This window comes from Sphaerodactylus townsendi, linkage group LG07 (assembly GCF_021028975.2).
Source record: "Sphaerodactylus townsendi isolate TG3544 linkage group LG07, MPM_Stown_v2.3, whole genome shotgun sequence".
In the NCBI taxonomy this organism is placed as follows: Eukaryota; Metazoa; Chordata; class Lepidosauria; order Squamata; family Sphaerodactylidae; genus Sphaerodactylus; species Sphaerodactylus townsendi.
In genome coordinates, this window is record NC_059431.1 from 26145448 (window position 1) to 26289626 (window position 144179).

General features: G+C 45.7%; 1 protein-coding gene across 1 annotated transcript; it reads left to right on the top strand.

Moving 5' to 3' along the window:
• Positions 1-49810: 49810 nt before the first annotated feature.
• PARP8 (poly(ADP-ribose) polymerase family member 8) lies at positions 49811-104106 on the top strand. The gene is made up of 20 exons (XM_048503530.1): positions 49811-49912; positions 55574-55634; positions 59801-59891; positions 60382-60448; positions 63408-63533; positions 65869-66433; positions 69063-69116; positions 69218-69313; positions 80942-81034; positions 84937-85062; positions 86854-86919; positions 88812-88879; positions 89663-89711; positions 94331-94443; positions 94980-95052; positions 96539-96608; positions 99407-99483; positions 100558-100627; positions 101802-101886; positions 103721-104106. The coding sequence occupies exons 5-20, from the start codon at positions 63412-63414 to the stop codon at positions 103821-103823; spliced, it is 1830 nt and encodes a 609-aa protein (XP_048359487.1). The 5' UTR covers positions 49811-49912; positions 55574-55634; positions 59801-59891; positions 60382-60448; positions 63408-63411; the 3' UTR covers positions 103824-104106.
• The last annotated feature ends 40073 nt before the right edge of the window (positions 104107-144179 follow it).

Sequence of the window (144179 nt, forward strand, 5' to 3'; positions counted from 1 at the left end):
AAATTTCCTTGGGCTTCACCTCAAATCTCCAGAAATTTCCCAACCTACAGTTGGCAACTGTAGGAAGTGGCATCTGTAGCTTCCAAGGAGCCCCTGGAGCCCATGGCACATGGTCGGGAGAAGAGCAAGAAATTTCGGAATATGCCTGCAGAGCAGATGCTCCTGGACAATCTGCTCTAGAATTGGCTCCTGAGCAATCTGCCATGGGAGAGCCTCCAGAACCTGCCTCGAAGGAGTTTGCAGAAATAGCTCCTTTGCCATCACTTCCCCAGGCCTTGAGGCAACTAAGCGCTAGTCCACGGCTGGTTTCCATGCCCACCAGAATCTGCCTGTATTTAGAAGGAGGAGCAGAGGCAGCGGGCTCATGCCAAGATGATGGATCTTTGCAGCAAGTGGAGTTGCTTGTCTGTCAACCTGTTTAAATGGACTGGGAAGAGAAGCTTTCTGTATCAATCAGCCCACTAGGTACAAGCCTGTCTCCCTACTCCAGTTCCTTTTGACACTTTGACCTTGCTATCCAGGCTTGAGGACACTACTGCTTGAGGAGATGTGATCAGCTCTGCCTGCAGAATACAGGACACAGCTTTTTACTAGCATCAGGACTGGAGCAGCTAGAATTAAAATCTTCTGACCTGCTGTCTTGTACTTCATTGGCAACTCGTTATCACAGGCAGGAAAGGCTGCCATGGTCACTTTCAAGCTCTGCCACTGCTGTTCTTCCTGAGCTCTAGCCCAGCTTCCTCTGAGATTTGTGTTCCCTGCTGTTCCTGCCTGCTTGGCTATTCATGCCCTAATTAGGGTTACCAATAGGGTTTCTATTTAGCAACTTCTGGTGGGAGAGCCCCCAGGAAATTGTGGCCCTTGCCTGTCAAAGCTCACCTGATCAGCCAGTGGGAACTGGGGCCAAACTGAGGAGGGGTGTCATCCAGGGAAGAAAAAGGGGAAAAAAATAAGGTTCTGTCTATTTACAGGAAGCTCTGACCTTAGTGTTCCTGTCAAGCTACCAAGTGGCAAGGGTAGCTCTAGGAATCACTAGAAACACTTTGGTAATGGTGATTCCTAAAGCTATCCTTGTCACTTCCAGTTAGCTGTAGGAACTCTATTGAACTCTATTGTCAGAACTTTCTGTAGATAGATGAGACTTTATTCATGTTTTAATTTCCCCCAAAAAAACCTTCTCCCCACAATCATAGTTACCAGTCTCCTGGAATTCCAACTGATCTCCAGACTACATAGATCCATTCCCCTGGAGAAAATGGCAGCTTCAGAGGGTGGATTCTATGACATCACATCCATTCTAAGCATTGTTCCATCCCATATCTCCACTCTTCCCAGGAGCAGCAGTGGCATAGTAGTTAAGAGCAGGTGTATTCTAATCTGGAGGAACCAGGTTTGATTCCCCGCTCTGCCGCTTGAGCTGTGGAGGCTTATCTGGGGAATTCAGATTAGCCTGTACCCTCCCACACATGCCATCTGGGTGACCTTGGGCTAGTCACAGCTTTTCGGAGCTCTCTCAGCCCCACCCACCTCACAGGGTGTTTGATGTGAGGGGGGAAGGGCAAGGAGATTGTATGCCCCTTTGAGTCTCCTGCAGGAGAGAAAGGGGGGATATAAATCCAAACTCTTCAAACTCCAACTCTCTAGAAGGAAGTCACCCAAGGATGGACATAATAGTGGTTTATGCGTGGGGTAGAGAATGCAGATAGGGGAAGCTTTTACCTTAGGATGCCAGCCCTATGAAGTGGGGAGAGGGGGAAGAAAGATCATAGATCCACTGTTTTGAATCACAGGGTGGCTGCATCAAGATAAAGGGGATTACTGAAGGGGCTGATATGCCACTGTTATGCTAATAGGAGTTCTCTTCCTCCAATGGTTTTTAATTTGTGAACTGGATGTTGTTTGATCTGTCCACTGCTTCTGATTATGTGTTGTTGCATTAAAAAAATAGGAATATGACAAAGTTGACATGTTGCCTCTAAGTGCAGCACCAATAGACTAGACTGATTGGGATGATCCAGAAAAAACAGTCTCTATCCTCCCCTGATAACTGCTGGAGACCCTTTTTAGAAGATGCTTTGATCATAATTAAAGCTCTGTTGTACTAGCTGTTGGACTAATTAATTTGATTTGTCAAGGTGCTGTTGACCAAATGCCCTGAACAAGCTAGCGTGGGATAATTAACAACATTAGAGTCTTTGCAGTTTGTGTGAGTTTTGCTGGGGAAACTTTGCATACCAAAGCGGACTCCGTTCCTGCATTTGGCTACAATTTCGTTTGCATGGCAAGTTAATTCAAGCTTCTTTGTACAAGTACCAGTTACAGTTTTGTTCAAATGCGGTCAAGTCTCTGCGACTGGCTATCAGCAAGAATTATTCTTAGCAAAAAAAATGCAAATTTGCAATACTTTGACTCAGCACCCAAGTTCCTCCAAGAAGTACTGGAGCATGGGGCTAACAGTTTCGATGTGAGATGAATATACCATACACAGTTGTGGTTTAATTAATCAGCTAAAAGAAGGACAGTTCTGCTTCGGATGGTGTGCTTTAGACTTTTCTCAGTTCCTTGTTTGTGTTCCAGAACGTTCAATATCACTGCTATTAGCTCAAACAAAATCCTTATCAAAGGAGAGAGAGATCATGTGATTTCACTACCAGGATCTCTGCCTTGGCATCATCCAGATTAAACTGCTATGTTGCATGAACTGTGAGACTGTTCCAGAACAAGTGGTGTGAAATACAGCTAGCAGATAGCTAGCCGGGGCTTATAAATCAGATCATATTTGCCAATGCTTACAGATCTGCAGTTGCTGCCAATCTGTTTGTGGGCACAGTTAAAAAAAAATGATGGTGCATTGGAAGTAAATAGGTTTAGAAGGGTATAATTCAGATGAGCATGGTACTGGCAGAGCTTTACAGTACTCTCAAAACTGTTTGCTTCCATTCAGGCTTTCCCTTCTTTCAAGGCCTTTCTCTATGATGTAGGATCATGAAAGGGCGATGCATATGTGAACCAGAGTGGTATACTGTCATCTATATATATAAAAAGCAAACAGTGACTTTGTTAGTCACTCCCTAATGCTGAAACGGCTGGACGGATCACCCCCAAAATTTCACATGATGTTCCTCCTTGTTGCGGGCAGGTAATCGGACCTTCAAATCGCCAAAAGTCCATACCTGAGCCAGGTAAAACATCTTTTTCCTGGCGCACCAGGCCATGAAACTGTTTGTGTTTAACTGTCACCCTTAGAATGTTTGTGCAGCCTGTCTGTGGCCTGAGGGCTTGGGATGAGGGCTTAGGATGTTCACGCAGATGGGCAGAGATGAGCATTGAAGACAATAAATAGGTAACACTGTTAGATAATACGACTGGAAGTGAAACACATACACACTTTGCCGTGTGAGACACCAGGTGGGGTTTCCCCCCCCCTCACACGCAGGTAACTTTCACTCTCTGTGCCTCACCCACTGCTACCACATAACAAACATACTTTCATACACAACCAGCTCATCCTCACACACCTCACTCTGCCCTCCCTCACATCCAACCACCACTTACCCACTTCCTCACCCATATTCGCCACAGCTCTCTTTTACTAAAAGCGAGCTGGAGTTTGCCTTTTTCTTCTAAGAAAATCTGCGGGGTGGGGGCAAACAAACACTACTGGCTCCGCTTCTTTTGCACATGGCCCTTTAAGAACCCAGGGAGCTGGCCTCGATCTGAGCGCCTCACCACCCTGCCTCTGCTGCCTGACTGGGATAGCCCCAGTTCTGCCTTACCCAAGCCAGGACTGTGCGTGTCAACCTGCCTCATGGACAGCGGGATTCGCACTCTGGACAGTTCCGTTGTGGAATGGGAAGGGTTACCTTATACTAAAAACACAAGGCACCACCATATAACAATGTGAATTGAAAAGGGAAATAGGGATTCCATTTGACCACCCCAAAAGGCTATGCTGAGGATCATTGGACCTGCATGGACATCTGTGTGGGTTGCAGACTGTGATGAGAAGGACAGTTGCCACAGCAATGCGTGGCTGGGCCCTGCTAGTTTCAAATAAACAGAATTTACAGTGCTACCCTAAACAGAGTTATACCCATCTGACTCCATAGACTACAGTGGTCTTCAAAAAGTGTAGCTCTGCTTAAGACAGTACTATTGAGGACCTATCCTGTACTATCAGCAGCATTTTGGGATGCTGCTGCCTCTTTCAGAGGCTCTGATCTCCTTCCAAACTTGCTTCTGATGTCCAAGAGCCAGAGTGGTGTGGTGGTTAAGAGCATGGATTTTGGAGAACCGGGTTTGATTCCCCAACCTTCCACGTGAGTGGTGAACTCTAATCTGTTGAACCAGGTTTGTTCCCCCGCACCTACATATGAAGCCTGCTGAGTGACCTCGGACTAGTCACAGTTCTCTCAGAACTCCCTCAGCCCCACCTACCTCACAAGGTGTCTGCTGTGGGAAGAGGAAGGGAAGGAGTTTGTAAGATGCTTTGAGACTTCTTACAATTGATAAAAATGGGGTATTAATCCAAAGTCTCATTCTCTTGTTCTCTTCAATGGCTAGAAAACCTCTGGGGCTAGATTCTGTTCAGAAGGAGTATCTGGCCAAGAAGAAGAACAACCTTAGAGAAGTTTTTCAAAGCACTGCTTGACCAGCCACTTCCGGTCTAGAAATTCTGCTACATGGTATCAAAATGCAAAATGTATGACTATGAAATGGCTGCTCTTGTTCAAACATAAGAACATAAGAACAAGCCAGCTGGATCAGACCAGAGTCCATCTAGTCCAGCTCTCTGCTACTCGCAGTGGCCCACCAGGTGCCTTTGGGAGCTCACATGCAGGATGTGAAAGCAATGGCCTTCTGCGGCTTTTACTCCTGAGCAACAGCTGTAGGATAATCTCTTGCGTTATTTACCCTTCTTGGGCAAACAGTTCCCAGACTTGAGTCAGGCTGCAGATCTACTTCTGGATGTATGTTGGATGTGTGCAGTTTTAGATTCAAAACTTGCCTTCATTTTTGCAATATTCATTTTTGCATATTCATTTCATCATTCAGCTTTTTTCATCTGGCTGGCAAGTTTGTCTATGCACTGGAACCACAGCAGCCATGTCGAGTGGAGTAAAGGGATGAGGCAGAGAGGAGAGAGAGGGAGTCTCCCCTGTCCAGCCCTTGCCAAGCAAGGTTGCCAGCCGGAGACAGCAGTTGGGATGTTGTGGTATAATTGGTGTAGAGGTTAAAGTGTTGGACTAGGGCCGTGGTGGTGAACCTTTGGCACTCCAGATGTTATGGACTACAATTCCCGTCAGCCCCTACCAGCATGGCCAATTGGACTTGCTGGCAGGGGCTGATGGGAATTGTAGTCCATAACATCTGGAGTGCCAAAGGTTCACCACCACTGGACTAGGGTCAGGAACAGAGGCATGTCTGCAGAAAATGGAACCCGGGGCAAACACTGAAATTGCACCCCCACCCTGCTCTTGAAAATCCAGACCCCACTATCTTGCACACCAGGAAGGAAGAAAGAGGGTTCACTGCTGGAGTTGTTTATTCTAGGATTAGGGAAGCACGAGATTGTGTTGAATCATCTGTAAGGATGGTATTGTAAATAAATGGTTCCCTACTTAAGCCAAAAAAATCTTCATTTGTTATGCTATTTTCACAATGTAATAACCCGCCCCCCAACTTCGGTGCTTTCTCCAGCATCCTTGTGGTATGATTGCTTGGAGAACAAAAATTTGTCTTTGGCAAAACAATTCTTCAGGTTTTGCTTTCGTTCTGAATGGAAGCTCAATTTTTGTGAGCGTAGGAAACAAGACAATTGTGGTCAAGGGAAAAGGCAGGCAGTGCAGGAAAAGGCCCTCTGCATGAGCTCAGAGAAGGCATTTTGCTTTGCTTTGGCCTTGCTGAATATGCTATTTGGAGGAGATATATAAGCATTTGGAGGAGATATATAAGAGTCTCTGCCTCTTTCTGTCCCAAAAGTGATTCCCCAAACATGGCATAAATTCACCGGAAGTTGTTCTGTCATGAAGAATTGCTTTTTCTTAATGAGCAGGTTTAATGTTGGCAGCATAACAGAACCACTATGTGTTTCCCTGCACTGCTGGCGAGCTCCCGCAAAACGGCAACAGAACATGAGGGAAGCTACGTTCAGGCCAGAGTGGGGGCAAGAAGTGTAATGCACCCCAGTGTGACCCAGGCAGATGGTGCCTGGGTCAAATGATCCCCTGACCCCCATAGATGTGCCAGTGATCAGGGATGACCAGGTTCAAGTCCGACCTCTACCAAAGGAAGCTCTGTCTCAGCATAACCTACCTCACATAGTAAGTATTATGAGGATGAAATGGAGGAGACAATGATGTTTTAAGCTTTCACTGAGGTAAAAAGTAAGGTATCACTATCTAAATAAATAAGGTGACTAAGGTTCAAGCCCCTCCTACCCACCTGGGGCTTCAGCCTTTGTTCCCACAGGGTTGTTGTGAAAATAAAATGGTTGGAGAAGTTTATAGTCTACCTTGAAGTAAGGATGGGATTATGAGCTAGATAATGAACAACCAAATGTCATTCTTAAACAACATAAAGGCATTCATTGTGATTTTTTCCTATTTGAGAGCCAAACAAATGGGGCTTCATTTCATTTTAAAAAATCATTTGAAAGGGAATGCATATTTCTGATGAGCATCATTTTACTGAGACTGGGTCCTAGATGGCTATAATGACCCCTTTTTATTAACTCTCACGGCAAAATACAGTAATCAGGAAAAGGTTGATCAAATTGAATAAACAAATTCAGTTTAATCAGCCATCTTCAACATTAATGGCAAACCAGATGCAAACATACAATTAAATCCATATCATTAGAATCCATATCATCGGGGGGAAATTATGATGGGATGAAACTTGAGGGATTGACTTTAAAGCTGCTGTTTGTTGGTTACATTTGGGTTTTTCTCCCTGCTTACTAAATAGGCTTTAGTTGGAATGAATTGTGAGTTTATATTATAATTATATGAAAGACGGTTGATTAGCCGGTACAGCCAACATAGAAACCTCTCATGTGAATATCAGGAATTTGCATTAATGCCAATAGCTTGGGAAACATTACATTTTTCAAATAAATTAGTCTTTTAAAAATGTCTGCCACATGGCAAGCACATAGCATTTTTGGTTTTTTGGTCCCCTTGCGAATCTGTTTCTTTTGTGGCCACAGGCGCAAGGTACCTTTTGGCATGTGAAATATATTTAATGCTGCTGAGGTAGCATTGCTGATAAGTGGTTCTGAATTGCTGCTTGGCAGAAGGTGGCAGCCTATTATTTCTTTGCCAAGCATTGGTTTTCTACCTCTGGAAGAATCTGTAATAGCTACAGTGATGTATAGGCTCATTCCGCACATGCAGAATAATGCACTTTCAAACTGCTTTCAGTGTTCTTTGAAGCTGTGCAGAATAGCAAAATCCACCTGCAAACAGTTGTGAAAGTGGTTTGAAAACGCATTATTTTGCTTGTGCGGAAGGGGCCATAGTTTTTAGCATGCAGAATTAGGATACATGAGACCCAGGTTCAAATCTCTACTCTTCCAAGTAACCTCTGCTTTGTTGTCCTGGGGCCTTTCAACCCAGCCTACCATACACGGTTGCTGTTATTGTGAGGATAGAATGGCAGATGGGACACTGATGTTATAAACTGCTTCTACAGTGGAGAAAAAAGCAGGGTATAAATATCTGGATAAATAAAATAAATACTTGGGTGGCTTGTCTTGAGAACTGGAAACTGTTCCTATCTGTGATCTAACTCTGGAATTAACTTGAGAAATTCTCTTAGTAAGGTTAGAATTGCTACAGAATGTCATGCAGCCCAAAGCAGAACTCTAGAAAAATGAAGACACAGAGCTGGGGAAATCTACTTTTCTATTCTACAGATTGGTGGGGAATCTGTCACTCTTTCATAATTTTACATTTATGATGAATTATTGCACTGGATTGTATGGCATGCATCCCTTATGAGCTGCTTTGTGGATTTCTGTCAAAATGGACTGTACACTTAAGAATAAACAAATGTATTTACTATTTGAGCAGATGACTTAAAGATGCGAAGGACGGTTCTCATTTTCTTACACTATATTTACTGTCCAAATCACAGTACCTTGAACACTTGAAGCTGCTTCTTTTAAAACTTGCCTAACATTTCATCTGGCCAGGCAACTAATCTCAACTCTGTACCTCTCGAAAAAGGATGCAGTGGTTTGTATCCAACCAGTGTTCCTACTAGTGAAAAAGGGAAGAGGGATCATTGAAATAAGTTGCACTGAGGGTTAGAGGAAATGTGTGGGCAAAAGCCATTTGGGGCAGGGGCTGTAAGAAAGAAGGAAATTAGACAGAATTGAATTAAAATGCTGACTGGATCCAAACCATAGTTGTAGTTTGCTGGGGAGTGAAACATGAATACCAGAGACTACACTGGGTTGGACCCTACCTCCATCTGAGTTGCTGAATGGAAAGGGGCTTTGCTGAAGCAGAGGAAGGCTTGCTCACTTAGTGGAAGGGAGTCCTGAGTTTTGGGTTGCCAGCCACAACTGGAATCCAGCCCAAAGATGCTGGAGGGGGGGCAGGGACAGTAGGGCTGGCATTTCAATGATATGTGACATCACTTCCGGTACAAAACAGAAAGTGATGTCATTCTGTTGTGGCAGTGCTCTAGGATTCGAGGATTCGGCCAAAGCGGGGGATTCGGATGAATCCCAGGACTTTGCCCCAATGAAACAACATCATTTCTTGTGTAGCACATGACATCATGTGTTGGTGTGATGCTAGCAAGCCTCTCACCCACCCCTTTGCCTTAAAAAATGATGGTGGGTAATGGGGAATGATGCCAAGAAGTCTCACTCTATAGTGGAACAGGATCCCTATCTGGGATTTGTCCCATTCTCTTTTTTAAAAAAGCATTGTCAGAAATGCCCTGAAGGCAATGTGACTATATCAGCTGCCCCTGAAGAGACAGGCTTTTGTACTGTTGTCTAGGGAGCATGAGACTGCAATCCCTGTACCTCAAACTCTGTAGACTCTTCTAGGAGAACAGTTCTGAAGGAATTCCATCAATCTTTGAATTTTGTCAGTGATTTGTAGGTTGCAGCTATATTTCTTTTAGAAATAAAAAAGCAGAGAGAAGGAAGGGTGTAAGAAATACTACTTTTGAATTGAACCAGTGAGCAGTCAATCTTCAACTCCGCCTCCCCCTCCCCCGCCAACCATGGTTTTGGATCACAACTGGGCAGCTTCCATAGGAGGGAGTATTAAAGTATTATGCTATATTTATTTATTTATTTGTGCTAAGCATTTCGAAAGCTGTCAAGGAAGCTGTCTTGTTGAGCTGTTGGAAATCTAGAAATAAATACGGACAATTCAGTTAAAAATTCTTACAGCTTTCCTTATCTTTTCTTTTCACAGCATATCCTATTCGGTGCACGTCTCTGAGGATTATCCAGGTAAAGTGTTACTTTTCTGTGCTGCTGCCCTTTTAAAGATTCTGCTGAAGGCATTTGAAGCTCCTCTGTGATGGTGCCCCTGGATCACCTTTGCGTTTACCACAATTCATTAGCGCCTTCATTTGCACAGTTATTTCTGCTTTGGATATATGTACATGTGTGTGTGTGTGTGTGTGTGTGTGTGTGTGTGTGTGTGTGTGTGTGTGTGTGTGTGTGTGTGTGTGAAGAAGGAGAGACAAGGTGGGAAGAAGGGAAGTTTGGATTTGTACCCTGCCTTTCTCTCCGGTAGAGAGCCGTGTGGTGTAGTGGTTAAGTGCTTGCACTGCCACTCACACGGTCAGGAGTTCAAGACCCCTGTGGGTCAGATATCCTGGCAGCTGGCTCATGGTCAACTCAGGCATCCATCCATTTCTTGGTTGGTAAATGAGTACCTAGCTCATAACTAGGGGGTAAAGAATAGCCAGGGAAAACAATGGCAAACTACCCCACAAAAACGGCTTGTCTATAAAATCACTGCTCGCAGTGGTACGCCAGGGTCGAACACAACTGAAGGGGAAACTTTACCTTCTTTCTCTCCTGTAAGAAGACTCAATGGGGCTTACAAGCTCCTTTCCCTTCCTCTCCTCACAACAGATACCTTGTGGGGATGACAGAGTTCTGAGAGAACTGTGATTAGCTCAAGGTAGGAATGCAGGAATGTAGGCATGGGGAAACAACCTAATTCATCAGATAAGATTTTGTCGCTTAGGTGGAGGAGTCCAACCTGGTTCTCCAGATTAGAGCCCACCAGCTCTTAACTAGTATACCACGTTGGCTCTCAAAGATAAATTTTCTCTGCCTACAGCCATCAGCAATAGGAGTATCATCAGAAAATGACACTGAAGGATATGGTCTCTCATCATATTCAGAAATTTAAAGTGAGGGTTTGGTCTTCATAATTCATTTGAAAACACGTGGACCAAATGCCAAAGTGAACTGACCAGTAGTTCAAAGATTGGCACCTCTTGTGCTAATTTTTTGTCATTTGCATGACATTTTTGTTCTCATTCCTATGAATCTTCATAGATGAAGTAAGGGATGATGTGTATGTTCTTTCCCCAAGCTTCATCTCACTGAATTCTGTCCCTTCCAGTATTGTGGTTATGGGTCATTGCCCTGCGGATGGCAATAGGATCATGAGGGGCTGTGTTTCTATGGTACAGCATTTGCTTCAAAGGAGGTGCTGATAACCATGTCTACTAATGTGGCTTTTACCAGGAGACACTGAGGATTGGCGTGATGTGGCTTTCATGAGGAGACGTTGAAGGCAGGGTTTGAGTGCAGACTGTCAAAACGAGCACTGAAACAGAAATACTAGAAAATGTTTCTTGTTTCTAGTCCAGTTTTGCCAGTCCATCAATCTCTGGTGCATTTGCCTAATATCAAAATTGCAAGATATCATTGTCCCACTGCATTGGTCAGGCCAAACTCGGGAGTGTGCAGTGCTCTCTTCAAAAAGGTTGGGGACAATATGGAGAAGGCACAGAGGAAAGCAGCAAGGATCATCAGGGAAGAAGAAGAGTTTGGATTTATATCCCCCCTTTATCTCCTGCAGGAGACTCAAAGGGGCTTACAATCTCCTTGCCCTTCCCCCCTCACAACAAACACCCTGTGAGGTAGGTGGGGCTGAGAGAGCTCCAAGAAGCTGTGACTAGCCCAAAATCACCCAGCTGGCATGTGTGGGAGTGCACAGGCTAATCTGAATTCCCCAGATAAGCCTCCACAGCTCAGGCGGCAGAGCTGGGAATCAAACCCGGTTCCTCCAGGTTAGATACACGAGCTCTTAACCTCCTACGCCACTGCTGCTGCCAGGAAAGGCTGAGGGACTTGGGAATGTTTAGTATGGAGATGAGGATGCTGAGGAGGAACATGATTATTCTCTTTAAATATTTGAAGGGCTGTCACTTCAAATATTGAAGAGGGCAAAAAGCTGTTCCTGTTGGCAATAGAGGACAGGAATCACAGTAATGGGATTAAATTACAATCAGAAAGTTACCAGCTGGTTATTAGAATTTGTGGGCAATGGTTGCTCAACAGTGGTATTGGTTGCCTAGGGAACACTCCCCACCCCCAATAGTCCACAAGCAGCAGCTGAATGAACACTTGTCAGGGATGCTTTAGGCTGATCCTGTATTGAGCAGGGGGTTGGACTAGATGGCTCATATGGCTTCTTCCAACTCTATGATTCTATACCTGCTGGACATAGGAGACTCCACATTTAGCAACAGCAGAGGCATTTATAATAGGTGGGATCAACCATGACTGAGGGAGCACGGGTAAATCTGGTAGTGCCATGACATTGCTGTGCACTTAATGGTATATCTGCGCAATGTTCTATTTCATTTCTGGCCCAAAGTTGGAAGTGATATCATTGTATCGGCGCAACATTGTTAGAATCACCAAAACCTCTATTATTTCATCTTTGAGGTGTGGGGTATTTCTAGAGCGTCGCCCCAGTATGGTGATGTCATTACCATTTTTGCACCAAATTATAATACTCATCAGCATTACCTTGGCCTCTGCCCCACCCCCAAATGCTCAAATATTCACTGAATTTGAGTTTAGTGTGAGTATCAAACAATGCAGCAATGGAGCATTTGGATGAGGAAGGCACAGAACATACTGAGAGGTGTTTATGCATTGTGTTATAGATGAGCAGATAATATAATGAGCTTGAGACAGGTAAAAAGTGTGCAGTATTATGAGCTTGAGAAAGGTAAAAAGAATATTGTCCATTTGGTCCTATTAGACTCTGTAGTAAGCAGTCTGTGATATAGCGAAAACATTAACAGGCATTTTAAAATATTCATTATAAGGTTGATAAAATGAAAGGGGGATTGTGCTCTGGGAAAAAGCTTACAATACATAGCATGGCAGCAAAACGTTCCATTACTAGGAATCAATACAATATACCACAATGACTCCTGGAGGAGTCATTACAGTTTACAGAGTATATTCAAATAAATGTGTGAGACCTAATGCCCACTGACAGACCTAGGCTGCAGAAATATCAGTGCTTCTCATACTGATAACCTGAATCTTCTGAACCGACAAGCCATAGTCTGAGGCTCACTGCCTTTCTTTCTCTGGCTGTTTCTGCACAGCCAAGGGAGAGAGCCTGCATTGGCATTGATCATGCCGATGCAGGCTCTGGGGCCGTTCACACAAACGGACCATGGGATGCGCAGCTGTTGGAGCAGGCTCCGCACAGCTGCGTATTCCCCTCCCCGGCCCCGAACGCCTCCTTACCTGTTGCTCTGCTGTCGCTCTGAGGAGGCCAGGGAACACGCCCCCATGGCCAGAGCGACGGCTGGAGCTACGGAGGCCAGGGGGCATGTCTCCTTGCATCCTCGGAGTGACAGCAGAGTGATGGCTGCCAGCAGGAGGTAAGGAGGCGTTTGGGGCCGGGGAGGGGAATACGCCAGTTTCCACCTGCTGCTGTTCGCATGGCAGCGGATGGAAGCCGGCGTTTGCAGGAAAACTTGCTCCCCAAGCGAGTTTTGAAAACACCGTTTGGGCGGGCACAGAGTGCTGCTGCATCGATTTGGCAGCGGCGCCTGTGCGAAGGGTCCCTGCCAAAACGGTGTTTTACCGGGCTGAAGCCATTGCTTTCAGCCCGTGCAGAAACCACCTCAGTGTCAGCAGTGGACTTCTGGTGGAATCCTGTGACCCCAGAAAGGTGGAGCTCCTCCTATGAACAGAAGATTCTGTGACTTTGTTGGGGCTCTTTGCCCCAGCAGCAGGGCATGCCCTCAAAGTGTGAACAAGAGGAAGTAAATAATAGAAAAGGATCCCTTTGTTTCAGTCTTCATTGTGTCTGTCAGAGGGGCTAAATAAATAAATGGTTGCCATCGGGAAGAAAAAACAGGCAAGGGAAAAAGGATTTTCAGGTTTTCAAATGGACAAACTGAATGAAAGCTGAAAAGAAATAAGTTTGGGCTTCGACTAAATGGGTTATAGATGGTAGCCTGAATCCATAAAACTGATTATTGACTATGCTTTTACCACTCATTCATCGCGGTGAAAGAGGGCTATTTTCATTCCTTCGGCTGTTTAAGTCTGGCTTGTTGAAGCTACCCTCTGGTCATCAGTGATGGTGCTTGCACAGATTGATAGGTGCTTGTCCTAACCAACTGACTTGCTTTTCTTTTAGCCACTGCACTGTATGTGGTAGATTTTCTTTAGAGCAGCTGGCTCCCTGTTCCACTATGGCTTTAACATGGTGTCCTTTTTCTCAGGTTGCTAGCTATGGGTTGAGAAACGCTTGGAGATGTTGCGGTTGGAGCTTGGGGAGGGCAGGGTTTGGTGATGGATCTCATCTGGGTATAATGCCATAGAGCCCACCCTCCAAAGCAGCCATTTTCTCCAGGACAACTGATTTTGGTAATTTGGAGATCAGTTATGATAGTAGGAAATCTCCAGGTGCCACCAAGAGGTTGGCAGCCCTGCCTGGTCCATCAGGTTTTAATCATGCTATTTGTTTCAGCATGCATGCATATTCTGCAGTCTTTTCCAAGAGTCAGCATGGTATAATGGTTAGGAGTGGCAGATACTAATCTGGAGAATCGGGTTTGATTTGCTGTTCTTCCACATGAGCCATGGACTCTAATCTGGAGAACCAGGTTTGATTCCCTTCTCCTATACATGAAGCTTGCTAGGGCCAGTCACAGTTGTCTTCAAACTCTCTCAGCCACACCTACCTCATAAGGTCTGTGTTCATGGATAGGAAAGTAGGGGATTGCAAGCCGCTTTGAGACTCCCTAAAGGTAGAGAAAAGTGGGGTATAAATACTAACTCTTCTTCAAATGGTTGAATGCAGGAAAAAAAATGTCTCTTCAAGTGCAAGGACTTCTGCCCACTCAATGGGAAACAGTGTGCATCCAAGTTGAAAGAAGGGATGAATTTGTAACATATCTGCTCTCTTGCTGGGGACTGCTACTCGAGAATCCCCATATATACTCTGTTCCATTTTCTTTATGCTTTATTCATTTACTCTTCTAAGGCCTGCCCTGTGCTATTTTAAGTCATCATCCTTTAAAGATTTGCTGAGGGGGTGGGAACAAGATTTTTCCATAAGTGTCATAATGCCGTCATGCTGATGTTAATCACCCCCTCCCATGTTTCCACCTCTCTAGACTGCCACTGGCTGGCAACTCCAGGAGCTAGAAACTTACTTTTTAAAAGGATGAAAGCTGAAAATTCAGAGAACCTGTCACACATATATCAGTATAACAATATTCAACTGCTGCATTTTCTTTTCAGTTGAAAGATCCCCAGTAGTGGGGGTAGGGCTGGGGCTGGGCTGGGGTGGATGGCCAACAGGGAAACTGCAAAAGTTCATCCCTGGCTGCCATAAACCTAATTAGATGAGATCATGAACTTGTACATTCGTGGCTCTTTTGGAGTTCTTTAATGTGTGTTGAGTAGTGCTTCTTCCTTCTCTTCCTTTTCCTTTCAAAATTACACTTTTAAACTATTTTTTTTGCCCCTGATTTATGCCTGTCATTTTTAGCATTTTGCATATTTAGTATAGTGTCTCTGGTTGTGTTAATTGTGCCAAGTTGCACACTTAATTAAAGTGAGAAAATCTAAAGTTGACTGTAAAGCATTTCCTTTTAAACCCAATATTTAAAAACTGTGGAGTATAGCCTGGAGCTCTTAGCTATATTCTAATTTACAACTATTGACTAACCATCCTCCAGTGATTCTCAGCATAACAAAAGAATGGTCACTAGTCAGCAAAATTAAAATTGGGGGTCAGTTCCATTGAATCCCACTGTATTGTTTTGTAAGTAGAACAGTTTTGTTGCTCAGCTTGGAAGAACCCACTTGAAACACCAACATCTGAGTTTAACCAGTGAGCCTGAAAAATGGTGTCACTTTCTAGTAAATAATAATTAACTGGCTGACCCCTTTGTGGATAATGAAAATTCCAAAAACAGGCTGTGGGGATGCAGACAAATATGCTAGAAGAAAATGGGGACAACCCCACAAAAGACTAGATATGCTCTGGAATGAACAGCATATTGAGGTGTGTGTGGCTTCCTTGAGGGTCTCAAACTATAAAAATCCTAGAGAGGATGTTCTGAGTGGGTGAAATTTCCAAATTGTCCTTCCTTGTGATTCTTGATGTCCCTGCTAAATTGTTTTGTTTTGTTTTGCAGACAATACCTATGTGTCCAGTTCAGATAATGATGAAGATGTATTAGTGACGACAGAGCCAATCCCCATAATTTTCCATCAAATTTCAACAGGTAACGCTATGACAGATAAACTCTGTTCTGCAAATTTTTATGTATATATATATGGGAGACATGATGTGAATTTTTTCTTAGGCTAGGAGATTCAAATATTGGTTGAGAAAAGTTCCATGTCAAGAAAGATCTGTTCCACACTCCTTGGGGCATCTCAAAGTAGAGGGGATTAACAGCTTCAGACAGAATTCAGGTGCTGGACAAGACAGTTCTGTCTGTGACATACATGGTATCACCTGTTCTTTACACCATCAGCTCCGGGTGGGCAACACCAGCTTTTTTTAAAAAAAAATCTCACACCATTACTTTGAATGGCAGCATACAAGGATTGGTGGTGGGAGGCCTTCTGCCATAGCAAGAGTCCTGGTTACCCTACCTCAGGGTAACATACCTGGACCTCCACAATTCCAACTTTTCTTCACCAGAAACTTTATGCTAAGAATGACGATTGGTCCAAGATTGTCCACTGAGCTTCAGGGAAAAGTGGGGGTTTGAACTTCAAAACTGACAGTTCTAGCCCAGTACTCTGGCCACGATGCCACACTATGAAACTTGAAAATCAGTTTGTACACAGACTAGCTCTACATGTTAATGCATCTGCCCATCATGTTCAAATCCAAATGCTGTGATCTCCTAATGACCCAACTCTGTAAACCCTTGGAACCCACAAACCCAGTCAATCACTCTTGACACTTAAAAGTATAAATATGTATTTAAAAAAGGAAAATAGGTACAAACAATCATATTTAAATATTACAATCTTCTAAGAGAAAACAAATAAAATATTGTCATTGTAATGTATTGTATTGATGTGAGGTACTGTATTGTTTTAAGAGTCTTAAACTTTTAAAAGTTTATCACAGACATTAACTAAGGAACTTACTTTCTTGCTATAAAAGCAAGAAAGCACAAATACAGCTCATTAACTATGTGGGGCCAGGGCTGCTCTCTGGTCCTACACAGCTGAGTTAGTTTTAAGAAAAACTTAAAATTTGAAATAAAGCAAAAGACATCTGACATTAGAAAACAAACAGACAGTTTTACTTAGCAGAATTTAGATCAGTTACAGAATGTGAACTCTCCCAAGGAAGAGACACGCCCTTAGTGCCCTCGAGTGATAGACACAGAACGTTACAGAATACAGATAAGTTACAGAAGGTGACCTCTCCCAAAGGAGAGGCACGCCCCAATACAATGTTTAGAATGTTACAGGAGATTGCCCTCTCCTGGGTGGTAGGTTTCCTCTAAGGAGGCACTTCAGTAGAAAAAAACCTGAGTTTTTGTAGCTGCAAAGCCGCCACACAGTCCTCCCCTTTTCTTCCACGCATGATGATTTATATACCTTAAAAAATCTAATTATTGGTCAGAACTGGTCACATGAAGACAGCTCTATATTTCTAATACAAACGCGCTACATGCTGTTTGTGCATGCTTTCTCTCTGTGCATATACAAAGAACTGCCATAAAAGCTAGCTTGTTCCTCCAAGAAAAACCCGTTTTGCTAGGTTTCTCCCAGAGAGAGCTATCCCTTCAGGCTATGCAGCATTCCTTAGGCTCATAAAACTTTTCTTTTCTCAGCATGAAATGTTTCTTACAATTCCCCAGTTTGAAATGTTAAAACATGATTCTAAGACTTATACAATGATTCTAAGACAATAGAATTATAGTAAAATACTAATACATGTGAATGTGAATCACTCATTTATCATTTATGTGTTCATTTAACTATATAGAAAAACACTTTGTTGATTTAACTAATCACATTCATTTCTAACCCAAAAACCAAATAATAAAATGCATCTGTCTGCTGTCACGTAGGCCCTCAGTGCCAAGATGTCAAAGATGTTATCTTGCTTGTTTGCATAGTCACTAGCAAGCTGGTAACATGCCTTTTTGACCTATTGCAAAAATGCAGGCTTGCTGGTCACTTACACAGAAGCTCCCATTTTGATTCATTGCAAATCCTTGGTTCTATGACTTCCCATAATTCTTGATTAAACAAATTTATACACATTCTGGCCCATCTCCACAACTATTTGCCCCAGAAAGAATCCGATATAACTTTTGCCAGGGAAAAAACAGTCCCTATTATAAGGGCCCAATAGTGCTAAGTCCAAAGTACTAGCCGCCAAGTGGCAAAGATTCAGGTCAGAACTCCTGCTTTTATGCAGTTTTATGCATTATCTCATCATAATGAAATCATCTTAAACCAGCCCTCTGTGTAGACAGGCTTCCTATCATTTTGCCTTTTGCTAACAGGCATAAGTCACAGAAACTACCTTGTTAGGAAGTCATATAAGTTTGCTATAGCTTTGAAGATCTTGGCAGACTGACAAGACTTCCCTCCCATTATCTTCAAAGACACTCAAGATCATGTGACTTTAACAGTAAAGGAACAGGTTATGAAGTTCAAGACTTTCTTAAACAGAAAAAAAAACTTTCCTAACTTTTCAGTCTAGACAGCAAGGTTTAAACCTTTCATATATCTTAAACATTTACATTTAAACATTTCTGCCTTTTTAAAAATAAAACCATACTTATACAAAACATAATGCACTTTAAATATTTTCTTAAAATACCACCTCTGCTATATCATACATACTTGGGACAAAATATGCAGATAAATATGACTTGATGCATGAGTAAAGGTATCAGTGGAACACCAAATTATTCTTAAAAAACATGGCCCGACCCTGTTAAGGAAGTGTGTATTGGGAGGAAATGTTTTCTCTGACTGAAGTACTCAACAACTCATGGTTCAAAGAAAATACTGTGGATCAAACACATTTAGATTCCTCAGGTTTGATTCTGGAGTAGATTCTGCCAGTAGGAAAAAAAGACCAATGAAATAACAAGGGGGTAGTTATTTGGACCTCCACACTACAAGTTGATTAACAGTATGGTGTACTGGCTAACAGTGTTGAGGCAGGATCTAGGATCAAATGTGTTACAAAAGTATAAGCAAGTCCAGCCCAGGGAACGGACCGGAGGATTTGTGCAAAGGAGAGGGTGAGCCCCCACCATCTGTTCACCTTTGTAAGCAGCCTGCCCTGATCTCCATGTTCCTGTCATCTCAACGAATGTGGATGAGGCACTCTGCATTTGTGGAGATAATGTGACTCATCCCAGAGTTACGTTATACATTTGCAAAAGCTGCCTGTGCATCAAGAAGCTCTAGGAAAGCAAGCCAAAGCAAGAAGCCAGGGATTTTTGTCACCCAAAATGTAAAATTGCCATCCTCTAGATTGGGCCTGGGGATCTCCCAGGATTAAACTTCATCTCCATTCTGGTGGAACAAGTTCCTCTCACAATACTAGAACCAGGGGGCATACATTGAAAATACTGGGGGGAAGAATTAGGACTAATAAAAGGAAACACTTCTTCACGCAATGTGTGATTGGTGTTTGGATTATGCTGCCACAGGAGGTGGTGATGGCTACTAACCTGGATAACTTTAAAAGGCGCTTGCGCAGATTTATGGAGGAGAAGTCGATTTATGGCTACCAATCTTGATCCTCTTTGATCTGAGATTGCAAATGCCTTAACAGTCCAGGTGCTCGGGAGCAACAGCCGCAGAAGGCCATTGCTTTCACATCCTGCAGGTGAGCTTCCAAAGGCACCTGGTGGGCCACTGCGAGTAGCAGAGAGCTGGACTAGATGGACTCTGGTCTGATCCAGCTGGCTTGTTCTTATGTTCTTATGTTCAGTGGAAATTAATCCTTTGGAAGGTGGTCTTAATGGCATTATACCTAACTGAAATCCCCCCCACCCAAACTTGCTTTGCCCATACTTCATCCCCAAATCTTCAAGAATTTCCCTGCTCAGAGCTGACAACTCTAACACAATGTGAGGTATGTAAAAAATCAGTGGATCTGTGCGCTTTTTCTTACCTCTTACATAATATTAGAATTCAGGAGCATCCAGTGAACTTGATGGGCAATAGATTTTATGACTGCTGAAAGAAACTCCTTCCTCAAAGAACACATAATTAAATGACAGGATTCACTGACAAAACATGTAGTGACAGCCATTAGCTCTGATGGCTTTAAGAGGAGATTAGAGAAATTCATGGAAAATAGATCTCTCAATGGCTATTAGCCATAATGGCTAAGTGGTCCTTTTAATTTCAGAATCAGCATATCTTCACATACCAGGGTTAAGAACAGAAGAACGGAAGAAAGAGCCTGCTGGATCAGACCAGAGTCCACCTAGTCCAGCACTCTGCTACTCGCAGTGGCCCACCAGGTGCCTTTGAGAGCTCACATGCCGGATGTGAAAGCAATGGCCTTCTGCTGCTGCTGCTGCTGCGGCTGCTCTCGAGCCCCTGGTCTGCTAAGGCATTTGCAATCTCAGATTAAGGAGATTGCATTTAACAAAAGCATTTAACAAAACAGAAAAAAAAACTGGAATCAAATCATAAGTGCAGGTAGTCTAAAGGCTGAGAGATGAAACTAAATTCTATATGTCATATTACATAGAAATTTTAAAAATAACCAATGATAACTATTCTTGATATAACATCTAATAATACAAAAGATACAAAACACTGATAAGTGCCCTGTATTGTAACTTTCTAAAAAATTTCTTACCAAATAAAAGCTCTATTAACATATTGTTATCATTTTTCATTAAATGATTTATCATTTGTCTGTTTCCCTTTAAACCCCTTTTCAATCTAATATATAATTTACTGTCAAGATTAATGATAATTTATATACATCATTTCAACAGCATCCTTCTCTTTTCACCATTATTCTTCCTTTTTTCTCCCCTTTTCCCCCTCCCCTTTTTTTGGAATAACATAACATGCTTGCCATTTATCTTGGAATTCTTTGATCTGTAGGTTATTTACAATTTGTTAATTTTGCTATTGTTGCATATTGCATTGGTTTATATTTCCTATTCTCTTGGCTGCTGTTATCAAATACTGAAATAGTTCTTTTGAAATTTTTGAAATATTTTAATCTATATTTGTATTAACATAATCTTACCATCCATTGCAAATATGTTTTTATAGATTTTCTGAATTTCTGCATAAATTGTTTTGCAGAATTATTTAATTTTTCTACACGTCCACCACATATGATAAGAAGAGCCATCCACTTCTTAACATTTCCGAAATTTCCCTTTGTAATTCTTGCTTATCTTCTCGATATACTTTGGAGTGATGTACCACCAATAGAATATCTTGTACCATTTTTCTCCTAATGTTTGGCTGGCCGTAAATTGTATAGCTTTCATCCATAAGATTTCCCATTGCTAAAAAATATTTTCTTCCTCAGATTTTTGCATTCATCTACCATACATGTTTTCACTTGATTTGTTTTTGTATCAAATTGAAGTCATTAACTTTCCAATATCTCCACTAATGTCACTTTAGAGGGGTATTATGATAATAATGGGGTGAAAAAGTTTATAAATTCATCCTAATAAAGTTCTTTTTGTCGTGTAATCTCCTTTTTGAATTTTGTCAGTCCCTTTATTACACCTTGTGCTATTTTAATTTCTTTTATTGGTCTTGAAAGTATATTTTTGCCTTTTGCCTTTATTTTTTGTCAAGACTTAATTTCTCTTCAAACATCTATCATATCTCCATTATAACAAGTCAATGTTTTTCACCACATTATTATCATAATATGCCTCTGTACAAAACAGCAGTTGAAATACTGAAGGGCTAATTATTTTTCATGTAGCTTCCCAAATTTTAAACAATCAATCTTTGATTACATGGTTTCTGTTTTATACTGTATTTTTTTCCTAGTTGATTTTTCTGTTCATAAGCAATTGTGTAATCCTTCTTCTAAATCTGCCATTTCTAATTTTATTACTCGCTGTCCTGGGTTTTTATTCCAGCATGCAATCCAAACAAGACCAGCTGCTTGATAATGTAATTTAATATTTGGTACTGATAATCCTCTTCTCTTTTTCTCATCTTGTAAAACTCTGAGTCTGAGTCTTTGTTTTTTTGTCATTTTGTATAAATGTGTTTATCTGTACCTGCCATTCCTTCAGGGTTTTTTCTTGTATAAGAATCAGTAACATTTGAAATAAAAATTTTAATGTATTCATTTTTACAAGAGAAATTCTTTCTAGCCCTTTTTTTTTTACCGTGGACCATCTTTGCATATCCTCTTGTATCTTCATACAGGCCATTTTATCATTATTATAACATACCAGTTGTTGGAAGGCAGAGACAGAATCCCAGACTTGATGAGCTGTTAGTCTTCTCCAACAGGCTCTTCTTATAGTCCTGTGGGCTCTGTTGGTGGCTGAACAGCCTCGTAGGAGTCAGGACCCATGGCTAGGAAACACTGAGACAGACAGCATTGGCAGGGCAGTCTGGCTTCTGTAAGTGGTAAAACAGTAATTCTTCGGAAAGTAGGATGAAGAAAGGAAGTTTTTGAGACAAAACAGGTGGGATTTTTGAGGAAAGGCCAGGTGGGTTAATAACAACATTTGATTTGAATATAGGCAAAAGATGCAACATAAATATTTTCTCATTAAGTCACATCTGACTTAGGGTGGCCCCTGGTGGAGTTTTCAGGGCAAGAGATGTTCAGAGGTGGTTTGCCATTGCCTTGCTCCACATCACGATCTTGGTATTCCCATCCACATGCTTGCCTGGGTAGGCCAGGACACAACATAAGTTTAATGATACATTTACCAGTACAAAGCTAGAAGTTGTTAGGCCCGCTTTGCTTGGCTACAAAATAGAGTCACTCATTTTCCTCTTACATGTTTGGTTATTAATTAATTGTATCTTTTTGACCATGACCAATTTTTGCTCAATAAATAAAGTGCAATTTCATGTATAACCCATTTTCTTCAGTTTTACATAAATTATAATTACAGTTTTACATAAATTATAAATTATAATTACAAATAAGATGTTGAAAAGGATCACAGGTGACCAGCCATTCAATCAGAGTTATCAAGGGGTTCCAGCATCTTGGAGCCATGCCTCCTCAGTTCTTCAAATGTATATTTTTATTTATACCTATCCTTTCTCTCCAATGGGGATGCAAAGCAGCTTCCAAAATTATTCTCCCAACTTCCCCTTTATCCCAGTAACGAACGCGTAAGGTAGACTAGGTAAGAGAACGTGAGTGGGCCTAGATCATCCAGTGAATGTCTGTGGCAGAATGAGAATTCAGATTTGGGTTACCAGATCCTAGCCCTGCATTCAAACCTTGGCTCTAATATTGGCTCTCCAAGCTGTTGCTTTAGCATGTTTTCTTTGTTGTTAGACCATAATTTAGGCCCATTACATTGAACAGGAAATTGGCCTTTATCAACAAGGGAATGCAGTCTTAAATAATATGTTCTAATGTTATGCCTTTTTCTTTAATTTTAGAATTGCGAAAAACCAGTGATGTCAACTGTTGTTTATCCATAAAGTCAAAGTTACAGAGAGAAAATGGAGAGGTACAGTATTGCTTCATTCATGCAGCCCTTGTGAATATCTGAGCAGAGTGCAGATGAACAAGATTTTGAATCAGAGGGCATATGTCCTCCATGGTGGTTTAAGTCAAAGGTCTGTGCTTTAATCCAAAGGTCTGTATGCTCGTTATGAGAATGGGCACATCGAGCTAGCTCTGAATGTGCAGTGGAGTGATTTTGAGCGTACAGAAGCTGTGTACCCTTTAGAGATTCTATGGAGAAGCATCTGTTTTGACCTGATAGTCTACAGTCATAAATAAAAGATGCCTGCTCAAAAGAAAGATAGCTTGATTTTCAGCCTCTACAGACCCATTATGTTTGATGGATTTTGAGAGACTGGTCCCAATGTCCAGGAAGCTGTTATCAGTGTGTGTGTGGAAGATGGATTCTGAACAAAAACTTGGAGAGAGTAGAGTTTGACATTTCAATTACTAAATTAGGAAAATAGCAGCTGATGTTTCCAGTGGCGTTATATTTATCAAGTTAAGGCTGTGGGATCGATTCGACCATCCTCCAAGCAGCTTTCCTCCAGACTTAGAGGCCTGCCTCCAATGCATTTTTCCTCCAATGAAAAAGTCACTTAATTTGGAGCGAGACTCCTTAGACTGGAGGAAAGCTTCAAACTTGAGCCGAAAGGAAAGGGAGGGGGCAATTATTAATTAATTAATTAACCTAGCTCATTGGAGTGGTAGGATAGACATAGGAACCATCAGATTGACTGACAGAACAAACGGCACATTTGCCAGTGAGGCTTCCAATGTTTGCACAACAGGCACTCTTGGTGATTATGGCTGTGCATAAAATTACAGCACATGCAAAGTGAAGATAGCAATAGTCCAAGTGCTGAATATTACTGATTCCCACTAACCTAGTGATTCAGAACATGTACATTGTTAATTTCTAATGAATACTGGAGGCTAATTTAACTAGTCATGTGTTTTTTTATGTCTACTAAAAGTTATGAAGGCCTATGCCGACACATCTTTTGGGTTACGTTTAAGCCAGTAGTTCAGCAGGTCTAAAATCCTGGCTTCGTGAGATACCTATATATTGCACTTTCCATGAGAATGCTGGCGAGAAGACCATACCCTGGTTAAAATGTTCAGAAGAGCTCACCATACACATCACCATGGTCATATCAAGGGTCTACACATCCCTGTGACATCCCTGGCTGCTGCTGTGCATGTTCTGTACAGTCATAGCTCTCATAGGAAAAGCCATAGCCACTGAGAAAGTTCCAGGTTTTGTCCCTGACTTTTCCCATGCAATTATCTCAAATAGCAGGGATTGTGAATTTTTTTCTTCTTGCAGAGATCTTAGAGAGCTGCCGACCAGTAACATGAAAAGATTCTAGGATGAATGGACCAATTGTCTTAATTGGATCTAGGGATGAAGCTTGTTATGTACAAAAATACAACAGGTTTAGAAAATTTAATTATAAATGGCATCTATTAGTGGACCCTGTCCCTTTTACGATGCATTCGTGTCAGTGTGGCCTACTCCCTTTACTCATCAATACACTTTGCCTTTTAGCAGACAGACAGACAGACAGACAGACAGACAGACAGACAGACAGACAGACAGACAGACAGACAGACAGACAGACAGACAGACAGACAGACAGACAGACAGGGTAGAAATTACCAAATTATGGCTGGTCTTTATGGTGTCCTTCAGGAGCAGTGGCCTATATCCTATCTTAGACTCCTCTAGTCCAAGGTCTTACGTTCTTAAGGTGCCATCCTCCAACTTGTGGCTTTTTTTTGTCAGGGGAGACACTCATTAGACTGGAGAAAGGTATCAGACTTTGCTCAGTGGAAGAGTAGGACACATGCCATTTCAATGTTGTAACATCATAAAAGGCTACAACAGTGTATTGTAGCAGGAGTTTTTTGTATGCAAGAGTCTACATCTATGGAAGCAGGTTCTGGTATATGAAAGCATGTGGTGGTGGAAAGTGCTGTCAAGTCACAGTTGATTTCTGGCAACCCCGTAGCTGTAAGAGACATTCGGAGGTGGTTTGCTGTTGCCTGCTTCCATGTGGGCTGAGAGAGTTCTGAGAGAACTATTAGTGGCCTGAGGTTAGCAAGCAGGTTTCATATGGAGGAGTGGGGAATCGAACCTGGTTCTCCAAATTAGAGTCTGCCACTCAAGTGGAGGAGTGGGGAATCAAACCCAGTTCTCCAGACTAGAGATCACCGCTTATATACAGGAATGAGGAATCAAACATGGTTCTCCAGATTAGAGTTTGCTGCTTTTAGCCACTGTACCACTATAATTACTATACTATTAGTCTGCAATATGCCACAAACTCTCTTATCCTCAGAATATGCAAATCAAGTAAGATTTGAGTATCTTTTCAGAAGTTGGGTGAGTGTTAGTTACAGTCCATAAAAGAATCATTTCTTGCCCCCAGTCTGACTTATGGTCATCTCAGAAAGAGGAGATTTTGTCCAGGTTCAGTTGAGAGAGATCAGAATCCACCAGGCCTTTTTTTTTTAAAACAAGAAATATGATGCTGCTCTGTAACTCTACTTTTCTTTTCGGTGAGAATCGGGCACAAGTTGTTCCCACTTCTGTTCACAGCCAGATATTTTATTTTATGATTCTATCATCAGTAGTGATGCTGCATCTGGAAAGGCTCCTTGGTTTATGTGAACGCTAAATATTGCAGCATGCTTCGTCTTTAGTTAAGGTCACTTACAAGGAGAAAATAAAATAAATCCACATTTTCCTTCAGAAAAATAAGCGGGTGTGGGGGAAACAACTTACCGGCATGTTTTGGGATTTGCTTGAACATTGGCTCACAATGCAATTTTCCTCTGAACCACAGAAAGTGTGAATTTGATGGTAACCATAAAAAAAGTCCGATTAGGGTCACAAGCTGTGGAAATTGCTGGCAAATGGAATGTGGTTCTGAGCAAAGGTTTTTTTCCCCCTCCCGTCTCCCAGCCACACAGCTGATTTCTACTCTATTACAGACCTGTGTACAAGACATGAATGAAAAATGTGTAATAGTCCAGGGGGAAAAATGTGATCAAAGAAGAGAATATGGCTAACAGGATTCTAAACAATACAGTAGTGTAGACTTTATCTAAACCTTTGAGATGTAACAGCTGTCTGCAGGGAACGTACAGTGTCAGGTTTTTTTATTGAACCACGTATTTAAATTGTAGTCCTGGTGTTCTGTATTTCTGATTATCCAAATAAAGAAATAGAAGAATACTGTTTAGCAGATGTCTGTTCCTGTCCAGTTATATTGCAAGCAAAGCTGGAATACAATTTTCAGCTTTGTGAACTGCAAATGATAGCCTTCAAGCAGCAGCTGGATGAAAACTTGTCAGGGGTGCTTTAGACTAATTCTGCTTTGAGCAGGGGCTTGGACTGTATGGTCTGTATGGACCCTTCCAACTCTAGGGCAGATTCCGCATGGGCCAAAAACAGCAGTGTGAAAATGGTGCAAACCCTTTTACACTGTTTTAAACCATTTTACACCAATTTCACACCGCTGTTTTTGGCCCATGCAGAAACTGCCTTTGATTCTATGAACCGTGTGATTCTTATCCACTAGCTCTTCAGAATTGGGCTCTGTAGTTCTTAGGCACCAATATAATGCTCATAATTTTCTGGCAGTTTGGATAGGGTTTTGTAGTGCTAGGCCATCCCGGTTATGGAACCTAGGGAAGTCGCCATCTTTTGTTGTCTTGCCTATCCGGTTAATTAATTCAGAGGTTAGTTGTAATGGTTAGGTTGTCATGTACTGTGGATTGATATTTTTGGTAGTTAGAATGTTGTGTTATTATTGTGCTGTAAAATGTAAGATGCTGTTATACCGTTACAAATTGTTACGATGCTGTTATGCTGATATGCGTTAGTTGTTAACCTGAGTTGTTGGACCACTGTTAGGATTTGTTGTAATAGACGCTGCTTTATGCCTATATGCTTTTGTTATTTACTATGTTGTACACCGCCCTGAGCCCTTCGAGGGAGGGCAGTATATAAATTAAAAGTCAAATCAAATCAAATAACACCAGGGAATTTTCAAGAGTCCCCTGCACCTCCTCCTGTTCTAACATAGGGATGATTCACAGTTTCAGATTCCTCCACACCCCTAGAGAACTGAATGAGGGGAAGACTAAGCAGCCCTCCCATGGCCCTGCTATTGCTGCTTTCTCTTTAGAGACTGTGGTTTGGCCACTAGATAAGGATGCCAACTTCCAGGGGTGACCTGAGGATCCCCTGGAGTTACAGCTCATCTCCAGGCTACAGAGATCAGTTCCCTGATAGAAGATGGATGATTGGTTTGGGAGGTGGACTCTGACATTGTACTCCACTGAGGTCCCTGTCCTCCCCAGGCTCCACTCCCAAATCCCAACCTGGGATCTGGCAACCCTCCCCCCCACTACCCTCCATAGCTGGCCAGTGGGTACCTAGCAACCCTACCGCTAGACCGAATGACGTTATTGCCCTTCCTCAGCCACGAATGTCAACAACTACGTGGGGGGAGAGGTTTACGTCTTTTATATTAGTTCTTGCTAACATAGTTCTTGCTAAAATTTCCTTTCTGGGTCAAGAGAGAATTGGCTGGTTTGATTGCTGTTGAACCATAAAATTAATACACGTTTTCCTTTCAGAAAATATTTCCACTTAATTGAACAGTTTGAAGTACCTGGGATTTAGCACATAAGTGCAATCAGAGGATTGTTAGTAATATTAAATGCAATTTGGCCATTGCTGTTTTGCTCTCGAGTGGTTTCCTCCTATTCACATTAAATCTGAGTAGGTTAAAATTAGGATTCCTAACCTCAAGGTGAACCTGGAGTTCTCCTGGAATCACAATTAATGTCCAGATTATAGGGGAACTGTAAGTCAGTTGCCTTTGAGGAAAAGGCAGCTTTGGAGAGAAGATTATTTGATTTATAATAGAGTTTAGGAGAAACAGAAGTCCTACCGTGGCTAGACAAGGTGGATGCTCTAGGATGTCCACTTCAACTGTGGTATACCATAGAGACTGAATTATAAATCTTAGAGGCTATGAGAAACTGTCACATGAAAGACCCAGAAGGCCAGAAACCTGTTGGGGACGGAGAGGGGATGGGGCTATTATAAGCTAGTTTCTTACTACCTTTTTGTAGAGTGGATTTTGCTGTTTAACACCAAAGAAAAGTTGGAGAGGTTTATTTTTAAACAGCATGGAGCATAAACTGGATAGCAATAAATTATACCAGTACAAATCTCTGGGTTCAAATGGCTAGTAAGCCTTAAAGAACACATACGTACAGAAACTTTCAAGTGATCTCGGAGCATCAGGAAAGCTGGAGGAGCTGACATTTCCCCTGATAAGATATCACTGGACATGACATCACATTCTTTCGAAGTTTTCTCCCTGAATGTCATCCTCCCCGGGCAGTGCCCCCCAGTTTCTAGAAATTCCCCAAACTGTAACCATAACTAAAATACGATAAGCTGAAAATCAGCCCAAATAGTTACATTGCTTTTGTAGATTCTCTAAACCAGGGGTCCCCAAACTTTTTAAACAGGGGGCCAGTTCACTGTCCCTCAGACTGTTGGAGGGCCGGACTAAAAAAAACTATGAACAAATTCCTATGCACAAATGATTGTAAAATGTTTGATTTCACCTCTCAGCCTTTCTGTCATGGTCTATTTTTAGAACAGTGACCAAAGTATGTCAAGTACAGGGTGGGCTCCAAATATTGTTGGGGAGGCTGTGGAATACCTTCCCCTGTAAAAAAAAAAGCAGAACTTTCCCAATGAAACATTCCATCTAACCCAGGATCAGGTATCTTCCTGGGTTCTTTCCTCCCTAGCAGCCAGCGAGCGATTCGCCAGCCTGGCTGATGCCAATGGGAGTGAGGCGGAACAGAAAGCCTGAGAGCAACACATGGAGTAGCTGAGAGGAGGGCAGAGCAGGCATTGCCACATGTAAAGTTTCCAACTCTGGGTCAGAAAATTCATGAAGATTTGGGGGTGCCATCATGTAACTGCAATCAACAGCCGTTGGGGCCGGTTCCTCCTCTCCCTCGAGCCCCCACTGCACATGAATGAAGCTATCACTGCCATGCCTGGCGGGCCGGATAAATGCCTTCAGGGGGCCACATTTGGCCCCCGGGCCGTAGTTTGGGGACCCCTGCTCTAAACTTTCGTTTATGACTGATTAATTACTATTTTGCATTGGACAGTAAATTCTCTAGTGACTAATATATTTAGATCTGCTCAAGCTGTGACTCAAAAAACTGAACAGAGCCCACCAGGTATCCATAAGCATAATGGGTGGGTTATTTCATATTGTTCATCGGTTTTGCTAGAGAGTGTGGACTACAGTAGTATGAAGCTGCTGTTTATGAAGAAGCTGTCCAGTAGATGTGCCCTTAAGTAAGTAGCAATTGTATACACAGCTACACAGTATGTCAAATTGGGTTGGATCCTGCTTCAGTTGTTTGCATGGGCAAAGGGTTTGTCCATTCCCACACCCATGGCAGACCTCCAACTAACTCTCAAACTAATAATGGGAAATCCCCCACTCCCCAGAAGCAGCACTGGGGGAGGGGGCATTTTGGGCTACCATTGGAGGAGAAGGCAGGAAGTTGCTTTTTTAGGGCAGGATTCGAGCCCCTGTACTCTACACTGTGGTTTTGTTTTCGGAGGCCATCAGAGAGATGCCTTCTTGCACACATGCATCATAGTTTATTGTAATTCTGGGGGATTGTAATATCTACATATTTAAGCTATATCTGTCAAGGAAGAGTGGAAGAGATGTACACCCCCATGCCCCTTTTATTTTGACTGATACTAAACTCAACAAGCACATGAACTCTTTTTTTTAATGCAGAGCCTGCCTTCAGCTCAAAACTAGCTGGAATAAATATTCCTGTTTCTGATCATATTTACCAATTAATTTAGCAGGGAGATTTTTTACGCCTCCAAACTGTTGAATCAGATGGTGAGTTAAAATAGTTTGTTCTCTCTGGCCGTTTCCGCACGGCCACCTCGCACCCCCACGCCGGCAAGAGTTCTGGCGGCGTGGGGGCGGAAGCCCGCTCGCACGCAAGCGTGCGAGCAGGCCAAGCAGAGGCCGCCGCAGGAGAGGCGGCTCCGCATGGAGCCGCCTCTTCCCGCTCCTCCGTCCGACTCACGATGTCCTCGTACCCCCCCCCCCCCCCACACCCCCCCTTTCAACCCCCCCCCCCCCCCCCCCCCCCCTCCGACCCCCCCCGCCCCCCCCACCCCCCCCCCCCCCCACCCCCCCCCTACCCCCCAGCCCCCCCCCCCCCCCCCCCCCCCCCCCCCACAAAACCCCCACCCCCCCACCCCCCCCCCCCCCCCCCCCCCCCCCCCCCCCCCCCCCCCCCCCCCCCGCCGCCCCCCCCGCGCACCCCCCCCCCCCCCCACCCCCCCCCCCCCCCACCCCCCCCCCCCCCCACCCCCCCCCCCCCCCACCCCCCCCCCCCCCCACCCCCCCCCCCCCCCACCCCCCCCCCCCCCCACCCCCCCCCCCCCCCACCCCCCCCCCCCCCCACCCCCCCCCCCCCCCACCCCCCCCCCCCCCCACCCCCCCCCCCCCCCACCCCCCCCCCCCCCCACCCCCCCCCCCCCCCACCCCCCCCCCCCCCCACCCCCCCCCCCCCCCACCCCCCCCCCCCCCCACCCCCCCCCCCCCCCACCCCCCCCCCCCCCCACCCCCCCCCCCCCCCACCCCCCCCCCCCCCCACCCCCCCCCCCCCCCACCCCCCCCCCCCCCCACCCCCCCCCCCCCCCACCCCCCCCCCCCCCCACCCCCCCCCCCCCCCACCCCCCCCCCCCCCCACCCCCCCCCCCCCCCACCCCCCCCCCCCCCCACCCCCCCCCCCCCCCACCCCCCCCCCCCCCCACCCCCCCCCCCCCCCACCCCCCCCCCCCCCCACCCCCCCCCCCCCCCACCCCCCCCCCCCCCCACCCCCCCCCCCCCCCACCCCCCCCCCCCCCCACCCCCCCCCCCCCCCACCCCCCCCCCCCCCCACCCCCCCCCCCCCCCACCCCCCCCCCCCCCCACCCCCCCCCCCCCCCACCCCCCCCCCCCCCCACCCCCCCCCCCCCCCACCCCCCCCCCCCCCCACCCCCCCCCCCCCCCACCCCCCCCCCCCCCCACCCCCCCCCCCCCCCACCCCCCCCCCCCCCCACCCCCCCCCCCCCCCACCCCCCCCCCCCCCCACCCCCCCCCCCCCCCACCCCCCCCCCCCCCCACCCCCCCCCCCCCCCACCCCCCCCCCCCCCCACCCCCCCCCCCCCCCACCCCCCCCCCCCCCCACCCCCCCCCCCCCCCACCCCCCCCCCCCCCCACCCCCCCCCCCCCCCACCCCCCCCCCCCCCCACCCCCCCCCCCCCCCACCCCCCCCCCCCCCCACCCCCCCCCCCCCCCACCCCCCCCCCCCCCCACCCCCCCCCCCCCCCACCCCCCCCCCCCCCCACCCCCCCCCCCCCCCACCCCCCCCCCCCCCCACCCCCCCCCCCCCCCACCCCCCCCCCCCCCCACCCCCCCCCCCCCCCACCCCCCCCCCCCCCCACCCCCCCCCCCCCCCACCCCCCCCCCCCCCCACCCCCCCCCCCCCCCACCCCCCCCCCCCCCCACCCCCCCCCCCCCCCACCCCCCCCCCCCCCCACCCCCCCCCCCCCCCACCCCCCCCCCCCCCCACCCCCCCCCCCCCCCACCCCCCCCCCCCCCCACCCCCCCCCCCCCCCACCCCCCCCCCCCCCCACCCCCCCCCCCCCCCACCCCCCCCCCCCCCCACCCCCCCCCCCCCCCACCCCCCCCCCCCCCCACCCCCCCCCCCCCCCACCCCCCCCCCCCCCCACCCCCCCCCCCCCCCACCCCCCCCCCCCCCCACCCCCCCCCCCCCCCACCCCCCCCCCCCCCCACCCCCCCCCCCCCCCACCCCCCCCCCCCCCCACCCCCCCCCCCCCCCACCCCCCCCCCCCCCCACCCCCCCCCCCCCCCACCCCCCCCCCCCCCCACCCCCCCCCCCCCCCACCCCCCCCCCCCCCCACCCCCCCCCCCCCCCACCCCCCCCCCCCCCCACCCCCCCCCCCCCCCACCCCCCCCCCCCCCCACCCCCCCCCCCCCCCACCCCCCCCCCCCCCCACCCCCCCCCCCCCCCACCCCCCCCCCCCCCCACCCCCCCCCCCCCCCACCCCCCCCCCCCCCCACCCCCCCCCCCCCCCACCCCCCCCCCCCCCCACCCCCCCCCCCCCCCACCCCCCCCCCCCCCCACCCCCCCCCCCCCCCACCCCCCCCCCCCCCCACCCCCCCCCCCCCCCACCCCCCCCCCCCCCCACCCCCCCCCCCCCCCACCCCCCCCCCCCCCCACCCCCCCCCCCCCCCACCCCCCCCCCCCCCCACCCCCCCCCCCCCCCACCCCCCCCCCCCCCCACCCCCCCCCCCCCCCACCCCCCCCCCCCCCCACCCCCCCCCCCCCCCACCCCCCCCCCCCCCCACCCCCCCCCCCCCCCACCCCCCCCCCCCCCCACCCCCCCCCCCCCCCACCCCCCCCCCCCCCCACCCCCCCCCCCCCCCACCCCCCCCCCCCCCCACCCCCCCCCCCCCCCACCCCCCCCCCCCCCCACCCCCCCCCCCCCCCACCCCCCCCCCCCCCCACCCCCCCCCCCCCCCACCCCCCCCCCCCCCCACCCCCCCCCCCCCCCACCCCCCCCCCCCCCCACCCCCCCCCCCCCCCACCCCCCCCCCCCCCCACCCCCCCCCCCCCCCACCCCCCCCCCCCCCCACCCCCCCCCCCCCCCACCCCCCCCCCCCCCCACCCCCCCCCCCCCCCACCCCCCCCCCCCCCCACCCCCCCCCCCCCCCACCCCCCCCCCCCCCCACCCCCCCCCCCCCCCACCCCCCCCCCCCCCCACCCCCCCCCCCCCCCACCCCCCCCCCCCCCCACCCCCCCCCCCCCCCACCCCCCCCCCCCCCCACCCCCCCCCCCCCCCACCCCCCCCCCCCCCCACCCCCCCCCCCCCCCACCCCCCCCCCCCCCCACCCCCCCCCCCCCCCACCCCCCCCCCCCCCCACCCCCCCCCCCCCCCACCCCCCCCCCCCCCCACCCCCCCCCCCCCCCACCCCCCCCCCCCCCCACCCCCCCCCCCCCCCACCCCCCCCCCCCCCCACCCCCCCCCCCCCCCACCCCCCCCCCCCCCCACCCCCCCCCCCCCCCACCCCCCCCCCCCCCCACCCCCCCCCCCCCCCACCCCCCCCCCCCCCCACCCCCCCCCCCCCCCACCCCCCCCCCCCCCCACCCCCCCCCCCCCCCACCCCCCCCCCCCCCCACCCCCCCCCCCCCCCACCCCCCCCCCCCCCCACCCCCCCCCCCCCCCACCCCCCCCCCCCCCCACCCCCCCCCCCCCCCACCCCCCCCCCCCCCCACCCCCCCCCCCCCCCACCCCCCCCCCCCCCCACCCCCCCCCCCCCCCACCCCCCCCCCCCCCCACCCCCCCCCCCCCCCACCCCCCCCCCCCCCCACCCCCCCCCCCCCCCACCCCCCCCCCCCCCCACCCCCCCCCCCCCCCACCCCCCCCCCCCCCCACCCCCCCCCCCCCCCACCCCCCCCCCCCCCCACCCCCCCCCCCCCCCACCCCCCCCCCCCCCCACCCCCCCCCCCCCCCACCCCCCCCCCCCCCCACCCCCCCCCCCCCCCACCCCCCCCCCCCCCCACCCCCCCCCCCCCCCACCCCCCCCCCCCCCCACCCCCCCCCCCCCCCACCCCCCCCCCCCCCCACCCCCCCCCCCCCCCACCCCCCCCCCCCCCCACCCCCCCCCCCCCCCACCCCCCCCCCCCCCCACCCCCCCCCCCCCCCACCCCCCCCCCCCCCCACCCCCCCCCCCCCCCACCCCCCCCCCCCCCCACCCCCCCCCCCCCCCACCCCCCCCCCCCCCCACCCCCCCCCCCCCCCACCCCCCCCCCCCCCCACCCCCCCCCCCCCCCACCCCCCCCCCCCCCCACCCCCCCCCCCCCCCACCCCCCCCCCCCCCCACCCCCCCCCCCCCCCACCCCCCCCCCCCCCCACCCCCCCCCCCCCCCACCCCCCCCCCCCCCCACCCCCCCCCCCCCCCACCCCCCCCCCCCCCCACCCCCCCCCCCCCCCACCCCCCCCCCCCCCCACCCCCCCCCCCCCCCACCCCCCCCCCCCCCCACCCCCCCCCCCCCCCACCCCCCCCCCCCCCCACCCCCCCCCCCCCCCACCCCCCCCCCCCCCCACCCCCCCCCCCCCCCACCCCCCCCCCCCCCCACCCCCCCCCCCCCCCACCCCCCCCCCCCCCCACCCCCCCCCCCCCCCACCCCCCCCCCCCCCCACCCCCCCCCCCCCCCACCCCCCCCCCCCCCCACCCCCCCCCCCCCCCACCCCCCCCCCCCCCCACCCCCCCCCCCCCCCACCCCCCCCCCCCCCCACCCCCCCCCCCCCCCACCCCCCCCCCCCCCCACCCCCCCCCCCCCCCACCCCCCCCCCCCCCCACCCCCCCCCCCCCCCACCCCCCCCCCCCCCCACCCCCCCCCCCCCCCACCCCCCCCCCCCCCCACCCCCCCCCCCCCCCACCCCCCCCCCCCCCCACCCCCCCCCCCCCCCACCCCCCCCCCCCCCCACCCCCCCCCCCCCCCACCCCCCCCCCCCCCCACCCCCCCCCCCCCCCACCCCCCCCCCCCCCCACCCCCCCCCCCCCCCACCCCCCCCCCCCCCCACCCCCCCCCCCCCCCACCCCCCCCCCCCCCCACCCCCCCCCCCCCCCACCCCCCCCCCCCCCCACCCCCCCCCCCCCCCACCCCCCCCCCCCCCCACCCCCCCCCCCCCCCACCCCCCCCCCCCCCCACCCCCCCCCCCCCCCACCCCCCCCCCCCCCCACCCCCCCCCCCCCCCACCCCCCCCCCCCCCCACCCCCCCCCCCCCCCACCCCCCCCCCCCCCCACCCCCCCCCCCCCCCACCCCCCCCCCCCCCCACCCCCCCCCCCCCCCACCCCCCCCCCCCCCCACCCCCCCCCCCCCCCACCCCCCCCCCCCCCCACCCCCCCCCCCCCCCACCCCCCCCCCCCCCCACCCCCCCCCCCCCCCACCCCCCCCCCCCCCCACCCCCCCCCCCCCCCACCCCCCCCCCCCCCCACCCCCCCCCCCCCCCACCCCCCCCCCCCCCCACCCCCCCCCCCCCCCACCCCCCCCCCCCCCCACCCCCCCCCCCCCCCACCCCCCCCCCCCCCCACCCCCCCCCCCCCCCACCCCCCCCCCCCCCCACCCCCCCCCCCCCCCACCCCCCCCCCCCCCCACCCCCCCCCCCCCCCACCCCCCCCCCCCCCCACCCCCCCCCCCCCCCACCCCCCCCCCCCCCCACCCCCCCCCCCCCCCACCCCCCCCCCCCCCCACCCCCCCCCCCCCCCACCCCCCCCCCCCCCCACCCCCCCCCCCCCCCACCCCCCCCCCCCCCCACCCCCCCCCCCCCCCACCCCCCCCCCCCCCCACCCCCCCCCCCCCCCACCCCCCCCCCCCCCCACCCCCCCCCCCCCCCACCCCCCCCCCCCCCCACCCCCCCCCCCCCCCACCCCCCCCCCCCCCCACCCCCCCCCCCCCCCACCCCCCCCCCCCCCCACCCCCCCCCCCCCCCACCCCCCCCCCCCCCCACCCCCCCCCCCCCCCACCCCCCCCCCCCCCCACCCCCCCCCCCCCCCACCCCCCCCCCCCCCCACCCCCCCCCCCCCCCACCCCCCCCCCCCCCCACCCCCCCCCCCCCCCACCCCCCCCCCCCCCCACCCCCCCCCCCCCCCACCCCCCCCCCCCCCCACCCCCCCCCCCCCCCACCCCCCCCCCCCCCCACCCCCCCCCCCCCCCACCCCCCCCCCCCCCCACCCCCCCCCCCCCCCACCCCCCCCCCCCCCCACCCCCCCCCCCCCCCACCCCCCCCCCCCCCCACCCCCCCCCCCCCCCACCCCCCCCCCCCCCCACCCCCCCCCCCCCCCACCCCCCCCCCCCCCCACCCCCCCCCCCCCCCACCCCCCCCCCCCCCCACCCCCCCCCCCCCCCACCCCCCCCCCCCCCCACCCCCCCCCCCCCCCACCCCCCCCCCCCCCCACCCCCCCCCCCCCCCACCCCCCCCCCCCCCCACCCCCCCCCCCCCCCACCCCCCCCCCCCCCCACCCCCCCCCCCCCCCACCCCCCCCCCCCCCCACCCCCCCCCCCCCCCACCCCCCCCCCCCCCCACCCCCCCCCCCCCCCACCCCCCCCCCCCCCCACCCCCCCCCCCCCCCACCCCCCCCCCCCCCCACCCCCCCCCCCCCCCACCCCCCCCCCCCCCCACCCCCCCCCCCCCCCACCCCCCCCCCCCCCCACCCCCCCCCCCCCCCACCCCCCCCCCCCCCCACCCCCCCCCCCCCCCACCCCCCCCCCCCCCCACCCCCCCCCCCCCCCACCCCCCCCCCCCCCCACCCCCCCCCCCCCCCACCCCCCCCCCCCCCCACCCCCCCCCCCCCCCACCCCCCCCCCCCCCCACCCCCCCCCCCCCCCACCCCCCCCCCCCCCCACCCCCCCCCCCCCCCACCCCCCCCCCCCCCCACCCCCCCCCCCCCCCACCCCCCCCCCCCCCCACCCCCCCCCCCCCCCACCCCCCCCCCCCCCCACCCCCCCCCCCCCCCACCCCCCCCCCCCCCCACCCCCCCCCCCCCCCACCCCCCCCCCCCCCCACCCCCCCCCCCCCCCACCCCCCCCCCCCCCCACCCCCCCCCCCCCCCACCCCCCCCCCCCCCCACCCCCCCCCCCCCCCACCCCCCCCCCCCCCCACCCCCCCCCCCCCCCACCCCCCCCCCCCCCCACCCCCCCCCCCCCCCACCCCCCCCCCCCCCCACCCCCCCCCCCCCCCACCCCCCCCCCCCCCCACCCCCCCCCCCCCCCACCCCCCCCCCCCCCCACCCCCCCCCCCCCCCACCCCCCCCCCCCCCCACCCCCCCCCCCCCCCACCCCCCCCCCCCCCCACCCCCCCCCCCCCCCACCCCCCCCCCCCCCCACCCCCCCCCCCCCCCACCCCCCCCCCCCCCCACCCCCCCCCCCCCCCACCCCCCCCCCCCCCCACCCCCCCCCCCCCCCACCCCCCCCCCCCCCCACCCCCCCCCCCCCCCACCCCCCCCCCCCCCCACCCCCCCCCCCCCCCACCCCCCCCCCCCCCCACCCCCCCCCCCCCCCACCCCCCCCCCCCCCCACCCCCCCCCCCCCCCACCCCCCCCCCCCCCCACCCCCCCCCCCCCCCACCCCCCCCCCCCCCCACCCCCCCCCCCCCCCACCCCCCCCCCCCCCCACCCCCCCCCCCCCCCACCCCCCCCCCCCCCCACCCCCCCCCCCCCCCACCCCCCCCCCCCCCCACCCCCCCCCCCCCCCACCCCCCCCCCCCCCCACCCCCCCCCCCCCCCACCCCCCCCCCCCCCCACCCCCCCCCCCCCCCACCCCCCCCCCCCCCCACCCCCCCCCCCCCCCACCCCCCCCCCCCCCCACCCCCCCCCCCCCCCACCCCCCCCCCCCCCCACCCCCCCCCCCCCCCACCCCCCCCCCCCCCCACCCCCCCCCCCCCCCACCCCCCCCCCCCCCCACCCCCCCCCCCCCCCACCCCCCCCCCCCCCCACCCCCCCCCCCCCCCACCCCCCCCCCCCCCCACCCCCCCCCCCCCCCACCCCCCCCCCCCCCCACCCCCCCCCCCCCCCACCCCCCCCCCCCCCCACCCCCCCCCCCCCCCACCCCCCCCCCCCCCCACCCCCCCCCCCCCCCACCCCCCCCCCCCCCCACCCCCCCCCCCCCCCACCCCCCCCCCCCCCCACCCCCCCCCCCCCCCACCCCCCCCCCCCCCCACCCCCCCCCCCCCCCACCCCCCCCCCCCCCCACCCCCCCCCCCCCCCACCCCCCCCCCCCCCCACCCCCCCCCCCCCCCACCCCCCCCCCCCCCCACCCCCCCCCCCCCCCACCCCCCCCCCCCCCCACCCCCCCCCCCCCCCACCCCCCCCCCCCCCCACCCCCCCCCCCCCCCACCCCCCCCCCCCCCCACCCCCCCCCCCCCCCACCCCCCCCCCCCCCCACCCCCCCCCCCCCCCACCCCCCCCCCCCCCCACCCCCCCCCCCCCCCACCCCCCCCCCCCCCCACCCCCCCCCCCCCCCACCCCCCCCCCCCCCCACCCCCCCCCCCCCCCACCCCCCCCCCCCCCCACCCCCCCCCCCCCCCACCCCCCCCCCCCCCCACCCCCCCCCCCCCCCACCCCCCCCCCCCCCCACCCCCCCCCCCCCCCACCCCCCCCCCCCCCCACCCCCCCCCCCCCCCACCCCCCCCCCCCCCCACCCCCCCCCCCCCCCACCCCCCCCCCCCCCCACCCCCCCCCCCCCCCACCCCCCCCCCCCCCCACCCCCCCCCCCCCCCACCCCCCCCCCCCCCCACCCCCCCCCCCCCCCACCCCCCCCCCCCCCCACCCCCCCCCCCCCCCACCCCCCCCCCCCCCCACCCCCCCCCCCCCCCACCCCCCCCCCCCCCCACCCCCCCCCCCCCCCACCCCCCCCCCCCCCCACCCCCCCCCCCCCCCACCCCCCCCCCCCCCCACCCCCCCCCCCCCCCACCCCCCCCCCCCCCCACCCCCCCCCCCCCCCACCCCCCCCCCCCCCCACCCCCCCCCCCCCCCACCCCCCCCCCCCCCCACCCCCCCCCCCCCCCACCCCCCCCCCCCCCCACCCCCCCCCCCCCCCACCCCCCCCCCCCCCCACCCCCCCCCCCCCCCACCCCCCCCCCCCCCCACCCCCCCCCCCCCCCACCCCCCCCCCCCCCCACCCCCCCCCCCCCCCACCCCCCCCCCCCCCCACCCCCCCCCCCCCCCACCCCCCCCCCCCCCCACCCCCCCCCCCCCCCACCCCCCCCCCCCCCCACCCCCCCCCCCCCCCACCCCCCCCCCCCCCCACCCCCCCCCCCCCCCACCCCCCCCCCCCCCCACCCCCCCCCCCCCCCACCCCCCCCCCCCCCCACCCCCCCCCCCCCCCACCCCCCCCCCCCCCCACCCCCCCCCCCCCCCACCCCCCCCCCCCCCCACCCCCCCCCCCCCCCACCCCCCCCCCCCCCCACCCCCCCCCCCCCCCACCCCCCCCCCCCCCCACCCCCCCCCCCCCCCACCCCCCCCCCCCCCCACCCCCCCCCCCCCCCACCCCCCCCCCCCCCCACCCCCCCCCCCCCCCACCCCCCCCCCCCCCCACCCCCCCCCCCCCCCACCCCCCCCCCCCCCCACCCCCCCCCCCCCCCACCCCCCCCCCCCCCCACCCCCCCCCCCCCCCACCCCCCCCCCCCCCCACCCCCCCCCCCCCCCACCCCCCCCCCCCCCCACCCCCCCCCCCCCCCACCCCCCCCCCCCCCCACCCCCCCCCCCCCCCACCCCCCCCCCCCCCCACCCCCCCCCCCCCCCACCCCCCCCCCCCCCCACCCCCCCCCCCCCCCACCCCCCCCCCCCCCCACCCCCCCCCCCCCCCACCCCCCCCCCCCCCCACCCCCCCCCCCCCCCACCCCCCCCCCCCCCCACCCCCCCCCCCCCCCACCCCCCCCCCCCCCCACCCCCCCCCCCCCCCACCCCCCCCCCCCCCCACCCCCCCCCCCCCCCACCCCCCCCCCCCCCCACCCCCCCCCCCCCCCACCCCCCCCCCCCCCCACCCCCCCCCCCCCCCACCCCCCCCCCCCCCCACCCCCCCCCCCCCCCACCCCCCCCCCCCCCCACCCCCCCCCCCCCCCACCCCCCCCCCCCCCCACCCCCCCCCCCCCCCACCCCCCCCCCCCCCCACCCCCCCCCCCCCCCACCCCCCCCCCCCCCCACCCCCCCCCCCCCCCACCCCCCCCCCCCCCCACCCCCCCCCCCCCCCACCCCCCCCCCCCCCCACCCCCCCCCCCCCCCACCCCCCCCCCCCCCCACCCCCCCCCCCCCCCACCCCCCCCCCCCCCCACCCCCCCCCCCCCCCACCCCCCCCCCCCCCCACCCCCCCCCCCCCCCACCCCCCCCCCCCCCCACCCCCCCCCCCCCCCACCCCCCCCCCCCCCCACCCCCCCCCCCCCCCACCCCCCCCCCCCCCCACCCCCCCCCCCCCCCACCCCCCCCCCCCCCCACTCCCCCCCCCCCCCACCCCCCCCCCCCCCCACCCCCCCCCCCCCCAAATTCCCATCAGCCCCTGCCAGCATGGTCAATTGACCATGCTGGCAGAGGCTGATGGGAATTGTAGTCCATAACATCTGGAGTTCCAAAGGTTCGCCACCACTGCCATAGAGTCTGCTCTTTGAAGCTTCCATTTTCTCCAGGGCCACTGTTCTTTCTCAATTTGAGATCAGTTCTACTTCCAGGAGAATGCAAGACCCTCCCTGGAAATTGGCCACCATTGGCTAGCATGATTGGTTGCAGGCAGGACATAGGGCCAGCATGCTCATTTCTACGTAACCATCTATGTACACATTGCCCTGTCTGTGAATGTACTGGATCTTTAGCCTATCATTGGTGTGATCCCTGCTTATTTTTAATCGGCAGCACACACTGAAGTTGACAAATAGGTCAAATGTGAAATTTGAGTTAGAGCTCCTCCACTGTCCACTGCCTTCTCCTAGGGATTTACAAGTAGAAACCTGGTGTCATGATGCAACAGCAACACAGTATTGGGGGCAACTTTTAATTAAGAGACATCATCCTAATTGACTTTTTGTTGAAAATGTATAGAACAAGTGAATACTCCCATGGAACTTGCAGAGATATCATGGGATGAATCACATGGCCCTGCTTAATATCAGTCTGTGTTTGGGCTGAGCTAGCACACTCCATAGGGTGGGCATTTGGTAAATCAAAATTGAAAACCCCCGGGAAAAAGCCATTTCAGCTTTTCCAGCATTTTACAGCTTGAAAAAAATGGGTTTGGGCTTCTTATTCTTCTTCTTTTTTCTTTTCTTTTTTTTGGCTTCTGGAGCTGGCTAGGGGAGGGGGTTAAGTGACTCAGTCCCCACAAGCAACTCTGCTGGCTTACATGCTGCATGCCAGAGCTGCCTGTGGGGATCAGGAGACACTCCTCACCCCCACCCCAGCAGCTCTGCAGGCTTCCATGGTGGAAGCCTACAGAGCTTCTTTGGAAAATCGGGCCTCCCATTCCCCTCTGGCAGCTTTATCTTTGTGGTTTGGCTTTAAAAAAACTGGATTTTTTTTGGAAACCTGAAAAAGCTGACATGTTGGTTCAACTTTGGGGAGGGGGGTGTTGGGCATTTCTGGGTTTTTTAAAAGCCAAACCAGAGAAATACTGGGGGGGGAATGCTGCACCCCCCTAGTTGTTACTTTCACCATTTGTCCAAACCCTTATTTTTAATGCATATAGTCTAGAATGTCCACCTTTAAATCCCTTTAAGAGAAGCATGACAGTCGGAAATAAAGCAGATGAAACATTTCCTGGCATGAAAATAAATGATGATAGAAAATCATTAGTGAAATTCCTGTCTATTAAACCAGGAAAATAAAAAGTAGTCAGCACAGTACAGTGGCGAAGCTGCAACGGGACAGTGGGGAGGCCGTGTCCCAGGCATGTGCCATTGACGTCATGTGGGGGTGGAAAATCGCCCCAGATTCTCCTCCCAGCTACTCCTCCCAGAGGGAGGATTAGGGTGGGGGCACACAGGGGGCATGCATGGGCAGGTCGTGCTCTGGGTTCAGTTTCCTCTCGCTCTGTCACTGGCATGGTATAATGGTTAAAAGTGTCACGCTCGGTCAGGGAAACTCATGTTTGAAAGTTCCCTTTGTCATTCAAGCTTTTTGGGTGCCAGTCATACACTCTCAGCCTAACATACCTCACAGGGTTGTTGTAAGGGTAAAACAGGAGAAAAGACAGATGTAAGCTGCTTTGGGTATCCATTGGGGGAAAAGGCGGGATATACATAAAATAAATACTGATTAAGTTCTGGAAAGTGGGGTAAAATCCAGTCTTTGGTTTTTCCAATACGATTGTGTGATCAAGTCTGTCATGCCCTTAGAGTCAACCCGTAATGTGTCACGTTTCCAAAGTAAAGTTAAGTATTTATGGAGTGTGTGATTTGCATCCAAAAAACCCCCAAGTAACTATCGTAGTGTGCGAATGTGTCCTTTCAGGTGTTTTGTTTTGTTTCCACTGGTTGTAATTATGACCCTTTTCATTTCATCCATTTTTGTTGTTGTTATAACTTTTATGCCATATCAAGGACTTTGATACATCGTCTTTATGTTATCCCTTATGTACATGTAATTAGTGCAAAACAGCATTGTGTTAATTTAATGGGGAGGTAATCATGATGAAGAAGCAGAACACATAACAGACTTGATTCACACAAAGGGGAAGCAAAATCAAAGCAGGGATTTTCAAATCCAAATGACAGAAATTCCTAGTATCCCTGCCTGAATACAAGCTGTCTTATCTAGGTGGGAACCAGTGTGGTGTAGTGGTTAAGGTGTTTAAATAGGACCTGGTAAACCAGCTTTATGAGTGGTTTTGGGTGAATCACACACTCTCAGCTATGACCCTGGCTAGTACCTAGATGGGAGACCTCCAAGGAATACCAAGGTTGTCATGGAGGCAGGCAGTGGCAATCCACCTCTGAATGTCTCTTGCCTTGAAAGCCCTGCAGAGTCATCAAAAGTCAACCGTGACTTGATGGCAAACAAAAAAATCTTGTCTAGGTAGTCCATGAGGTAAAATTGGAGTCGATAAATGAAGAAGAGCTTTGAGGTATTATGAGGTGGTAGCAGGGAAGGACAAAAACAATATGCTTTTATTTTTAAGGAAAAAGGACTTCTTCCCTATGGCTGGCCACCTGTGCAGAATTCTTCAGAAAGTATGCATTCTTTCTCCAGAACAACATTAAAAAATCTATAACATGTCTCTGTTTAGCAGTGATCTCTTCTGAACTCATTTTTTTCAGAAACAAGAAAGCAAAACCTTTTATCTTAGCAAGTAATTCCCTTTTCACCATAACAATCTTTGTTCACACTCTCCATTTATTTGGAAATAACAAGGGATCTGCAGCTGCCCAAGCAGAAGCGTTTACCTTTCATTTTCAGCCAGGCTGTTCTTATAGAATGGGTAGAGAAAGGCCTTTCTGAGCAGCTGCTACCTAGGACCAGTGGTGGGATCCACAAATTTTAGTAACAGGTTCCCGTGGTGGTGGGATTCAAACTGTGGCGTAGCACCAATGGGACTGGGTGGGGCACAACAGGGGCGTGGCTGGGCATTCCAGGGGTGGCGCATTCCTGGGCGGGGCTGTGGCAAGAAAGAGCCGCTGCGCCAGTCCTTGGGTGGGAAATGAATGCATGCAGGCGCAGGCTGCCACGCATGCCGGCGCACCTCCTGCTAGACTGCTTCAAGTTCTGCACGCTACTGCTGAGAGGAGGGGCGTAACTAAGGCAAAAATCACATGGCAAAATCACCAATTAGTAACCCCCTCTCAGCACACACAAATAATTAGTAACCTACTCTCGGGAACCTGTGAGAACCTGCTGGATCCCACCTCTGCCTAGGACCCTTTCAAAGTAGTAGCAAGGATTGAACCTGGAATCTTTTGCAGTCAACACATGTGGTCTAGTACTGAACTAAAGAAACTCATCAGAAGAAATGGGCACATGCAATGACTGGGAACCAGACCCCAAGACTGGTACATGCTTGGATCCAGTACCTTCCCTCAAAGATAAGCACCCAAAATCTTACAAATTCCTTTCCAAATTTCTGTTTGAATCAGGAGATGGTTATACCTACTTTGACCTCCATCTTTATCACTATAGTAACCTTGAAAGTGGTTCTGTTTCTAGGAGTAGTGTCTCAGAAAGCCTTTAGAAAACGTTAAGCTATGCAGACATTTCATATATCCCATTTATTTTTCCCCCGTTTGAGCCCTTCAGGGAATCTAAAATGAGTAGCTACAAATAAGAATTATCAGAAAGAATGCCAGCCTCCCTTCCTGTCTCACAGCAAAGTCAAACATGCTATCTACAAAGAAATGCCTCGACACATTCTCAGACAGACTGATAACCAAAAACTAGCTGGAACAAATCTGACAGACAGATCCCTTGTGCACACTTGCAAAGACAGATTTAAAATCTGCAGAAACAGGCGACATGCTAAGGCATCTGCTGTTTGGATAGATACCTCTTGCTCAGGTCCATAGGCCTCAACACATCTAAGGAATAATCCAGTTTGGGGAAAGTCAGGAGAATGGGAGCCTTCCTGACCTCATCAGGCAGGCCTTTCTATGAGGTGAGGGTCACAACGGAGAATGCATGACTATAAGCAGTTGTTAAGGTTGCCCATTTGCAGGTTGGTACTGGCAGAAGACCCCATTACGATGGGTGCAGCTGTCATAATACAGCAAAGGGGGAGAGGTAGGTCTCCAGATAAGAGGGTCCAAGGCTGTGAATAGCTTTGTTAATGATAGTTGACACTTTCTATTGATTTACCTGCTACACAAGGTTGTTGTCGTAAGAGTAAAATGGAGGAAGGAAGAATAGTATTGGAAACCATTTTGGGTCTCCAATTCACAGAAAAGCAGGGTATCAATATCTAAATAAATAAATGTCGCAGCCAGATGGCCCTCACATCCAGTAACTCTAGTCCTTTTCAACAGTTACAATCACATGACCAATGACACATAATGAGAGTGCATGCTACCGTGCTCCTCCTGGTACGTACTATTACTGGAGCTATATGTGCATGGAAAATATTTGCACTGTCCTTCTGCCTCTGTCCACACAACAGCCACTACACAGGTGGGACAGCAAGGCAGAGTAGCAGCTGCTTGCTCAGGGAAGTGAGGAGGACATGGGGCTTGCCCGCATCTCCAGAGGCAAGGCTGGTATACCTGCAGTCCCAAGCTTCCTCTGGGTGGCAGAAGCAGATGGCGATCTAACCACACCATGGTCTAAAACACTGCCAGGTCGTAAACCAAAGCTATGTCTGCAGAGACCGATGGTGGTCTGATGGAGTCTGATCAGGGAAGCTGTCGGAACACAGTTGGCCAGAAGGAGCACAGATTATTCCCAAAGCTTTTCCAGGGATGGGAAGCAGCAACCCTAATTGGGTAGCTCCACATGAACAAGACAAACGGGAAGGGACTTGCAGGGACTGTGAAGATCTGTTTAAGTTCCTTCAGCCTAGAACCAAGACAGACATAGTCTGGGCTACTCTCTTCTTTAACAGAGCTGGCTCAGAGATAAAAGCAGGAAGAGAGTGAAAGAGTAGTGATGATGGAACAAAATAGATCAGGATAAAGATTTAGCCCCCATTCCTCTCAATGTGAAATATCTGCAGGGGTGGAAGCAGGGCCGGAGTGAGGGGGAACTGCACCAGGAGGATGCGTGCACTCTATGCCCCTGCCACGCCCCTGTCCGCCCCAGAACAGCCACACCACACCCCCACACCAGCACGCGCCCGGTGCATTGCGCACCCCCACATCCCCTTGGTGCTACGCCACTGGGTGGAGGGTAACTTGGTGTGACCTCACTTAATGACCCACCACGGTCTTCACTTTGTGTTGCTAGTGACTTCCTACCTTGTTGTAGGTGTTCTCCTGTTAGGCATAGTAGTTACATGATAGTAATTATGGTCTCTAAGTCCTGTACTTTAATGTTAGAATAATTAACAAATCCATACAGCAGATCTTTGCTTCCTCAGGCCAAATTATTATTGATTACTTTTATCACACAATCAGGGTTCAAGTCAAGTGATGTTAAATGTGCTTTGAATGTGATTAGGTTCCAATTATTTGCTTCTAAATATCAAATCATTATACTTTAATAGGAAAAAATATATTACACTATTTCAATTAAGGGCTAACTCTGCCGTTGACTTACTGTTGGGAAACTGTACTTGGATATGTAGACACAGAATTGGGACATTGTTGCTTTGTAATTTCATTTCTGTGAAATACAAGACGGTTTTTCTAATCCTAGTTAGGTTTTATTAGTATAAATTGACTTTCGGCTGACTTCAGTGGAGTTTTGATTTTATGAGATTTGATTGATATATATTTTCCCTCCAGTCAGGCTGATGAAAGAGAGATGAGTAATTCTTGAGTCTAGTGACATGGTCAAAATATATAGTAATCTAGGATGGAATACCAATTTGTAGAGATATTATCAGGATTGAATGTATTAGGAAGCATACTTTACTTCCCCAAGAAATTCTCCTGCTGCTGAGAAAGCCAAACTTTATGCTGTGAAATCAGCACTCTCAACTTAGACACATTGGTCATTCTCTTACAGCCTAATGTACAATCAGCGTTCAAGTCAAGTGATGTTATATGTACATTTAATGTCACTTGACTTGAACCTTGGGTTGTTGAAAGGAGAAAACAAACGAGGGGAAGCAGTTCTGCTTTGAGTCCCTGTTGAGCAGAAAAGCAAGCAATAAGTATCTGAAAATAATAATAATAAAAAGAACAGCTAAAGGAACCGTCTTGTTTTCCCATTCTGACTGTAGTCGTCTATGTTCCTCTCTCAATTATGCTTCTGTGAGTCACTATGGGAGGGTAGGAAATCCCTCCCCAGTCCACCAACTAAATTTCATTCTACTGACTGAGCTGCTGTTATGCTGCTGTTATGTGAACAGAAAGGCAAATCTGGATCCAACCATTAATTATTAAGGCTCTTCAGGGGAAAAACTGAAGACTTTCAGAGTGTTTGCTTAGCTCTGTTCAAATGATGATGGATTCCTCCAGTGGGGGTGGGGATCCCGCCCCCGTTATTGCTCTGAACAGCTGCAGTATAGTGATGTCACTTTCAGATTTAAAAATGCAAGCTGTATAGAATAGTTCTAGGAACCACCAAAGGCGTATTGTGTGTGGGAAGGGGGGGAATGGCACCCGGGTACAACTCCTTCCGAACCACCAGTGTTGCTGTAGAGTTTCCAGCAATTCCTAGACCTGTTTTTTTGTGTTGCTTTTTTACTAGAGATGTGATCAGTGGTGGGATTCAGCAGGTTCGCATCACTTCGGCAGAACCGGTTGTCAAAATGGTGCTTGTAAACAACCAGTTGTTAAATTATTTGAATCCCACCACCAGAACCGGTTATTAAATTATTTGAATCCCACCACCGGATGTGATCTCTGACATTCTCCAATGATCCTTGTAATTATGGATCAAATTCCATTCTGTTATGTACCCAACTGTACCCAAAGAGGACTTTGCCTATCACTATTCAAGACACTGCAACATGGTGAAAAAATATTTTTGCAACCTTCTACATCAGATTGATAGAAGCTTTGGCTTTCTGTGAGCTGTGATGTGGCACAGTTCCTAATACTGTTTCTGCATTATTATATGTCATGGTTTAGACAGTGTTTTGTTTGCATTGCTTTTTTGATTCTGCACTGTTAATCTCATTGTGTTGTTTATTGGATGTTTTATGCGGTCTGATTGAATTGTTTTCATGTATCGATTGTAATCCTCCCAGAGTCTCAGACAGAAATGAGGTCATACAAGAAATGAATAAATATATAAACAAACAAAACTTCTTGTAATGCTTGTAAACCCACCCACCCCGATTCTCAAGTGCATGTTCATGTTGCCCACTTACCACTAGTACTACAGAGATGGCTCTTAAATGCTAACTAAACATTGACATATCCTCATGTTTGCTGTGGAACACCATAAACACTTTATTTTACATGTGTGGTAGGTGTAGACCAACTCTGGGGATGGAAGTTCCCGGAAGTTTGGGAGTAGTACTGGGGAAAGTGTTTATATTTTTCCTATGCTTTCTGGTATAACCTCCAAAGCTGCCATATTCTCCAAGGGAACTGATGTCTGTGGTCTGGAAATCAGTTGTAATTCTAAGATACCTAACGACCTACCTAGACATTGATAACCTTAGATAGGAGCTTTGCTCCTCCCACATCTGTTTCCTGCTTGTGACCAAAGTATGCAGGGAGAAGTGGCTCTTGACTTAGCAAAAGGTTGGGTAAGCTTAGGGTCTTCATCGCCTATGTATTTTGAAGTCAGCTTTTGCAAGAAACCTGCAGGAGAGCAAAATAAGTTTAACAAATTTATTAAAAGAAAAATAATAAGAATACAAGCACACAATAATCACAGCAGCAGAACACATACACAGTCATCGGATATAAGCAGTGTTGAGGGGAAAGATTTGGGATGGATGAAGGGAATTGGGGAGTAAGGGTTATAGTCACCTGATCTTGGAGCAGAAAGGTCTGATGAATAGAGCTGAGCGACCAGCACTAGCCCTGGCAGAAGAAAGAAGAAGAGTGGGATTTATATCCCCCCTTTCTCCTCCTATAGGAGACTCAAAGGGGCTTACAAACTCCTTACCCTTCCCCCCTCACAACAAACACCCTGTGAGGTAGGTCAGAACAATCCACTGGGGCCATATCAACTGACAGAGGGGTGTTCAGAGATATCGAACACTGGCTATTGGGAGAGGGGTTTTCTCGTAGGGTAAAAGGGACTCTCTACTATGCAGAGTAGCCCTTAATCTCCCAGGATAAAAGGGAGTCCTGCCTTTCTGGAGAAAGAAAAGAGGCAGATCAACTTTAATTGTTGAGTTGTTAATGTAATGGTTTGAGTATTTAGCCTGATGGGCTAAGCCTGGAGTACCAGGAGAGGCCTGTCAATCATAACTGTAAAACAAGGAAGCCTTTTATAGCTTCCAACCAAAATCAGATCCAATCCCTACTTATTCTTGCATGAATTAAAAAGTTTTTAAAGAGAACTGGGTAGCAAGAATAATGAGCTGTCTCCTCCATTTCCCATGGAAGCAGGAAAACATCCAACAGACCATAGAAAATTAGGAGAAGATAGGGAAGTTACAATGATGTTGCCTGGTCACATGGTTCTTTCTGTACACCTCAGTTCTGGGCAGGTGTCCTGTTTGTCTAGCAAGTGGACTGATTCTGGATAGAAAAGCGAGTGTATTATTTTGCGCAGCACATAATTAATGGGGGCAGGGAACATTTGGCTCTTAGAAAGGACTACATAAATGCATGAAGAGTATTTATCAGCAGTCGTTACCCATGATAGCTACATTCAGGAAAACGAAATGTAAGTTTTGTGTTCAGAGGTAGTATACATCTAAACACCAGGTGCTATGTCAGTCTGCTGCCTTTGTGCCTCAGTTGTGGCCCCTCCAGAGGCATCTGACCAGCACTGTTGCAAGTAGGACTAGATGCACCTTGATCTCGTAAGGTTTTTCTAATGATCTTATTTTCACATTTCTTTGTATTCATGCCATATGGGCCAGTCAGTACAACATGTTATAGTGGTTAAGAGCGGCCGACACTAATCTAGAGAACCGGGTTTTCTTCCCCACTTCTCCATATGAAATCTGCTGGGTTCCATTGGGCCAGTCACAGTTCTCTCTGAACTCTCTCAGCTGCACCTGCCTCACAAAGCATGTGTTCTTGGGGGAGGGGGAGGTGATTGTAAGCTACTTTGAGACTCCTTTCATAGAAAAAAGCAAAGTATAAAAGGCTTTCTTCTCTTCTTATGAGGGGCCTTATTCCTACCATTTTGCCCCTGCCTTTTGTTCCTACCATTTCTGCAGTACTATAAACATGCCCATTTTTTGCTCTGCAGGTTAGTTATGATGGAGAACTTCACAAGCATCCACAGCTGGAAGCCGACTTGGCTGCTGTAAGAGAGATCTATGGGCCGAGTGCAGTATCTCTCAGGTATACTTATCGGGGTTAAATTGTTTTTGTTCTGGAGAGGTGAAACCAAATTAAATGGGCATCCGTTCTGGACTTTTTAAATACTGTTGTTAAACTTGTACTGACAAATGCATTCAACCATTTCAAAACTTCAAACATTTCACACTTGGAAAATTACAGCATTTTTAATTAGCAGCTGTTAACATTTTGGGCTGATTGACTCCCAACTCTAGCTTTTGTTTAGTTTTCTAAGGAAATTACAGAAAGATTGGAGGTGGGGGTGGGAATGTAAATTATGTTGCCTTTCTTTCTCAACCCAAGGATAAATGTACTTACCTACAGTTATATTTTCTGAGTACCAGTGGACTGAAGATCTGACAGGATGTCTATCCATTCACAGACCTGAATACACACGTGTGTCTAATATGAATTATATGAAATAAATCATCTTATGCCAAATTCACCCAAAGAACCTTTAAAAAAATACTTTGGGCTTGGATGCTGCGCTTTCAGTGATATTCCATCTTCATGAACCAGTCTTTAGAGCAGTGGTTCTCCACCTGGGGGTCGGGACCCCTTTGGGGGACGAACAACCGATTCACAGGGGTCACCTAAGACTCTCTGTATCAGTGTTCTCCATCTGTAAAATGAATAAATGTTAGGGTTGTGGGTCACCACAACATGAGGAACTGTATTAAAGGGTTGCAGCATTAGGAAGGTTGAGAACCACTGCTTTAGAGCATGTTAAAAATTACCCGCCCTCATCAGAAAATCAACCTTATCATGATCTATGCGCATTTTTACGCCATCCTTCCTCAAGAGAGCTCAGGGCAGCATACATTGTTGTTCCTCTATAATTTAATCCTTACAACAGCCCTGAGAAGTAGGTTCAGCCAAGAGAATGACCGGCACAAGAACATCCAGCCAGTTCTAGGGCAATGCTGGGTTTGAACTTGGGTCTTCCAGATTCTAGTTTGACAATCTAACCTCTACATCACATTGGTTCATTCTAAATTATTATCTCAGTCTTTCTGTCTTTTTTGGTGGGGGGAGGGAAGAGCTGGAAATGTGCAAATATGCCATTTTCCCCATTTTGTTTCCATCTTATTCTTGATTGCCAACTTCCCTGTGGGGCCTGGAGATCGCCCAGAATTACAACTGATCTGCTGACTACAGAGATCAATTCCTCTAGAGAAGATGGCTGTTTTGAAGCCTCTAAAATCTACAGGAATTTCCCAAATTGGAATTGACAATCCTAATTCATTGTCACCACTTTCATCCAGCCAGTTGTCCAACCTAGCTGTCTCTGTTTTTAAAAATCCATTCAGATACCAATTGATGCCATTGATACAGGATACTTTATTTCCTTTATTAATCAATGTTGCAAAAACAGGCATCAATTTTCCCAGTATGGTTGCTATCCTTGGGGGTGGAGGGGTGGGGGGGAGGCATCCATTTCATGCCATATCAGGAAAAACATAAAATTCAATCATATTTCTGCTCCCCTTCACCAAAACAAAAAGATTGTTCCTTTGGGTCGAGATACAGTTCCAGGCCACACACAAATTCCAGTGCGTATGTTCTTCTACCCGACCGTTCAGAACATTAGTGGATCTAAATTAATGCCCCTTAAAATTCATTTGTTTCATTCTATTGAGTGACACAGTGAATCTGTGAGTGCTTGTTCCAGTTCTTTGGACAGTATCGTGACCGCAGGAAAATATTAGGTTCATTACATGCTGTTTGAATTCAGAGGGAATTCATTAAAGACAGAAAACGTTGTCAATTAAAGCCCAGACAGGATGTGAATGAGATAATCATTGCAAGGGTGGTGACAGTTAATCACTGGTGAAACCCTTTAAACCTTGGTGATAAACTCCTCCAGGGTCTTCAGACTTTCAAATAAAAAAGTAACCTGTTATATTTAAAAGGAAACCGTTACTGTGCTTAATTATTTTCACAATCTGTTTGATTTGCAGTTCTTGTTTCTCTTCCACTGTGTGTTTATTGAGAGTGCTTATAACTTCCTTGATAGTCACAAAACACACAATTGTAATCAATGGACACAGACTGGAGCAATTCTTCAGAGACTTGCACAGTTTAAGTACCATTGATTTCAGTGCGAGAGTTCAGTGCATTGACTTGGAAAGATATAACTCTTCTTAGGATTGCTCTGTTAAGCACATATTGAGGTTTCAACCACCCATATCCATAGGACTTAACACAAGGGGGTCAACTTTGGTTGGATGATGTTCCTAGCATTTATGGTGTGCTTTCTGAAGGTTCCAAGTGCTTTTTTCTGAAGGTCCAAAGGAGCAGCAGTGGCATAGTGGTTAAGAGCAGGTGTAATCTAATCTGGAGGAACCAGGTTTGATTCCCCGCTCTGCAGCCTGAGCTGTGGAGGTTTATCTGGGGAATTCAGATTAGCCTGTACACTCCCACACACGCCAGCTGGGTGACCTTGGGCTAGTCACAGTTCTTCAGCGCTCTCTCAGCCCCACCTACCTCACAGGGTGTTTGTTGTGAGTGGGGAAGGGAAAGCAGTGTGGAAGCCTCTTTGAATCTCCTTGCAGGAGAGAAAGGGGGGATATAAATCCAACTCTTCTTCTTCTTGTTGTACATTTACTACATTGAGACATCACAAATTCAAGTTTGTTTGTAACAACAATGTGCCTGATTTATTCTCAGGCCTGTGTTTTCCTTCCCACTTCCTCCAACCTGTTTTCCTTCCAATCTCTTCACACTAGGAACTTAGGTAAGAGACTTCCTGATTTGGAGGGAAAAAACCCTACTGGTGGTTGTGATGTCTGAATTTGGGTGCTTTAAAATTGCAGTTTGCTTCTAGCCTACTAATTTCTACTGTAAACCACAATTTAACCCTGGTTCAGAATCTCGATTGGTAGGCAAAAAGCCAACCACAATTGTTTAAAACTGAATGGCAACTTGAGGCCTGGGATAAAGCTTCGTTCATTCTCTTCCTAAACAAATGAGTTTGTGACAGATGGATATAGCCATTATCTCACTGATGATCATCTAATGAGAAGATCAGTTATTTGTCCCTGTTGCAACATGTCTGACCACACTTTCCCTTATTGCTTGGGGCAATGGTTCTGTTTTCACCAGCAGGCCAAACTTCAGGCATACCCAAGAACAGCAGGACAGTAGATACAATGGAAATGGGGAAAAAAGGAACACACTGGAAGTAAAAATCTATATTTTCCCAGGTCATTGGATGTTATTATCTTTGAGAATCTTGTTGGTTGCATTTATTCACCAGTTTATCAGTCCATCCCCAGATTATACCTATATTTATCCAATTAGACCTATATTTACCACTGATTAATTTTTGGGAATGGCAATATAATTTTGACATGAACAAAATCAGCCTTTGGATATTTTATTCATTTTCCTTGTTATGCTGCTATACATTTACAAGCAATTTTTCCTGTGCAGTTCCTCTTGGAGTGACAATGGGTTTGCATCATGAGTTATAACCATGTTAGTCCGGATTCCTAACTTCACTAATTTTAACAAAAAGTAACGAAAGCCAAAATTATACTCATGTAAAATGCTGACTTCGCAGGGTCTGTCTTGCGAGGGTCGTCATAGCATACTAAGAAATGCAGAAACAGATCTGTTCACAGCTCATGTTCAAAGATCTGGCATAGTCAGCCCTTCCTCCAGGCAGTTTTGGATGGTTCTCCAGGCCGCTCGGGTCAAACTAATTATTTGAAGCCCTAAAGAATTAGCTGTCTGCAATTACTGTTTGTCAGAAACCCTCAGCTACTATAAACCAAGCTCTTTGGGGGGATATACATTAACTTATTTTGTAGAGACCAAATCCAATTATTTAAGAGTGAGAACTCATTCCCTCTCAGTTTCCCTGCAGTCTTTGGTAATGGTGGAATGAATCAATGACAAGCATTTTCCAATAATCGTTAGTATTTACATTGTGCTTTATAGAGTTGGTCACTACTGTTATTTTGAGGTGGGTCTGATAGAGCTGCTTGTCAAAGTCCCCCTAATGAGCTTTGGGCTGGGGGACTTTTTGATGTATAGTGTAAAGTACAGTCCTAAGCAGAGTTATGCCCCTAAATCTGTTGACATCAATCCATTTAGAAAGGTATGTATCTAGCATTAAACTGGTATTCAATGGACCCTATTTCCAAATAGACTTCTTTACAGACTGCCTGTCTGTACTGACTTTACTGATGACCGTATTTATTTACTTAATTTACAGCCCACCCTTTTTATGAAATCTCAAGGCAGATTACAGAATCAATTAAGGCATTTCTGCACAGGCAATAGGGTAGCACTGTACAAATTGTTCGCAAAGTTACTTGGACGGATTATTACGGACTGTAGTCTAATCTACTAGTTTGCTGTTTGTTAGGTCCTACTGTGTAGTTTTGCATATTTAAGTGGTCACATTAACACACTGTTGCTTTTTAAGGGTTCTAGTTGGTCTTACAACCCAAATCCTTATTTCATTGCCCACTGAATGTCCCATCTCGTTGATTGTATTGACTCATTCTGTGTAATCCGCCTTAATTCCCAGAGAGAAAGCCAGATTTTAAATAATGTAAATAAATAAATAAATAAATAAATAAAGAGCATCACAAATAGCATAAACAAAATAAAGCTGTGGGCTGTACAATTAGAAAGCAATGCAATAAGAACAGTATAAAACATACAAACGACAATTTAATCAGTTCTGCATGTTTATTCCATTTTTGCAACTTCATATGGATCTCTGTTGCTACATGGTAGCTGATAGTCATAGAAAATGTTCCACCTCCACCTGTCCGGCCCCTGCGGGACCTTGGTGAGTTCCGCAGGGCCTGCAAGACACAGCTATTCCACTGAGCTTTCGGGGGGGGGGCTGGCCGCGGCTCTACCGCCCCCCACTGAGGCTGCCTGTTGTCCACCTTGGCTGGGCCTGATTCCATCTTGGGCCCTGCCTTTCCCCCTCCCTCTCTGGCCTTTGGATCGGGCGCCTGTTTTTTAACAACTCTTGTTGCTTTAATTTCTATTCATTTAAAGTAATTGCTGCTATTAGATTTTAATGGGGTTAAGTTATATTTTTGTATTTATTTGCTGTCATTGTGAACAGCCATATTGTGAGCCGCCTCGAGCCCTTCGGGGGTGAGGCGGCCTATAAATCTAACAAACAAACAAACAAACAAACAAATAAATAAATAAACAAATAAAACTACTTATATTCCAGAGATTGTCTATTGCAAAAAAAAAAAGTTATATTGTAGTTAGTCTCCTTAGTGTAATTCCTTCTACTTAATGGTTCTTTATGCTGTAGGCTTCGGAAGCCATTTTTATGGTCTACAGTAGAAGACTTCTTTCCCTGTCACAAGAATTCAATGGGTTGGATCCAACCGGTTTTTCTGGGAGAAGGGGAAACTTTTTGACCATCCAAAGGGGCTATGTTGGAAATTCTGGAACGAGCTTCGGCAAAAGCCAGGGGGATGAGGGTTGAACAAGAGAGAAAAACGGGAGAAATCGGAATGAAATCACTACCTGAATCCAACATAATCTCTGTGCTGAAAGTGGTTAAATATGTGCTTGAATTGTGTTTGCTTAATATTCTGCTGTTAATAAGATTCTTACTCTTTTGGGTGTTCAAGAATATAAAAAAAATAGCTGTAACATTATATTCTTTCCTTTCAGGGAATATGGAGCCATTGATGATGTAGATATTGATCTGCATATTGATGTTAGCTTTCTTGATGTAAGTAATCTCATCATACAGTAATATAATAAAGATGAATACATGGTTCACTTCATCCTTCATCAAGATGCGTAGTCAGCCACCTTCAGCCACATCCCTTCTGTTTTTCCTTGATCTTCAGAAGTCTCTGTTGCATGGCTGGTTCTGATTCATATTTCAGCGGAGACAGCCACAAGATGGATTCCAAGATACTGTGCAGCTATTTGGCACTATTTGTGTAGTTCAGTACATTCCCATTTTTCCTTATGATGGCTTGAAATAATGGAAGATAAAGCAGTATCATTTTGAATCAAAGCCAGTAGTGGAGGAATGGACCGAAACAGTTAAATCCTAAGAACATTGCCTTCTAAACCCATTGACTTCAAATGGATTCAGAAGGGTATAACACTTTTTTAGGGTTATGTTGCTAGCGTAACAATCTTCCGCACTCATTTTGTATGTTTGCAAGACTTGATTTAACCCTTTGAATTCTGAAATAACCAAGGAATTGGATGAACTTCTTCCCACAGATTATCAGCTCAATCCAGAGCTGAGGTGGACGGGGTTGGTGCTGCTTGAGTGCCACTCCATCTCCTCCACAGGGCCTTCCCGCAGTGCGGAAAGTCCAAAAAAGTAAAAAAAACCACCCCCAATTCTCCTATAGGGAAGAATAGAGATATGCCGCAAAAATCATGGTGAATCTCCACCAGCAGGCCTGCCAGCGTATACGGAGGCTGAAAAGGGTCTGATGGCCAAATAAGGTCGGTTGCACCCCCTGGAACACCAGCAAAGCTGGAGACAATGTGCAAGGCCAGGCGCTGTGGCCAGGCATCGCTGGGTCCTGTAGGGCCAGGTACCGACATATTTGCCCCTCCGTCAGCATAAGTGCCCTGGAGAAAGCATTTACCCTGGCATAAACCCACGGTGCGTCCAGAGGGGGATTTACCCCAGCAAACTGCGCTGCCCATTGCAAAATCCTCTCAGTTGGACTGTTTCATAGTATGGGTCAGGTCCAAAGGTGTCTTTGTCTTGCAGAAAGGGTCTTCTGTTCATGGTAGGGTTTTTTTTTTTTGTACCTGAGACATAGAACATTGCATGAGTCAAGTGAAATTAGGTATGAAGATATTCTGCTTATGCAAAAGCTTGCCATTTCCAGCACACGGGGAATGCTTATAGGACATACCTATTGTAGCACTATTTATGGAACAGCACTAATGGCAATTTTCCTTCCTCCCACCATTTTGTGGATCTAGCCCCATTTGTGGGGAATTATGGGCTTCCCTAAATAATAACAATGAAATAATAATAGAGTCCCTAATGCTCCAGCTCTAAACTGCCTTTGCCCAAGGTATTTGCTGATTTCAGTTGTGAAATCGCATGACTCCATTCCTTAAAACGCAGATTTGATACATTTTTTCATGTTATTAAATCTAAAATCAGGGCCATTAACTTATTTTATTTTTGTATGCATTTATTTTCACACTTTCGGCCACTTTCCAAGGCAAAGCTTTCAAAGTAGCTTACAAGTAAAACTGTAAACATTGAAAATGAAAACATTACAATATAATTAAAATTGCATAAAAATGCAAGATAACAACCTCCTGTACAACCAAGCTCAACAATTAGTAATGGTCAGCAATCGCCACCTAAAATAAATAAGTCTTCCCAGATTCTTCTTTTTTTTTCAAAGTAGAGTGCTTATGGACCTGGAAAGGAGTTCTACACAAAACTCTTTACAGATGTTTCTGGAAAGCAATTAATCATACCACCATATCTTTAGTGGTGGATCAAATGCTGGCAGCTCTTCCTCTGACTCAGTAAATGTTTTCCAGGACTGTATGGTCACAGATACTGGTCCATCACTTTTTATCACCTTCTACATTTGGATCATTCAAAGATTTAACAGTGCTGATCTTACCAATCTATCCCTCTTGTTTTACACAATTAGTCTTCAGTTTCTGATGTTTCTGGTAAGCTGTACCCAGTTATCATCATGATGGAATGGAACCCTCAGTCTGTTTGCAGAAAGTGTGAGAGTTGTGAATCTTCTTGTATTTCCCACCCTCCAGCAGTCTTTTCTGATTTTAGAAAAGTTTATTCCAAGGATTATGGGCCCTACATGGCTGATAGACTTGAACTGGAAAGCTGCATTGGAGAGCAGGAAAAGGATAAAATTACCCATTCTGTCTTCTAGTCAGCATATCTAACACAATGGTTAGAAAATTATATCTATGAATTGTGTAACCATACACAAACATATGTTCTTCTCTTTGCATATTTTTCCAACAGTTCTCATGGTTAACCAGAAAAGTTTGATGAGTATTTTTGCAACGTATGGGAATTTTAAAAATGTTGATTTAATTTAGGGAAATTTAATGTCGTTTTCCTTTTGAAAGTTGTAGGTATGCTGTGTGTTCTAATGAAGCTACCCATGGGGCTGACTATGAACTGAATTATGATTGAATTTGAACAATGCTGATTACCACAACCAGTCAGCATTGGTCTTAAAATTCAAAGAACCACCTTAGGTGTTTCATTGTGAATTCAATTGGCCACATCCCTTACTTTCAAATGTAGATCATGGTGTCATAGGGCGACCGGATATTCAAGAACCACAAGGTCTGAGGCATTTTGTGCACCCAGAACTAGTTGTATAGTTTGTTGGATCCTGCCTACAGTATGAATGGCACCTCAAAATCTTACTCTGGGGTTGTCCCAAAACAGAATACTTTATTTGCAGCCAGATGTGCAGAGTTTCCAGGTGAACAACCGCAGGACACTTTTTGGATTAAATTGGGTCGCAGCCCTTTATTAATGCTGAAGCTGGGTGAGCAAGAGGAGCGCATCGTAGCAGCCGGTCGGCACCCGTGGCTGCCCCCGGCAACAACCCCAATCCCTATTGGGGAGGACAGAAAGGTAGCAGGCCACCAGGTGCTCACCCTATTTTGGCCCCCCAACTGCTGGGGTGTTGGGCTTGATTGAAGAGGCCTCCGCGGCATGAGCCATGAGTCCACCCCACGCCAAGCCTCTTCTGGAGGCCCCCAGCTGCAGGGAGGTGCGCCATGTAAGCTCAGCCTCCCCACAAGGATGTGCTCCTCTGCCCAAACCGCCATAGCTGTGACTTGTAGTAGCAACAAAACCCCGTCCCAAAACACGGAGGGTGGGTGGGTCAGTTTGCTGAGGCACCAAAAGAGGCCGAAGCAACCGCTTGCTGCCTAATATATAGGAAGCTTGCACCACCCCTTTTTGCCCACATGCATGTCGCACAACATTGCCAGGTGGTAAGGCTTGGCGGTTCAGCGGCCCCTGGCTGCTCATACTCCCTGTTCTGGAGCTCACTAATGCCCTGTCCCCTGTCGCAATTACCAGCCTTGTTGATTCAAGTGCCATGATTTATTGTCTCTGTGACTGGGAGTAAAGTCTAGAAGTGGGGTTACTTTGAAGAAGGTTGCGTGAAATCAGTTGCCTGTCAAGATGTCAGCCTTTTGCATAAATGGCTGCATTAATAAATAATTTCCCCACCAAGACTAAAAGCCAAGAAAAGGGGAGGAAGAGAACTGAGTTGTTGTCACTGTAGTATGGCTTTGTTTGAGAAAGCTTATGAGCCTAATACAGCATAAGAGTAGAGATTTCTTGAACACTGCGGCAAGGGAACAGTCTCTTCATTTGAATGTTCAGTTTCTCATGCAGTCCATTTTATGCTTTATCACTGACCTCGCTCAAGTTCTAATAGTAGCTAGATGCCCATAGAACTCATGCCTCAAACAATGTGTAGATCAGGGGTGTCAAACATGCAGCCAGGAGCTGAATCTAGACCCTTGATAGGGTTATGAGGCCTGGGAGCCAGCTGAGGGAAAGCCCCCCCCCCCCCCGGGGAGAGGGTTGCATCAACTGGGTCACAGGCCTGATAAGCCCTCTCAAGGCAGCCACCTCACCCCACCCCACTGTCCAAGAACCTCTCCTGTGCCATTCTGGGGCCAGCTGAGGCAGCCACCCCCACGCAGAGCCCAGCCTGACCAAGTCACATTTACATCACATCTGGCTCTTGTAACAAATGAGTTTGACACCTCTAGTCTAGACAGCAACTTAAGTGAGCATCTCCATGGTCTAGCAGCCCTACTAGTGAACGTGTTAGGATCTGATAATGATGGCGATGACTTACGGTTTGTACTGTTTTCTTGAATCAGGAAGAGATTGCAGTGGCATGGGATGTAATCCGCACAGAGCCTATAATTGTGAGATTGCACTGTTCGCTCACACAGTATTTAAATGGCCCAGGTAGGTCACGTTTTCATTTTTCCTGTATGATGCCTCTGCTGGGAGTTCTGGGTGCCATGTCTGTGAGGAACTTCTTCTGCCAAACAAATAATGGGGCTTGATTCCAGTGCCTAATTACATTATTGGAAAGAAAGTATTGGATTCCAAAAGGCCCTTTAATTTAGTAGAGGGAGATGTAACAAAAATCAATGGTTGGATGTTAATGCTGCAGAAATTCAATTATCAAATCTGTGTGGGTAATTAACAGTTGGAATGAATTGTTAATGGACTTCCTATCTTGCCTGGCATTTGAATTCTTTGTCCCTTTGGTTTTCCAACTTCTTCCCCTCACAGAGCTCTTGCTAAATTGGTTTGCCTTTCTCTATATCCCTTGGCCATCACAACAGTTGGCCTTTTGCTAGTTTTTACCTCCTCACTTCAGCAAAATGTTGCAGAGCTTCAACATGTACCAACTTGTCTGGATTTTTCAACAATATCTTCTATTCTGCAGTGCCCACTGTTGACGTGTTTCAGATCTCTACTAAGGAAAGATTCGGACTGGGGCATCAGCTAAAGAAGTGAGTTCATGAAGTAAAAAAAACACACAGATGTAAATAATTGCTCCCCAATTCATTTTGCCTATTCATTTTGCCCCTGGTTTGTTTCTCTGCTTTTTATGATTGGTTTGTAGATAGATGTGTACTGTGTGTATAAGTTGTATGTTTTTTGTATTCAGCTTCTATGATCTATATGTATACTTTTCTTTTGTTCTGCTTTCTGATTAATGCATGGATTGTTTGGGTCAGATCTTATGTTATATACTATAAGTAAGCACTAGGGTTTAACCAGACACTATACTAGAAGTTTCCTGTTGTGATTTCAGTAGGCTTAAACTGGAGTATCTGTGCATAGGATTGTACTATAAATCAGTTTTGACTGCTCTAGTTTGTGGCAAGATAACATATTTCACTTCACTTTCTGAAACTATAGGTTCATCTTCAAAAGTTTCTTCTTTAGAAGGGATCTGTCATCTTTTCATCTATTGCACATAGTTCCTCAGTGTATTGTTCCCATCTTTTCTTCATTTTGACCTGTTCAGTTAAACTTATCTCCATGTTGATCTTTCAGCATGCCTAACTGCACTTTCTAATTCCCTTTGATCCCTTGGATCTTGTGGAACAAATCTCTTGTCCTTCCTTTTTTAATGTTCTCTTTTATTTCTTTACTCTGGTTATTCTAATAGTTCCTTTGTCTCCATCTGCAAGTTGCTGGAATGCTGTATTTAGAGCCCCATCCAAAGGCAGGGGCGATAGCTCTTTGGAGCCAGACCACGCTTGTGCCAGCGCATATGCCCGCTCCACTGGCAGATTTGCCAAATGTGGTGGCAGGGTGGACAACTGTGACACCTGATCTGGAAGGGAAGCTGGTGTTCAATCCTGTTTTAGCATCAAAGAGATAGAAAAAGTGCAGAGAAGGGCAACGATGATGATTGAGGGACGGGAGCACCTTCCTTATGAGGAGAGGCTGCAGCGTTTGGGGCTCTTTAGTTTGGAGAGGAGACGTCTGAGGGAGGATATGATTGAAGTCTATAAAATTATGCATGGGATAGAAAATGTTGACAGAGAGAAATTTTCTCTCTTTCTCACAATACTAGAACCAGGAGGCATTCATTGAAAATACTGGGGGGAAGAATTAGGACTAATAAAAGGAAACACTTCTTCACGCAAGGTGTGATTGGTGTTTGGAATATGCTGCCACAGGAGGTGGTGATGGCCACTAACCTGGATAGCTTTAAAAAGGGCTTGGACAGATTTATGGAGGAGAAGTCAATCTATGACTACCAATCTTGATCCTCCTTGATCTCAGATTGCAAATGCCTTAGCAGACCAGGTGCTCAGGAGCAGAAGCAGCAGAAGGCCATTGCTTTCACATCCTGCATGTGAGCTCCCAAAGGCACCTGGTGGGCCACTGTGAGTAGCAGAGTGCTGGACTAGATGGACTCTGGTCTGATCCAGCAGGCTAGTTCTTATGTTCTTATGTTCTGATTGGATGCCAGCACAGGGGAGGCTGGCTGAGGCATTCCTGGAGGAGGTCAGCTCCCACCCAGCTTACAAGTGCTGCAGCCAGTACCCTAAACAGCCTCATAGAGGATTTTCAGCCAGCTGGGGAGGAATGTTGTTGTTCCTGCTTCCCTGTGCCAGCTGAAAACCCTCTGGCTACAACGGGGCAGAGCAGTAGTGGTGTCACATTCCACCGCTTCTGGCTCTGGATGATCTGCCCGACTTCTGATTCTAATTCTGTCATCTTTTACTTCTTTTCTATCTAACAATTTTAGAAGTTTCTTCAGTCATCCATCATTTCTACTCTGAGGTGAACTACCTGCTATTTCAGGCCCTCTGCTCAGCCTGAGAAGATTGTGCCTTTTCTTCCTTATATGGAATATCCCAATTCATTAGCTCCTCTACTGGATGTAACTCTTGAGTCCACATTCTTGATAATTTTCACTGTTTCTTGATAATACATCTCATTTCAACCTATTGTTGTTCTTGTTCTTTGAATTTAATAATGCAAACCTGGTCTTTCTATGGTCTTTAAGCCTTTCAGGAATGTTGTTCACATGTTATTTTGGTACTAGAAATGCTTTGGTGTTTTTATCCAACTTTATTCTAATTTTCTATATTAACAGTTCCTATTCTGTGTGACAATCAGTTCATGGTCTTGCTTTATCGGAGAGAATAAAGCTTCTGCATCTTCTGCTTCTGATGGGCAGAAGAGGCAGTAGACCAAGTGGCCGGCTGTCCCCGCTGCTCCAATAGGGGCTTCCCAGAGGCATGGGAAGGCTTCCAAAGCAAAAAAGTCCTCCCCGCTGCTGAGAAGCCCCAATTGGGCTTAATAGAGAGACACCTTTTTAGGTGCCGTAAGTCTGAAGTCCCAGCATAAGGCGGTGAATGGCTGGGAGGAGCTGTCTATTTTTGGCTACTCCCCTGGTCCTCCCCCACTATGCCTGCAGTAGCAGGGGCTCTAGGATGCTGGTGCCACATCTGGCACCGCATCCCAGCATCAGAGGGCCATGGCAGCTGCATGTCAGTGGAATCGCCTCTTTGCCAGGGCAGGTGCCCCAGGGAAGGCAAATCCCCCAGTGCAGCCATGGGCTGCTCCCATGAGTGTATTTCCCCTGCCCTCACTTTGGATGGGGCTCTATGTAATCTATCTGATTTCTATATTGGCTCTCCGGTGATGTCTCTGTACACAATCATGTATTTATTTGCCTGAAATGTGTATGCAATGAACAGACTGTCTTCACAGAAGTCTTTGAGCTCCTTCATTTCATGCACCTAGTCGAAAATCTTCCAACAATATTTGATTCTGCTTTGTTTTCTCCTTTGGAGAATATGCAATACTGACCTTGTTGAGCCACAGGTCTGGCAGTATAAGACAGTGTCCTGTGTTCATGTGGAGGAGGCATTGTGTGTTTGTACATACGTACATGAAAGAAGTGAGCGTCAATAAAAGGTGTCTCTGTGTTTTCATTTGCAGGATCATGCAAACATTTGTGACGCGGCAATGGAAAAATGGCAAAGAAAAATCAACCAGTACGCACAACAAAAAAATCTCTGAAAAAAAAGTGAAATCTCCTCTGCACATCTTTTCTACACTGCGCAGGTAAGAGAGTATATAAAGGAACAAGATGATGATAGTTCCTAGACATGTAAGTGCTATGCTAGGGGATGTGCAGTTGTACCCAGTCCATGTCCTGAGCTAATGGATCCTGAGGTCAGCTTTCTGAACAGGAGGAGACTGAAGTGCTTCTCCCACTGTTGTATGAGCAATGTCAGAAGGTCAGTACTTCTCCCACTGTTGTATGAGCAATGTCAGAAGGTCAGTACTTCTAGTAGGCCTGGCCAATCGAGAGTACCTGACTATTGCAGGAGCTAATGTTGTATATAGTACCTGACTATTGCAGAAGCTAATGTTTCACATTCCTGTTCCTTTCTGCACCTGGGGAATGCTCTGCAACTTAAGCATCTCATTACTTGTTAACTTATATGTCCTAGATCCTATGTTTCCCAGTTCAGACCTAAGGGTCTGAACATCTACCTTGGGCCTTAGATACTAACAACCATACATGGGGGAAAGCAGTGGATAGAGAGTAATTTATGGTAAATGAAAAGAGAACAGGAAATGCTTAGGCATACTCGCCAGTGCTACTTCCCAGTCTGCAGTTAAGTTGATTTTTTAAAAAAAAAAACACCAACTTTGGAGCACCACTGTGTTCATTTCCATGTACTATAAAAGCAATACCTGAAGTTACGTGTGTGTAAATACAGATGTTTTCATTCTGTTCTTTTTTTAAGGCAGTTTAGTTGCTCTAGCATTTGGTACTGAAAGTTGTCACTGAGCTTTTAAAATGTAATACTTCAATGTTTTTCTGGCTTACATGACAGATCAGACAAGTCTTAACTTAGTTAGGCTATAGCTGTTTCAAGGGTTTAGCTAAGGGTCTGGTTTCCGGGCTGTATGACGCCACTCGTGTCTCTAGCAGCATTCTCTCCTGGCATCTTAGCCAGCATCTGTGGCTGGCATCTCAACTAGAGGATCTGAAGATGCACAGCATCACAGATGCAGGATCTGAAACGCCAGGAGAGAGAATGTTGCTAGAACACGGCCATACAGCCCGGAAACCAGACAGCACCCCAGTGATTCCGGCTGTGAAAGCCTTCGATAAAGCTTATTTATTTGTTTGTTTGCACTCTGCCTTTCTTTTCAGTGGGATCCCAAAGCAGCTTACATTGGTCTCTTCTCCTCCATTTTATCCTCACAAGAATGCTGTGAGGTAGATCATTCTGACAGTGCGATACTGTCCCAAGGCCATCCAGCAAGTTTCCATGGCAGATATCACTCTGACACTCTAACCACTATACCACACTTGGTGTGTCATAAGAGAATTATGCTATTGATCTGTCAGGGTTTTCATGCACAGTAAATTCCTTGGGTACCCACCACACCATATCGTGTGTTCCACATCTTGCAGAACTTTCACTTTTTTCCCGCTAACAGAGAAAGCATTACTCCAATGAAGCAAATTTTTTTTACCTCAGCAAGACTCTTCAGGTAGTGGAAAGGAGTTGTACGAGTCAACACTGTGTAACTAAATAATATACTACTGAACGATATTCACAGTTTGTTTGGAGTTTGATTTGAAATTAAAAGCACAAGGCAGTCAGTGGAACAGAGACTGGCATCAAATGTAGAATAGCACACCCTCACCATTCATGGAGGATCCATTCCATGATCATCACGAATGACAAAATCAGTGAATACTGGGAGACAGGGTTCTGCTACCTCCCAATAATAAAGCAATCACATTACTTGTGAAATTTAACAACACAATGATTGCAAAGATGGCGCAGGGTGAGACTGCATCTGGTGACTGGAAGTGAAAAAATAGAAGAGTGAATCACAAATTTGCAATGAAAATAACTTGTACGGTAGAAACTTGTGCAGAATTTTGAGAGATTTGTACTGTCCAGTATTGAACTAATCTCAAGGTACAACCCCCCAGAGAATCTTTAAAAGTTGTATTGAATTATTTTCAAAGGGTGAACTGGAAGATAGGGAAGTACATGCATTTAGAGCAGCCCAAATGACAATAGTACCCAAATGGGAAAAGTCCATATGAGATAAGAGGTGGTCGTCCAAGTTTACATTTAGATCAAAGCATGAAAATTAAAACAAGTTTGTTCAGGAGTGTTTAAGTTGTTTATATGATGTGTAAATAAATTAAAAATAAAGGACAAGTCAGTCATAGAACAAAAGGAGAAGGTTGATTTCTGAGTCATGGGGAGCCTGAAGTAATCACTTTGTAATCACTGGACTTTGTAATCACTGGACAGGGGGATGGGGACTTTGTGCAGAAGCTGTGTTCTGCTGGCGAGCCTCACAGGATGGTGTTGACAACTTACATTCTAATGAACTGTTCTTCCTTTTCATTTTTCAGGTCGCCGAGTTATCCTCCACCAGGCTATGGGAAAAATAAATCAAAACTGAAACCTGAACAAGATGGCATTTCAAAAACTCACAAGTTGTTGAAAAGGACTTGTTCTAGCACAGTTAAAGCTGAGGACATGTGTGTCACAAAGTCTCACAGGACCTTTGGTCGCTCATTGAGTAGCGACCCCCGAGCTGAACACACAATGACCATCAAATCGCACAAACTGTTGAACCATTCTTGCTCAGCGGCCATCAAGCAGGACGAGTGCATCACCTTAAAGCCCCACAAATTGCTGAGTAGACCAGGTCCTGGGGATACTCGGTGTGAGCACAACAGTACTTTGAAGCCCCACAAACTTTTAAGCAGATCTTATTCTAGTAACCTTAGGATGGATGAATTGGATGGACTGAAGAACCACAAATTACTCAGCAAGTCTTACTCCAGTGCCCCCAAGTCATCTAAAACGGAGCTTTTCAAAGAACCCACCATAGCAGAGGGCAGGAGACTCTCTCTTACCTCAGGGCTTATTGGTATCTTAACACCATCTTCATCTTCACCATCCCAATCCACTGTGCGTAACCACTTTTATCCTGTGAGCTTTATTTTTTATTTCTCAAAAAAAAATTCTGAAATAGTGCAGCAAATAATACATTCACCGAAATGCTGACAGACTGTGGTAAAATCGTAAAAATCTGTGTTTATTCAAACACAGGTCATACACATTGAACCCCCAAAGTAAACCTACTCCTGTAGTAGAATTGAGCTGTTGATGAAAAAGTGAAAGCATGTCTGATTTTTCTTAATGGTGTTAACCTTAATGATCACATTGAATTGCCATCATGAAACCCATTCTTGAAAATATATTGCATGACATTCTGAGGCAAAGTCTGAAGGTTGTGAGTTTAGGAATGTATTTTTGTGATTTAGCAGTTGAAGATAGTCATCCACTGCAGTTCTTTATGCCAGTCTATGAATGATTAGAGATTTCTATAGGAAATACATGAATACTGTATATGGAGTCAGTGCCTAGAAGATGGTAGTGTTTACTTCATCTCAACAGAATACAGGTATTTAATCAAAATTTAATTGAAAATATAGCCAGGCTTTCTGTGCACCAGTTGTTGCATAGTCTCTCACACAGTATATTGTGGGTATATGTAAGGAGCTATGTGGGACTATTATCTAAAGAATGGTACAAAGAATAATGGTAAATCTTTGGTAAGAGAAATGGCACGGTCCTTTTTTTCAAATTAGGGGCAAAAAAATAATCATAGAAGAAACACTTCCATTGCTGTATAGTGAAACAAGAACTGATAATTTGAAATATTTGTGCACTGAGTCCTTTGCTGGCCAATAAGGACTGTTTGGTTGAAACTGAACAAGGATGTCCATCCAATTCTTCCTTATCTAGTCCAAAACTTCATTTACTTCATCATGATAGATCTCATGTACTGAAATGTCAAGGATATGTCAGAGAAACTACTTTTAGATAAGGCTCTGAATTATTGTTTGAAGACTGGGTTTGTTACAATGTCCATTAAATCCCATGGAAAGCGTATGTTTCAAGATGCTCATAAGGGTTTCAGTACTTTTCTAAGTATGATTCTATGGGCTAGAACAAAATCCCTTTCCAGTTTTCTCCATCACAATCTTTAGTATGAATTAAGAGATTTGTTTTATCTGTACGCAACATCTGAATGGTGGTTTGTGCATAGCTGATCCAAGATGTTTAATCAGGTTGTGACTCTAAGGCTCATTCCACACATGCAGAATAATGCACTTTCAAACTGCTTTCAGTGCTCTTTGAAGCTGTGCGGAATGGCAAAATCCACTTGCAAACAGTTGTGAAAGTGGTTTGAAAATGCATTATTTTGCGTATGCGGAAGGGGCTTAAAATATATAGCATGTCCTCTCATGATAATGTCTCATTGACAAAAGTGGAATCAGAGTAAGATTTGAGCTGTATTTTTGTGAGTTTTGAGTTTGAGAAAATGGCATGGTAATTGAAAGTGTATCTGAGCACTAATAAAAGCATAGACAAAGCTATGAAAAAATCCCCAAATATTGGTAAAACTTTAGTCTAAAACCCAGAGAGGGAAAAAAAATCAAGAACCCATTCCTCAAAAGAGAGCCTGTGGATGTAAAAGAACTGATCTATCCCTAACCTTCTTGGTGAAACCTGAGGAAATTTTCCAACTCTACTGAGCTAAGGCTTCCAGTCTCCTTATATACCATTTGTAAGTTCTTTTCAAACAACTAGCTGTAGAAACTCTTCATCTCATGAATACTGAGCTCATCTTTGCTATGCATATAAAAACAGGTTATGCTTTTGGGGGTCGGGCATCAAATTGCTGCCAACATATGGCAGCCTTGTGGGGCTTTCAGACATTCAGAGGTGGTTTGTTCATTGCCTGCCTCTGCAGAGAAACCTTGTCATTCTTTGGTGGTCTTCCATGCAAACCCTGCTTAGCTTCCAAGATCTGATGAGACTAACTGGGGCTATCTAGTTCATGCTATTTTTACTGGTATTTTTTTAAAAAAATCAGTATAATTTTGGGGTAGTGGTGTTGCAGGAGTTAAGAAGATTGGTATGTCAAGTGCTATCTTATACTTAGGTAAGGCATTAGCTCAGTTTCTGCAAAATTATCTTCTTTGATTGGCAGCTGCTCTCCTGGGCAAGGGAAAGTTCTTTCACAACCTGTTTCCCTGACAGCTGTTTACTGGAGATCCAGGGACTTAATCTGGTGCCTTCTGCATGCATGGCATATGCTATTTGTACAGTAACATTTCTGATTCTGGAACCAATCTGTAAACTGGTACAAGATGATGCAGCATTAGACACCATTTAGTTATTTTCTGGTTTTTGCTATACATATACGTAGACAAATGTCTTTTTATCAGTGAAAGTTCAAAGACCGAATTGCACTGAGTTTCCTTTTTTTGAAATACAGAGTTTCTGCTATAATGAAAGACCTGCACAACTTTCTACACAACTTTCTATACATAAGAACTAGTGAAAATAGATGGTTTGAATGCTCTCAATTCCAACTGAATTGTTTTCCAGCTGCAAACAACTTGACAATTTTGGGGTTTTACAGAAAAATCTAAACACATTTCCACTGAAGAATGTTCCAACAATGCTTCTGATTACACCAGTGATCCTGATGTTATTTCTATTCTGTTTTTTTTCTCCTGAACAGCCAAATTATGGTGCAAAATCCATTCCAGTAAGGGACCATGGCTTTCTTGTGCAGGTAGGATAACCTGTTAATCTGTTTCAGAAATCTGGTGAAGGTGGAGTTCTTTGTGAATTGTTTTCAGCAGATTGTATTATCCTGTTTTTTCTTGTTCTCAGACAATTGAGTTTGCTGAGCAGCGGATCCCTGTACTGAATGAATACTGTGTGGTTTGTGATGAACCGCATGTGTTTCAGAATGGGCCAATGTTGCGGGTAAGTTGGTGCTCTTTGCGTTAAGCTCTTTTGGTTTGATTCCTATAAGTCAGCATGTGTAATAGAACTCCAAATAAAATAATTAGTACAGAAACAGCAAAGGGTCTTGTAACACATGGGAGACTAATGCATTGCTTGTGGCATTAGCTTTCATGAGCACCATTTTGTCAGATATGCAAATAGGCATCTGGTTTATGAAAATTCTCCCTCTAGCACAGTTGATATCAGTTTTGTCTTTTACTGTATATGGGAAAAAATGGAATCATAATTATTCTTAAAACAGGAGTTTTCCTTAAGAGTGACAACAAACTAGACGAGATGCTGATCAGACCTTTCTGAAACTTTCAAAATTAAAATGATAGCTGCACAGGCTTCAGTTTGGGTCAGGGAACGACTAACGTTATGAAGAAAAAGTTAGACATTCTCTTTCTTTGTGTATCATTGTCCTTCTTCCAGGCCTAACAGCAGCAACTTAATACCCCAATCCAGAAATTTGGTTTGGTGGGACTGGTGTGCCAGAGGCGTGCTCTACCATCTCCAGTGAGCTTCCCCGGCAGCATAGGGAGGAGAGAAACTTAAAAACCCTCCCCGTTGTCAGGACTCCCCCAATGTAGCCCAGTGCACATATGCCATCCAAAAGGGTGGTATAAGTGCAGGGTCATGGCCTCGGGGCAACTGACACCCCAACTGGGTGGAAGCCGATCAAGATCAGCTCCACCCCAGGAACACCCCTGCCATACTGATGCAGCTGGGGGCAGTGCAAGAGCGCCAGCACAAGACTGGCCATTGCAGGCCACCACAGCGACCAGGCACCAGCAGATTTGCCCCTCTGCCAGTTGGGGCAGTGCAAGAGAGCTAAAGGTCAGACTGGCCATTGCAGGCCACCACAGCGACCAGGCACCAGCAGATTTGCCCCTCTGCCAGTGTAAGTGCCCCAGGGAGAACATTTCCACTGGTGTAGGCTCATGCTGCCTCCAAAGGGGGATTCAACCCCCTTCTGGATTGGGCTGCCAGGATGTCAGTTTTATAAGTGCAATTGTCATTTTTACTCTGTTTTAAAAAATATTCATATAATTTACCATAACTCAATAATCTACGCATATGTAATCTCAACAAAATTATCCAGTCTTAGATATTGGACAAAAGTAAGGCTAGCTAACCTTCTTCAGTTGGTTACTTTTTGGGAGACATGAACTTCCTTGCCAGTTTCTCATAATGACTAAGCTGTGCTGGTTACGCTAAAATGCACTACTTGGTATTGCCTGATTCTGTACGTTTTAATTATGTGAACTGCATGTACTGACTGATTAGAATTCCCTCCCCATAATTACTGTGGCCCTTATCTGAACAGGAGGCCTAACTAATTGTCAGGGCCAAATTAGATGAGATGATGTCCATGAATTTGCCTCAAGGATTTGCCTCGTGAGTTCTCACTGGTAACTTCTTTCAATTCCTATTGGGGAACTTCTTTCAGCAGCTCCACAGGACCTGCTTCTGGTTGAGAACACCGAAGTTCATGGTGGGTGGGTGGGTGGGTGGGGGGGAGAGGGTGGGAATGAATGGCTCCTGCCTTCCCCCTTCATTGTTTTCCAAACCAACATGGCACCAGGTGCCATTATTTGCCAACATACCTCCCCTGACAGGTGGAAAAACAAGAACGTCTCACCCATGAAGCAGTGTTCCCGAGCAGAATCAGTCCCTTGCAGCATTGATAAAGGGAGTTTCCCAATGAGAAGTCACTCTGCAACATGTTCCAGGATGAACTTAGGGAGATCGTTTCATCTAGCTTGGCCCTGTGTTCCACTTTATAACACAGAATGATTCATGTATATCTCTCAAAAGGTCATACCTGGTTTGTCCCTGACCCCTTCATCAGGTCAAAACACCGGTCCATATAGTGCTATGTTGTCTACTCTGACTTGCCCAGGGTATCAGCCAAAGAAAGGTATTTCCTAACATGTGCTGTCGAAGATCTTTTAACTAGAGATTTCAGGAATTATAGCTGTGATGTTACTGATACATGACATCCCCACCCCAAAGCATTTTCTCAGTAATTCAAAAAACTAAATAAAACACTGTCATGTGGACTAGTATTGTCATCCCAATACTTTTTTCTGCCGTCCTTCATTAATCATACATGAAGGTGAGACAGATAGGGGCAGGGAGGATCATTCCTTCCAGATTTCAGAGGACAAAAAATAAGGCTAAGCTGGTGGGACTGTCTATAGGGCTCCCTTTCATTGTTCAGTTAGTAGTGCATTTGGTTTTCTTCAGATGCCTGTGGTCTTGCTTTTTTAATTTTTTCCCCACAGACAAGGTCTTGGATCCAGGCTTTTAGCAGTTGTAATAAAATACTCTTGTCGGATGAAATATGTTTGTTTGAGACCCTCTGGAGTTGTTGCCTGCCCTTGGTGTAGATACATGTAAAAAAACAAACAAAAATATAGGATTTTAATTTATCCCTGTCCTAGGGACAGTGAAAACTAGACTGTCTAAGGTAGCAGGCAAAGAAAGGTATTTCCTAACCTGTGCTGTCTAAAACCTTTTAACTAGAAATTTCAGGGATTGTAGCCGTGACCTTACTAACACACAATACCCCCTCCCCAAAGCAAAAAGTAATTAATATTTGGGGGACAGAGAGAGGAAATAAGCAAGAGGCCATACACATGTTGCCAAGCAAAAAGTAAGGAGTATATAGTTTGTGCAAGGCAGATTGTTAAGAGTCCTGTGTTTAAATAGAGTGTGTGTCCTGTGAAATGGGTCAGCAATAGCAACCAAGTAAACAGACTCTTGGTCACCAGGACCAGGTATATCTCTGTGCATCACTAGGCAGTGGCTCAGCTGTTAGGTCCACCTGGGCTACCTTTTGCATTCCAAAAAATAATGTCCCTGAGGTCGAAGATTTTGTGGCAGGAAGAGAGAGCCAGAACAGCTGACACACGTACCATAACTACAGCATGCTTTGAGTTTGATATGCAGGATGAATTTCTCGCCACCTTCATTCCAGCATCTGTCTCTGTTCAAGCAAGACTTGTGGGATATTTTCATTTCGATTTTGCCCGTTAGGCATGGCTCTTTGAGTGGGACCTCAGGGAAGCAGGATTTCTCATTCAGTTTCTTCCCACATAGCCAAAACTTGCTAGCTGCCTTCTTCCTTCAGATCAATGGCTTCAAAAGAATCTCAGAATAACAATGAAGAAGATTAAAAATTGAAGAAGAGACAATCCGCAGCTTGACCTGAGCAAACTGCCAGTGGGGGAGTTGATTTTCCGCATCTCTCCCAACCCCTTCCTTCTGCAAATAAATGTATAGAAGATTTAAGCTTAATTTTAAAAAGGCAAGGGTGTGTAATTTGCCCTTTAAAAGACAGTTCAATTGAAATTGCAGCATAAATTAAGTTAAAGATTTCTCTGGACAAGCTTTTGAAAATACCTTTCTGCTGAGCAGTTATTCCCACAGATGTTTCCCCCCCCCAAGTATCCTAATTATGAGTCTCCCAGACCCAAGTCTAGCGTTCTAACCATTCACTGTGTTGACTTCTTATCCATCTAGCCCAGGGGTGTCCAACTCTGGCGCTTCAGATGTTCATGAACTACAATTCCCATCAGCCCCTCCTGGCATGGTAGGGGCTGATTGGAATTGTAGTCCATGAACATCTGAACCACCAGAGTTGGACACCCCTGATCTAGCCTCATTTTCCATTGTCTTTTTTTGCTGTCAAGTCACAGGTGACTTGTAAAGACCCCTGGTGTGGTTTTCAGAGGAAGAGATAGTTTGCCATTGCCTGCCTCTATGTCACAACTTTGGTATTCCTTGGAGGTCTCCCAACCAAATACTAGCCAGGGCTGACCCTGTTATCTTCTGATATTTGACCAATCAGGCTAGCCTGGACTATCCAGGTCAGGGCCACTTTTCACTGCAGGCCTCAAAATTTCCTGCCTGTTAGACATGTGTGGTGTTGTGATTCAACCAAAACATGCTGGGGAGGGATGGGTTGCTTAATTTTTATTCTGCTGGAATTCCTGCTTGATACCCAATTGTGTATCAGTTTCTGTGTTGGCAGAATGTATGTAGCCCTAATGTTATCCCTAATGGCAAAAGCATCCAAAATAACTCCTTGCTCTATCTTGATTCTATCATGAAGAGTATCTGTTGCTTTCTGTGTGTGTGTAAGGTGCCATCAAGTCACAACCATTTTATGGCAACTCCAGTAAGGGGCTTTCAAGACAAAGGAGACTTTGAGGTGGTTTGCCATTGCCTTCCTCTGCAGAGTCTACCTTGGTGTTCTCCCTACTTTGGTGTACTGCCCCTACTGTGCTTCCAAAATCTGACGAGATCAGGTTACACTGCATTATTCCACATCCCTATTTATTACTTTTACTACCTCTGTAGCTACTAGCTCTAAAGTGCATTGATTTCAAAAGATGTGATGAATCCCTCCAAGCTTGGATGAGCTATTTGCCAAAAAAAAAATTGAACTCAATTTATTTTGAGCCTGATTCTGAACTTAGCATTTCTCATAATGGCTGGCATTCCTTCCTCTCCCTACTCTTCTTTCCCCTTTGATATAGATGTGCCAATTTCTTCTAAGAATGTTGCCCTAGCCAACCTTTTCACAGACAAACAATGCCTACCCAAACACACCTTGCATGACACCTTTTATTAACCTCAGTGGACAAACACAGTGACCCTGATAAACATATAGGACTTTTATGTTTGCCCCAGTGAGGCAAGTAGGTCTCCCATAAGGTAATTTCAACTAGTCAAAAATGGTGTTAAGGGTTCTTAACTCCTTTCCCCCATGCCATGGTCCTGATCCAAATCCATGAGTCTTCTTTAAAAAAAAGAAAACAGCTACTGGTTGCACCATATGTAGACCTCCCCTATCTCCTAAGGACATTATTCAAGTCCTCTGCCATGAGAAGTGGCTGTCTCAGACAGGACCCTAAATAAATCACAGTGTGAAAATTCTGACCTTTTCACAATGATGTTTCCTGGTTACTGATTGCAACAGATAAACTGCTTTGCCATTGGCAGCTCCTGTTCCTGGCAAAAGTTCTTCAGTGTTGTCACAGGGAGCCCAGCCAAGTCAAAAGTCGGCTGTCTGGATTGTCCCTAAATCAAAACGAATGTGGGCTGGCTTCACAGCAAAACATCTCCACTCTCCTCCCATTTGTTAACTTAGCTGTTTAGCTTGTATTTTGAATGCTAGTTTGGGAGGGGGAGTTGGAAGGAAGGGGAGGCAGGACAAATTTGTCAGACCTCTGCAGGTGCCCGGGTTGATCAAACTGTTTGAACTACTCTTCTCCAGCTGTGGTCAGGTAGCTGCTTTCTTTTCCAATGGAATATTTGCCGACTTGTTTGTCAGCAGGTTGCTTCAACTATTCCTTCCTAGTGGTATAACACAGCCCAATCAGTATTTAGCAACACAGAAACATAGAGATGGAAAAGGCCTCAAGGGTCATGTAGTACGACCCCAGTACAACACAGGAAGTTTACAACTACCTCCCACCCCACACACATCATCCAGTCACCCCTGCTGTATAACCAGAAGGAGGTGAAAAACCTCTAAGATCCCTGGCCAGTGTGACCTGGAGGGAAGTTCCTTTCTGGACTCAAAGTGATGATCAGCAAAGCCCTCAACATGTAAGGAAGGTCCACAAGAGCTGAACATTGACTCATCCCTTCCTCCTTGGTCTGTCACTAAGCCAATAGAGTTTTATTCCACCTCTTCATTATGCCAGTATTCTGTTTGGCAGGACATTGTTTGAATTGACAGTCAGAAATCATATCAACCAGTCAGAAATAAATGTTGTTGTTTTTTTTTAAATCCTCCCATTTGGTGTTTTTTATGGCTGCCGATCTGTTTGGATTGGCAACATTTCAGGGAATGGACAGTTTTGCAAAAAAAACAAACAACAACACTGCAAACCTGTTTGGCAGGCATTAGAGTTGCTCAACATCAGAATGAATAGATCCAGTGACTGACTTGTGTCTGATTGACCTTACTTTCTTAAAAATATATTTTATAGATATGAAGAGAACAGAAAAATGAAAGGAGAATCAAAACAACAATTACAATGGTAGCAAAATAAGAAAAAGAAACAAAGATTTACACATATAATATTACACATTGTAATCTAATAAACAATACATATTAATAATTGTGAAAAACAATAAAGAATAGTATAATAGTGAACATGGAATGATTATCATATTAATCTAATGAAACTCATAAAGTACCCTATATCATATTTGATATACCTGCTAATAATATTAAATAATACTATATGATGGATTATAGCAAAATAAAATAGTTAAGAAGATAGTTGAGAAAGACTGATAATATTATTATAGATTTGTAAAGATATTTGCCAAAAATAAAAAAAATCATGCGCTATTATATTATTATAATCTATTATATTATTATAGTCTATTAATAGTTTTTAATTTGGGGCCTTTTTCAATATAGCATGAGGATTAATAATAATTTTATGTACATAGTTTCATCATCCTCTTTTACTGCTCCCCACTTTTTTGAAAAATAGTATAAGTAATATGCTTTCCACTTGTCTTGGGATTCTTTAATTGGACTCCTATTCACACAGCTATTTAGCTTTGCCATTACTGCATATTCAGCTAGTTTACTTTCTCTTGGCATAGACATTCTTCTGCTTTCCATTTTGCTGGAAGTATAAATCTAGCTATCGTTATCATATATCAAAACAGTTATTTTGAAATTTTTGGATTTTTTTAGCAGTGTGCCTAATTGCATACATTTGGCATCCATAGTAAATTTAATTTTAAAAATTGTCTGTATTTCAGCATGTGTTTCTGTTTTTTTGCCTTTCTATGCAATCACCTCATGTGGTAGAGAGTACCATCCACTTCTTTGCATTTCCAGCATTTCCCTTTATAATCCTTGTCCATCTTCTTCATATCCTTTCCAGTGATTTGCCACCTGTGAAACATCTTATACCAACTTTCTCTTAAAGTTTGATTGGCTGTAAATTTTATATCCTTCATCCTTAAGGTTTGTCATTGTAGGAGATATTTCTTCTCTAAAATTTTGCATCCAACTTACCATAAATATTTTAACCTGTTCGGTTTCTGTATTAAATTGAAAAAAATAACCCTGCTGCCACCTAAAAAAAGTCCATTGGAAAAAAATGACTTACACCACATGTTTGCAGAGGGCTGTGCTAGGGGGGTTCTTAGGCCAGAAGTCTGATGGAAGATGACTGCTGTTGACCCCACCCCAGCCACGCCCCCCAGCCTGTACCCAGCCACACCAACATCCTCCTTATTGCTGGTGGGGTGAGCAAACACATTTGTATAGTCTTATGCTGCTCCCATAACCTATTCTGAACTAGATTGTAAGTGTTGTTTTGAACTATTTCATATCTGTGTATTTTTAAAGCTTGTGGTTTTTTTTATTGTTTGCCATTCTGGATGCAAAGGCAGCATAGAAATATTATAAATAAATTAAAAGGTAGGTTAGAATGAAAGGAAATGGCTGGTCCACCTGCCTCCAGTGAACTTCCATGGCAAAGTAGGGAAATTTGGGCAAAATGGATCTCCTGGATTCTAGTCCAGCACTGTAACTGCTACATTGCACCTGCATTTTGTGTCCCTGGCAGCTGTCGCAATTGTGTGCTTTGTGAAGAGTGATGACCAAATTTTGAAAGCTTCCTGGTACTCTCAGAATATTGCCATTTTGATTTCATTCTTCCCATGAGAGAAACAAACTCATGAATTGTTACTTTTCCCATCTGTTTCCTCACAGCAAATTGTCCCTACATTCATGTGTTTTTTCAGTGTTATTTTTGCATCTATTGCTAGTCAATAGTGTAAAATCAGGTGAAAGAATCACTGATAACATTAACAGAAACAACACAAACTGAAGTCCATAGGAATGATAACATCATGAAACCATAAAAACAAAAATAGCTTTCTCAACTGACCCAGTGAAGGCTAAACCAAGAACCTTTTCAGTGTAATTTCATCTGTATAGAATTCCTCACAGGTGAGGCTTTTCATCAACTGTGAACACAACCGTTGGTTGCAACAGGATTGGTCATTTTTCTTCTGCCTCATGAAAAGTGTGCTCACTCAGTAGCATTCATAGTCACACCATAAAAAGTTGTTCAATTTTCTTTAAAAATGTCAACTCTTTTTTAAAAAGATCTCAAGAAAAAAGGCCAATGTCCTCACTGGTAGGGAGCAAAAGGCTGAATGTCTGCAAGACTGGTCATCATTGAGAAAAAAATAGTTTCTTAGAGGAAATCAGAAAGCTGTTAATGTTTCCTCCCCATCCCCACCCCCCATGACACCTGCAGCGAGATTAGGATTCCCTTCTGTATACTCTTTGTTTTTAGATCAATAGTCATTTAGAGTGCCAGTCATGTTGTAGCCTTATTAGTGTCTTTGTAGTTTGCCTGGCCAAGGTTCGTAAAGCTTTGAGAAACTGTCAGGGCAAATCAGATGACTTGCTCTGGGCTGGTACGTTTCTCCCTCCACACCCCCTCAAATCACAGCCAGCTTCTGGTATCCCCATAGGGTTTTCAAGGCAAGAGACCAGGCTGCTAAATTCCGCTTCTCCTTCCTGGCCTCAGAAGTGTTGTCAGCTGCACAGAGGTTCCTTTACTTGCTAGGGGATAGCTTCAGGGCTGGGCCCATAGAACACAGGAGCATAGCTGGATTAAGTCCGACTGATGCCTGAAGCACAGTCCAGCCTTGCTACCCCAGACTTTCCATTTGCATGATTCATAATTCAGTTTACTTACAGGCCAAACTGATCAGATTTCACAATTTATATTCACAATATAGCCTGTTTTTTATTTCAAGTATTTAATACTTTATAACAAAAAAGCAATTTATTTGTTAATAACTAGGGCTGGGCAGTAGAAAAATGAAATTTTTCAATAATTTATATTTTAAATTACCATAAGGAAACAATGCAAATAAAAAAATTTAAAGTTACACTGTGATAATATATGTATGTAAATTATATATATATCACAGTTATATATATATCACAATTATATATATATCACAGACATGTCAATCTTTATGCATCTTAGTTAAGGGTATTGTTGCCCTACCCTTCATACCCACATTGTTGAAATATGGATTGCATATTATTATTCCTGCAATATGTACTGGCAAATGCCAACTCTAATATTTGTTTGTGTGTAGCAGAAGTCCAAACCAAAAACAGACCAAGTGCAGAAATGCCTGCTGGCAGAATTAAAACACTAATTGAGTTATTCCAGATAACTAAGGCTGGAAGTCTCATGGACTGTATCTTAATTACCACACCCCACCAAAGAAGTTCACTGACAAAGAACCTGGAGAATTCCCTGATACCAGGCTTAACATTTCCTCTGCCTTTTAGAACCATTTCATTAACAATCATTCTCTTCCTGATCCACTCAAAGCCTCAGCCAAATTTGAATACATGGGCAGAGACTCTAAAGAGTAACTTTGTAAGAGTCATTCAAGATTAACACTGATACAATCAAGAAACAATTGGCTCCATTTTCCCGGTACTTAGACATAATAGATGAGCCATTGATTAGCTCAAACCAGCAATCCCAGCATGGAAATCCCAAAAGATCCAGGAAAACGAAACTGAAACTTACTAGCTCCCGCCCCACACTGCGCAAAGGGGTATAAAAGTACCATTTACCCTAGACTCAGTGCTCTTTACTGGCTAAACCTCTCTTGGTATAGTTGGTTTGAGACATGATATCATCCTCTGCTTGGATTCCCATGCTGGCATAGGAACCCTTTCCTTCTTCAAGACTTCTTCAGCTGAACTTAGGTAACGTCTAGTCCCCGTTGCTTCCCTTCCCCAATCTATCATCCAAACCTATTTTTCCTCCCTGATTATATCTCATAGGAACTGTGTGTATACTTCTCCATGTCTCACTGTATGAATGTTTGCAACAAAAACTTATAAAAATATTTAAACTACAATTTGGTCTCTTGTGCATTCTCTGAGGAACGTTTTAAAAGCCAATTCTGGTATAGCTGTCTAAAAGATCCCACCTAGTCTGCCTCTCGCACTGCCAAGCTGAGTTATTCCCCACTGCTACTTTAAAAATATTCTAACTGTTAAGCTAGGTAACAGAATTGGCTGTGTTTCTGTCTGTAAGATATGCATCTATGTGCCAGAGGACTGTGGGACCCTAGTTCACCTGAACTTGAACTAACTTTTTGTAATGGTGGTGGTGTCCCTTTTTCAGCCATGGTAATTTTTGTGTGGTGGTGGTGCCCTTTTTTTGGTTTCTGTGGTGGTGCCCTTTCCCCTTGGTTCCCTGAGCACATGCTTATTATGCTTAATGGTTAATCCAAAGCTGCCGAGGGGTCAAAACTACTGTAACTAATTTGAGGCCTTTAGTTCAGGTTGTCACCTGAAGCATACAAACATCATCGACTACAGAGGTAATAAACACTTTTTGTCTAGTGTGCCATGGTACAGTGAATTGGATAGTGTGAAGCTTCATCTGGTGCCTAATTCAACGTAACACAGCAGATGAGATAAATCAAAGGTGTAACGTTATATTGGACTTGAAAGATGATGGCTCTTCTAAAGCAATCTCTGTGAAAATATTTCAGGGCTGTAGCCATCAGGCAGACATTGAGCTTAAAAAATAGTCCTGCAAAAAGAAACTACTGAAAGCTTTTTTTTTAAAGGAAGAGTAGTTGATGCAGCCCTGGTGTGACAATTTCCTCCAGCGGAATCCTCTTTTATTTGTTTCCTATGTCATTAGGTGCAATTTTTGTTCTGTTCTGTTTTCATTTCTGCTGAGCATCTGACTTTTTGAAGAGAGTAAGATGCATTCCTTGGCCACCCTTGTGACAACGAAAGGCATAAAGAAGAGTGCAGTGGTAGCACATTCAGTGGTTTCTGGCATAATGTTCTTCAAAGAAAAAAGCAAAAGCAGTATTTTACAAACGGCTGAGCACTGGAAACTCAGATGGTTATCTGAATCCTGGGCAAACGTAAAAGTGTTGTGAATGAAGAAAACTATAAATCCTGAACATGCAAGAATTGCATGAGAGGAACTGTTCTCCTAGTTTTGTTCTTCTGACTGCTCCAGAGTCCAACAAGCTTCAAGAAACAGTTCATAAAATGCAGCTGGTTGGAAAACGTACTAGTCTGATCAGGCTAGAAGGTAAAAAGCCTTGACAAGCACCTGTGCTTTCCAGGATGCTGGGCCTCCTTTCCCTGGCTGCCAGGTATGTCTTAGGAGAAAGGGAAAGAAAAATGCACCACAGGAAGAGGAAGGCTGCAAATTTTGGGAGACGGTTTCCCCTTGTTTTCTTTCAGCATATCATTTGGAATGCGATAGGGATGAATCTTAGAATGAGCTTGGGGTTACAATTGGTTTCTCACAATTTTTGGACAATAAATAATTTTACCTGTGTTCATTCTGAAGCCGGAGGACTAAGGCACCCATCACAGGATGATTGTGATGCTCTACATGTACCTGGAACAGTCTGCACAGTACATGAGCCTTGCTGTAAGGGTGACAGGTGTTTTGCTGGTGGGATGTAAATGTCACTGCAAATCACACACAGATTGTCTTGTTTTCTCCCCCTTCCCTTTCTGTGTTTTAGCCTACTGTGTGTGAGCGGGAGCTGTGTGTGTTTGCTTTCCAAACTCTAGGAGTGATGAACGAAGCTGCGGATGAAATTGCAACAGGGGCTCAGGTAAAGTGTAATGCATACATGTACATACATACATACGGGTGATGCTTGTGTCCTCTGCCCAGTTATTGTGTGTGCATGCGTTTTGCTGTCATGCCACAACTGACTTATGGAAACCTCACAGAGTTTTCAAGGCAAGAGAGGTTCAGAGGTATTTTATGTATGATTTTAGGCTTTATGTCATTGTAAGCTGCTTTGAGCCCTGTGGGGTAGGGCAAGGTATAAATATAAAAATAAATAAATAAATAAATTGTGTACCTCTGCCTCATGCCCCTGGTATTCCTTCCAAATATTTGCCAGGGTCGAGGCTGAGTGTGTGTGACTGGCTCAAGGTCACCAAGCAAATCTCCATCGTCGAATGGGGATTCGAACCTGATCCCGGATCCTAGTCCAACACTTGAACCACTACACCAGGGGTCTGCAACCTGCGGCTCTCCAGATGTTCATGGATCTCAAATCCCATCATCCCCTTCCCTGAACATCTGGAGAGCCGCAGGTTGCAGACCCCTGCAGTACACCATGCTGGCTATCACCCAGTTATTGCCAACATTTTATTGTGTTGTTGTATGACATTTTAATTTTGCCTGAGGAATCCAAAACCCAGATATCAGTGGTTTTATTAGTTTGAGCTTTAATAGAAGTGCTTAGATTTCAACCAATAATTGCTTGGGTTCAAATTTTTATTTCATTTTTTGAAGAACTTTACACGTACACATCAACCCCAATTCCGTCACAGGTAATTCTCATGAATTCTCTTCCCGCTGACCAACAAAAATGCCAGGGCTTGTTTAATCACCAAACACAAGTTTGTGGTTCACTCATCTGGTGGCAAGATTAGTGTCATACAAAAGCTCATCCTGAATCCACTTGAACTGGGTTAAAATTGATTACTGGCTACTTGAAGTCAGGACAGGGGCACAGTGACCATTTAGTTGACAGGGGAAAGTTCCTAGTGGGCCACTCTCCTGGAGAGGCATTAGCAACCGAGATCAATCAGTGGGGCACCCAAATACAACTTGTCCTTTCCCTGTGCATGCCTTTTTTTCTACCGGCCAGTCTCATTGCCCCCAGCCAACCAAGGCCATGGAATAATCTTAAATACACATGACTACATTGCCTAGAAGAGGGAAAGAGGAAGTATATGGGAAGGTAGATAAGGGGGGTGCCCCCTGGAAGTCCTCATGAAAGTCCTCTCCACTGTGCACCTGGACCCATCCACCACAACAGAACTGGACCTGACTTGGCATCCAGCATTGCACAATGTGCCATGGAATCTGCCAGGGGGAGGGAAGGAGGTAAAATTCAAGACCGGTGATGGGGTAAGATAAAGGTATTTTTGCTGATGGGTGGTAAAGAGAGAAGCAAGCAGGAAAAGGTGAGAAGATACAGAGACTTCCAGAGAAGAGAAACAGAAAATACTTGGGGGGGGGATGATATGCAAGTCCTTGCAGGTCCCCCGATTGTTATATCTAATAGGCATTAGTGGGTGAGGACCTGTGCCCACCACCACTTTTGATATGATTGTGAGGATCCACATTTGAAGACGCAAATCTTCCTCCATTGCAGCTGGTCTGTACCTTCAGTTTCTGTTTTCAGTCAGTCTTTTGCTAAGCTTCAATGCAAACACCGCTGGCCTTATTCTAATTCAGACTTAATTACCTTGGCAAGGTCTGTTCTAGGATTCCACTGGGTGAGTTGGCTGAAGCATCCAGGTCACCTTAGAAAGCTGCTTTCCTGTACTTGTCTAGAACTGCCCAGCGGTTTCTTGGCTGAACGGGGATTTAAATTCATGCTTTGTAGCAATAAATTCTACATTATGCCCTGTGGATCACTGGCAACTAGATTATTCATTCATGCCAAGTGAGCAGAGGAAGAAAAAGGAAGCAGCTCAGATCTGCTTCCACTATGTGATGCTTTTCACTTTAATTTCTGTTCTCAAAATAACATTTTTTTAAAAAAATGAATTCCTCTGGAAATCTTAGCATAAAGATTTTAGCATTTTTTTTCTTGGCATGAATCAGAGTCCATCTGAAATGGTAGGCAGAACCGAAGGGACATGTTAATCAAAAGCTCTCTTATATTTTTTAACTATTGGAGTGAACCTTTTTAAATTGAAGAACGGTTGTCAGAAAGACGGAAGGATTATGCAAATAATACTTGAATTTCAAGCCGTGTCATTAAATAATAATATGTTTGTGATATTGAATTTCAGTGTTCGTCAATATTCCTTAGCAAAAAGTGCTTGCTACGATACAATTAATCGAAATCCCTTTCTAGCATGCGAATAAGTGGAAAAAATAGGGGTTTTTTTAAAAAAAGAAAAGTCTTCATTTTCTGAATTTTTCTGATAACAGATCCGTAAGCGTGTCAGCCATTTTGCTAATTAAGTTTTTGAATTAAGTTTTTTTAGATCAGTAGTAATTTAGAGTGCCAGTCGTGTTGTAGCACAGCTGCACCACCTCCAATGGAGTTCCGGGCAGCACAGCAAGCAATGGGAAAAAGGGGAGCCTAGAAAACTCCATATAAAACTCCATGCCTAGAAAACTCCATATAAAACTCCATGTTTAGAAAACTCCATATAAAAAAGTCAGAGGGCTGCATTGGAGATATTCCCAGGCTGAAAGGTCTTTGGAAGCTGACTATACTCAGCTCCCACCTGGGAATGCCCCTAGTCCACCATCCCAGCTGTGGTGCCCTTTTACACCAGTGTAGCTCCAAGGTGGCAACTTCTTTCAAGTCGGGCACTGAAGAGTTGCAGAGTGCCTACCTGCTGGTATGTTCGTCCTCTCCACCAGTATATTTGCCCCTTAAGCCAGGCGGTTGGACTCCTTTCATCCCCCTGCCCTCTGGATTGGATGGTTATAGTCTTCCTTCCTCAGAGGGACTCAAGGTGGATTACATATACTGAGTCAATACAATCAACAAAATGGAGCATTCAATAAACATGGCATTAGGATATTAGAAGTCTGGAACCTAGATCACCTAACCCTTGGTGTAATACAATATTACTGTCTAACTATCTGTTATGGTGACGGAACAATTCAGAAGGGTGGCAGCCTCCTCCTTAGCCAAGCTTCCAAGGCAGCAGAGGGCTCTGTGCCCTGCTGCTGGGCTTCCAGTACAACATCCCCCGATATGCTGAAATAGGCATTTGGCACACAGCGGCTAAGAATCAGTGATGAACATCAATGATATTGTATTGTCGAAGGCTTTCACGGCCGGTTTCAACTGGTTCTGGTGGGTTTTCTGGGCTATGTGGCCATGATCCTTAATATGGGTCTGAATGCTGCATTTTGTGGTTCCTATGTAGACCCTGTAGCTGTGGAAAAGTCTACATAGGAACCACAAAACACAGCATTCAGACCAGTATTAAGGAACACGAAAGACACTGTCGGCTTAACCATCCTGAAAAATCTGCAGTTGCAGATCATGGGTTAAACAAAACTGGACATAATATTTTATTTGAGAACACTGAAATTCTGGACAATTCAGAAGCTTACTATGTCAGACTGCACAGGGAGGCCATTGAAATTCACAAACACCAGGACTTCAAAAATTAGCAAAGCCTGGCTCCCAGTACTTAAAAAATAGACTGATAACCCCACCTGCAATACAATGCACTCAACCACACCATTGCATAGCAAGTTCTACCCAAACACTTAATTATTGGTTCCCCACCCTGGAACATGCACAATATACCACACTAAAGTTTCCCTTCTACACACAGTAAAAAACACTTTTCTCTGTGATACACCTCTGAAGATGCCAGCCACAGATGCAGGCGAAACGTTAGGAACAAAATCCACCAGACCACTGCCACACAGCCCGGAAAACCCAACAGAACCAATCAATGATATTGTTTCCTGCAAAATTATTTACGCATGTTTGTGTGTTTTATTTTCTAGGTTGTAGACTTGCTGGTGTCCATGTGTCGCTCTGCATTAGATTCACCTAGGAAAGTTGTCATTTTTGAGCCATATCCTTCTGTCGTTGATCCAAATGACTCTCAGATGCTGGCTTTTAATCCCAGGGTATTTGCATTCACCATTATCTGCTTTATGTTCATCAAACTTTAAAAACAAAGAACATTATAGGTTTTGTTTTGTGTGCAGTAAACATAACAGTGCACCTTATGACCACCAATTCCAATTCCTCTTGCAAGTACTATGGATAAGAGCTTTTATAACCACAATCCAAAATGTATGAACGGGGACCCGGTTTGTGTGTATGTAAAGTCCCATCAAGCTAAAGCCAACATATGGCAACCCAGTAGAGTTTCAAGTCAAAAGACTAACAGAGGTGCTTTGGCATTTCCTTCCTCTGCATAGTGACCCTGTTATTCCTTGGCGGCCTCCCATCCAAGTACTAGCCAACTCTGCTTCGCTTCTGAGATCTGATGAGATCAGGCTATTCCAGACCATACAGGTTAGGGCAAGACCCAGTTTAAGACAATCTGAAATTCTGAATAGTTACACACAGTCAAAGCCTGGCCCTTAATATTTCTTGAGGGTATAAAAAGCACCATTATGCAAAGTTAGATCATTACAATCCAGTCCAAAGGCTGGGGGCAGCCAGGTGCTGCTGGGCCCCACCTTGCCTCCTCTAGAGGGCTTTTTGGTGGTGCAGGGAGCCAAAAAAATCCCTTCCCACTACCAAAAAGCCTCCCATTGGGCTCAGTGGGCATACACAACCGCAAAAGGGTGGCATAGGTCCAAACCCCAGGTCACACCTCCAGAACACCCCTGTGATTTGCCCCTCCACTGGGGTAAGTACCTGGGGAGGGCAAATTCCAACATTGGCCTGCTCTATTTCCCAGTGGCAAACCCCCCTTCCCAATTGGACCATTCATTTTTCAAGAATTCTGAGAGGCAGGAACAGCTATTCAAGCTCCTCAACTAAACTCTAGATCAGATCTGGTAAACATTTTAAATTGATTATGCAATAAACTGAACAGGAATCCTTATACGTGGAAGTGATTTGTCCTGCCACTGAACGATCACCCCTTCCAAAACCTGTTACTATTACAAATGTAGCCTTGTAAAATATTGCTAATATCAAGCTATAGAAATGGCCACCAAAAAGATGGGAATGTGTCTAGAGCAGCTGTGCTCATTCTTTGGTCTTTATTCGACTGAGCTACCTGCAGCAGAACTGTACCCTTCTATGCCCACTTTTATCAACAGGCTTAGAATAGTATGACTCTCTTAGGATTGCCCTGCACATCTGTTGAATGTGGAAGTCTTGCCTTTCTTTAGTGCGAAGTACGTTGGTTGCTAGCATATAAATAGGTTTGACACAAAAGTCAAGATTGGAGTAATAGTTGTTGTCACTCACAATGACATTTATAGCTTCCTAAAGGAAGAGAAAGCAGCAATATAACAATTCACTGCTCCTAGAAGGAAAAAGCATTGGGAGGCTGTCTTCCAAGCAAGAGTCTTCAAATTCCGTAAATGGGTTGGGTCTTACAAAAAAATCTGCTAATGGAAGAATGAAAGAGTTTTCTCAATTTTTCTCCAATTTTTATCCAAACCCCCATTTTGTTCCTTAAAGTCCTGTTTCACTGGCAAAAATTCCTCTGTCAGCAGAAATTACTGTGGGATCCAGCCTATTATTATTACCATCCATTTCAGCTCAGCAGCTATTACTTGCTCGTGCATGCCAGCACAGTGGATAAGGTGATAGATGAATTTGCAGATGCATAAGAGATTGTAGTAGAACATTATTATAAGTCTTAGACGCATGTAAAAAAGACACTGTGTAAGGACATCTGGACAAATTATAATATTTGGGGGACAAAAATGTTGTCATTTGTTTCATTGTAGAAGAAGAATTATGACCGAGTCATGAAAGCACTGGACAGTATTACTTCTATAAGAGAAATGACACAGGTAAGCATAAAACTCGTTTTGTTCCCTAACGGGTAGGAAGACGCACATGGTGATGATTTTCATAGCATTGTTTGTAAACTTGTGTTTTTTATTGTGTTTTTAAATAGAGATCTGACATGAAAGCCCATCAGACTTGGCAAACCTGGCAAACACCAACATAAAATCAGTGAACCAGAAGTCAGGCACATAAAGCTTGCAAAGACCCACTGAAATAAGCAAAGCTGTTCATTTCATGGAGGAAGGGTAGAGGTTGAAGGACTAATATGAGGAATCAGTGGCACGGAACACTGATCAGTTACTACCAGTTTCATACATTTTGCTTACTTCAAAAAATACACTGTCACAGCCAAACCTACTTATTCTCAAAAATGTTGTGACCATCTGTGTAATGATGGCTTAAAAAAAGTTAAAAGTAAACTATATAAATTCACTACAATTATTCTACTCCACAGTTTTTAAAAGTAGAAATGTAAAAGGAATATAATCAACCCATGTCACACAACTGCAAAGTATCCAGTTAAATGTGCTCATGTTTCTTGGGAAATAGTGTAGATTGTTTTATTGCTAAATCCAATATCCTTTCTTTTCAAAAGTCTATATGTGTTATAGAACTGGATTTCCAAGACTGCAGGACTAGTCTTTTGGCTATCACTATCACCCATAAAATCCATTATTTATTCATTATGGGTTTTTTTACAAAATTTGTGTCCGGCCTTTCTGACCTTACAAGGTCTATCAAGGCAGATGACAACTTAAAACATACATGATTATATGTACAGTGGAACCTCGGTTAACGTTGCCCTCTGAGGTCACCAGTTTCGGTGTTCGCTGGTCGGGCCCCGCTGTTTTGTTGCCTCGGTGATCATCGGTTACCTCGGATCGCATGCGCAAATGGCGTACCTTGGACTACGCCTATTTCGGTTTTCAACGCATGATTCTGAACGAATCACAGGCGAAAACCGAGGTTCCACAGTATGTAATTTCTTCTCCTTTCTGAGCAAATCATCAGATGGGAATAGACCCAATAATTCATGTGCTGCTAACAGATGTAAATGCATACCTTAAGTAAAGTTTTTCTACTTTTTCACTTCACCTAGCAATAGGGCTTTCACAGGGCAGGACTACATCATATGTAGTAGGGGCACCTCTTTTCTTACTGCAATCCTTTGATACTAAGCCTGACTTCACCAAACTGACAAGTCCAATATACTCAGAGGACTAGTTTGTGTTGATGTTTGTTTAATATTTCCCAAGGTTTCTTTCCACTGATGGCTTCTTTATTATAAGCTGACTCACTTCAATGAAATGGGGGAATTGCTGTTTCTCAGCACAAATCAGGGGTGGATGTGCTCTTTGCAGACACAAATATAGAGCTTGGGCTGGGTAGCAAAGCAGCCTGTGGTGGAATTACAAGAGGAAACTGGAATGCCCAAGTTTTCTCTCTTGCAAATCAAGTCCCTTTGACCCTAATTTGTGCAGAGGCAGCAGCAGCCAATTATTAAAAAACACAAGGTTAAGCTGGAATGTGGAGTTTTGCCCTCTGCTTAGGGTCTCCTAGGTTTGCAGAACCCTACATTTTATTTATAGCTTGTCCTATATGTTAATTTGCTCTACAGCCAGCCCTTGGCTAATAAATATTGAATGTTTTTTAAAGGAAACTGCCTTTAAACATTTTTTGATCCTTTGGGGGAAATGGGTATTCTCAGTGCTGCATAGATGCCCCCCCAAAAGATGTTGGTTTTCTTGCTGCCTGTGAATTCTTCCTAAGATGAATTGGTAGACTTTATTGCAGCATTTCAGGAGTAGGAGGGGCCAAACTAGCTTCAATTAGATTTCAGAACATCTCTTGACTAATAATAATACTATAATTAATCACTGTTATTATTTCTCAGGCACCTTATTTAGAAATAAAAAAGCAGATGGACAAACAAGATCCCCTTGCTCATCCTCTTCTACAATGGTAAGAACTTCTTAGATAATATGCCAGCTGTTTAAAAATGCACATAATTCTGAAGAGTTATGATTCACTAGCTGATTCACACTGTTGCTTAATATGGAGACCAATTAGATCCCTGTGGCATTCGAAGGTAATCCTCCCATTCCCTTCCTCACTGGATACACAAAGTGTATCCCCACCCTTGTTCACTGTTACTAGAGAAATTGTTGCTTGAACTCTGCGCATGTCCTGAAACAACTGAATCACCTTCTACCTGTAAGATCTTACTGTGTTATGCAGAGAGGAAGTCTTATTATTTTCTTGTGACACTGAGCTGCATTACTGTGTGTCACTGTGTTTTAAGCCTGCATTTATTTTGCAACTTCTTCAATAAAGCTACGATTAATTTTTGCATTCTGATTGAGACCCACCTGTTTGGGAATGCTGCAACTGAAAGGCAAATTCATCATTGTGCATGGACAAGGATCCTGTGTGTTGGATCCAACAGCTTTTCCACTGGTGAAAAAGAGTGCTGCGGTCTCCTCCAACCACCAGAAATGTTATGCTGACAATCATAGGACTTTTATGGACAAAAGCCTTATAGGGCACACACTGTAATAAGAGGAGGGCTGGTCAGAATGGAGGTGGGATAAAATCCACATTACTTTTTGGCCAGCTGATACCAATTTCAAGATGAGAGAGAGATTATTTTGGGGTATTTTGGTCATATGGACTGAAGGGTATGAAGCGATGACAACCATCAGTGACTTTTCTGTTTGGTTCCAAATGTTTCTTTATGTTTTACAGGGTTATTTCAAGTAATAGATCACATATTGTGAAGCTACCTGTGAACAGGGTAAGTGTGAGATATCCGAAAAACAAGCGATTCTTGAATTTGACTTTTTGATGATGACACTTTCATGTGACACGAATAAACTTTCTTCAGTCACTGCTTTCAAGTGAGAAACATCAGAAAAAAACATTTTGGGGTGGTCCTTCCTATGACCCAACTTTGATAAGGTTACTAAAGTCATGAAGAAGCCTGTTGGTTTGAACTCAACCTACTGTGAATGTATTACACAATCCCCTCAGTTGTTGGCCTGAGTTTACATCTCTTTAATACTCTTCAGAATAACTTTTCAGATGGGAAATCAATTGACTTTTGATGACACAGCTCTGTATTATAGCAGAGGTGTTCACTTGGGCATGTAAGATCCAATTTGTTTTGATGGATATTGATAACTAACTCTTGCTGCTGATTTGCACCAAGCATTTTCCATGTGGTTATTAGAGATCTCTCTTTTCTTTCTGAGCCACATTTATGGCTCTGCCCTTGAGCATAATGCATTCCAATCGTTGTCTAATAACCCAGGGTGAAGGAGACATGATTGGATGAATGCCTGACACCATAACAACATTTATTTCTGTTGACTGATTGTGTGACCAGGGAACTTTTAATAGTGCATAAAGAAACAGCACAGTAATTTGTACCAGGGTATTTTGGTTTACATCTGGTGGTCTTCAAGCAGACATGCATGAAGTCATCAAGTGTGTGTGTGTCAATCAATTATATTACTTTCCAAATTATTATTGGGTTAACCCAGAATATCATGATACAAACTAGCATGTGTGTGTGTGTGTGTGTGTGTGTGTGTGTGTTGATAAATCTGCATCAGCATTCACAAACACACACACATTTGATGACTTCATGCATGTCTGCTTGAAGACCACCAGATGTAAACTGAAATACCCTGGTGCAAATTACTAGTTCCCAAATTATTGTGCTGTTTCTTTAGGTACTATTAAAGACAGAGTGTATAACAGACTTCTCTCTGTGATACACCTCTGAAGATGCCAGCCACAGATGCAGGCAAAATGTTATGAACAAGATACACCAGACTACAGCCATACAGCCTGGAAAACTCACAACAACCAGCTGCATTAAAAAAATTTTGTACTGGTTCTGTGAGCCTCCCACTCCATTATATTAGTCATGTGGTAACAATATGTGTTCACTTTTAGCAAGGTCCAAATAATACATAATTGAATTCCTGTAACTGGAGCTCCAGAAGTTTTATTGAGCATTGACAAGCATTTGCAGAAATGCCAAAAAGGATCAAAGTTGTGGCATTAGGAAGGGTGGGCTCTCTACCAATTGCATTAGAAAATGCTGCTCCTTGCAACTCATTGAAATCATATGAAATAAGACAGATCCCCGTATCATGCCTGTGGTTTTCTCCTTCTGGGACTTAAGGGAGAAGAGGGAGCCATTTTTAACTGGAGCAATGGCATGGAGAGACAAGTTCACTTCCCCCATGATCCTAATTCATATTGGTGATGCACAGACACTTTTGTGAAGTTTGGCTCTAACCCCCACACGTGCCAGAAGCTCTGACAAGAAGGTTGCCCAGATTATTGAAAGGCAGTACTAGGTGTTGATAGGTGAATCCTTCTGGGAGCAACCACATGATTTTCACCAGTTATTGACAGTCCAACTGTGGAGTGATTCCAAAGGCTAGGTTGTCCTGTTGCAGTCTGCCACAGGGATCCTAGTTGCTTTGTTGGAGGCTGGGGAAATTCTACTGGTCGTAAAGTGCAGTACGTAGCACAGTTAGACCTTCTAAGCTCATTGATTGTTCCTGTTGAGCTAGAAAGCAAGTAGGCTGCTATGAATGTCTTTACATGCACTTTATGAAACTTTTTAATGGAACTGATGGCATCCTCCACAGAAGCAGATAAATCTCCTTCCCCATTGACAGGGTCATGTCACTGCTGATCATAGTTCTCTTGCAGCCAACATCAGCTGTTCAATTCACCCCAATAAACTAATTTTAACATTCTGGCCTGTTTTTGTATTTCATAAGATCTTTGAGGTATGGGTCTTCAAGAGATAGTTCTTTTCATGAGATAGTTTTAAAAGTTGTGTTTAACTAGCATACTGAGTTAGAAGGACAGATGAGAGGGAAAAGTTACCTCACGTGTACTGTTTTGTAACTTTGGCTTTTATAAATCTGTGTTTGCAAGGTTTGTACCTGCCAAAGTTGCAAGTTGTTTCACCCCAACTTCAGATTTCATGTCCCACAAAAAATAGGTTCCAGATAAGTTAGAGTCATTGGTGAAATTTAATGTTTGTAAATGAGAAAATACTTATAGTGTTTAGCTGAAAAGCTTTAATTTCTCATTCAGATTCAGAATGGTAAAATATGTGTTAACAGTTTGTATTTCTCTCTTTTAAGTCTCAAACACTGATGAATTTTAGGGGGTCTTTTAAGCCTTGCAGTAAGAGAGGAATCTCATTTTGAAAATAACCAGACAACCATTGGATGTTCTTAACTCCTTATTTTCTTTATTAAGATAACAGATTCTGTGCCATTCATACAGGAAGACTTGTGGCATCAAGATTAGCCCAGTAATTTCTCTGTTGCTGAATTCATCATCTAAATTTTAAAAAACCACCTCTTAAAACAAAAAAAACCTTATCTCTTAAAACTCAAGAATCCTTCATTGCAATGCTAATCCTGCTCAATATAAGATTACAATTAATAAACTCCCCAAATAACAAGCAAAATGGCTGTTTTTTGCCCTGCTCAGAGCATCTAGACTGGTAGGGTTTAGCTATTACCTTTCTACTTCAAAAAAAAGGGAAAAGTTTAAAAGCAGTATGACAGATGGAAGATAGAATTGATCAGTACAAGGCTGAAATGTGAAGCACAAAAGAAAACACAAGTTCATCCTCGGGCAAGCACCAAGTGGGTTACCACTTATCTCAATTCTTGAAAAAGGCTTGGCCTAATCCCTCCTCCTCTAAAGAGCTCTACATAAGGGATCTCCAAATATGTCCCTCCAGATGTTTATGGACTATGATTCCCATTAGCTCTGCCAATTGGCCATGCTGGCAGGGGCTGATGGGAATCGTAATCCATGAACATCTGAAAGGCCATCGGTTGGAGACCGACCCCTGGTTTACATTATGGGTTGCCAACTTTGTCTGTAATGAGAGCTACTTCTGAGAAATGAAAAATGCTCCAAGCTACTTCCACTCTCCATATTTTCCTCTCTTTTTTTCTTAGAAACATTGTAGAGAAGGGTCTTCCATTTTCAGCAGTCTTCTGCTCTTGTTTCAAATGCATTTCCACTGTTAAAAATCTTAACTACTATGTTCAGTAGCATCTTCCCTCTCTGTTATTTAATCCCATTGACTGTGATTATCCATGAGATTTTCTCTCAGAGGTCACAGCACTGTGTCCGCTTTGATACAGTGATATGATGATATTACAGACTCATAAACATGTGGGGTTGCCACAGCCAATAAAATGAAAGTCTGCACAAGAGAACAAGCTACAATAAGGGCTCAGAAGAAGGAGGGAAATGGTATGAAGAAGCAGCAGTAGTATCCTGGAAAACAAAAAGATGGGTGGATTATCTAGAGAGATTTTCTGAAGTTTTAAGGGTCCTCCCATTGTAAGCAGAGACTCTGAACTTGACGACGGCCTCTTGAGGCTAGAGGAAGATTTCAGATTACTTAGTAAAGTGATAGGATGCTGGCCAATGTTGTAGACCAGGGGTCCCCAGACTTTTTAAACAGGGGGCCAGTTCACTGTCCCTCAGACTGTTGGAGGGGCGGACTAAAAAAAACTATGAATTCCTATGCACAAATGATTGTAAACTGTTTGATTTCACCTTTCAGCCTTTCTGTCGTGGTCTATTTTTAGAACAGTGACCAAAGTATGTCAAGTACAGGGTGGGCTCCAAATATTGCTGTGGAATACCTTCCCCTGTAAAAAAAAAAAAAGCAGAACTTTCCCAATGAAGCATTCCATCTAACCCAGGATCAGGTATCTTCCTGGGTTCTTTCCTCCCTAGCAGCCAGCGAGCGATTCGCCAGCCTGGCTGATGCCAATGGGAGTGAGGCGGAACAGAAAGCCTGAGAGCAACACATGGAGTAGCTGAGAGGGAAGGGCGGAGCAGGTGTTGCCACATGTAAGGTTTCCAACTCTGGGTCAGAAAATTCATGGAGATTTGGGGGTGCCATCATGTAACTGCAATCAACAGCCGTTGGGGCCGGTTCCTCCTCTCCCTTGAGCCCCCACTGCACATGAATGGAGCCATCGCTGCCATGCCTGGCGGGCCGGATAAATGCCTTCAGGGGGCCACATTTGGCCCCCGGGCCGTAGTTTGGGGACCCCTGTTGTAGACTATTATGACATAAATGTCCAGTATGGTTTTTTTACCTCTGTCTGTTAGAACAGAAACACCATACATGGTACTTTACAAAAAAAATCAAAGTTTAGAGTGTATGTGATGTAGTCCTGTTTTACCAACACATAACAAAGAGTCTCCAATATGAGTGTTGTTAGTGGACAATCCGTAGAACTTCTACTGAGTGCCAGCTCTTGAGCACTCGACCAACAAGAATTTCACCCTCTCAGTCAATATTGTTTTATCTTATCTCCCTGTTAATTCTTCTTCTTCCAGCAACTGAAGTTTATGCACACTCCCCATCAGTTCCTTCTGCTCAGCAGTCCACCAGCCAAAGAATCCAATTTCAGAGCTGCGAAGAATCTCTATGGGAGTACCTTTGCGTTTCAGTGAGTATTGAAAGAAAGGAGCCCAAGCCCATCAAAAGTTGTGATTAGAGGCATTCTGCCTCACAGCGAGTTTACCTTTCCTTCACTGTAGACTTTCATTTACTCATTGTTTCTTAGCCTCTCCCAAAGTCACCATGCTGCTGATCAGGGAAGCTGTGTAGTTTTCAAATGCTGGCAAACCATAGCTTCCCTTTCCCTGTGAAGCTAATGAGCAAATTAGAAAGCATAACTCTTCTTCTTAGAGGAGGTGAGCAGCAAGCAATGGGTGGGCCAAGTGCTGATTGGGGAGGAGGAAGCCTCACAGCAGGAGGTTCCTTTTTAAATGGAGGAGCCCCCAGCTGCCCCTCCGAAGTAAGTTAACAAAAGGCCATAGTCTCCACAGCCAAACACAGGATGGGCAGCCCTGCACATTCATATTCTAAAAGGAAGGGACTTCCTAAAAGGAACACATTATATATACAGGAAATTGCTGGATTTGTTTTGTTTAGATTTGTAACCATACCAATATCCCCTCTCTGTTTTGTTTTGTTTTGAAGTGGGTCTCACATTGAAAACTGGCACTCCATCCTGAGGAATGGCTTAGTGGTGGCTTCCAATACAAGGCTGCAGGTAATGAAATAAAAACAGACTGGGCTTTTGTCAGAAGGCTGTGGGCATGAGTCACTTAGAGTAAGCAGGAGCTGCCATTTGAAGTAACTGTTGTATAATCAGAGCAATGACAGTGCAGTTTCCTCTAACCCCATTTCATCTTATTTGCCTCCTGTTCCTCAAAATAGCACAAATCAATGTTGGCTATCCTTTTCAGCCAGTCCAAAGGATGAGATAATTTTCACTCAGGTAGATAGCACAGTACAGACGAAGTCCCCTGTGTTTTGCTGTGCTGTTCCCTCACCTTCTGAGCCGAGGAGTAGTTTGAGATTATTTTGAATCTTTTTCTCCCTGAGGTTTCAGCCTTAAACATTTACATTTCAAATCCGCTTCTCCCCTGGGCATACAAACAATGTTGCCTGTCCAAGACAAACAGATCTACAAATTTAACAGCCAAAGGGAGATAACGATAATTGTATAATTTCCCCAGTGGGGACCTAAAGCAGCACGGAATAACAAGAACAATTTTTTTAAAAAAATTAAATCAGTTCTTTATGAATAACATTATATGTGTTGGAATCAGCACACAGAAAGAGGTGTGGGCTCCAATATACTGGCCCCACCCCTGCCTGGGCGTGGTCACTGGATAATGAGTGCAAAGCACTAAAAACCCTGGATCCAACAGAGCATTTCTGGAGATGGAAGAATGTCTTCCCATTAAGTAACTGTGTTGGCCTGCAGTAGAAAAGCAAGATTCAAGTCCAGTAGCACTTGAAAGACCAATAATATTTCCTGGATATTAGCCTTTGAGGGTCAAAGCTGTCCTCATCAGATACAAGTGGGAATGGAGATCACTTAGCCTTTGTATCCTAGTCACAAGGGAATATAAAGTATGACTTTCTCCCCTCCCTCCTGCTGTGGTCCCAGATCCCCTGCCCTCCAGAACCGTCATCTCAGAGGCCATTTTTGGCTGCAGTAGGATGACGAGGTGAATAAATCACCTTTCATGGACAGAAATCCCTTCGTTGCAGGAATGATCTTGGATCCAAGTGCATATGTGGACTTCATCACTGTAATCCCTGTAACCAGGAACGTTCATGTGCCCACTCATGGTGATGGAGCATGTGTAGATATTGTGCTCACGAGTATGTATACAGGTAGGGATAGCATACTAGTGCAAACCTCTGTCCCTTTACATACGTTGATGTCAATGCAGTATGGTGGCATTTTCAGAGCCAAAGGCAGGGAATACCAGATCCTAGATAACTTCAGACAGAATGGCCCATGTCACACAGATATATTGCTCAATTTCCATAACATTTAGGAGAAATGTGCTACAGCCAAAACTTTATCTGTGACTTTTTTTATTTCTTCAAGATTCTATCAATTCAATATTTTGCATCAGGCTAGTATGATCTACATTCTATGTGGTCTTATTTTGTAAAATATAGCAAACAGATGTTAAGAGCTTTCAAGTTTTTGTTTGCTTCTTGTTTCTGTGTTTCAGCTCCACGGTGCAATGTTTGGAAGTGGGATCTACCTTAGTCCATTGTCAAGCATATCTTTTGGTTACTCAGGTGATATTGATAAGTCTTTCTACATTTGGGGAATACAGTAGGGAGAAGGTATTTTAATACACCTTCTTCATTGCTTTGTCATCTGTTAGCAAGAGGTTTTTTTCCTCCTTCATGCTTCATCTGGACCAGGGGTCTGCAACCTGCGGCTCTCCAGATGTTCATGGACTACAATTCCCATCAGCCCCTGCCAGCATGGGATTTGTAGTCCATGAACATCTGGAGAGCCGCAGGTTGCAGACCCCTGAATTCTGGACCCAGGGTCCTGCACCAGCCCTCGGCTCTCAGATGTTCATGGACTACAATTCCCATCAGCCTGCCAGCAGGATTTGCTTGAGATCCCATGGTATCTGAAGGAAACCGCAAGTAGTGGAGACCAGGGATCTGCAACCTACTTGACTCTCAGATGTTCATGGACTACAATTCCCATCAGCCCCTGCCAGCATGGGATTTGTAGTCCATGAGCTCTGGTAGGCTCAGAGAATGAACCAGGGGTTGAAAAAATGGATATTTGTGCTGTTGGAGTACTTTTTTGCAAAAGATTTTGGAAGGGAGGAGGTGTTATCCAGGCCACGGATGGACTCCATTTCAGAATCTTGCCCAAGGCTCAAAACCTGTATGGTGAATGAGAACAAGCTTAAAAACAGAAGCAGAGAAAGCCAGGAATCAGAACCCAGAAAATTGCTTTTTTCCCATATTGCTCACCAAAAGTCAGTCAAAGATGAATGAATTTCTCACATCTCATATGAAAAAAAAAATGTTCTCCAGTCACAGGCATTGTTGGAGAATGCTTGGAGGAAGGGGGATTTATTCTTCCAAGAGTTCTCAGTTGACTTCCGCCCAATCCCAAAGACAATTAAGGAAATACTATAAAATGTGAAGAGTCCAGGGAATGGTGGACCATACCAACAATGCCCTAGATTCTCCCTTAAAAAGGATCTATACAATCCTGAAGCATGTCTACCCAAATTTGCAGAAGCTCACCAATTCCCCCCATCCCACCAAAATCAAAGACTATAATAAAGTGCAATTTTAAGCAGAGGTGCACCCTTAAGGCCACTGCCTCCAATGGACTTGGAAATGTGTAATGTGTTTAGGATTGAACTACTATATTTGATCCCCTTATGTTTATTTACTTGACCTTTTCTGCTAATGGTAAGAAGGCTAACGGGAAAAAAAGCCTCCCAATGTTAAATGCATTTACGCAGCATAAAGGCATTCAATACTGGAGGTTTTTAGGAGGAATGCTTTTTACATAATCTCATTTTGCATTCTGAGCTGCAGAAGAGCTTTGTGGAGAAATGGTGTTGGATGCATAATACCTCTAAATATCTTCAAATATTATGAGCTATGCAAATTCCCATTCCAAGTCAGGTAACAGTGAGTTTGGGAGACATCAATCTTTTCAGTGGGCTGTGTCAAAGCCAGAGTGTGTAATCAATGAAGCATAGACAATTTTGGACAGTGCAGAGGAGACAAAAAATATCGGACTGATCTGAGCAAACCTGTGCCAGGCAACACTTCTGTTTCTCCCCCAAGAGCTGCTTCACATTAAGAATGGAGGCTTGGTTCTGCTCCATAAAAAGTTAAATTCCACTGCACCTGAATTCCAAAGTAGTTTGCAGAAATTGAACCACTCACTTCAGACCTATCACTTACCAGCCTAGTCAGTCCAGGATTTTCTAAACCTTGTATGATCTGGCATATCAGAAGCCATTGGGTATGCAAAGTGGTGCCTTACACATGCAGACTCACACAGCTGCCTTAATCAGAATCAGACTGTAAGTCTCTGTAGACCAATGCAGTCTGTTCTGACTGCCAGCAGCACGTTAGGGTTGTGGACTTTGTCTTTCCGTGTCAAAGCCAAATCCTGTAACTACTGAAGCATAATTTTACCACAGAACTTGCTGAACATTCCCTCAGCCAGGGTATGTTGTGGCTTCTGAGAGTCTTGAAGCAGTAACAAGAGACTGACAGGAGGGTGTATCTGACCAAATCAAGTCGACGGGGACAGGTGGCCAGGCTGACACAAACCAGTTGGTTAAAGAGAGATCCTACCTGGGCTCATAACATGACTGGGTACAGAAAGTAAAGCAGTGCAGAGCTAGAGACCAGATTGCCTTCTTTGACCAAGCAGGTTGCCAAAGAGCTAAGGGAGAGATCTAGGCAGTGGGGAGTCATGGGGGATCCTTGAATAGAGATGGCAGCCAAATAGTGATGCTTCTCTGGAGATGTTAAAACAATATATAGTAGTGGGCAGAACTCCCCTCCTAACCCCCTATAATTCTAGTTCTAGTGATATGGTGAGGTGCCAAAACAGATGCTTCTAGCTAGTTTCAAAACTATCTGTCCTGGAAATGCTTTGGATGCATTTGACATCCAGTGTTCTAGCATTAATGATGGCTGTGGTGGCATTCAGTGGCATACTTTCTTCCCATGCTTCTAATTGCCCTATCCTGGGGGTAGATTCCTGATCTGGAATGCACTGCAGTTCTGCCTTGGGGGCAGGGGGAAGATGACTCTGCACAAATTGCCTTAGTTATATTCATGCCCCTTAAGTCCAGAAGACTCCTCCTCAGTGTATGACTCAGTGACTTTGGGAAGCAAAGAGGTGCTTTCAGGACACTACATCTTTCTGGGATCTCAGCTGGCTGCATGAAATGTGCAAAATTGCCAGGAGTGTGGGCTGCTGGGAAGCAGCAGCAGCAGCATCTTTATCAGTTCGCTGTCGCCACACAGATGAAGTGTAACATCTGACATTTTACACAACAGCCTTTCTGATGTAAATCTGATGTCTTTAGGGATGAACAAAAAACAGCAGAAGGTGTCAGCTAAGGATGAGCCTGCTTCAGGCAGTAAAAACAGCGGCGTGTTACAGGTAAAAAAAAAGAAAGAAAGACATAAAGCATTTCTGGAAGACATTTACTTTTGTGTATGTGTTTGTGATCTCAGGAGCAGGAGCCAGATGTAAAGGTTATTGATATCCTCACAATACCCTTGTGAACACGCAGAGGGTTTGGGGAGGGGAGGTACAGAGAAGACCCAGAAGGGAAACCTGCTGGTGATGCATATCAGAAATGGCATTTCATATCATAGAGTTCCATAAAATAGTTGTCGTTGTGTAGCCTATTGCTGCATAGTGGTTGTGCATCCTTTTCTACCCAGAATTATGTGTGGCATTAACAGCCACAACAGTGTCATGCAAACCCAGTGGATGATTATATGGTAACGATGATAGTTAATTCATTTGTGTAAAGACAGCTGAAAAAAATCTATCTTTATTTCTGTAATTTCATGGATAGTCTGCCTTTTGCACTCAGGCTCCAGATGTATTACACAATTAAAAACAATGTAATAAGAACAGTATAATAAATATGACCAATGATGCAATCAAAGTGGATTACAAAATTAGAGGACAGTGTACTGTAAACATAGTGAAATAACAGTATGATGTAAAGAATGTAACATAGCTGAGCTGTAAAATTGGGAAATAATGCTAGCGAGGCAGTGTATGTTTTAACGAGGGTAAGTTTTAATGAGACTTTTAACCTCATTATGTAAGCCGCCCTGGAACCTTGGTGTAGGGCGGGGAATAAATGGGATTAGATAGATAGATAGATAGATAGATAGATAGATAGATAGAGAGAGAGAGAGAGAGAGAGAGAGAGAGAGAGAGAGAGAGAGAGAGAGAGGTGACTGAAAGTTGAAATTTCACCAGTCTGTCTGCAAATGTATAACTCTTGTAGTGACATGAATGTGACCTCAAAATGTTGCATTAAATTGGTTCTGTTGTTGGACAATTGGACTTGAATCTTATAGTTGAAGGATCAGAAAGGGTATCAGTGTTTCTGACAAGAATGTTTGTGTCTTCCTTTCTATTACAGCTGTAAAGTTGCATCAGTGTAAAGTATTTAGCGTAACGTTTTTCTCAAATGTCTGTTTTGGTTCATAGACCCAGAAAAAAGGACAGCAGTCTCAGTTTTTGCAAAGCCGAAACTTAAAATGTATAGCCTTATGTGAAGGTAAGCAGAGCACGCTGGGAACTGCAGTCCTGTAAGAGGATTCTCCAACTGTATTCTTTTCATCACCAATGAACTGTAGAACATCCAGAATTCTTTGGCAAAAAGACAAAATAATAATTAGTGATTTGTAGCGCAATCCAGTTTGGCCACGCTGCCCCCCAAGGGCCTTCAAGTGGTGCAGAAAGGAAGGAAGTTTGAAAACCCTCCTGTCCCCCAAATTACCCCATAGCCGAAACAGGCTTACACTACAAAAAAGTGTGGCATAAATCTGTGGGCTCAGAGGATAGCATTCCCAGGCTGGCACATTGGTAGAAGCTGACTAAAGTTGGCTCCACCCCCAGGAATGTTCTCCTCCCCCACCCACCGCACCAACGTTTGTTCAGATGCCAGTGTAGCTCTGTGGTAGTGCCCACTTCCTGGTTTGCCCACCACAGAGCTGTGGGGTGGCTGAACGCTGACATCTTTGCTATCTCCACTGGCACGGGTGCCTGTTACGCCAATGGAGGGAGCAAACACATTGGCACAGCCCTCCACTGCTCCCAAAGCCCCCATCTGAATTGGACTGCCCAAATCACATCTCTACCATTAAAACAAAAATTGCATTTTTACAGAGACAAAGGAGAAAGCATTACATTGAAAAGAAAAGGAATGATAAGAATTTTCATCTGTACTTTTAAAAAGTTCAAAAGCTTTCATAAGAAACAAATAATTCAAAAGTTGAGAAAGCTCTGTACATATCAATATTACCAGATGGTCCAGGCTCTCCTGACGTCATCAGATCTCAGAAGCTAAGCAGGGTCAGCATTGATTAATATTTGGATGGGAGACTGCCAAGAAAGTCCAGGGATGCTACATAGAAACATGCAACTTACGTTCGTGTCTTGCATTGAAGACCCTACAGGGTTGAGTCAGCTGCTACTTGGTAGCATGTTCCACCACCAGCCTAGCACCCTAAGAGAAGACTCTTCTCTTAGTCTGTGTGTGGACATCTTCTGCCAGAGTGACATCTTCTGAAATGTTGGTTCCTATTTGAACAAACCTAGCAAAAGGTCAAAGAAGATCTGAACTACTGAGATAAGAATAGATTGCTATAATCTGTAAAATCTCATAGTATCTTCACAAGTACACCAAATATGGATATCTTGTTGCTCATATTTGTTTCTGTTTTTAATAGTGATAACTTCACCTGATCTGCAGAAACATGGGGAGATATGGGTAGTTCCAAACACTGATCATGTGTGTACAAGATTCTTCTTTGTGTAAGTACAGAAGATTTTACAGAACTTCAAACATTGCTATACAACCTCCTTAATGGGATGGGGTTTTTTTTTACAATGGAATACCACGCAGCATACTTTTCAGCCCCAAAAAACAAAGTAGCATTTTGTTCCTAATATATGAACTTTGGCTGAAAATCCTCCTTTCACATTTTTGGTTTTTAGTTAAATATCACAGCTGTTCTAACCCTTTCTTTTAGGACAGCGGTTTTGAAATTGTGTTCCAGGGCACAACATAATTCCTCAGGAAATCTTCAATTGGAAGATCATTAATGGTCACAAACTTCCCTGAAATACAGCTTGCTCATCAAAGCTAATCTTCCCTTGCAAAACAAAGGTGTAGAGGGACAGCTGGGGCATCTCTTAGGGATGCTCTCAGGTCATACACATCAGGGCAATGAAGCCCAACAGTTCAGTGGTAGAGAATATGTGCCCTATAATATGCTTCCGAATCATTTACAGCAGTGATCTTCAGCCCCAGCCAGGGGGGTGTCACTGAGTCCAACCTTCTGGGACTCAAACTCCTAAAGAGCTATAGATGTTGTGGATGTTTGGAAGTACATACTGCTAGTGTTTCAGAGGCCCCTTCTGCACAGTAGAGGCAGAGCGGGTTGCAGTTGGGATAAAGTAGCCCGCTCTCCTGTTTTCACGTTCACATGCCTCCGTGCAGGCAGCAATCAGAGCCTGCATAAGCAGTGCGGGTTGCTGTCATGCCTTTGCACAGAGACCCAGGTTTTTTTGTTAGTTACCTCCCTCTGCTGCATAGCTAAGTCGGCAGGAAGGCATGGACCTCCGCAGCCATGCTGATGTCCCTGTACCCCTGCATGGCTATGCAGCTGAGAGGTGGGACCTCTACAAACGAAGGGAAGTGCAGCCATTCTCGACCAGCCATTTGCTTTCGAGCAGCTACAACCTACATTAAAACAAAAGAATCGCAAAAAGCTCGATTCTAAAAAAAACATTTTGGGGGACTTGGCCCAGGGCAGCCTCGCTTTAGGGGCAGGATCTGTACACAGTCCCCCCCCCTCCCCAGAACATTTTCCCCCATCCCCAGCCTGGGTTTATTGGCCCGTGTGGAAGGGGCCAGAGAGTAGCCATGTTGTTCTGCAGTAGAACAGCTAGATTCAAATTCATTGGTGCCTTTGAGACCAACAAGATTTGGGGGGCATAACCTTCAGAGTATCAAAGCTCCCTTCATCAGATGAGTATCCATAGAGAGCAAAGGAGTCACTCTCCTTCCTTTGTTTACCCCATGGGGTAAAGTCACTCAGTGGCGACGAGTTTTCCTTCATGGCTCTGACCCTTGCCTTTGTCTTCACTACCTGATGCCAGGTCTGTGTTCTATGTCCCTAGTTCTCTCGTGTTGCTGCCCTTGCTTCTGACCTTGACACTGGTGAGGTCATAACTGCAGTTCTCCTTTACTTGTCACAAGACTGTGATGTTTCTGCTAAACATACTTTCAGCCAGTTTTCCAAAATGGATCTGTGCTGTTGCATAATGTAACCTTCATAGCCTTTCCCAGAACCCAGCTGTTGGCTGTAACAACCACACACATAGGTCTGACCTTATACTCTACCCCTGCATTTTTTTTATACTGCAAAATGTGATGGCAGGAAATGAAGTCATAGCCTTACTAGATCTCTGTGCTATAATAACTTGCCTCTCTCCTTTTTAGGCCATTAAGCCATAAGCTGGAAATGTAGTACTTCTCTTCCTCCCAGTGCAAACTATGTACAGGGTGGAGTATCTGGCTATTTCTCATGATATGGAAGGTTTCAAAATATTAAAATATTTCTCTTCTGTATACTTCTTTTAGCTATGAAGATGGCCAAGTAGGTGATACCAGTATAAACACTCAAGAGCCAAGCATTCATAAAGAGATCCTCCGGGTCATTGGTAATCAAACCGCTACTGGTTAAAAGGACCGCTTTAACACCTTGATGTGATTTGGAAGCCTTCCTCAGTCTCAAAGCTGGATTTTGAACTGAAGAAGACGCAGTGGGGGAGAAAACTAATTTATTGTTATTCTGAACAAGTTAGCCCTTTGAATACTTTTTTCTTACTTAGCATTTCTTATTCCGTCAAAATACCTGAAAGGAACGCAAGCAAAACGACTGGAGGGGTTCAGAGTTTATTGGTATGATACAGCTGAGACTTAAACAGACATTTGGGTTGTTCAAAATAAACAGAATTTGAAAAGAAGTTTTGTGCTGATATTTTTATATTGAAGACTTGAATTGGATCATTTTAGTACTGTATACCTGTATTTTAAAAATTTGCAATGATTGAAACAGTAACAGACTTTTTTTAAAAAACAAAAAAAATTACAAAAGAAAGTGGGAATCTATATGGTATGGGATATTTTGCAATAAGTAGAATATTCATGTTTTAAAACACCATAGAAAGTAGTTGCTTGAGTCTTAATAAATAAAATGGAAAAACTATCTGTAATATATTCATTCTACTATATACGAACCATGTACAGAACTTGGACCATTCCAGTAAGAAAACTTCTCAGTTCTATTCACATACTTGCCAAGAAAAAAAGATCTGATTGCTCCCTTGTCACTTGTGAATTCTATGATTGTCAGCCACCAAGCCTTCTTCTATTGCAGAAAATATGAGCAGAAGTGAGTTATCAGGGGCCACTTGGTGAAAGACAATCACTGGATCCAACCCAATTATTTCACCACTGATGGACTTAAGAGCATGCCTTTGGTCATGCACAGATCTCATTCCTTCTGGGTGCAGTTTTCAAAGATGTCCTTGAACACAGACTACTAATGGATAATCAGCATTTTTAAACTAGTACAAACCTGTCAGCTAGTGCATAAGGGGCAAATTACACTTACACTGTTTGTGCAATGTCTATCAGATTTTCAAATTATCATTGACGTGGCACTGAACAGTGGTCCTAGAATTTGTTGCCTGGGAAGTTCAGCTGTTTTATTTGCTTTCCCCCAAATGACCTGGCAGTATTCTTGTGGACTGAGACTGGCACATGCATGAGTGTTTTACAGGAGCCAGTGTGCATTTCACTGAATACGAGGTTTAGTCTGAAACTGATCATTTGTGTGTATGTGTGGTAGAATGGCCTTATGAATCTATCTGTTTGGGTTCATCCATGAATCCATAAACAGAGGGAACCACTGTGTTTGACTGGTTCCCATGTAGTTCATTGGTTATATATGTGGTAGGGTGTAGAGGTGAGTCTTTTCAGTTGAAGACCTTTCCCCCTCCATTGCACATAGATCTTTAGCATGAACGTTTACCACCTTCATACTAATGTCATACATCCCTGTTCACATTAAAGGATCAGCATGCCTTGTGGAAGGACACACAGGCCTGGGACTTGTTCTGATACCCTTCCTAAGGATTACCTATACCTCTATGCTACCACATGCCAAATGAGAAGATGAAGGAGTTTAATTCGATGGTATAAAGGCAAGATATGCCTGGGAACCAATCCTACAAGATGGTGAGCATCTGCTGTCAAGACATTTTGCAGGATTATTATGATGCCCTTCATTGTACCAAAGTCAGCATTGAGTTCAATTCCACACAATTTTAGCCTGACAGAAAACAGACATAAAAACCGAAGATTTCCTAGTATAAATAACAAAACCCAGAATTAATCAGGAATGTATTACCTCTTAATACTAGTACTTTTTTTTTTGCCATGAAGTCACAACTTACTTATGGTGATCCCTGGTGAGGTTTTCAAGGCAAGAGACTATTCAGGTGTGATTTGCCACTCCTTGCCTCTGCGTCATGACCCTAGTATTCCTTGGAAGTCTCCCATCCTAGCCAGGGTCAGGGATGGGAGCATGGCCCAAGCCTGCCCAACAAGTTTCCACTGCATAACTAGGGTTTTGAATCTGGGTTTCCCAGATCCTAGTCTGACATTTTAACCACTACACCAAGCTGGCTCTCAAAATACTAATACTAGTTTCTAATAATTGAGACCATTCATGCATGATGGAGTGTATTTCACCAGATTAGCCATCTGATAATTAACTAGGAAGTATACGGAGGGGAATTTCTTTATGGAAGACTTCTCAATTTATTTTTCTCCTGGTTTAAAAATGCAAACACTGGGTCATTACTTACACCTGGGGTGGCGTCACGTTGTGGGGCAGACTGTGTTTACAAGGTGGTTTACCATTGCATTTCCCAGTTGTCTTTTACCCCCAGCAAGCTGGGTACTCATTTTACTGACCTTGGAATGATGGAAGGCTGAAGCAACCTTGAGCCAGCTACCTGAAACCGACTTGTCAGGATCAAACTCAGGTCGTGGGCAGAGCTTTGACTGCAGTACTGCACCTTACCACTCGGCAGTAGGGTGTTGGACATGCTAAAATATAATGCGGTTTCCTTGATACCAGACAAAACCTCATTCAAATTAATAAATGGGGCAGAAGCACACACATTTAACTGAGACATCTGAGGAAACAAGCCATTTTCCTTGAATGGACTGTTTTAAGTGTGGGCTCTAGTACTAAAGCACATTTAGTACTGATGAGTACATATTAGCTGTTCATAGGGTGCTTTTGCAGGTGACAGGCACACTGAATTGGCAATCACTGCTAGTCCAGCAGGGCTAGCAGAATGAGCTTAGGTCAACTATGTAGCACAAAAGTGCCCATGGTAGCATTAAATTTCCATACTAGTTGCTACTTCTTCTTTTTTAGTGTTCAAGTTTCTTGGGCATAAACCGTCAGAAGTACCTTTCTTCATAAAATGTCTTTTTACAGAGACTGGTCAAAATCACGGACATAATGAAAGACAACATCAACCATAGTATTCCATTATACACATACATAAAACTGTTAAGCAGTCTAATATCTAGATACAGTACTTTTTACTTAGACTTCGTAGAATCCTAGAGTTGGAAGAGACCTCAAGGGCAATCAAGTCCAACCCCCTGCAATGCAGGAACACAAAATCAAAGAACTCCTGACAGATAGCCATCCAGCCAGCCTATTCGCACCTTTTTGGTAGAACTGGTTATTAAAATTTTCTCAGTTCGGAGAAGCGGTTGTTAATGATTAACTCCACTAGGGACAAGGGGGTAATCTCTGTCCCTGGGTACAACAAATCTCGTCAAGTGGGAAATGCAAAATCATTCCCCAGGGCCCCCATGGCACCCCCCCCTACCCCCCACCCCACGGTGCTCACCCCCACCCCCACACACTTACCTTCATTTCAGAGCGAGATGGAAATTGGCAGACAATCCCTAACTTGTCTCTTTTCTGCAGCCGATAGCTTTTGCCCTTAACAAAAATGGCTACAGTAATAGCCAAGTAAAAGGGAACTGCACCTGGGACGCACGTGCCCTGCGTCCTTGCCACAGCCTCGCCCAAGAATGCCCCGCCCCCGGAATGCTCAGCTATGCCCCCGTCGTGCCACACCAGTCCCATTGGTGCTACGCCACTGTCTGAATCCCACCACCATCGGAACCTGTTTTTAAAATTTTTGGATCCCACCACTGCATACAGCCTCTGTTTAAAAACTTCCAAAGAAGGAGACTCCACCACACTCTGAGGTAGTGCATTCCACTGTTGAATAGCCCTTACTGTCAGGAAGTTTTTCCTGATGTTTAGCTGGAATCTCTTTTCCTTCACCTTGAACCTATTACTCCTGGTCCTAGTTTCTGGAGCAGCAGAAAACAAGCTTATATTTATTTATTATTATTTTTATTATTTAGGCTTACATACCGCCCTATCCCAAAAGGGCTCAGGGTGGTGTACAACACGGACTTCCCAACAAAGTAACCAATCCCAATCCCAAAACAGTTGAAGCAATGGCTAATACAAATAAATAATTTACAGATAATAAATATACAACTCCATTTGATATAGGCTAAAATCCATTAAACAACAGTAATCCATTCATACAGTAAATCCATCAATACAGTAAAAACGGCATCCAGCAAATATCTGAATTCAAATTTAAAAAAACACTCGAAGAGGGAAAGATGGTGGGTCCCGTAGATTTTAGGGAACCCTTGATAGTAAAACGGGAGGGGGTACTGCACTCAGCGGCTGGGCTGTCCAAACGCCCAGTGGAACAACTCAGTCTTACAGGCTCTGCAGAACTCTCCAAGATCCCGCAGGGCCCAGACAGCTGGAGGAAGAATGTTCCCTCTTGCTCCCTCACATTCTAAAATTTCACTTCTTTGCTAAACAACAAACTTAAGAAAGATAGAAGATGAAGAGTTGGTTTTTATACACTTTTTTTACTTTAAAAAGTCTCAAAGCAGCTTACGAACTCCACCCACCTACACCTGCACATAGCAGACACCTTATGAGAGGAGATCGGTAGAACTGGGAGAGTTTGGAGAGAGCTGTGACTAGCCCAAGGTCACCCAGTAGGCTTTATGTGAAGGAATAGGGAATTGAACCTGGTTCTCCAGATTAGAGTCTGCCACTCATGTAGAGACGCGGGGAATCACACCAGTTCTCCAGACTAGAGTCCACAGTTTATAACCAATCTGCCACGCTGGCTCTTTAATGAAATGCAATCTAGCAAAGAACCATGGTGAAAGTTGAGTTCATACATTCATTTTCTTCAAACTCAGCTGTATTTGATCCCTAGAAACCAGGGGCGGAGCAAGGGAGACCTGCACCCGGGGCATGTGCATGCTCTATGCCCCTGCTGTGGTGCTGCCCACCCCCTCCCCAGAAAGCCCCCACCATGTGCCAGCCACACCCCTGCCACAGCGCGTGCCTGGGGCATTGTGCCTCGCCCACCCCGTTGGCACTATGCCACTGCTAAAAACTGAATGGATGCACTGGCTCTGTTGACAAGCATTGTGTTTGAGGTCATGAGAGATCATATGATAGTTCCATTTCTGATCTTATAATTATAGTGAACTATTCACACATACCAGTCATTAGTTGTTGGTGCCCCAATGAATGTTGATCGTACCTGTGAGAAGCAACTCCTGGTCATTTTTAGGGAAGGAGTTTACAGCGGATTCAGGCCCTGTTCTTGCAGAATTGACATGTAGGGTGATAATCACAATGTTCTTCCTACTGAAGAACATATTTGTGATGTCTGCTTCAAATAACTACGCTATCATGTATTAATTTCAAGAATCTTGTGGTCGACCAAACCCACTCATAAACTAGTTGGATGCTTGATTAAAGAATTATGAAATAGAGGATCCATAAGCATATGATTACACACTTCTAACTGTGATAGTGAAAAGGTTTTTATAGACCTTTTTTGTACTGGAGAGCAGTCATACTGATTTGCTTTGGAAAGAATTACATTTTTTTTTCATGAATAGATTTTGTTTTCACTTCTCTAGTGACTGCCAGAAGGGCATGAGTGGTCTCAAGAGGTCATCAGGCCTTGAATAGTTAGCTCAGATAACCACTGCAAATCAGTCTTAAGCTGTCAGTAGTACAACACGGTCTTCTTGACCATTATGAAGCAATCAGCTTTCTTTGAGTGGAGAAACCAAACATAATGCAAGATCGCTGGATTTTGCCATTCTCTCTAAACACCATTTCCACTTGCATCTATCATATCTGCCTCTACGGAGGCTGATTTCTTTTATCTTCCCTCTCTCCAGTTTCCTTCCAATAAATAGTATTTTTGTTTTTTCCATCAAGTTACTGTTAATTTAAGGCAACCCCATAAGGTTTTCAAAGCAAGAAACCATTCAGAGATGGTTTGCCATTGCTTTGCCTCTGCATCACACCCATAGTATTCCCTGGAGGTCTCCCATCCAAATACTTGCTAGGGTTGAGGCTGTGAGTATGTGACTGGCCCATGGTGACCCAGCTAGCTTCCATGGAATGAATGGGGATTTGAACTTGGGTTTCCCACGTCTAAGTCCAACGCCTTATCCACTACACCACACTGGCTGTCATGAAATAGTATGCTGCTCACTAATTCACCATTTTTCATTCGTTCCAGAATATCTGGGCTCATTGTTGGCAGACTGCCTTTTCCATAACCTTTTTTAATGTTCTCCTTATGCTTATCTCAGCAATGGTATGTACAATCTTATGATTGTGGTGTGCATGTAAATGAGTTGGCCATATGTGGTTTGTTCCCATCTGATGCTTTCCCTCTTCCCTAGCTGGGTAAGTAACGTTTAGATACAAGAGACCCTGTGACTGATTCTTCCTATTGATCTTCATCATTCACAGCTAGGCCAAGTAAGAGACTCCCACCCCACTTCCTGAGTATGTAAAGCTAATCTAGCAACAATGTCCTACAAAACTTAATTGTGTTAGTACCTCTTGATCCCACTTTCTGTCATTTGTTTTTCAGGAATGCTATTGTACTTCATTGTTAAAATTAAACCTCTTCACATTATGCCATGGAGAAAAACATGTCGTACTGTGACATGCCTCTGATGATGCCAGCCATAGATGTAGGCAAAATGTTAGGAGCTAAAGCCACTACTAGACCATGGCCACACAGCCCAGAAAACCCACAACAGTAAACTACCTGAGTTTTGACATTTTGCCGTTAGTTACTGCAACTAACCAAGATGAAAGAGAGGGCAAGATTGTACCCCACAAATGTTGTTTGGATTTGGACATCTTACTTTTGATTTAGTTAATGGAGCTTCTCCAGAAAGTGAATAGGAATTCTTATTAAACCTAAAAGAATTGGTGGGTGTGGGGGATTCTTAGTTTTAATCATAGAACAGAATTGTACTAACCGCTGTTAGATGATGCATCTGCCTTACTTTGTTGTTGTGTCTTTAACTTCAACTTAATAGGCAGCAAAGAGTAGGTGATAACATTTCTCTCCATGCCTTGAAAAGCTCCCCACTGGTGATCACTTAGTGTTTAAACTTCTGTTAAAAAATTATAAACTTCACTCCCCTACGAACATTCCCACTAAACAGCTAACTTTTCTTTTGTTGGTTTGATTCACTTCCTTGTTGACATAAGTATTATTTTTCCTCTCTATTCCACCCACACAAAATGCTGAGAAGCTGTCCTAGAACTTTTTAAAAAGCTCGGGGGACAAAGGATATTTAGCAAGAAAGAAAGGAGGAAAGAAATGCCTCGGCTGAATGACCAGGTCATCTTCAATAGCTTAACCCACATTGGTTTTCTAGTATATCACTGGTCAGAGTTACAATTCCCTTTAGGATGTTTTACAATGTCCTTTCCAAACTGGGCAAATGAGCCTTCAGTCCTCCTGACTGGTACTAAATGCAGCAGCATTCAGAGCTCCCTGCAACTGTGCTCGAAAACAAGCCCTCTTCATACAACCAAGGCTTTTAAGAGTGAGAACCTACCCAAACTAGTCTTTTGACTGCAACTGTCAAACTGTTTGCTAAAAGATCAGGGTGTAAAAACTTAGACCTTTGAGGAACAGTTGTGGGGAGGGGGGAGAAGGGGGGGAGGATGGCACCATTTGCGGGGGGAAAGTAGCAGGAGAAAGAGAGTTACTTATCCCTTTCCAATCCATCATTTCCCCACCACAATCCCATTCAACAGCTACTTTTACCCAGCAAGGTTCTATATGTTTGTTCTGCATTATGGAGGGGAAACATGGAGGTGGAAGACAGAGCTCACAAGGCAACAGGTGAGGTGGAGGGGAATGCTAACTACTTCTGTTCTCTTGCCACTTTTTGCTTGCCCATGTCATGTGCTGATTATTTCTATGAGATTTTCTGCAATCGAATGCCTAGGTGAGCTTTCCCTTCCCTACTCAGTCAAGTTATTCCCAGATGTAATGAGACATGCATGGAAACCACCTCTTTTCCCAAGGCTGGTTTTTTTTAAAAAAAAAAATGGCAATATCAGTAGAGTCTCTGCTGACACAATCCTGTGATCGCTTGTGGGCAGTTAAAAGGACTACTTTGACCCTTTATGACTTACAAGGACTTGCCTATTCAGTTTTCCACTTCAAAGGAACTGGAAAAAATCACATCCTTGACACTTCTCTTAAAGGTACAAGCACCCTTTCAGGGTCTAAACCTGGCAGCCTAGCCACCTGAGATAAAACTTCTGATAATTTGACTTCTTTGTAGTGCATGTGGCTACAAAGGCCATGTATAAAGGAGGAAAGGGCTCTTTGCACCTTTGCAGCTTCTATAGATGAGGGCATTTTGACATTTTGAAGCTTGTCATACAGGTACCTCAAAAGACTTTCCCTTTAGTACAAATGTTAAAGGTGCAGAAGGGCTGTAACTAAAAGAGCAGCCCATCATACTAAAAGGAAATGAAGTTTTCAGCTCAGTTGCCAGTAGACCTAAATAAAATATCCTTTAATGGAGGCTTAATGTATGGAAATAGGCAGCGGAAGTTTTTCTGGCACAGAGGTAAATAATAGCAACTGGTAGATTTAACAGGACATTTTTTTTCCACCAGAGGAACAACAGGAAGTTGCATGCTTTGGGGCATAAGGAGTGTGCATTTTGCTTCAAATCTGTATGAAAGAATTTGAGTATATCTACACTATGCCCTGGGAACTGTAACCGGGGGGGTGGGGTGGGGAAGGGAGAGAGAGAGATAGCCAAGATCTCAAGTAGAGAATTCTCAGTACCTTTATCACATTACAACTGCAGATTTTTTTCCCCAAGGAAGCCAAACTGGGGGGGGTCCAATAAAACCAATAGAGTTGTGCAGTGTAGATACGCTCTGTGCCCCCCCCCCCCGTATTATTTATAATGTATGATGTTTACTACTGGCCAATAGGTGAGAACAAACCGATTTTTTTTAAAGAAAAGGCTAGAGCTGTTTTATTACTGGGTGGACTATTTGCCATTTACTTCCTACTCAATCTAAAGTGTGTGCATAGTCATCAGAGATGTATATTAACTACTTCAACTTTTTAAATGGGTTTTGTAGTTCAGTAGGGTAGATTAAGTACTAGTATTTTGTAGACAAAGACATTTCAAGTAATTGTTCGGGGACAAAAAGACAATGTGAGTCCCCATTGACAGAGTGCCGACATCAAATGGGTACTGCCAACAATTTAAATAAAATGGAGCCTTTCTCATCTTTCTGCATCATTTTGAGCTCTTTAAAATATTTCTTTTAACTGACTCAGTAAATAACCGATGGTTGAGGGGCAAAGAAATTTCACTCGTTTCCTTTCTCTAAACGTTAATGTTGGCCTCTGTTAACAAAACAGCCTGTTTCTCAATCATCATCTTAAAATTTTGTGCACAAGATATTATTGCCGCCTGCTAATTTTAGCCTCTGGTGCCTTCAAATTATTACAAATATTTAACAAATTTGTACATACTGTAAATACTGCCAACAAATCACTAAGGCCAAATATTTTCTCTATTCACTTTTTACAGCACTTGCTTTCTATTGATATTTAAGCTCTTTTATTCGGCTTTGTAACAGTTATAATGTTGTAGCCAATGCAAATGTTTACTTTCAATAAATCCTGAATTTGTTCAACATGTGCTGTGTTTAACTGATTCAGTCCAGAGCTGCTGTTGAAAGTTTTGGGGCTCGAGGCTGCATGCTCAAAGGCAGCCCCGTTATAGTAAGCTGAGTGAATAAACTGAATGCATTGCCAGAGGCTTTCACCGGAAAACCCACGACAACCAAACTGAATGCATGTCTTTCAGTAGAGACTGAAACCTCCCACTTGATTGGGTGGATGGCTTCCTGATGCCAGAGCCACCTGTGTTCAAGAACTCTACAGGGCATTCCACAGCCTTGCTGGACCCAGAACACCTAAAACAAAAGGAGGCAAGAAATTCAATAGAATTGTGGCATGTCTTGCTAGTGGATTTTGTGATGGCTACAGACTTCAAAAGTGGAGTAGTAGATAAATTTATTTAGAACAGGCCTACCAACTATGCCACAGAGCAGTGTTTCCCAACCTTTTCGAGGTCAGGGTACCCTTGACCTCACTCTTCATATCTCACGGTACCCCTGCCGCCACCCTCTACCTTCCCCTCCCATTGCCCCTGCTTGCCACACACCCCACCTTCCCCTCCCAGGGTGAAGGGTAGCACTGGGGGGGGGTGGCTGCTGTCCTTGTGGCAGGCCCTGCCCCATGGGCCAGCTCCATGTCCTTGCTGGCGCCGGTGGGAGACACCACAAAAATGAGGGGGGGCGGTAGTGTTGCCACGGTACCCCTGGGACATGCTCACGGCACCCCAGGGTACCAGGGAACCCTGGTTGAGAATGGCTGCCACAGAGAGAAGCACATCTTACCACGAGATGCCAGCCATAGATGTGGGCAAAACATTGGGAGCTAAAACTACCAGACCACTGCCACACAGCCTGGAAAGCCCACAACAGCCAGGTAAACAAATATTAACATTTATATTTAAAATCATAAAATCTTAATCTAACACCAAAATGGCTTCCAATTCACCAAGTCAATATTGTCTGCTCAGATTGCTAGTGGCTCTCCAAGGTCTTGGCGGAAGTCTTTCACGTCACCTACCACTTGATTTTTTAAACTCAAGAGACTGGAGATTGAAGCTGGGCTCCGGGACCATCTGCTTACCAAACAGATGCTCTACTGCTACAGCCCACTTCCTTAAATCCCCACTGCAAAGTTTACAGGAAGATTTTTAGCCTCTCATTCACACTCAGCATAACCTACATCACAAGATGGTTGCGGGCACAATGGGGATAAGATAGGAGGAGGGAAAGAAATCCCACACTGAGCTCTGCAAGCCAGGATAACTAGCCACCACTGCCAGTACACCTGGAAGAGGACCAATTTTGTTTACAGCTTTATTCAATGTTATTATTTTTTTAAAAAAAAGTACAAGCCCTTAACATTCACCTAAGAAAGAGTGTTTCTTTTAAGATAGTGCCTGGTGCATGCAGCGCCTAAAACAATAGAAGATATTATTTTCTTCGGAAGTATTCAAATGCAAATTTAAGAGGATATATTGACTGTGCATGGGAAGAAGCTGAAACACTTGCCCAAGACTGGAAATGCTGGAAAGCACTTGTCCGATATGCTACTTAGCATGATGGATTTGATGATGATGATGATGATGATGATGATGATGATGATGATGATGATGATGATGATGATGATGATGATGATGATGATGATGATGATGATATTGATTTGGATCCTAAGTCTCCACAGATTCTTGTCCATGCAGCATGATTTCCCCATCCTTTCCTCTACACCTCCAAATACCATGTGAATGCTACTTCTGGGAAAGAAGGGAACCCCAGAAATAACCTTTGGGGAATTGGTCTGTCATGTATGGGGAAACCAGTGAAAATTGCTTCACTTACATTCATTGAATATTTAGGCAAAATTCAACATAATGAATGGATTAAAATTAATTAGATTAATAGACTTGCCTTCATCACATTGTATCCTATTCTTCTATCAAAGGTTGCCAACTCTGGGTTGAGAAATTTCTGGAGATTTGGGGAAAAGAAAGATTCCTGGTGAGTAAAATATCAGGGCATTTTCTTCAGGGCAATTGATCCCTGTATCCTACAAATGAGTTGTAATTCTGGGACATCTCCAGACCTTATCTGGAGGTTAGCCATCTAAGGTAGCATACGTAATCCCTCTCCAATTTTTATCTTCACAACAATCTTATGTGGTAAATTAATCAGAGAGAGCAACACAACCATGAACCAAGAGCTTCCCTCTCTGGTTAATTTACCTCACTATCTTGTGAGGTAAAGTGAGCATCATTGCCACCAATTACTTTCCAGTCTGAGTCTGCTCCATATGACTCATGGAGGGACAGCAGGTGATGTCAGTCACAACACTGACATTGTGAATATCATTACAACATGGATAACTGTCAAGGAAGGACTGGAACCTCACTGAAAGTGGGAAGGCTGCTGTTCAGCTGTGCATTTTTTCTCATGGCATGGCAGAACGCCTCTCCACACTTCTAATCATGGCAGGCTTCACTAGTATTCAGCAATGTGATTAATCATAAGGCAGCAGAAAACCCTAGGGGCTGTTTGGAAAGTAGTGCTATGCATTATATCAACACTTGGATTTGACCTTTGAAGAGAAACACAGCAACCTCTGCATGGTAGAGCAATGGGAAGAGTGCTAGCAGCAAGGTCCAAAGCCGAAATGACCTGAGCCTCACGGGAAATCATCTGGAAAACTGCAGCAACTCTTGAAATTCAGTTTATTCTAGTACAAGCCAAGATTTATTACCTGTGAAGCATGTTCAATATCCAGTAAAACACTGTTTCCCGAACTTGTTAACAGGCAAGGCACACAATTTTCTACATTTAAGTTGGAGGGTAGGGAATTTGCATTCGGATATTAACTAATCAAAACCCAAATGAAAAACTCATATTCAATAATAGAATGGAATAGTTGAAATAAGATTGGGGAGAGAGGGGGGAATAATGAAGAGAAAGAAACTTAAGTGGAGATGTAACTGACAGGGACATTTTCCAGTCCACAAAGTTAAACACAGATTTCTCTACCAAAGAGAATTGGGCTTTGCCAATTGTCACATTGCTAGCTCCATGGGTGGGAGAGGGTTTTGATTTTATATTAACATGTGGTTCCTGCTTGTTCAAAGTTCTTTTCTTTAGCACTGTCCCTGGTGAACATAGATGTGTCTCTTTTGCCTGTACGGCCTTGAATTTGCAGTGCTGCAAATGTTTGGGAGTGGTTGATACAGGCAAATCCAATAGGTGTTTGCTTAAAGAAAGATTACATATGAAGAAGCCAATGCTGGCTAATCCAAGTGCTTTTGAGAACAAAGCCTAGCATGAAGGAAATACATTGTTAAACCGGGGAATTAATAACTCAATACCACTTCTTATATTATTTTGTCTACAGTCTTTGAAACCTATTTTTCTGCTGCTAAGTCTTCAAACAGCTTGTATTTACTTAACTGCTAAAGCATTTGTACAGAGCCACGAAGAATGGCGTGTATCAAAATTTTCTCTTTATTCCCTGCTCTACAAAACATTTATTTTTACCTATATAGAGGAGCAAGACAAGAACAGGAAAAGAAAAGTCACAGAGACACACCGATCCCGAGGGTCAAGCCTGTAGCTGTTTCTGCTCCCAGAATTCACCTGAATACTGGATGACAATATTTGCTCCATGCAATAAAGAGGGACTAACTTCACCCTTCACAAATTGAGCTTATGCTTTTGTGACTATCAGAGACAATTAAAAACACCTCTGTGCCTAACAATCAGTTACTGATTTAGAGAGATCTGAAAGGTCCAGGGCAAAACTTTTTTCTTCTTATTATTCCTGCTAGTCTTAGGGACCTATTTTTCCCTGTGTCCTGTTTATGAAACAGAGGCAACTGGCTACTCAGTGTATAACTTGCAAATTCACAGTTCTTCAAATCATAAGGGGCAATGTTGAAAACTGCAAGCAGGTGTGTGTAGCATATACATGCAGAAGAGTTCTTCCAGAGAGTACCAATGCACAGTGACAGTATGGGATCACATGGTCCAATGTTCTCCCACCCTACACACACACACACACACACACACACACACACACACACACACACACACAAACCCCCAATATACAAAAGCAGCATGTAAATGAAAATGTTCACCCTTACAGAGTCATTGTAAATAGTGCTGTAGCCTCCTAAGCTCTTTGACTTCAATGGGCTTGGAAGGTGTAAGTACGTTTACAACGTCACAGAATATGGGCACCTTTGCACATACAGAATAATGCACTTTCAATCCACTTTCACAATTGTTTGCAAGCGGATTTTGCTATTCTGCACAGTAAAATCCAGCTGCAAAGTGCATTGAAAGTGGATTGAAAGTACATTATTCTGCATGTGCAGAAGAGCCCTATGTTAGAGGGGTTTTTTTAATTACTGGGTTTGGGGGTGGGGGTTGTGGTGATATGTTCAGACATCCTGTTCCCTCTTCAATGACATTATTACTAGTCAAAAAGTTTGAAAAATATTTTTTGTGGATTCTTATAAGGATCTCTATGAATAAGTGCAAGGACATAGGTACATTTGAACAACCTGTCAATCATTTATGAGCACTGAGTAATTCTACCATAAGAGATACAAGTACATCACCCGAGAGATAAGTCTTCTTTCAAAATGTGAAAATATTATTTTAAAATATTATTATTAAAGGTAGTAGATGTATATTTGGTTGCTGACAGGGAGGAGACTCTGTTGGAAAACCATATCTAATTTTTTTTTTAAAAAAATAATGAAATACAATTTAGTTTTTCAAACATTGATGAGCAAGGTGTTGAATATCTGACACTGGTGATCACAGTTTGCAAGCAGCCCACAAACCAAACCAGCAGGCAGTCAAGTTCCATGAGGGTATCCATGAATAATTCTCCCAATTAAGAAAGCACAGCTGGTCCAGAAAAATATTTCTAGTTCAATAGATAAAGACTAACAGAATGAGGAACAGCTTAAAAGAAATTTAAGACAAAGAACAATTAAAACATTTGATCAGGCGTCTGTAAGCCTTGCCTTTAAGGCTTGTAGCACAACTAGTTAAGGACATGTGATCTTAAGGTAAGTCCACAAATTGCTTGTTCCCTCACACTGTAGCCCAGTGTGCCTGAGAGCCCACACATTCACTAAACATGTGGTAAGGGACACTGGGAGCAATCACATTGGCCCCAACCTCTGCCTACATGCTGTTGCTTCCCTGTCTGAAGGGGAAACCTCCTGGAGATAAATGGTTACACCCAGGCTCCCTCCTGTGATCAGCTACCTCAGTTTTGGAAAGTCACTGATCATAGGAGAGCTCATAGTCACTTCCTCCACACAGTCACCCCCAGAGAGAACCAAGTAATAATGCAGAGGTAGAAGATGCCCCCCAACCCATGCTTACTGTAGCTCCAGGTCCAGTTCTACACACTGCTTGTAAAATTAAAGGAATGTGCACTGAGCTTGTGAAGGTAAGATAATGTCTCTAAACTTTAAATCTATCACTACAGGTGGTTTCTGTATGTGCTCTACCGACAGGTGGTTTCTGTATGTGCTCTACCGACAGAGTGAACTCTGAAAGCAAATCAAGGTGTAATTCACGATAGAATACATCACATTAAGGTCTGTTGACAATGTTAATCAATTTCCAGAGAATTTAAGCACAGACAAAAGAAAGAGAAAAGTCCATTTTCCACAATGTCCTTAAAGGCTGTCCTTAAAGGCACGATGAAGATCACACATGAGGCACATTAAAACAAAATCCTACTTGTCACCATGTGCTCTCAGTTCCCAAGGAAGTCCCAAAAATGTAACACACACGCCAGCTGTTTACAAAGCTCGGTATGGTCTTGCTTCTCTCTAGGTACATCCTGATTTCTTTTCCATTGTTTCACTCAATGACTAAACCAATTTTAAAAATGGAGCATGTTAATTAAAAATGCTCATTCATTGTTACTAAAAATGGCTCAGATATTCAGTCCAAACCACAGAGACACTTGGAACTGAAATGCTCACCCTCATGCTAAAGGAGAACATTGGAAACCACTGTGTGGGCTGTATTCTGAGCCGTATGTGATGTCAAGTTGCTTCTGACTTTTAGCAACTATATGTATTAATGACCTCCAAAACATATAATTAATAACTATGTTTGGGTCTTGCATACTTGAGGGCTTTGGCCTCCTCAGAATCAATCCATCTCATGTTTGGTCTTCCTCTTTTCCTACAGCCTTCAACTTTTCCTAGTGTTATTATTTTTTCTAGTGAGTCTTGTCTTCTTCCAACCCTAGGGAATAAAAACGCTGTTGATGTTTTGAAAATATATATTTGGATGAAACTACAAAGAACTCCCCATAATGGATGAATGTGACCTTCAAACCCTGCCTAGAGCTGAGCAAAATACTTTGAGGAGGAGGAGGAGGAGGAGGAGGAGGAGGAGGAGGAGGAGGAGGAGGAGGAGGAGGAGAAGAAGAAGAAGAAGAAGAAGAAGAAGAAGAAGAAGAAGAAGAAGAAGAAGAAGAAGAAGAATTTGGATTTATACCTCGCCTTTCTCTCTTATAAGGAGATTCAGAGGGGCTTACAAACTCTTTCCCTTTTTCTCCCCACAACAGACACCTTGTGAGGTAGTTGGGGCTGAGAGAATTCTGAAGAACTCTGATCAGCCCAAGATCACCCAGCAGGAATGTAGGAGTGGGGAAGCAATTTCAGTTCACCAGGTAAGAGTCTGCCAGTCATGTGGAGGGGTGGGGGAATCAAACCCAGTTCTCCAGATTAGAGTCCACCTGCTCTTAACCATTACATCATGCTGGCACTCCATAAAAGGAAACAAAAGTTGCTGTACATTTCCGTAGGATGTCTGGAGAATGTAATTTCAGGTCAGAACGTTTCTCAGACCTTATATTTTTCAGTATTAGAGATGCTTATAAATAAAAGGAATGCTTTCCTGTCACACACACTGCACAGCAAAGTCAGCAGAACACCTGAAAACCATGTCAGGTCTTTCCTGGCTAGTATATCTTGCGCAGTACGGAAACCTCCACAGATGGCATGGCTATCAGTTTTCTGTCAGGACGGAGATCATCCCTGACTGAAACAGAGATGAGTTTGTAAGTCTGCTGTTGGGTGGTTGTTTATTGATTCTTTCGATCCTTCCCAAAAGCTTTTCACTTGTGCACACAGCTGATATTCTAGATACATATTATATGTTACGCTTTGGGGTAGGTTTTAGTTTTTCTGTTATTGCATTACCTTTTTGTATCAATTTATGTTGTGAGCCTTTAAGCTGACAGTCAGGATAGCAGTTTCCAAATGAACAAATAAATAGCATCTAATCATTGCCGACATATTTCAAATTGAATATCCTGTGCGGAGAAATGCCCTCTTTCCTGATAATTCAAACACTGGGACTTCATTCTGTCCATGAAATGGAACCTGGTTACAAGCTCATAGATGGCAGAAAGAAAACTACTGAAGTGCAGTCATCTCTCTCCCAAGCACAGAACACTCCAGCTCTTAGTATGGCAAATGGCTCTGGGCAAAGTGAGAATAAAAGGTTTTCCATTTCACACCTTGCTGCGACAGCTCAAGGGACATAATCTGGGACAAAATGGTTAGTCAATAACTTCTTTCTCTTGGGGCAAAAAGAGCCAAATGAAAGAGAGGGAATCAAAGAGAAGATTATGAATTCTCAAGACATAAGGAAGGGGCTCTCTTATTCCTTAGGCTCAGTGGCGTAGCTATAATAGGGACATCTGGAGACAAATGCCCACTCCCCTCCCCCTTCCCCCCTCACCCCACGCCGCCAGGCCCAGCAGAAGTGTGTGGGGGGCACAGTAGGGGATGCGGGGCTGGGGGGCTGGGCACCACTTAAAGGCACCAATCCCCCCCCCCACGCCTCTTCTTAGGCTGTTCTGTACACAAGCCATGAAGAAGTACGTCTTTACCAAGGGATTCCATCTCAAACATGTGTTGCGGAACCACCCACGAAGCCTGATCTCTGTAAACACAACACATTCATTCAGAGTTGCTACATAAAGAGTGGTAAAAGGGAGGGGCAGCAGGTCAGTTCACCAACCTTTGAGTGTAATACACTGAAATTGTGAAGGTGCGATTGATCATCCCCATGCTAGTTAGCATAATTCCTTTAATGAGTTGGACTGAAGTAAAAATTTTGGTAAGTACAATTTGCCATGCAGTGATGAGAAAAGCTGTACCAGAAAGAATTATCTCTTAAGTATGACTGTTGCAGGCCCAGAGACGCTGTCTGCCTTTGCATCTGGTCATCCTAGGAGTCTTATATGGTCTTTTGCAGTGATCGTATGTTCTTTGGCCAGAAACTGTATTAGCTCTGTATTGTTACCCAAAACTGGAGGCTGGATTCCATAGGCACCCGCTCTAGGGTTGTCACCTCCCACTTGGGAAATACCTGGAAATTGGGGGGGGGGAGCCCGGAGAGGGTGGGTTTTGGAGATGGACCTCAGCATGGCACAATGTCATAGAGTCCCCTCCAAAGCATCCATTTTCTCCAAGGGAACTGATCTCTGTAGTCTGGGGCTGAGGTGTAAAAGCAGGAGATCTCCAGGCTCCACAAGGTTAGCATACACAACAGTCTGGGGTCCCTTAGCCCTGGGTATTCACTGACTTGCATGTCCCTTCCCCCAAAGGAGTTGGAAAAGAAAATCACCTCTAACAAGCTATGGCAAATTTTATTGACTAAAAAGTGAACACATCAGAAATGAAAAATGAAGACATCCGCTAATTCATGGCTGTTCATGCATGCAATAATGACACTCACGAGCTTAGTGCGATTATCCCTTTATTTTGCAGTAGTGTCTCACCCTTTTCTTGTTCCCTTTTAGTGTGTGTATATGTGTGTGTGTTGGGTCCTTGCAAGGACCAGGAGGAAGGAGACCCTAATCTGAGAGAGAGAGAGAGAGAGAGAGAGAGAGAGAGAGGGAGAGGGAGAGGGAGAGAGAGAGAGGCGCAAAGGTAGCAATTGTGCAAGGCGGGGGGAATGCTTGGGACTGGAAGTTAAGTCTATGCAGAGGATGGGGGCGAGGGAAAAGTGTGGGGTAGCAGAGGTACCTGGAGAGGAGTTTCTGGTGGCAAAATAGGAGAGAAAGAGGGAAGCTGGAGCAGGATGGTGCAGTGGAATAACATTTACAGAAGTGCAGGTGGAAATCCTGGGGGCTGAATGCAGAAATGGGGGGGGGGGGAAGAGACAGAGAAAGAGATATTGACTCATACTTTGTCTGATTATGTTATCCTGGTACTGAAGGGCAACAGGTATATTTCTATATGATCCTGTTAGCAGAGTAATGAGCAGAATGTAGATTTGTGCCCCACTTTATAATAGGAAGAGTTATCTAGTTAAAGACCAGCCTTTTTTTTAACCTCAAAATCATTAAACATAAGAGAGCTTTGCTTAAACTGAGAGATAAATAGACTATATACATAAACAAAGTATCACTTATATAGATATATTCGCAGTTCATCGTTTGGTTACAATATCAAGCATCGCATACAATTTTAAACATTTAGTCAAGTGGTTAAGGTTAAACAGAACACATCTTTCCTCAGCAACAGCCAGGGAGCAACTGTTTCCCACTGTCAGATTTAGAATGTTCTTAGAGATCTCCCAGAGTTCCCTGCTGCATGCATGCAAGCAAGGCTGTAACATCCAACAGAAGTGTCAACGGAGGAGAAGCTGGACCCTGTTGAGGCTGAACTCCCAGTGCCTATGTCCCTAAAATGTCCTTTATTTTAGAGGAATCTTGTGACAATTTCAAACTAAATTAACTTTATCTGCTAGTTTCCTGATTCTCATAAATTTATTTCCTGACTTAATCTTTGTTTGTGGCAAAAGCTGACCATGGATGAATATTTGCTTCCAGATGTGTTGAGGTTCAGGAGATGAGTTTCTGCCTTTACAGTAAACTCAGGAAAGAGGCTAAACGGTTCTCTGGGGGGTGTTTGACATTTGGCTTAAGGAAGTCCCTGTAGGTCTCTCCAGCATTTCCCTTTTGGTTTTGCAAATGCTGACCTTTTCCTGTGGCTGCTGGAATCGGAAATGATCCCAGCTGATGGAGATGTTTGCTTTTAAGATTAACTTTCTTGCAAAAGAATGCTTTAGTTTGCATCTTCCTTGTAAGACTCGGAGTCTGATCGATGCTACTGCTTCTCCTGGCCTTTTACTTTCTGTTCTCTGGGTGTAAAGGTGAGGCTTTTAGTTGTCCTTTTTTCTGCTTTCTGGGATGGTCTGAGGCCCTCAATGAAAAGTTGTCCAATGAGTTTGTTTCTACGCCACCTTTCCTTCAAGGAGGCGCAGATGGTATATGTCATCTTTCCCTTAACCGTTGTGTCCTGATGACAGCTCTTGGGGATAGCTTAGCTTGAAAAAAAAATGAGAAGCCTAAGGTCACCCAGAAGGTATTTTGGCTAAGGAAGGATTTGAATCAGGGCTTCCTTGGGCCTCATCTGATGCTGTGCTCCAATAAGAACAACAACAATAATATTATAATGCCTGTAATAGAATGCCCTTGACCAAGCAGCAAACTGTTTGCCTTCAGTCCTTATTTGTAAAAATAGGGCGGGGGAGGGGGGGAATAGTTGTAAAGCACTTTCTAGTCGACTATATGGGAAGTGAAAAGGAAGAGATTTTGGCTGGCCTTATTGAATTGGTTATTTAAAACCCTACCCATGGGGCATTGTATTTGATTCTGTGCTTATTGTCAATTTTGCTGTCCCCCTCTAGCATTTATTTCCCTTGGGGTCCACCGGTCTGTCTTCCTGCCTCCTCCTCCTCCTCCTCCTCCTCCTCCTTCTGGTTCACAAAGGTATCACGAAAACTTTCCAGTGAAATAACACAGTCTTTTTTCAAACCACATGAGACTTGATCTGGTTTTGTATGCTTTCTCTTTATTAAGCTGCTTTTTTTTCAGTTCATGAAGAATGCATTTACTTGTCTCCTTCTGGGGCCCTTGTTTATTACCTAATTTATTTGCCTGTTGCTTTTAAAAACAATATTACATTTTCAGCTGTTTTCCTATATAAGCTAATTTCCAAAGATTGGGAAATAAACTCTGTGAGCAATGCCTGCTGCGGGCCTCTTATGCTAATTTCTAGCAGTCTCTAGCAATTCCCCAATGCCTTCTGTGCTTTTTTTTTTTTGCAAGTGCTCTGCAATTTCAGCATTTCCTATGGATGTAGTATAATGACAAATAAACCGGAATAGCAGAAATAGAGTTTCGAATATGGCAAGAATTGTCACCATACAACATGGTATTATTCCTGCAGTCAATCTTTTCTTCTTCTTTTTTTTCCATTTGGAAAAAAACCTTTTGCAATCTATTAATAATAGTGATGATAAATAATGGTAATGAAATGCAGGTTTCCAAAATCCACAAGATGGGCCCAACCCTGGATATAATGCATGATGGAGTAGAAGGGGTTTACATGCATAATTGTGCAAATATGGGTTAAACCTAGGGTTGTTGTTTTTTTGAGGGGTGGAGATGAAGGGAAAAGACTGTAAAAATGAAATGGGTGATGCCTGAGCTTATGTAAACATGTTAAAAAATACAAAGTTGTTGTAGCAGTGTCTGGGGAAAGAGGTGGCTATGGACATGGGGAGAGAGGAATCAGCCCACAGGAGGGTGAGGAAGAAGAAGGATATGGATCAAGGGGTGGAGTGGGAAGTGAGAGCTGACAGGGTGAAGTGGGGAATGGGCAAGTAAAGATCAGCACTGGAGGGGGCGGGGGGTGAGTAGAATCAGTGTGCCATAATGGAAACTTAGAAACCCCTTGAGATCTCCCAAAAGTTGGTGCCAGCCTCTTATAATGGTCAAAAGTAATGCAATAATAGTGTTTAGCTACCAGACTACACATTGCCATTATAACAATTTTAATGACTGAGACCAATTGTTGGAGAGCTATTTAAGTTGGCACCCAAGTCTTCCTCCCAAAGTCATGTCCCCTTATATAATACAATGTGCCAATCATGCCTAATTCTGCTATGGCAAAATGCCTCAGTCATAAGAAATTCTTTTAGTCTGAAGCGAATGAGTTAGGTGCCACGGAAGAAAGCTAGATGCCCAAAACGTCTGTTTTTAAGGGTAAAAAAAATGTCCCACAGAACCCTTCTCTGTGTTGTAATTGTAATATTGTGTGCATAAGGCAGGCTATTATGGACCTTTTACAAGTGCAAATTATTTTAATTTTTAATAAATACATATGTGTTTTTTATATTTAGCAGTTTTATAGTTAGCAGCTCCTTAAATGATTTCTTGACCTTTTTAGGTGCTTAATTCTTGTTTTGTAGGGTTAAGTTTGTTCCCCCTTTTTTGTTTGAGTCTTGGAGGGTTGTTCAGAATCCATTTAAATAGTTGAGAATTTACAATATGCACCTTCATCTTCTCTGTGGCAGGGATACCTTGTATCTGTCTGTCTTGGTAAGACTTAATTTGTTATCATCCTTGTGGTTTTTCGATAGGGTGCTTTACAATGTTTGGCACAATGGAATGCCCTTCAGTTGCTGAGAAAAAGGTGTTGACGTTTTCCAAGACAAGCAAATACCCATGGGGAGAACTTGTTATTAAACACTGTCACTGGCAATAGCTTTTGATCTTGGGTGAACAGTCACACGAACAGTTGAATGTTTCAGAAGGACTTTGTTGCAAAGAACACTCAAAGTTCATGAAACCTGCTAAGCTGATTCTGAAGAGGTTGTGACGAGATTTTGCCTCTATCTCTCCTCACTTTAAGGGTATGTCATCTCTGACAATGTAATATATCTGCAAGTTATGAAGAGGGCATTAATAATTACACAATTTCTTCTTTTCTGATCATGCCACGAATAATTCTTGCAGCATAGCTCTTTCAGTTGCCACTGACCTTCAAAAAAGGTTGAAGCAAAATTTCAGAAAGCAGGGGTGGGGGGCTCAGGAAGGAGGAACTGGGGAGGGGGAAACCGTGAGAATGTTACTGGGAAACGGCACCATCTAGAGGTCTAAGGACAAAATGGGCAAAGATACAGTCCTCTGGGAATAGCACAACGATATCTGGCTTGATTTGGCATGGCTTCTGTTCATTTCATTGGGTCTTGTGTAAAAAAAAAACCTTATTAGAGGACTGGGCCCTAAATAAATTGTTCACATGAATTCACCCATGCTTCTTCTTTTCTATTTGTTAATTTAGAAAATATAGCAAATGTGGGGAAAAAAGTCAAACACCTAGAAGATTACTGGGAGCTACAGCGAGTCTGTTCTCACCAATCTACAAACAGCCAGTGTGTTATTGTATGTTTTATTCCGCTGGTCCATGACTCTAATAAATTATTGATTGATATATAAACAGAGATTTCTTTGAGAGAGGCAATTATTTTATATCTTCCTTAGTTACTTTCAACAGATAACTATTTCACAGTTCCTTGTTTATGTGAATGGAACTTCCCTGGGAAATTATACTTATCAGATGGCTAACTTTTCTGCATCTAATTCAGATTGGGCATATATTTGGGTCTATCAGGTACCCATGTGCACCTCTTCCAGTGGTGGGATTCAAACATTTTAGTAACAGGTTCCCATGGTGGTGGGATTCAAACTGTGGCGTAGCGCCAATGGGGCTGGGCAGGGCACAACGGGGGTGTGGCTGGGCATTCCGGGGGCGGAGCATTCCTGGGCGGGGCTGTGACAAGGATGCAGCCGCTGTGCCGGTCCTTTGGAGGGAAACGAATGCACACAGGCCCAGGCTGCCACGCACACCGGTGCACCTCCTGCTAGACTGCTTCAAGTTCTGCGCGCTACTGCTGAGAGGAGGGGCGTAACTAAGGCAAAAGTCACGTGGCAAAATCACCAATTAGCAACCCCCTCTCGGCACACACAAATAATTAGTAACCTACTCTCGGGAACCTGTGAGAACCTGCTGGATCCCACCTCTGACCTCTTCAGTCATATATCATGTGAACACATGGTATATGCACAGTACGTTAGTCCAGTTCAGCCCTGCTGAGAAGCTGACCTCACACTCCCTTGTTCAACTCTCCATTGCTCTCCCCTTCACCTAATCTACTCTGTTTACTTATTTCCCCGTCACCCATTCCTTTCTGTACTTTCTTTTGCTTTCTTTCATGACTGTTGAATAGTTCTGCACACTTGATGGCTGCTGAGATTTGTCTACAGAAGCAGGTTTCTGTGTACAGCTCCTGTGTTTAATTCATGTATTTCATTGTTTTCTATTATATTAAAATTGATGCATTTTAATTTTTTTAGTAGTTATTCTCCTGCCCTGACCTGGATGTCATCAGTTAGTTCAGTCTTGTCAGATCGTGGCAGTTTAACAGGATCATTTCTGGTTAATATTTGGATGAGACGCTAGTCTCTTGCGTTGAAAACTCTGTGGGGTTGCCATGGATTGGTTATGACACGTCCTTTTATACCCATACATTTATCTTACTGTGTATTTGATGAAATGAGCTCTGACTCTCAAAAGTTTATGCCCCCCAGTGTTGTTGATCTCTTAGGTGCTACTGGACTCAACCCGAGCTGTTTTACTACTGTTTTACTAGGGAGGATCCATTGAAAATGCTGGCAGGAAGAATTAGGGCTAATAAAAGGAAACATTTCTTCACCCAACGCGTGATTGGTGTTTGGAATATGCTGCCACAGGAGGTGGTGATGGCCGCTAACCTGGATAGCTTTAAAAGGGGATTGTACAGATTTATGGAGGAGAAGTCCATCTATGGCTACCAATCTTGATCCTCCGGCGACTGCAAATGCCTTAGCAGCAGCCGAAGAAGGCCATTGCTTTCACACCCTGCATGTGAGCTCCCAAAGGCACCTGGTGGGCCACTGCGAGTAGCAGAGTGCTGGACTAGATGCAGAGGTGGGATCCAGCAGGTTCTCACAGGTTCCCGAGAGTAGGTTACTAATTATTTGTGTGTGCCAAGAGGGGGTTACTGATTGGTAATTTTGTCACATGATTTTGCCTTAGTTACACCCATCCTCCGCTCCTCAGCAGTAGCACGCAGAACTTGAAGCAGTCTAGGAGGTGCACCAGTGTGCGTGGCAGCCTGCGCCTGCGTGCATTCGTTTCCCACCCAAGAACCGGTGCAGCGGCTGCATCCTTGCCACAGCCTCACCCAGGAATGCCCCGCCCCCAGAATGCCCAGCCACGCCCCTGTCATGCCCCGCCCAGCCCCATTGGCACTACGCCACTGTTTGAATCCCACCACCATGGGAACCTGTTACTAAAATTTTTGGATCCCACCACTGACTAGATGGACTCTGGTCTGATCCAGCAGGCTCTTTCTTATGTTCTTATGTTCTACAGATCAATACAACTACCCTCTGAAACTCTCTTATGGTTTGTCCATTTTTTTTAACATCCCTGTCCAAGGTTACTTGTTTTATGCTTACATGCTTAGCTAGTATTGTCTCTGGACCATTTTTCTGTGAATTTTAACCTACCTCTTCTCAGGGTGGCATATCTGGTCCCTTTCCCATTTTGTTCTTCCAACAGCCTTGAAAGGGAACCTTGAAGTATGCTCCATAGTGGTCAGGGGATTTTATTCTGCACACTCCCTTTTTAAAAGCTTCATTTAGAAGGTAATTTAAATGTAAAGGTAAATTAAAGATAAATTAGACTTAAGTTTAAAGAGATATTTAAACTTACCGCAAAACAGTTGTTTGTACTCAAATTGTTTGACTCTCCCATACATACGATTATGCAAATAAATCTTAAGTCACCATGTTTCCAGTTTGTATTTATGCTATTTGTTCTCAGCTGAGAAAGCTCAAATGAAGCATTGAAAGGCCTTGCTCCTGTTAAGGTTACATTTGAGTTTACAGAAACAGATATTCCTTCAACCATTTTTTTTCAGCAAAACCATGTTCACTTTGTCCTGATGCAGTTGCTGTAAGTGATATTTCATTAAGGGCAGGTGGTTCTTCAAGTGTACTCATTTTGATTACTTGCCCTATGACAAACTGACTGGATATGTTTTCAGTTTTGTTCACGGTATTCTGATAGAGGCTTTTTTTGCAAAATACTTTGCTGAAGGCAAGTCTACCATGTTCTGGCAAGCTCTGGCATGAAGCACTTCTTCATCGAGCTCTACATTGGTTATCTGGCGTACACCTTTAAGAGTACTCAAGTTGATCTTGTCAGGTGACAGGTTTTGGGTGAAAGGTGTTTCAGGATCTGCTTTTTTGATGATGATAATAATACATACAAGTAGTAGCTTGCCTTTTTAAAAAAAAGTATGACTGAGTGCTACAAATAAGAAAAGATAAGATAGGGAGTGAAGCTAAGCTCTGTAAATTGGACAATTCTCATTCAAGTGAAATATGAACTGTGGGCAGATGACCTATATATTCTAAGCAGTCAAATGCATTTTGAAATATGGATGGATTTGCTGTGGTGAGTTTTTTAGAACAATGTCTCTTTAGAAGGGGAGATAGCTGCACTCTAAAATATATGGAACGGTCATATTTTGTTCATGAAGTGCCAAATCCTATCAAGATTTCCTTGAATTTTTTATGTTTTACTGGGTGACAAATGTAATAATGCACAGCAGCCCCTTTTCTTGCACAGATGGGGTTTTAATAAAAGACAACAACAATAACAATAGATGATCCCTTTATTTATTGACGTATCAGCACTGGTTTGAACAGACTTAATTGAGCTTTGAGAGGCTTCCGAAAGGCAGGATGTCCATTTGGCAGGTGTCAGGGAATCATCAGATGATGACTGAAGGGTTGCCCTTAATCCGAGCCTGTCAACTTGTGATCAGCTAGTGCAGAAATGGCCCAACGCATGGTGCCCTGCCAGATGTTTCATAATACCTCCTGTGTCTCTTCAGTCCTAGGCAACCAGCCAAAACAGCAGCTTTACAGAATCGTCAACGGCTCACATTTAGGTTGGTGGGTCGCAAATGGCATGCAGTTGCTTTTATCCTTGTTTTGATTACTCACACATTACTCCTTGCACTCTTTAGCAAAATCTCTCTCTCTCTCTCTCTCTCTCTCTCTCTCTCTCCAGATTTCTATATTAGGAATGAACCTCAATATTTTATTTGTTGTGTTTTCAGTTTGAGATTTTGGGGGGTATTTTTTATCTCTATTGGGGTGTTGTGTGGTTTCCGGGCTATATCTCTACTGTATCTCTTATTTATCTCTATTGTTAGACTCCTTCAAACTCATTATCTTTGCAGTTTGTATTCTTTAAATTAAACAAGAAACTGATTTCCTAACTGTTCCTTCAGGTTGGTCCCCATGTTAGGATAGTTATCCAGATCAACAGAGGGTGCTGCACCGAACACTGTATCTAGTCAGAAAGGAATTGGAAATGCAGCTTCTGACCAGAGGTCAGAGAATTAAGGGATATGTAACAGTGGTTGCCAGTTTATTCCACAGTTGTCAATAAAGCCTGTGAAGATAGACCTCTGTTTTCCTTGAATGAACCAACAAAACACCAGGAAGAAACCTCCCATGGTTGACCCAAACATCTGCTCAGCAGCACAGCCCTTCCCCCTGTTCCCTGGAAGTGCCTAAACTCCCACTGCCACGAGTGACTCTGATAATGTCTCTTGCTAAAAGGAGTCACACATTTAGAGATTCTGCCAAGTAGCCCTGGCTGCCTGTTCTTTCCACTTTTGCAATTTCATCCTTGCAGTTTCAAACTGTCATGCTGCTGGGGTGGTGAGCTGGCCCTTCCCTTGACTGCTCATCAGATAGCCAGACTGAATAGGCTTGGGGATTCAAAATATTCAAATGTTTAATAAATGAATAAAAAGAGTGCGCACGGTCGTCTGTTCAAGTCTGGTAGGACTGAGCAAGGGAACAAAGAAAAGGTGAAAACCCATATCCCTGCATTTCTTACTTATCTTAAATAATGTTTAAACAGGACAGGCTAGCATTTTTTGATGTAGCAGTAGCATTACTTGAAGTTGCAGTGATTTAAAGCTTAGTTTTCATGGTTGGAACTTCTCCCCATTGTCTCTGGCCTTGTGGAAAAGATAAAGTCTTTAGACAAAAGTTTAGTCCTTCATGGGTTGTGCCCATTCAAGAAGCTGATCTAGATACAACAGAAAGTGGAGGAGAGAGCTTCTTTTCTATGTCTGTGTCCAAAGAATTTATAACACACCCTTTGGAGTCCATCCCACCTTGAGGTCATTTTGATCTTCCTGCTTCAATAAATCTTGGCAATGTTGGCTGTTTCCCAATAACCTTTACTGGGGGTATACCAATGGCAGTGAGTTGTATGGGAGGTAGGGTAGCCAGCTTCTAGATGGTGGCTGGAGATCTTCCACTATTACAACTGATCTTCAGGCAACTTGGGCCCCTTCCGCACATGCAAAACAATGCGTTTTCAAACCACTTTCACAACTGTTTGCAAGTGGATTTTGCCATTCCGCACAGCTTCAAAGAGCATTGAAAGCAGTTTGAAAGTGTATTATTCTGCATGTGCAGAATGAGCCAGAGATTAGTTCACTTGGAGAAAATGGCCACTTTGAAAGGTAGGTCCTATGTATTAAACCCAAATGAAGTCCCTCCCCAAATTCTACCCTCCTCAGAATCCACCCCCCTCCAAGATCACCAGGTGTTTCTCAGCCTGGAACAGTCAACCCTACTGGGGAATCACGTAGGAATGCAAATTATATACTCCACTTTGTTTTACATATCATGAGAGGCGTGTTTGAGATTATAGGGTTGCCTTTATCACCCCAGCACAGGGTCACTCAGTTCCAGATTTCAGGAGGTCCCAGGCAGAGAATTCTCAGGGCTTCCCTCTCCCCCTTTGGCCACCACCCGCCCCACTACTTGTGCCTCCCTTTCCAAACATGCCCCTCTCAGCCTGTGCATTCTTTTACTACCCCCTCATTAACTCTTCCACCAGCCATGCTTACAGCCACATGGCCAGCCCTTTCCCTGATTATACTGGACAGTGCCTGTGGCTGGGAGTGGAACTCCAATGGCTCCTAGGAATGCTGCCTCTATTGTACACCACCTGCATTCCCTTCCATGGCAGCACTGGGCAGCATGTGCAGCTGGGAGCATAGGAAGCAGTCAAGGGACGGGCATGAGGAGGGTGACAAGGCAAGTATGCTTGGTAGTCCTGGGCCCTGGGAGCTGCCCCACCTCAGGTTGTGCTGATACCCACAGGTGTAATTTATATAAAGAGGATATAAATGAAGCAGCTCAGAGTCAGCTCCTAATGCTGACCTCCCATTTTGTTTTTGGGATAAATGCTAAGTGGATAGAAAAGGCACTGGCAATTTTGCTTGGTGTTTCTTACTTTGATGGAAATAACAGGACTATTTACATCTCCACTATGCAATCCATACAAATTGCATTCAGCTTGGTGTCCACAAGAGGTCAGTGCAGCCCATATTATTTTTTTTACAGGCACTCATCCACCTATCTCAGAAATGTGAACAGCCTGATCTTGGCGGCTGTACAAAATACACAGAAGCCAGCTTGATATATTCCACCAATGATGAAAAACCCCAAATGTCTGAGTAGATTTTACAGGTGTCAGCCATTGAGTGTTGGTATAATTTCCTTTTTCATGATGGCTTATCCTGTATGTTGCAGCAGTGACGTAGGAGGTTAAGAGCTTGTGTATCTAATCTGGAGGAACCGGGTTTGATTCTCCGCTCTGCTGCCTGAGCTGTGGAGGCTTATCTGGGGAATTCAGATTAGCCTGTACACTCCCACACATGTGAGCTGGGTGACCTTGGGCTAGTCACAGCTTCTCGGAGCTCTCTCAGCCCCACCCACCTCACAGGGTGTTTGTTGTGAGGGGGGAAGGGCAAGGAGATTGTAAACCCCTTTGAGTCTCCTGCAGAAGAGAAAGGGGGGATATAAATCCAAACTCCTCCTCCTCCTCCTCCTCCTCCTCTTCTTCTTCTTCTTCTTCTTGTTCTTGTTCTTGTTCTTGTTCTTCTTCCTTTAATTAAACAAGAAACTGATTTCCTAACTGTTCCTTCAGGTTCCTCCTCCTCCTCCTCCTCCTCCTTCTTCTTCTTGCTCTATAGAAAAAAGAAAAGAACTCTCTGTGCATGTATGTAAGAGCATCGGATGCAATACAGATGTTCTACTTCCAGTTTCTTTCTATATGCATGAACATTTCTCTTTTTGGAAGACAGTTTACCCCTAGGCTAATACGGTTGTTGTTTTATGAACTGAAAACAGGAAACAACAGTCCAAAAAACAACAATCCACTGCAACCTTTATTGCCAGGCAGAGGTGCACAGTGCCAATGGGGCAGGGCGGAGCGTAATGCCCTGGGCAGAGCCACATTGGAGGCGTAGCCAGTCCACAGAGGGGTGGGTGGGGGTGATCCGGGGGTGTTCCGGGGCAGGCACAGGTAGTGCTGCGGCAGGGGCATAGGGCGTGCATGTCCCCTGGGCAGAGTTTCCCCTTGCTCTGCCTCTGCCACCAGGTAAAATGAAGGGTGAACACATTCTTTAGTGATTGTTGTGGGTTAGATCCTACAGATGCATTCAGCTAATGGCAGCAGTAGCCTCCTAGCACTGGATCATATGTGGCCAAATCTGCCACTGTATTCATTTCAGATTGCAACCAATGGGCTGTAATTCCAAGGAAGAGTAGGGAACAGGAGTCCCCCCCTTCCCCATACACATACACACACACAATATCTTTTTCTCCCAAAAATCACCCTCTCCAAGCATTTTTAATCCCAATGGGGAAGGTTATAGGTAGTGGTTAGAGTAATGAACCAAGATCTGGGAGACCCAGTTGAAATCCTCTTTCTGCCATGGAAGCTGGCCAAGTAATCTTTGCCCAGTTCTTTGGTTTAGAATGTTTGTTTTCAATTACCTGATACTGTAGCCCTCAAGTCATAGCAGCCCCTTCTTCTAAGGGAAGAAGCACAGAATGAATTAAAAATAAATTCCTTGAAATGAAACATGCATGGCACATGAACAGACAAGCCCTTGGTCTGTATATATGGAATGTATTAATGTCCTGTCAATATTGTATTGCTTTGACGCTTGCCTTTTGACTGTCAATTGCATTTCCTTGAACTTGCATTTTCACAACCGATCAATAGGGTTGCCTTTTTGTGAGATTAAAGGAAAAAACTATACACTATTTTGCTTATGATTTTAAAACTGATAATCTGCTGTTTGGCAAAAAGCAAAAAGGGCTCCTTCAACCAAAATGCAACAAATCCGAAACAACAATTGTTGATTCTGCACAGCAAATGTATAATGGGTTGCGGTCTTTATAAAGGAACCCGTTTTACTTTTTCTCATTTACATGCATGCCATGCAGGCAGAGATTGGAGCTCATGGAAACAACCTGGGCTGCTTTCATGTCTTTGCATGGAGATGCTTCTCTTCTCTTTTTTTTATTTCCTGCAACACATGCATAGCTGCGCAGGCATACAGAAATGAACTCCCGCAGTCATGCCAATCATCCCTCAATACGATTGGCTACACGTGCATAGCAGTGCATGCACAACACACAAAAGAAAAGAAAAAGATAAAAGACAATTGTGAAAGTGGATTGAAGTTGCATTATTCTGCATGTGCAGAAGAGGCCCTATACCGTTATATTTGCCCTGTGTGGAGTCACCCAATGAATCAGCATTAAGATCAATGAACAGCAATGGCAATAGCCAAGGGAAGTCAATATCTAAGATAATTTAACACTTAGTGGCATCTGAAGAAATGTCTTCTGATCTCAGTTCATGGTGGGTGTGGTATGCCCGACATGTATGGCTCACATTTCATGGGATGGATCCTGTGAACTGCGAGCACAGAGGAGTCATAGAAATGATCTTTTCTCAACTTCTGCAGGATCACCTGTCCCACTGTGCTCCACTTCAACAGCTTTGCTCACCTGCACAAAGCCTTCTTAAGGGACTACCCTAGACAGGGATAAAAACACACTTGACTGTTCTGTTTTATGGGCCCCACCTGGTGGAATGGCCTTCCTGATGAGGCCAGGATGACTCCCGAACTACTGTCATTCCATAGAATGTGTCAAACAGAATTCTTCAAGAGGGCCTTCTTAAAAGGAACACAATATGTACAGTTTTTAGAAATATGTCAAAAGTCTGTAGGAATTGTCTAGATTTTTTTATGGTATGTTTTATTGTATGTATGGTTTTTACTGTGTTGCTGTTTTTAATTTTCGGTGTCTGCTTCGGGTCTCTGTGGAAACGGCTGACTATAGATGAAGTAAATAAATACCTTTTCCACCTCTCCCAGCAGTCTCTTTTGACCTAAAAAAGCTAATGCTGGAAATTGGGTTAGCCTCAGGGACAAAATGCTATGGTGTACAGAAAGCTGCACACAGAAGGGAGAATCCAAGACAATCATCCCCACACCCCTGTATTACCACAAAACTGTCTTAGACCTGTAGAAGTACAGTTGATAGATGTGTGAATTGAGAATAATTTCTCTCAAGTCCTTCTCCTCCCAGCAACCATTTTGTTTGCCAATCAACTTTGGAGAGGGGCGTGTCAAAGGGGTTTATTAGGATAGGGAGAAGTAGTAAAGATCTGTGTCCACAAGCACCTTTAGCTAAGTTTGTGGGACCCATCATACATTTTAAATATTAAACCCTTCATTCTGGACTGCATTAAAATTTATTTTCCATCCTGGACTTGCATTCTGGACTGCAGATAGATCCCTTAGCTTGCAAATCGATTGATTAAAGCTTGCCGACACAGATTAATCAAGAAAATCTTCAATTGCTGTCACTTACTTAATAATAAGATGCAATTCTAATAGGTTGATGAATAAAGAGAAAGGAATAGAGTTAGAGAAACATTTGACTTTATCTTAGCTCATAAATGAATAACTGAATGAGTTCCTGGCACTATCTATTTCTCTCTGTAGCTATAAGTTTTGAGTTATTTTTTGTTCTCTTTTGCTTTTCTCTTTTTATTTATGTAGGTGGCCAAGGTAACCCCCCCCCTCGAAAAAAAACCCTCTACAAGAATAGGTAGATGATGAAGGTGAATAGAACAGTTCTGTGATTGACCAGGGCAGTGGTCAAAATCCGGAGTGCCAAATCAACTGACTGTGACAAGGATTAGTACCCTGAAAAAACCGTTGATTGATGAGCACCCTCCTATTCTTAGAATCCATCACAACATGACACTTTCTTCAGCCAATGCATTTGAAACATGAGATTGTTGAATGATCTTGACTTGAAGGGGAAGGTGCTCTTTGAAAAAGAAAGGAAAATTAGAAACAAAAAGGCTTGATGATAAGCACTGTGATTAGGGGGATCATGAGAATGATAGCACCCTATGAAAGAAACACAAAAGGTTAGGTTTTCGCTTTCCTTTCTGTACAGAAATCACTGGCCACTGGTCCAATGTTATCCTATGCCTGCCTGTATATTTCTCTGAATCCTAAGTCCTGTATCTCTTTCTTTCTTTCTTTCTTTCTTTCTTTCTTTCTTTCTTTCTTTCTTTCTTTCTTTCTTTCTTTCTTTCTTTCTTTCTTTCTTTCTTTCTTTCTTTCTTTCTTTCTTTCTTTCCATAATCCCCTCAAGGTAAAACACTGTTAAGGTCCCAATATTAAAAAAAAACCAGAATAAAATTAAGATTGTGCTCCTTCACTGAACTCAGGCTTCCCATATAAATCACAGTTGAAATTAAAGGTTGCCATAAAATATCTGCATTTATGCACATGTCTAGTGACCTTACAGACATTTTATCCTGTGCCTTTGGAATTTGGCAAGGGTAACCCCTTCTGGTGAGGATCACATTCTTTGAGACCACCATCCCAACTGGATGGGTAACATAGAAGTTACTGCTGGAAGTGTGTTTTTGCCATGAATTGCCTGTAAAATTGCAATGCTTTCTCCTACCTCACTGGCATTTGGAAAGGGAAAGTATCTCTGAAAGGGGATACAGCTTTGGGATTTCCCCAAATTAGTGTGAATGCTATAAAATGTGGCTGCAATCAACCTTGATATTATTTTCACTGAATTCTGATAAAAACTGAATATCTATAACATGAGTGGAATGGGTGTGTAGGTCTACCACACCACCTTCAATTCTGCCGAATAACTATAATCACTCTTTATTCAGGATGGGAGCACATATTGGATTAAACTGGAAAGAAAGAAGGTTTATTGACAAACGGGGGCACATTGCTGGCCAATTTTTAGGGTTGTTTGTGGTGATAAAATCACTGTGTGTACTTGTGTTACATAACTTGGTTATCTGATGGACAAGCCAGAATCTGGGCTAAAAATTGTCATGAGACTAAGGGAGGAGGACGAGGAAAAATACACATCATTTTATCTGGTCTGAACATGGTCCAAAATGTGGACTGCTAAACTTACGGCCATGTACAAGGGAAGAACTTTCTACAATCTTTCTAAAACTTGAGGGGAATGCCCAGGGTTTTTTTTTAAAAAAAACAAACAAACTGTAGAACAATAAGTAGCTAATTAAAGAAACAATAAGTAAGGTAATTAAAGAAACAATAATTAAAGAAACACATTTGAAATGCTGAGATGTTACAAGCTTTTCTCATGAAGAGGAAGAGGAGGAGTTTGAATTTATACCCTACTTTTCTCCACCATAAGGAGTCTCAAAGCAACTTATTAATTCCTTCCCTTGTGATGTAGGTGGGGTTTTGAGAGTTCTGCAAATACTGTGATTAGCTCAAGGTCACCCAGAAGGCTTAATGTGGAGGAAGGGGGAATCAAACCTGGTTCTCCAGACAAGAGTCCCCTGCTCTTAATCATTACACCATGAGAACTCAGCAGCCATTTTGGATTGTTGCAGAGGTTCTAGTAATTCCAAATGCATCCTGCAGCTTCACTTCCAGGCGGGAGAATTGTGGAAATAAGAAGGTTTACCCAAAGCTAAGGTATTACAGGAACTCTTTGGAGCCACCAATAAAAAAACCTCTTCTTGATAGTTGCAAAAATCACCCCAAACCTCTTCCTAGTTTGTGTAGAAGCTGTTATCACCCTTTCAAGTGTTCATCCACATCATTTAGGGCTAGATCATTGCCCTCTTAGAAATAGAAGCTGAGAATATCATGAGTCTAATATAATGCAACCCAAGAGCAATGGGGTACACTACAGACCATCACATGTATTATCACATGAATTTTCCTAAGCAAGAGTCAGCTTCATCAGAGATGACAAACTGGATTATTTTTCCCCAGTGTGATTGTGGGGAGGAGTCTATTTAGTGAAACTTTGCCCCTGATACAGCAGAAATTATTCCTTTACTGTTTTACTTAAACACATCTAACAATTACACTGTCAGGCAAGCAGGTCTCATACGATTATTTATACATTCAACACACTCCCTAAAGGGAACCATATTTCACATGTGTTGATTATTCCTGGGCATCCCTCCAAATGTTTAGCAGTTTCACATAATCAACAACAAGTCCAGTTTTTCACTCAAGCATACGTGGAAATTTGAAAATCAGACTGAAAATTGCACCCAGTTTCCATTTTCTTGCCTCCAGCATGTTCCCCACACTCTCATTTGCTTTACTTCAGCAGGCAACGAAGTTGCATAGAAAATGTAGGTATATAGCTCAATATGGCCATTGGAAACTATGGAGTTGTTTTATGGGGAGCCTCAGGGGACAGGGACATGAGGACTAGTTTGTATCATCACATCATTTCTGGAAAACCAAGAAGTGATGCTCTACTCTCAAAACTATAGAGTTTCCAGTGGGGCTTTCCCCACTCACCTTCTCCTGCGCGCTGCTCTCACGCCCCCTCAGCGTGCATCATTCCTGGCACGCTCTCGGGGTTCCCCACTCTGATGACTCTACGCGGGGTCATCAATAGGTGCCATTTCTTCAGCACTAGGAATGATGCGCGCTGAGGTGGTGCAAGAGCGGCAGCATCGGGGCGGCTGCGTGGTTGCCGCCCTTGCAAGTGGGGAGCGCCACTGGACCCCGCGCTACTTTCCTGGAGTAGCGCGCAGCAGAAGGTAAGTGGGGAAAGCCCCAGTGATTCTTATAGCTTGAGGGTTGCGATGCAGCAGCGCCACCTGTGCAAACAGCACCCCATGGACGTTCGGAAATAGCCCGTGTCTTTTAAGTGGAGATGCTTGGGGTAGAACCAGAACCCCCTGCAAGCGAAACAGATGCTTTACGAACAAACCCACCCAAACAGTGTAAGCAACTGAGCACAGGTGATGAAAAGGTTTGCGGAAAAGACTTCTAAAGACAAGCAGCAGCCAGCAGAATAGAAGGGATACAAAGAACAAAAAAAATGGCATGAATGTTACACTGAACACATTTTCAAAGTGAACTGAAATTCAGTAATCTTTCATGCAGTGTATAAATGTGATGGGAAGCCGTGAGAGAGCTTGGCTTCACACATCAAAGCAAACATACATTCTTGTCATGGTAATTATATACACATTGTATTGCTTTTTTCCGACACTGAAGTAGATATCATGAGAGAGAAAAATATTGTATGTGAAACAGTCACACTCTTTTGCTTTATGTGCAGGGCTTTTTTAGTGGGGGAAAACAAAGAATGAGAATTACCATATGGGTGAAACTAGGGTGCCTGATTTTCTGTCCTAGAAGAAGAAGAAGAAGAAGAAGAAGAAGAAGAAGAAGAAGAAGAAGAAGAAGAAGAAGAAGAAGAAGAGGAGGAGGAGGAGGAGGAGGAGTTTGGATTTATATCCCCCCTTTCTCTCCTGTAGGAAACTCAAAAGGGCTTACAATCTCCTTGCCCTTCCCCCCTCACAGCAAACACCCTGTGAGGTAGGTGGGGCTGAGAGAGCTCCGAGAAGCTGTGACTAGCCCAAGGTCACCCAGCTGGCGTGTGTGAGAGTGTATAGGCTAATCTGAATTCCCCAGATAAGCCTCCACAGCTCAAGATGCAGAGCGGAGAATCAAACCTGGTTCCTCCAGATTAGATACACGAGCTCTTAACCTCCTACGCCACTGCTGCTCCTTTAGACTGTTATGTATCTGTTACGCTGCTGATGTAAGAAACTGAGAAGTGGTCCAGGTTGCAGAAGGCTGATAACTGCTTCATGGATACCGATTCAAACCATGAATACTTGAGATGAGTCCTGATGGATCTGACCAGTATTCATCCAGTATAGAAACCTGTTTCACCCAATGGCCAACCAGTTATGCTGGAACACCAACAAACAGAATGCAGAGACTAACGTTGCATAAGTACTATAAACAGAGCCTGCTGGATCATGCCAGAGATCCACGTAGTCCAAGGTACTGCTCCAAATGAGACCTCATCACAGATTTCAATATTGATTGTTTTACTGTCAGATTCTATCCTAATAATCTCTGTGAGTTTTGCCTTGTTTTCACCACTGTTATGCTGTGAGTCAATATTTTCATTGAGCTGTCCACTAGAACCCCAAGATCTCTTTCCTTCTCAGTTTCAGCCAGTTCAGCCCTCAGTACTTCTCTGTATAAAATGAAGAGAAACCCTACAAATAGTTTCTGTGGAACTGGCCCTGACCAGAGGAATTGGCCTTGTCTTGAAGCCATTTCCTACTGTATACTGTTCTAATAGGGCACTTTCGCACATTCAGAATAATGCACTTTCAATCTACTTTCAATGCACTTTGCAGCTGGATTTTACTGTGCGAAATAGCAAAAGCCACTTGCAAACGATTGTGAAAGTGGATTGAAAGTACATTATTCTGCATGTGCAAAAGTGCCCATAGTTTTACTACTTGAAAGCTAATTAGCTATAAGATGGTTGCATGAAAAAAGTGAATAAGCAACGCCAGTGTTGAGGGGCGGCTGAATTGCCTACATATTAAAACAATGCCATCATGAGCCAATCTTGACGGCTTGAATCCAAAACCAGGATACTTGGCAAGATTTAACAGGGACTGAACACGCATCCATTCTTAATCCACTAAAACCATGAGTTGAATTGAACGTCTGGAGGTAATGCTTAGCTGCTCCGGGCCACCCACCTCACCATGAGTTCTCTGCCATGGAAATACAGATGGCAGGATAGAGGAAGACCACAGCCAAAAATGCAGCAACCTGGCCAAATAACGTTGCACAAAACAGTTCCAAGCACTTGGAGAAAATGTGCGTGGAGAAATTGTCCTTAAGTCTCTAGAAGCTCACCAAAGCACAGTATTCTGTAACCAGAACTGCAGGTTTCTATTAACACATCTGTGCAATTCTGACAAAGACCAAGTTCAGACTACAACTTTTAATTAGCTTCACATGTGTTGCAAGTACCCCCAGCTCTCCTGCCAAGAAAACTTGGGAACTGTAATTCTTTGAAGGGATAGAATCTCCCCTGAAGAGTGATCAGCACACACAGAAGAATACTTTCCAGAAGTTTGGGTATGCCCATAAGGCAAACTGCTTTAACTCTTAAGGAGAGAATGCACTAGTTTGGTGCTTCTGCCTCCAAAATGATCTGCAGGGCCAGTGCCCCATAGTGGCTAGAGACCTGTGAGTCCTCAATTCAAATTCTGTCCCATCATGAAGCTCACTGGGTGAACTTCGGCCAGGGACAGCCCAATCCAAAGCCCTGGAGAGGCCATGGATGGTTCTGCTGTGGCACCACCTCACCACCTCCAGGGGGCTTTTTGGCAGTGCAGGGAGGCAATATACATAACAACCCTCCTCACTTCTGAAAAGGTAAGCTTTATCCCTGGCCACACTCCAGAATGCTTCCACTATGCCAACAGAGGCAGCAGGGGTGCAGGAGTGCTGAGTGCAGAGCACTCTGGTTGTTGTGGAGGGCTGTGGCAGCTACCTGCTGGCAGATTTGCCTCTCTTCCGGGGTCAGTGTCCCAGGGAGGGCAAATCTGCTAGTGTAGGGCCCTGCTGCCTCCACAACTCCCTCCACCCACCCTTGACTCTCAATACAAGTAAAATCAAAGTGTTGGCAATATCCAGATTTTTTTTTTTTTTTTTTTTTCCTGGGAGGCGGTCAATTTTTTCCTGCCGCAATGGAAGTTTTTCAGTTAAAACTACTGCCACAATTACTTTACGGAGCTCCAATCTGGGGAGCAAAAACCGCTGAGAAATTAGAAATTATTCAATCTTTGTTTCTTCGTACGTTTATTGGGTGCTTCCAAACTCCAGTCGCGATATCAAAGTTCTTTGTTTAGAAACCGGAGACCAAGACAATTTTTTCGGGTTTGGCTCTCTTTGTTTAAATACCCTGGCCAGCCTTCATTTATAGAGCCACTCCGGGCAGTCCTCACATATTATTTTCTGTTAGCGACCACTTCCTCTCCACCTGGCACACCAAAATTATCAAGCAAATAAACAACATAGGTGTATCTTTTGACCAACTCCTACTGATGGGCCGAAGAGACGGGCTTTTCGGAGTTTTGAAACAACGTGCCTCTCTTGACATTTGAAGGGCAGCTTTCTCACAGCTGGAGCCTGCAGAACTTGTTCTCCCACATTTTATGGCATTTCACCACCATTTACTTGGCGGGTTTTATGGCTAAATATATGAAGTAATTTTAATCAATCCACATCTCCACGCCAGATATTTTATGCTTGCTTTCGGCTAAATGTGTTACCGACTGCCCAAACAAGAGGCAGATATCATGGCATCCACAGGAGGAACCAGGACTTGTTCCCTGTGCAGGCGGAGCCTACCCGAAACAACTGAACGAAATGCTCGCTTCATTTACCTGCAAAGAGATTTGGCAGTCTACTCAAGGTTGCTTTTCTCTCGAGGCCATCTTGAAGAAATTTTCAGTGAGATCAGACAAGGAAATAGTTTCACACCTGCTTAGTGACCATCATCCCCACACTACTGAATCAGTTGCCAGGTTTTTAACAAAGGCACTTGGATCAAGAGTGAAACCTTTGTGTAAATTTTAGTCAATTGGTTTTAACATAATCTGTATTTTACCACTCTTTATATGCCATTAAAGGTTTTGTATTTGTATTTGTAACTCCCTCCACCCCTTGGATCAGGCCATGTCTTTCTCAGTCTGACCTACCACAGAGTAAAATGGAGGACCACTTCGACAGAACCAGTTGTTAAAATGGTGCTTGTAAACAACCAGTTGTTAAATTATTTGAATCCCACCCCCGGAACTGGTTGTTAAATTATTTGAATGCCACCACTGTCTTAACTCCTTAAGGGAAAAGTAGGCTAAATAGATACATAGAGAGATACACATCTTCAAGACTTCTTGCCACATATTTTTGATTCCCTGCTCCTCCAATGAGTGGCACACTTTTATTTGGTGGATCAGATTTGCTTCCCCACTCCTACATTCCAACTGGGTGACCTAGGGCTAGCCACAGTTCTTCAGACCCACCTACCTCACAAGGTGTCTGTTGTGGGGAGAGGGAAAGGAGTTGTACACTGCCTTGAGTCTCCCTACAGAAGAAAAAAGGGGGTTATAAATGAGTGGTGGGATTCCAATAATTTAACAACCAGTTCCGGTGGTGAGATTCCAAGCACCATTTTAACAACCGGTTCTACCAAAGTGGTGCGAACCTGTTGAATCCCACCACTGGCTATAAATCCAAACTGTTCTTTTTCAGGTGTCCTCAGATATGCTTTGACTCATTCCACACAGACTATCTCGTCCTATGTTGTGATTCTAGCCTCAGTCCACTGATTTCAGTGGTCTTAGACTCTGCATAGGATTGCCCTGTCTATCTCCTGGTACTGGCTTAAGGCTTTTCCACAAGCAGTGAATAATGCATGTGCCCTTGTTCTGCCTGGCCACGCAGCTCTGACCCAGTGCCAGCAATTGTGATGGATCAGGCTATTAATCAGACTGCCTCCGTGAGTGATTTCTAAAGGATAATGACCTAACTTCACAAGGGGCAATCAGAGGAAGTCAGACTCTCCCTTTGAGCATGCTCGAATCCCAGGAATCAAAGTGTGCCTTTTCAAAAGTAACTCCTAGCCCTGAAAACTTGAAAACATGACAGTTTTTAAAAAGCCCTCCAGCC

What these genes read in the sequence shown, in the direction of transcription:
- PARP8 (XM_048503530.1), top strand. Translation starts at nt 63,412, where the DNA reads ATGCAAACATTTGTGACGCGGCAATGGAAAAATGGCAAAGAAAAATCA. An exon ending in TGCTGGCTTTTAATCCCAGG is followed by an intron (nt 85,063 to 86,853) that starts GTATTTGCATTC and finishes GTTTCATTGTAG; the next exon opens with AAGAAGAATTATGACCGAGT. An exon ending in TGAAGCTACCTGTGAACAGG is followed by an intron (nt 89,712 to 94,330) that starts GTAAGTGTGAGA and finishes TTCTTCTTCCAG; the next exon opens with CAACTGAAGTTTATGCACAC.